Source organism: Leiobunum rupestre, chromosome 11, assembly GCF_980474605.1.
Source record: "Leiobunum rupestre chromosome 11, qqLeiRupe1.1.hap1, whole genome shotgun sequence".
NCBI lineage: Eukaryota > Metazoa > Arthropoda > Arachnida > Opiliones > Sclerosomatidae > Leiobunum > Leiobunum rupestre.
This window is the reverse complement of record NC_143394.1, coordinates 46,620,065-46,754,884: the sequence shown is the minus strand read 5'-3', so window position 1 is coordinate 46,754,884 and position 134,820 is coordinate 46,620,065. Positions and strand designations below refer to the sequence as shown.

The window sequence follows — 134,820 nt, the reverse complement described above, 5'->3', positions numbered from 1 at the left end:
TTTTAAAACAATGGTTTGTTTTTGTTTGGGTTTGGATCCATTTGCCTACGCGGAACTTAAAATTGAAAAAGTACTTAGTGGTAGATCCGTTATGACATCATTTTAGTAGGTTGATAAGGGCGTGAAATGTTAAACCTTTTTTTTTCAGAGCGCGATCTCACTTAATTCATTGGGTCACTTCCTACGCTAACCGGTTTTTTTGAAAATTAATCTACGAATACAATCAACTTTCTCCTCCGTTCTTGCCACGGAATAAAATATGATTATTGGTAACATTTTCCCACCAAATTAAGCTCGATTAAACAAAGAATGTTATATTTTAAGATAATTTTTAAAAGTCATTCAATCGTTTCCAGTGAACGGGGTTGTAATTGGGAAACATGGGTCATGGTAAACAGCCAGATTGTCCATTGTTTTAAAACAGAACTGTTTTGGTCCAACTACTATGTGATTTACATTTACGATTTTAAGTTTCCTAATAATCAGGAGACACTATCTCGTAACTATAAAAACAACGTTCGTCGTAACTAAATTCAACTCGTTCATTAATTATTCAATTTCTTTAACTAAAACGGTTCAACCTAGTTTCCTTACAAACTAATAAATTATAATAAAATCGGTATTGCTCAAGACTAATATAGTACACGCGTACATTTGCGCAATTATTTTTGTGAAATAAATCCTGGTTTGTTTACGTCGAAATGACGAAATTTTAGTTTTTATCTATCTTAAATCGGCTGTTAGTTTATAGGTTCTAAAGACGAAATTTTCTGAAAAGTCTTTTTTAAGTGACACTTAAACGCGAGAGGGCCTAGGATCTCTAAAACTTGTTGCTCCGCAATTTCTAGAAATCATTTTAGAAACCAGTTTGTTTGAAATGAATTACAAATTTTTCTATCTTTTAATTCAACTCCGCGTTCGTACGGCGCAGTTCCCGCAATGGTGGGAATTTTCGAACGCGATTAATAAAATAATAAATTATTAATAAATAAAAAGGGACTGTAACTTATACGCCATATCCAGCGTATTACAACTCCAATTTAACATTGGATTCCCACTTAATAATAGTCGTTAAGAATGTTTTAACGTATCTCAAAATCGCGATAAATTTTACAAAAGGACGCGATAAAGTTTACAAAAGGACGCAAAAACTCACTTTTTGTTGATATTATCCTTGGTAGTTGTTAGCACTTCGTGGTAGCCAATGTATGTTCTTTTGTTCCACGGAAATCAACAAGGTAAATTGAAGACGAACTTAAACACGACGTTTTTGAATAGAGACCCTATAGTCCACCACTGGCCACCTGCGTTTTCACACCAGCGAACGCGGATCTCAAGACGGCGTTGCTTTTTTTGCCCCTGAAGATTGAACGCTTGGTTGCTACAGAACCCTAGTCTAGAAGCGACTTTACCATCTAAGAAACCAGGGTGGGGGGGCTGCCGGGTGGAGGGTAGGAAGGGAAATAATTCCCCTTCCCAGAGCTAGCTTCTTTGCTGGTTTTGTCACGTGGTCTGCGAGTAGAGAAAGTACTTAGAAAGTTAAGCTGGTATCCCCCGGCCTACTGCTAGGGAGGGGGCTGGTCGCTACAGCGCTATGGTGACTGCAAACTAGTTTTTACCCCTATGGAGACCCGGTGTATAATTTTCGAAGAGGCAGACCTATTCCGAGACGCGTTTCCATTTCTCAACCTGACATCAATCGACGCGTTATTCGCGCCATACTCCTCTGTTGTGGACGAACTGTCCGGTTAATTAACCGTAAAAGAGTCCAGGGTTCACCTTCGTATTCGGGGTTTATTCAGAAGGGGGAGGGTCGAAGAAATACCCACCCCCCCCATTATACTTTTAGTTTTGATAGATCTTGCGTGAAGTTGTTAAGAGTTATATTTACTTATAAAAATTATTATTCCTGTTTACATAATTTCTTATCTCTTAATTAAATTTATAGTCGTATTTCGTGATCGGTGGAGTGTTTAGTTTGGTCATATCGTAAATATTTACGTTTACATCGTGTTGAAAACCTGTCAAAGACTATCTCTAGCAAGTGGAAATGGTTGTTTACCTTCAGGATTGATTTGAAAATAAAATTAGATCATTTCCTATCGGGCGTGTTTTCCGAGTATTACTCAACCCAATTTGGAAATTATGGTTATTTGGATCGACAATTTTAGGGGTACGAATGAAAGGAATAACACCATTGTCTAAATTCACCTTGACTTCCTAAAATCGGAACCGAATTCTTTCATAAGCATTTGATTTTCTCCGTGTTTTCCAAACAATAGAGGGTGTATATAAAAAGTTGTTTTTGGGCATTGAAATACTTAGGGCTTTTATTTTTTCAATCTACTCTTTTTTACTTTTGGACAGAGTTCTATCTTTTTACCACCAAACTTTGTACAACGGAAGCAACTTCCCGGCATATTTGCAAAGACCATGATTAAATTGATTTTAATATAAATGTTAAAACTTTGAGCCATGGTTATGAATTATTATTTTAAAAAAAAGCTGCTACTTCATGGCTTTAAAACAACTTTTATTTAAATCGGAGCTTTCGCGCCGTGGTCCTTCTTCAGCGAACTACTATTTTAAAAAAAAATTATAATAAATTGATTTTCTTTAAATGGTCGCTAAGGTACAAACGGAATGGTTAGTATTTTATAAGTTCTTGTATCTTAGCGAATTGATTTCGTTGGAAGGTAATAGTTGAGACTCTGCTGAGAGCTGTCCCAACTGCTACCTTTTCCTAATTAACAGTTTTATATAAATAACTTTCACGTAAAAATCATAGACATTATGACATTAATGACATATCATTTTGAGCCGTAAAATCATTTGAAGGTCTTTCTTGTACGTATCCCTAATATTTGTGATTAAAGAACGCAACTGTTAGCTTATTAAGATCTCAATTTCGTCACGGTTTGCGTAAAACTTGAGGTTAACAGTCACCGCTTAAGTAACATAATAAACATAAGTATGACACTTCCTATTCATCCGATGCAAATTTTTAATGATAGTCTGTTTCGCCAATGACAACGCAAACCATTACGTACCGACGGACTGACAACTCTCCACGAACTGCTCCTAGTATTTGGATGATGCCCGTAAAATCGTCGACGGTCCGCCGGAAGCCTTTTCGACGGACCAGCCAAGGCCTATAGAGATATTTTAGTGACCACGTGACTAACGTCACTAATGCTTTTTAGCATTGAGAAACCCCCACAACATGGCGACCGTTTCCACTGGTAAAGCTAGGGAGAGCAGACGACGTGATACATCTCTATTGAAAATTGAAATGCTTTCAAAAGTGTAAATAACGCTTACTTTTGGAAAATAATGATGAATTATTGAATCGGAAGATAAAAACAACTATTATAAACACTGGCTCCATTTCAGAAGTTAGTTATTTTCGAATTTCAAACCTAAACGCGTGGACGCTCGTATTTCTCGTCATCAAACTAACCAACTATTTTGCCAACGGAAAGAGTAGGAAGGGACGAGTTTCCTGTTCGGAAACTTCCTATTTCGCAATCATTCCTCGACAGACTATCATTAACCTAATTCGTTATGTGCTATACTTATGTTTATTATGTTACTTATAATCTGGCGGGGCACCAACCTTTCGTCTTCTTCCTTTGTCCGAATAAAGTGCACCCATGCAGCTGTCACCAGCCGGGCTAGGGAGTTGTTCGCCATCAAAGTAACCAACTATTTTGCCAACGGAAAGAGTAGGAAGGGATGAGCAGTGGCGTAGCTGATGGTTAGCAGGGCCCGCGGCACGGGGGCCCCCGCTAACCATAAAAAAAATAAAAAGGGGGGCCCCTTAGAGATTTTTGCGGGGGGGGGGGGGGGGGCTCTGAGTTCTCAGCTACGCCACTGGGGACGAGTTGCCTGTTCGGAAACTTCCTATTTCGCAATCACTCCATGACAGACTATCATTAACCTAATTCGTTATGTGCCATACTTGTTTATTATGTTACTTATGGTAACAATAGTATCAAAAGCGATATAAGACCCAAAAGTGTGTCAACTCTGCCTTTGCGCCCTTTAAAATATTTACAATAGACTACATAGCCTACTAGATGGCTATAGTATTAGCAAAGTTATATTTAGTCTATGGTCTGGCGCGATTTTATCCCTTCGATTTACTCGCCCGTAGTTCTAAGTTCTCGGTAGCGCTGAAGTGGAGCAAATTTAAAATTTTGATGACGTATTCTAACCTCGTCTTCACGACAAGCTCTTATTAAACGTTATACCATACTGACACACTTTTGGGTCTTAGGTCACTTTTGATAATAGAAAGTGTAGGAAGCTGTTGCATGAAGAGCTTACCACTCAGACTTGCAACTAGGGGCATTCCGGGGGTCATTGACTCTCAAAGTAAATGCTGGGACCCTCGACATAAATCATTCAAAGATGGGTCGAGGGTCACTAGGACCCTCAATTTAAATGAAAACGTTTTAGAAAATTTCACAATATATCATAAACTATTTGCTTTTTCTGTCGTTACTGTATATATTTATTTAATTTTCATTCCCCATTTCACTTCCCTACGAGTCAGTGACCCTCATGAAAAATATACATGAGGGAGTTCGGGGGTCCCAAGGACCCCTTAAAAGATACCAACATTTGCAAATCTGTTCCCACCCTCCTACGCATTGTAACCCGGCCACGGTCCACCTGGAATAATGACATTTAAGTTGCTGGCTGATTTGGACCTAGGGTGGTATCTAAGGTATTAGTTTCGCGAATAAAGAGAGTGTAAATGCGTGTATCATATTCCAGACATTCAACATTACGTAACCTTTTGTAATAATAATAATCAGCTAGGCTAATACCTAAGTCATCAAGCGATTTTTAAAGCCATTAATTCAAGTGGCCGGGTTACAACTCCCTACACTCACTACTACCGCTAACCTCAACAAGTTTTTATAGAAGGGGAAACCGAAGATCTCGGTGGAAAACCCCTTAAACCAGTGGTAGGAGAACTTGCAAACTGAACGCGGAAGGAGTTGTTCCGAGTTGTCACCCAGTACCACAAGCTGGGATAGAACCCGGCTCCTCTTGCTGCGAGGCGAAAGTGGCAGTGAAAACTATCTGTCCTCATCTTAATAGTATTTCGATATCAGACCCTTTCTTGGTATTCGTTACCAACTTTCACATTAATTCTTTGAAGAAACCTATCTGTTTCGCTGGACATATTTTCCGATATTTATGGCGTTTGCATCAGTAAAATAGTACCGCCAAAATGAAATTAAACGGCGGGAATTTCTTCCACCTCAGTGGCGTAGCGTGGGAGGGGCAAAGGGGGCCATGGCCCCGGGCGGCTTAGATGTAGGGGGCGGCCAGTGGCCTGGAAAATTGAAACGAACGCGGCCGGCCGAGATCGTGTATTAGAAAAATTATAAAAAATTATTAAAGGTCTACAATGTGCATGTTGAGATTAACAAATCTGTGTTTCTTGGCAATCGAACAAGAGGTACCAATTAATCTTGATCATTTCATTAAAGAGTTCGCATTGCTAAAAACACGCAATATAAAATTTTAATTTTTAAATGACTTGAATCCTTTTGCAATCAACAGACCAACAGATTTTTTGCTTAGTTGCGAAAATAAAGGGGGGGCGGCAAATTTAGGGTTTGCCCCGGGTGAAAGAAATACACGCTACGCCACTGTTCCACCTAGACCAATCGAGACCAATAATAATGTAATTACCGTATCTGTCGGTGTTGTACAACCTACGTCATTATTTTACTAAACTATTGTAAGTCGAGTATTTAAATAAATAGCTAATTTTAGCGACCGATGCATAGGACAAACGTTTGAGCTTTGAGGTAGAACCGTAAACCTTGTCCTCGGATGTACTTTCTATTTCTCAACCACAATAAAACAACAGTAGTATTTCATTTACGAAGTCAGTACATTGCAACCTATAGGTTTGTAAATTTTCAAACTATTCGTTAGGATAGCGTTATCGATGAATTTGACCTTGAACATTTTTGTCGTGAGTATTTCGTGTGAATAATGAATGAATGAATATTTATTTAACCACATTAATAAATTTTCCCTTTTGGTTCACGGAGGAGGCAGGGCCTCTCAGTTACCATATTGAGATAATAAATTTAAAGATAAGTCTACTGAAAAAAATATTGAAATAAAACTTGAGACTATATTTACCGTACATATACAGTTTGAATAAATAAGCCCGTAAGGGGAGATTAGAACATCCTTGGCTTTGTCGACTAGTGTCCAATCGATGTCACAGTCGTCAGTTTGGAACAGTGGCGTAGCGTCAGATTTTGGGCCCGCCTGTAACCAAAAACCACAGGCCCCCTAAAGTGGGACTTTTATTATTTTTTGGAGGGGGGATATTTTAGTTAACTGATAGACGATGATCAATTGCCTTTATCGAAGTTTTTAAAAGTTTTTATTAAGATTAATACTTAGTAGCTAGAGGATGAGGGACGTTTTCTTCAGTTCTTCTTGTATTAGGAATTTTAGAAGGCAGCACTTTTCACTTTATAGTATAATGATGGGCGGAAAAAAATCGAAGTTTGCTCCGGGTGGCAAAGGTTCTAGCTACGCCACTACTCTGTCCTCTTCGAATATTCAAAAGAAAAACACTTATGAAGTTAAAACGTTTTTATTGATTTTATATTTGGTTTTTATACATTGCTAGAATCTAGGAGCAACAAACACAACACCCCACACAAGGAGAACGCAACCCGTCAAAAGTCGTGCATTTTCTTGTGTACAGTTTTCATTGGTTAGACGCTATAGCGCCTGCTGCCGTCGGAAGGGGAAAATTCGGAAATTGTCTTCCCCAGCCCGTATACCGTTCAGCGAAAACGTTCGTCCAATGAAATTTGTACACAACACTGCTTTAGCGTGTTTAAAGGCTAGCTGCGTTGTCCTTGTGTTTGTTGCTCCTAGCTAGAATAAAATACGAGTTACGAGAACTATATTATTTGTTTTGATATTCTTAAAACATCTTACGTCTTCTGTTAACTCGTCAAAATGTCTTTTGATTTTTTTTGGGACTTTTTCCTTGAACTTTAGTGCAACACTTCACTTTTAGTGATGGCAGTGGCTTCCAATTTCACTTGATCATAGCTGATTCTCAAGAATTCTATTTTATTTTGTTGATCTGATAAAATCTTTAAGTCAATTTCTTTTGCTTGCAAAGTTCTTGACGCTAAATTGACGTTGGAAAGTATTTTGGTAAGTAAAACTAAAATAAAAATTAATTCAAATGTCTCCATCACTTTCCTAATTCTTAGAGCTTCATCTCTCTCGTCCTTCTTGCATTCCAAATTATTCTTGGTAAACGATTTAAGAATGTCCGTAAATCGTTCTTGAGTGAAAGTAAACGACTGGACCAGCGCGTTTAATTTAACGTTTTTATTGTAGTCGAGGGTTCTCCTGTAAATGATGCCAAAAGCTCCCAACGGTTAAGGCTTAAGGCTGGTTCACACGGGCAGTGTTTTCCTGATTTTCTCAATTTTCTCGTTTTACCACCTTTTCCCGTTGTTCTGGCGCTCGGGAATACGACTGTACACACGGACAAAATTTGCCGGATTTTATCACAGCGAGCGCTGCCGGGGAATGAGAAAACGGATAACCTTTTTTTGAGGGGCGTTGGGCTCGACCAGTCAGCGAGCGTTATGCCGTCACGTGGTAGACGCAAAAATTGTTAAGCCTATTTTTAAAGAATTTCAAAATCCCGTGACAGCGAAACGCTCGCTGATTAGTCGAGCTCAAAGTGCTTCAGAAAACCGGGAAAAAAAGTAGAGATATTTCAACATTTTTTTCTCCGTTTTCTCGTTTACCGGCAGCGCTGACGGCGGAAAAATCCGTTTAATTTTGTCCGTGTGTACAGTCGTTTTCCCGTGCGCCAGAACAACGGGAAAAGGTGGTAAAACGAGAAAATAGAGAAAATCAGGAAAACACTGCCCGTGTGAACCAGCCTTTAGTCCGAAAAAGGTGTAAATCTCTGGTAAAATGGCAAAGAAATTGGGTATTTGTCTCTCTTCATTTCAATCGGTTACAGTATCGGACGCCACTCATAGTGCTGGTTCCGTCATAGCCTTGACCACGGAATTTCTATATGTTTATACCCATTTCTTGAATTTCAATCAAAATCTTTTCGGCAGCACCGGCGGCTGTTCTGTTTTTTAAATCGTAAAATCCGAGGAACGTTTCTTAAAATAGAATGTGTTAATAGTCTTATTTGATTCATTTTGGATAATATTTACGTAACGAAAGCCAATGCTGTCAACAATTAGAGAGAAAAAAGGAGCGTTTTTTATATCTGGCACTAAAACTAATCGTAATTTTTGTCCTAAACATTGAATTATTTAATTTTGAATTTGAGGGCTTGGGTAGTTAATTTTTACTTGAGGAATATTTAAAACTGGTTTCATCAAGAAGCTGCAAGTCAGACAGAAAATTACCATTGTAGATCTCTTCAGCACTTTCTCTATGAGCTCTAAAAGCTACAAAATGTTTCGCCGGTTCAAGGTAATTTTAAACAAACGCTGCAAAACCTGACGCCAAAAGTCTTATCACGCAACGTATTTTCAAGCTTCACATCGACTGTTTTGTTTCTGGAAAATTGATCTTTTATATAGCAGGCCTGAATGTGAAATGAAGAATTTTCATGTCTTTTAATTATTTTTGAAAGGCCTCGCCAATCACGTACACCAACACACAGACCAAGATCCCTATTGGTCTCAGCGAAACGCCAGCAAGGCTCGCAATAAGCAGCGTCGAGTTTTGGGGAATAACGTAAGTTTAAAATTGTAGACCGGATTTGGTGAGCTTGCGATAAAATGTAGAAAAAAAAGATTTACCTTTACTATTCCTTGGGAAAGGCCCCTGTTTTCTACAGGATCCATGATCTATAATTAGTGTTTAGCTGTCAATGACTGTTACGCTTTGATTGGTTTCCCGTTTCGTCAGTCTCAACCATAGATATAGGAAACGTATATAATATAAAATATTTCAAAGGGAGTTAATACGGAGGTGACAGCTAGCAGAAACGCGTAATTTCTGCAGGCTATCCTTATAAGACGCTATCTATCGGTAAGAAAGCTCGTGCTATCGTCGCGAGAGCCATTGTCTCCTGCTTAAAAATTATACTAAAAGTCACCAACAGATGGTGTCTAAAGACTACGGCCTGCGGAAAGGTCAAGCACTTTGTACTAAAATGCTAAGAGAGCTCGCGCTCTTGGTCACGTGCCTTCCTCGGTGTCAATTCCGTATTTTATGTTAGGCTTAGACGCCCCGAAATTTATCTAGACCTTTATATACATTTCTTATATCTATGGTCTCAACGATAACTGGATCGGTTTCCTCAGATTGTACAGATACACCCGAATGGGCCGAATCAACTTCTATAAGTAATTAACTAAGCATAGTGTCCTTAAAGCCAATCAGGAACGTATAATGGGGGGATCCAGGGGATGCTCAGTGCCCCCAAATAAATACTTGAGCATCTCCAACCGGACCAACCCTACAAGAAATAGATTGCTCAACTACCAACTGTAATTTTAATAAAATATTCTGTTTTCAACGAAGTCAAAATTAATAATTTAAAAAAATAAAATAAAACCAATTTCGGCATATTTACTAATTTAAGTAGTGGGGGTTCAAAATTACGATTGTTAGGATCAAGGAATTGGCGCCCTCGAGTTTGGCGGCTGATTACGGGCCTGAAACCAATGTCAGACGTAGCTGGTTTAGAGAAAAAAGTCGTTATGGCATTTTTGGCAGTTCTTGTTGGACGTTTTCATCTTTCCAAGTTTCCATTAAACTCTTTTAGGCTTCAACTTTGAGGTAATAGAATATTCTATCAGTTCTGACTCAATAGGCGCTTAAATAACACTTCCTTCAAGGAAATCGTAAATTAATATTTCTGAGAGCCAGGAATTGCAAGGTCTGTTATAGGCTTTGTTGGTTTCAAATGAAAATGACACGCAGCGCCTCTCGTGGCGAGCTCGCGCGTAACTTGGTTAAAAGTGTTTTCCCCACCCCATTGAAATTAATGTAAAGTTGGCGATAATTAAACGTTAATTAACCTACCAAATGATATAAGAAATATTCCACTGACAATTTTTCTCGTTTATATGAACTTAAATGTAATATAAAATCGTCTTGAAAAATCGTTTATCGCTTTATAACATACAAAAATAATATTTTTAACTCGTCATGTAGATAATCGAACAGCTGCTCGTCTAGGTAAAGTTTGCGTTGTCAACCCGCGTATTAAAAAGCAAAATGAGATTTTAGAAAGTAGGTTGTAATTCGGAACAATATTAATACTTTTCGCGAATTTTGTCATCAGTGAATTATAAATATGACTTGAAATAAGTTTCAAGGTTTATTTAAAAGCTAGTTTCACAACTTTTCATCCATTGGTTCGTTCACAATGTATCTTTAAAGTAGACGAAAATTTTAAGGCGGTGAATCTTGCCGAATAGTGTATTTTTCTCTACGAACCTTGAATCTTGGCCAGTCTTAAGCCTCGGTTTAATCTACCGCGTATTTTGAAACGGAAAAACCCGATTACTATCGTTAAATGATGGCAAACGCTAATTGTAATATGAAACCAATAACGAAATACGTGGGATTTTTGTCGTTAATTGGACAATCTACGTATAGAAAAGGTCAAGCTCTTTTGGTAGGCCACGGCCAACTTTGATCACGTGCTGTTAGCGCTACAGCGGCCATCTCATTCATTCGTTGACGTTTCTGTGTTAACCTATGAGCAAAAGATGTGTATGACGTCAGCGCCCCTAGCGGATTATTATATTTAGAATAGCTTTTACATTGAAGCCATTATAACAGCCGAGCGTGGCGCTGACCTCCTACACATTATAGTACAGTTTATAGGGGGAAAATCCTTGCTCGCGGAATTTCGACGAATGTGTTGGCCGCTGTAGCGCGAGAGATGCGCGAGACATCAAAGTTGGCCGTGGGTAGGCAATCGTATATTTAACGTTAGGGAAACAGTTAACGAAGACAGCTCAGTAGTTCAAGGGCAATGCATACGAGACGTCGGTGACTAAAAAGGTCTACGATATAACAATTAATGTAAAAAAAATAATAATAAAAATATCTTAAAAGCTTTTTTTGGGTTTCTTTTAAATTCATTTATTATGGAAAAATGTTAATCAATTTTTTTTCTAAAAACGATTTGTTAATTTACTTTAAATCATCGCTACATTTACATTAGCGTCAACGGGAATTGTAGTTTATTTTTAACCAAGTTACGCGCGAGCTCGCCCCTAGAGGCGCTGCACGTCCATCGCTCGTACTCTATAGTGCTTGTTGAAATAATGGAAACTTTTCACCTGTAAACAGATCGTCCTGTTGTTTTCGTTAAGCCTTATTGTATCAAAAAAAAAAGCTACCTGGTTAAAAGGGAACACTTGTTGCATACCGTACAGGTGAAAAGTTTCCATTATTTCAATAAACATTATCTTGCAGGTCCTGGAAATTTCCTTGAAGATGTTTTATTGAAGCGTCTATTGGAATTTTGTCTCTTCTACCCTCCATGATTATTTGTAGAACGTGCGCACTATGTGATCTAATTAGTAATTACCTAATTTTGCTCATGAGCCCTTCCATAAAATCTCCGTCGAAATCCATAGACGGACCGGGTGAACTACAAGCAAGCATATGTACCATAATTACTCATAAGTATGCCACTATACATTTATTCCATTCAAAAATCTTCACTAACGGTTTGTTTCACCACGAACCAGTAAAAATGTGGACTACGATAGATTTTAATATTTTTATTCATCCTAGTAATTTTGGGAGTCACACTATTGGCTAATAACATATGTATTTAAGCCAATGGAAAACCTCTAAATTGAGAAGGAATTTTTGGTGACGGAATTTAGTCAGCCCAATGTAGCTTTATTGAAATTTATAAACTCGCTCGGTTTGTGCGGATGAAGTTAAATAATGAGTAGTTTAGAAAAATAAAAGGTTGGGGAAAATCAACGGGGTCTCGATCGAGAAACGGTTTGAAAGAATTTTTGGATTGCCTCCAAAATTCGTCTGTTGCTGACGTCACCCAGATGAGATCCCATTGATTTTCAATAGGATCTCATCTCAGTGACATCACGATGTTCGTTAGCAACGAAGTTACCAACAGTAGCCCCGCCAGGATTTTTTCGCGAGTAGGCACTGCGTGATTAAGAGGCCCCCATAAAAAACTCCTTTGTAATTTTTGTTGTTCTTTAACTAGCCAAATTGTATATAATTATTTAAAAATTTTATTATTATTAAATCAATAAAATTTTTATTATTATTAAATTAATAAAAATTTTATTATTATTAAATTAATAAAAATGTTATCATTATCAAATTAATAAAAATGTTATTATTATTAAATTAATAAAAATTTTATCATTATTAAATTAATAAAAATGTTATTATTATTAAATTAATAAAAGTTTTATTATTATTAAATTAATAAATTTTTTATTATTAAGTATATTATTTACAAATAAATATTACCAACTTTACTTTTAATCGAAGAATTCCACCCTACGATTACCTCTTTACCCAAATTCATCAACTACTTATTAAGGCTTGTCTCCCCCATTGTTAAGGGGGAAGACTACAGTGGCCATTGTCTAGTTTCGCGCTATTTCAAGCTGAACTGTTTTATTGTTGTGTTTTAACTTATTAAATTAATATTGATGTGTAAAACAGCCTCTTGTTTAGTGCTTAAAATAATTTTGACAATTTTAAATTTCAAAGTAATCTAATTATTACGTTTTAATTCGGACCCCCGGAGCTAAACACGTTGGGCAAGCGCCCAAACTACCCTATAGTAGTTGACCTCTTGAACAATAATTTTTCTCACTAAACTTGCTTTTAAATCATGACATTTTTTTAAAATATCTAATATTGCAATAAAGTTTCCCCTATTCCCAATATTGTCGGCGGATGTGTAAGTGTTCCCCTGAAGTGCTAAATCTTGTTGGGCACATAAAATAATAACTTCCACGTGTGTAGATAGGACCTCTCTGTTTCTAATAACGTCTAGTCTATGGTGGTCGTTAACCTGGCAAACTATTGATCCACGGGATTTGGATTCCATGTAGTCTAAGTACATTTTGTAGGCTAGTTGGTGAGAAGATTTGTTGGAAGTGAAGTGTTCTTCGAATTGTGTCCCCATGTTTTTCCAATCCGAAAATCCCTTTAGAAATGCAGTGTTTCTACTGCCTAAAAAATGACGGCAACAAAAACAATACACTGCATCCTTTGCAACTGAATATTTAATCATTTGATATTTGTCATACCAAGAAGAATTGAAACCTCGATTTTTACCGCCAATTAATCTTTTAGGAAAAGGATTTAGTTTAGGCTGAACTGGAAGGCAATCTTTATCTAGACTAATATCCAAGTTATTCAACGCGTGTAAGCCCATTTATTTTGAATTGGACACGTTGTTTGATGTATTTTGTGCATGGTTAGAGTTGGGGTTTGCAATTACTTCTGCAATTTCTCCTTCATGAGTCAGTTCCATTTCCATATCAGTACTGACGTTTGGAAGAACTTCAGCAGTATTACTAAAACAGTGACTGTTATCAGTCTCCAAGGATTCTAAACCCTTTCCCAATTCTTTGACTAGGTTTTTCTCAGAACTATAGTTATGGCTTTGCGCCGACGATTTCAAAAAACTTGCCATTGCACCTTTCTGATTACTAACGAAACTATCTTCCCTTTTCCATTTTTCTCATTTTTGGGACCCAGATAAAAATTTTCTGGTACTCATATTTGAAAATACTACTATTATATACTAATAGCGAAATAACCTTAAAAAGGTTTAAGAAAATAAAGCTTAGTTAAAGCTATGTAGTCTTCAAACAGACTTTTTAATAATACCAGCTATATCAAAGCCCTGAAAAAAGCGATTTGAATATTTTTTCTAGAATAGCTAATTAGCCTTGAAAAAGGCTTTTTGAATAATTTAGCTAGAATAGCTAATTAGCCTTGAAAAAGGCTTTTTTGAATAATTTAGCTAGAATAGCTAATTAGCCTTGAAAAGGGCTTTTTGAATAATTTAGCTAGAATAGCTAATTAGCCTTGAAAAAGGCTGTTTAAAAATTAGCTTAAAACAGCTAAATAGCCTTTAAAAAGACTGTATTGGCAAAGTTAGTCTCGGAAGAGACTTAGAAAAAATTTGACTGGGAGAGAATCGAAATTGAGAACTACCTGTTTGCTCAGGAGCAGAAAATGAAATGAAGAAACGCGCGTTATCTGGGACAAGTCCGACCACCGAAGGTCTAGGTCCTTTCTCTACGATCAGAGGTCACTGATATCACGTGATTTCGCAAAAGGGACAAGGAGTAAAAAAGAAAAAACCCTAATCCCCAGGACGCTCTCTATTCAAAGTAGTGACTAGTACAATGCTTTACGCTTCGAGCTCCGCTGGGATTTCCCTTCGTTTAAGCCTTGCAACGGTTTAAGTCGTATTAAAGAAATCCAGTTTCTCACTGTATGCCCCCTTTTGTAGAATTCCTAGAAACTAAGCTTATGTTTATTGGTTGGAGGCGAACAGGTGGTTTTTTTTGCTGCTTTCCTTGCACGACGGACTTCCCTGTCCCGGGCCAGTCTTTTGTTATATACTCTATATCAATGTTAACAGAGTACACTACCAAAAGCAGAAACCACAGAGTTCGCTGCCTTTGTTTGTGTACTGATTGAGTATAGGTGGTTCAAAAGGGAACGTTTTGTTAGGGCCATTTAGGACTCTTGGAAATTGGAATTGAATGGGAGTTCTTTTTTTAGGGGGCTAGATTACCAATTTTTAAAAATAAATAAAATTTAAAAATCACATTTGGAGGCCCCAGAGGCAATTTTAGAGGCCCCTAAAATAGACCTAAAATTTTTGAACCTAGGCACTTGCCTACTTGTGCCTACTGCTGGCGGGGGCACTGGTTACCAACCTTAGCCCTTAGCAACCACAGCGTATCGAGGCAACCTTTTATAGCCTAAAATTTACTAACCTTGGGGGAAAATGACCATTAAGTGATCGCTTTCCGAAAATGGAACAAGTAGTCGAAGTGGGATATTCCACCAGCGTTATTAAAAGTTTTTTAAAACCCATATCAACCTGAATTTCAACTATTTTTTCCAATAAACTTGCTTCTTTTATTTGACAATGAAAATTTATCGTGAGTCTCCGAGAACTTCATTAATTTGCAAATTAATTACATTAACAGAACTGTAGTTCATTTTAGCTACTAAGCCTTGGTGGTTCAAACCGGTTTAATAATGGCCGGCGGTTTACCAGACGTAGAGCTAATTGTGCGACCGCATAATCGGCATTTGAGATTCGATGACGTCAAATATTACGTAGGGTACAGATGACGCAATATCTGTGAAACAAACCGTTAGTGAAGAAATAGAGCTAGTAGCATACTTATGAGTAAATATGTTACATATGAAGCAAGGACTAAAAGCTAACGACTTCCAGGCCCTGCAAATTAGGCTGCGTCCGAAAGAAAAAGCTGGGAGATATAAATCAAAACCAAAGCGATAATTCAGCTCCGACTAAACACACGACAGCGTCTGTCCTTCGAAATTCTGCTATAGAAAACCTGACTTAGGTATAGGAGCGGAAATCGTTTCGCCTTCCTTCGCTAGAAAAAGTGGGGCTTCAACTTCCTTCTAAGTAGATACAAATTTCCAAGGGCCCCCTTTCAGGCACGGGCCAGCCCGCAATTGCGGGCCCACGCTACGCTACTGGTTTAGAATCCTAAGAAGGATCGAATCGATTGGGCTCATCCGTGGTGACAGGAAGTACTCGAAGGTGGTCGAACGCGGGACATGATACCAAAATACGTTCAACGTTCTCAAAAGCTTAGCCATCACAGTTGAGACATCCTGGATTATCGGCCAAGATGGCGAAAGGCGATCAGCCATTGGTAGAGCTCCAGTGCGCGCCTGAAAGAGCAAGTGACTCATTCGGTAGAAGGGCTTTAGGGATGGTTTGTGTTTCATATGGTAGAAGTCCATACTTTGATGTAGTTAAATTTCTTGGTATCACCTATTTTCCGAATCTAGGTAAACTGACCGTACTGGAATCTCTTTCGCCCGACCTAGCCTTTTCTGCAACTCAACTCCGACGCCCCCCTTTGGGACAATTCGCCCCTCCTAAAATATGGTTCGCCCGCTCTATATCGATGTCCTGGCTACGGCCCTGTAACAAAACTTAAGTCGATATCTCTATGTACATGGCTAGACAATTAAGCCTTTTTTGGCCACATACATTACGAAGGTATTTTAGACTCTCTAGCATAACTTCAATTGTATGCTTATTTCATCTTAATGCTACTTGCATCTTCAATACCAAAATTTTTCCCTAATTGTTATTTACCCCCAATTTTATTTCTGTGAGGGCTCTGTCCCCGTATGTTTTCCCCTGTGGGGGCTCGAACCCAGAACCCCCACGGGATTGACGCCACTGCAGTGCATAAGACTCTAGCTTAACACTAACAAAGTTGGATCGTGTTAACCTAAAACTTTTACCTAAAAGAGGAGAAAACTGGATATGGAACTGCATAAATACCATACCAATCGTTACATGTCGTTTGAAAAAGTGTTGGACGTCTATCAGTATCATTGCCAGTGATGGGCACCGCTCGTTTCATTGTGAGCGGTTTTGATGTCATGAGCGAAACTGAGTGGCAAAAAGTTTTTTTAAAAGAGCGTGAAATGAAAATGAGAGAAGCACCAATTTCAGCGCTCAAAAAAGAGCGAAAAGAGAGGAGCGCCGATTTTACTGCTGAAAAATACGTGAGCGTGAGCGGATATTTGGCTAGCGAGTGCGAGCGGTGAGTGAGCTAAGCGGCTCTTTGACGAAAATGCCCAACACTGATATTCATTCTTAGCTTCACTTTTTGGTGCCAGACTTCGTATATAGCTTTACTTTTAGCAGTCTATATTTTGTTAAATATTGTATATTCTGTACGCACTTTGATTTGGAAAAGACCTCGAGAATCTTATTTTTACTTCTACAAAATCTTGTTTAAGTCTATAAATTAAACGATCTCGTTTTTCCTCATCGCGATCGTGGCAGCTAGGAGCCTAGGAGCCTAGGAGCAACAAACACAAGGAGAACGCAGCTAGCCTTTAAACACGCTAACACAGTGTTGTGTACAAAATTCATTGGACGAGCCTTTACGCTGAACGTTATACGGACGGGGGGGTAGGCAATTTCCGAATTTTTCCCTTCGGACCAGCCTTGGAAATAAGGTTTTTTTTTAAAACTGGTCCTTCTGACCAGTGACCCCTAGCATATGAATTATTAAACTGGTCCTTATGACCAGTGACCCCCTAGCTTATGAATTATTTAACTGGTCTCATATAAAATGTTCTAATGTCATTTATAAGCCTAAAAAAACCTATATTACCAAAAGTGACATAAGACCCTATGTCGCTTTTGATATTACATGTTTAGAAGTTAGATTATGTTGGTAACATTTACTTTACACGTATTCAAAATCGTTAACTTTATTTTATGAGTACCACAAGAATAGTACAATATAGTACTATCTCGCCTAAGACTTCTACCATAGCCTAGAAGACCCTCGTAATTTACCGTATTATATCTTTCTCTAGGCCCCGTAACTCCAGAGTCCCCAGTCCGTTACCGCGTAGCCAGGGTAGCCTACCGTACTTAGGGGAAAGCGAGACTAGAGGATTGAGGGTTTGAGGCCGGAGGGGGGTTAGACAGTTCCACTCGTTTGAGGGATGCGAGCGAAGGGGCTCTACATAAAACCTCGGCGTGCGGTCGTGGCGGTAGTAAGCGGAGTCGCTGTACATAGAAATCCAGTGAATAGGGAAATCAAAATTGATATAAACCTTCAATTAAAATTTCATCTCCTATTATTTGGAATTATTAAACTGGTCACCTTCTGTTTTTTTTTGTTATTATTTCGAATTAATAAACTGGACACGGTGACCAGTGACCCCCCAAATTTTTAATAAATAAACTGGTCTGAGCAATTAATTAACTGGTCTTTGATCACCTGACCGCCGTTATTTCCAAGGCTGCTTCGGACGGCATCAGGCGATAAATCGTCTAACCAATGAAAACTGCATGACTTTTGACGGGTTGCGTTCTCCTTGTGTGGGGTGCTGTGTTTGTTGCTCCTAGATTCCAGCAATGTATAAAAACAAAATATGAAATCAATAAAAAAAGTTTTAACTTCACGAATAATCCCCGTAGAGGGCCGTAGTATGTACTTCCAATACAGATATATTTATACGTCCTGCCACCTAGGACTCTAGGAGCAACAAACTCAGCACGCCACACTAGGAGAACGTAACTCGTCAAAAGTATGGGGTTCTGTGTTTGTTGCTCCCATTGAGTTGGGAATAATAATCTAGAGATCCAATCAAATCTGCTCCCCGCGAAACAAGTTTTTGAAAATTACAAATGTGCCGTCTCCTCTAAAATGACGAGAAAACGTTATCATATGACCCGTGGCGCCATCCATTATTTTTGCTGGAAAACGAGTCCCCCCCCCCCCCCCGAGTCTTTTTTTTTCAAAAATAAGAAAAACTTTATTGGTGTATATGGCAGCGGAGGCCTTCACATCATGTGCATCATACAGAATTAGACAACAAATTTAAAGTATATACAAACAGCGATAAGAAGATAGATAAACAAACCAAAACCAAGACTATTGGACCCGGTAAAGTTAACGAATGCCAAAGGCGCGGAGCAGATTACACACGTCCGAAATAATCGGTGGTACACCTCGAGAAAAGGCCATACGGAGACCCGATACAGAGTGGAGAAAGTCACCTGCCGTAAGCGATGCCAAAAACGAATGGCGGGGACCTCTAGCAGCCCGACATTCAAAAAGAATGTGGTGAAGCGTCTCTATCGCCGCGCACTGACCGGAGCGACACACCGACGACGTTCTTAAGCGAAAACGGAAAAGCACCGCAGCAGTTGGAAGCCGTCACAGTTAACACGTGCTACTAACGAGTCTGGCCAACGTGGCAACCGAAGACCCGCAATACAGTCCCGTGACGGATCAGTCTTGTACCACCCAACCGAGTCTTATTTTAACGAACCATTGAGAGATAGATGGCGCCACGGGTAGAATGATAAAGTTTTCTCGTCATTTGGGAGCAGACGGCAGTATTCTTATTTTTTAAATACTTGTTTCGCGAAATACTGAAATCCGACGATTTTATTGGACCTCTAGATTAATATTCCCAACTCAATGGTTGCTCCTAGGTGGCAGGACGTATCTGTATTGGAAAGTACATACTACGAGGCGAGCGCACTCGCCTCACTGGTCTAGATTATGCCATGGTATGTCCAAATAGTCTAGGGCAGCGTTCAGAAACGCTCATCGGTGAGTCCGCTGAGTCACCGCTGACACCGGTGTTTTACTGAACGGCATTTTAATATCGGGTATTGACGTCACGATAGTCATCGGTGAGACACCGAAGTCACCGAAAGAGATAGTCGGTTTTTTCGATGACCGACGTCATTACTGACGTAAAACTATTATTAATGCTACGCTATTTTAAACAAGTTGGCAAGCCAAAATATACCTCTCCTCGGTAGAATTGTCCCTAGTGGTGTTAATTTCTCGAGATAACCCTTAAAGATATATCTCCGCAATTTAGAGTTATTTGTTAAAAATATTAACCCATTTCTATCCCGCCCGGTATAAAATTTTAATTATAATTAAAATAATTGAGACGAAACAACCAATTTTAATTTATTCAGAATATCATAAGTTAAGTAGTTACAACAGTAAGTTAGACGTACTATAACAATGCACAATTGAATTAAACCCTTTTACAGAACAAGTTTATCAGTTAAATATAATACGAAGCAAATTTTAATGAAAGAAATATCTACAGAGGCTTTTTGGAATTACTCGCTTACGAAATACTTGCCGCATCTTTAACGCTCATTTTATTTCAACACTCGCCCTTGATGAAGATACCGTAGATATCTGGTAGTGGACGACTAACAGAACTATATATAGGTCGTTAAGAAAGTGGACCACCCACAGGGTCTACCCTTTAGCCCTCTAATCTCGGCTGACTGCGCTAAAACAAGATTTAACCTTTAAAAAATAACAGATTAGGCCTTCATAAATTCATTAATAAAAAAAGACTTTATTACCTATTATGCTTACGATGCCTGTCTTAATTTCAGTGAATCTAAGCAGCTATCGGTGGTTCTGTGGTAGAGCGCTCGACTGCCAAGCCGAATGGTCTGGGTTCGAAACTTGGGTGGCGCATTTGTTTTTAATCAATAGAGAAACGCTAAATTAGAATTTCTTCGATGCAATAATTTCAATTTCAATTCTATTTCAATTAAACCAAAATTTCGTACTCTATTAAATACGCTTCCGATAAAGCTGAAGGTCTAATTTTCAATAAGGCGTAACAAGTGTCGGTGGTTCTGTGGTAGAACGTCCGCCTGTCAATCAGGAGGTCTCGGGTTCAAATCCCGCCCGATGCGATCGCAAATTGATACTAAGACGAATACCGTGTACAACTGGTGGAAACCCTACCATTGGACGTTGAGAGGTAGCATTACACTCAGCACTCGGTCCGTCCCAAAGTCATTAAGAAGAAGTTGGAGAGAAAACGCCCATATAAACACAACAGACTCAACATGCACATCCATCAGAACACAAACACAACAAATTCAACACTCACAACCTACGTATAAACACTACAAAAACGTAATACACCAAACCGTCACGACGGTGAGCGAAAAAACACCATCCAAACCAAACCGCAAATGCATCCGTTAACGCTCACCGTCACACGGTGGTTTTGCCAACCCTTTGAGAAACTGCGTACGCAGTGATTACACTTTGCACCGACAGACAGACACACCCACAGACCCACCCACAGACAGACACGGTCGTTGTATGTTCCCTCGGAGAGGTAACAAGTTGGCAAGCCAAAATATACCTCTCCTCGGAAGCATTGTCCCTAGTGGTAATAATTTCTCGAGATGACCCTCAAAGTTATATCTCCCCAATTCAGAGTTATTTACTAATAACGTAATCCCGGTTCAATCCCGCCCGGTATAAAATTTTAATTTGAATTAAAATAATTGAGACGAAACAACCGAGATTAATTTATTCAGAATATTATAAATTAAGTAGTTACAACAGTGAGTTAGACGTACTAAAACAATGCACAATTGACTTTAACCCTATTTACGGTACAAGTTTAGCAGTTAAAAATAATACGAAGCCAATTTTAATGAAAGAAATATCTACAGAGGGTATTTGTATTTTTGTCGCTTACGAAATACTTGCCGCATAGTTAACGCTCATTTTATTTCAACTATCGCCCGATCAAGATACCGTAGATATCTGGTAGTGGACGACTCGTAGACTGTCGGAACCTGTTGACGTTGTGACACATACCGCATGAAAAAGACCAAAACTGTCCAATTTCCCATATCATATAATGACTCGCACACCCAGGATATCAATGACTGCATTAGGAATCGTAGATATCCAAATATCCACACCAACAAAAAACTTATTAACAAGAAGCGAAAAACTTACCATTCACAAAGCACAGAAAGCCACTTGACTAAACGTATATCAATAAATGACCGTAGAGGGAATAGTTAGGGTTCTTTATAAATAAACACAAACGAACCCAATTGATGAACTGCATTAAACATCTTAATCAGCCGAGAAAACGTTTAAAATAAATTACGACCGAGTTGAAAACCAGACCAACTCGATATGTTGTTAATAAATGAATTATTAAGCTTGAAAACCAATACGCTAAACCTAATAGATAAGAATATACGACTGAAAAAAACTAAATAAATTACAAAAAACTAACGGGTTCTACCCTTTATCTTATCTGCTGACTGCGCTAAAACAAGATTTGACCATTAAATTTTTTGAAAATGCGACGTATACACTTTGAAGGTTCCGTCAAAAATTATCCTTTCCCAAACGTAAAGGTTCTCAAAACATTAATACACAAAAAATAAGTAAAAAGGTTCCTCCAAAAAATGAACCATTTTGCGGAAGAAGTAAATAATTTTAAAAGAATAAAAGATAAAACAAATATACAACCGCAAAAATAAAACGTCAAATAATAGAAGAAACAATCTTAAACTCCATTCATTAAAAAAACACTAAACAAAAGTACCAAATTGAAATAAAGCAACTTATTATATTAAACAAGATTAAGTCTTTATAATTTTTTCGTAAAAAAACCACATTAGGCCTTCACAATTTCATTCGTAAAAAAATTCAGGACTTTGTTAACTATAATGCTTACAATGAGTGTCTTATTTGCAGTGTAGCTTGAAGTTATCGTTGGTTCTATGGTAGAGCGCTCGACTGCCTAACTGAACGGCCCGGGTTCGAAACCTGGGTGACGCATTTGTTTTTAATCAAATGAGAAATCGCTAAATTAGAATTTCTTCGATGCAATAATTTCAATTTCAATTCTATTTCAATTAAACCAAAATTTCGTACTCTATTAAATACGCTTCCGATAAAGCTGAAGGTCTAATTTTCAATAAGGCGTAACAAGTGTCGGTGGTTCTGTGGTAGAACGTCCGCCTGTCAATCAGGAGGTCTCGGGTTCAAATCCCGCCCGATGCGATCGCAAATTGATACTAAGACGAATACCGTGTACAACTGGTGGAAACCCTGCCATTGGACGTTGAGAGGTAGCATTACACTCAGCACTCGGTCCGTCCCAAAGTCATTAAGAAGAAGTTGGAGAGATAACGCCCATATAACACAACAGACTCAACATGCACAACCATCAGAACACAAACACAACAAATTCAACACTCACAACCTACGCATAAACATTACAAAAACGTAATACACCAAACCGTCACGACGGTGAGCGAAAAAACACCATCCAAACCAAACCGCAAATGCATTCGTTAACGCTCACCGTCACACGGTGGTTTTGCCAACCCTTTGAGAAACTGCGTACGCAGTGATTACACTTTGCACCGAAAATGCGAACGCGTTCGCAGTCCTGACAGACAGACCCACCCACAGACCCACCCACAGACGAACCCACAGACCCACCCACAGACCCACAGACAGACACGGTCGTTGTATAACCCCTCCTAGGGGACTTTGTCCCCTCGGAGAGGTAAAAACACCGATGACTGAATAAAAGCGTTCAGCAACTTACGACGTAATTATGACGAAAAAGCTCATCGGTGGAAAATATAAATCCATCGGTTTTTTTTCCGTTGACTGTTTCTGAACGTACCCAAGATATTATGGAATCACCCTCCCAAAATGGTTTCTTCCACTCTATACATCTACTTCATAGTTATCCTGTGCCCAAACAATTCCTTCCTATAAACGTCAAGATAACTTGCAAGTTTAAATTTTCGTCACTTGTGACCTTCGTTTTCGTCACGCAGAAAAGAACGCTAGGTTTTTTTACTAACTTAGTGCCCTCTGGCGGTAGAAATTTGATGAAAATACCAAATAATTAGATAAATTTGGAATAAATTCGACAAAATCAAATTAAATTTTTTAAATAGAATAGTCGGTTTTTCAAAGTTCACTATTTGGTATTCTAGAATTTTAAAAACTAGAATTCGATTTGCCGGTGCGAATAGTTTAAACTAAAAATTACCAAATAATTTGGTCAAATCGAATAATGACGAATACTTTGCACAGTCTTAGATTCAACACGAGAAATGACCATTTTCCAGCGTTAGTTAGTTCAAAGATAATTTAAACTCGTACCCTAGATTCGAAATCACTCTCTCGCTTGTTGCCGATAGCGCTTACCCACTTCCCGCTGGAACTCAGAAAAAATTCGCTCCATGGTTTGCGCCTTACCGCAACCGATGGAGCCCTTTTTCTGAGGTCACGTGCCGGAAAAGGGTAAACGCATCGTAAAAAACCGTCAATAGGCCAAAACTATTCGCTCGCTTTGGGACGAAAAGAGTACACCTTTTACCCCAAACTACCAACTTCTTCCATAGAATAACAGCCAAACTGTATTTTGAAGTTGCTCGCTGTTTCCTAAAAAATACTCCAGAACTAGCGAATAGTTTTCGCCTACTAGTGGGAAAGCTCTCAGTATTCGAATCTAGGGTACGAGTTAATAAATTATCTTTGCTTAGTTCCATGCAGACTTGGAAATAGCGAGAGTCTCGGGGCCAATGGCTCTTAAAAAAAAATCAGGTGGCCCTTAAAATAAATCATTCGAAAGGGGTTGTGAGCCACCGGGGCTCCCAAATTAAATAAAAAATATATGTTACAAATATCATGGACATTTCTGGAAATTATTTTTTTACGGTGGTTCTGAACCCCCCCTTGCCCTCAATAAAAATAAAGTTATGGGGGGTCGGGAGCCCGTAGGACCCCTGTTAAAAATATCACTATTTCCAAGTCTGGTTCCATGATTTTCGTTCTTGAGCTTCTCATGCACTATCGCCATCTGGGGAAATTGTCCCCTTTATTATACTCCATAAAAAAAAACAAAGTTTAGTATAAAATGTGGATGTAATTTTGAACGGCGAAATTTTTACTTTACTAATATCGAAAATAAGTACGTTTATGAAATATAGTACGTTCCACTGAGAATTAAAAAATACTTTACCGTTAACCGAATATTCACTATCTATTTAAGTAACGATATTTGTTAAGATTAAACCGTACTTTATTTATAAGCCTCGGTTCAATGTTTTGGAGAAAACAAACTAGTCAGGTGTCGTATCCCTTGGGAAATTTGGGTACCAGAAGGTTTCTAAACATTTACATAAGTTTCAAAAGTATTGAGATGGGTAATTACATTTTTGTAGCTCTTCACATAGTACTTTCTGTTTTCCAATATTGATTTCATTGCTGCAGTTATCACATAAATTGAGGAAGAATGAGATTTAATAATAAGGAGCTTATAGCCGTTGCTGCTCAACCTTCCTACAAATTTGATAAAGAGGGTGTTCTACTCTTGAGAGAGAAACAGGAAGGTTTATTTAGAAGATCAGATGTGTTCCAAGAAAAATGGTTCAGATTACGGGGAAATTTACTTTTTTACTATAAAAATAAAGACCAGGTAATAGAGACTTTTTTTTATATCTTTAAAACATAATTTTAAAACTTTTTTAAAGCAGTACTCTGAGCCTGCTGGGGTTATAGTATTGGAGGACTGTTCCGTTACGTTAGATAGTAGTACTGAAGTTCCTTTTTCATTTACGTTAGGTTTGTTGTTTTTATTAATAAATAAACTTTACGGATTGTAAACTATTATGATTTTTAAAGTTTTTGATGGGGATGAAAATGGTCAACAACTTGCTGCTTTCTCCGAAACTGAGAGAGAGTTGTGGATTCAAGCCTTGCACATGGCTAGCTACGAGTTTATGCGCTCCCAGCTTTTATCGTTAAAAGAAAAATTAGAAACTAAAATAAATCAGGCGAGGTTATGCTCCAAGGAACGAGCCAAAACCTTACAGTGTGGTGGAATTCAAGATATGGATGGTATGATGTTCAATTTATAATATATTAAAAGGGAATTAAGCAAATAATTTAATATTATAGATCATACTGATCCCTTAGTTGACGAGCCTAATTTAGAATTGTGCCTAGGTATGTTTTTATCCGACAAATGGTCTGATTTTATATGAAATTAAAATATCTGGTCATATGTTATGTAGCTTGTGATAACCTACAATGCGATGCGGATGGTCAACCTCCCAGCCCCATCGTTTATATTTATACTCTTACACCTCCTTCCATAGAATGGACAAAATTTGCTCACACTGAAGTAGTTCAGGTTGATATTGTTATCTTGGAAATTTCTCATTGCCAATTGACTCTAATAAATATATTTTTTTGTAGAAATGTAGTAATCCTACCTTTTCTACCACTGTTGGTTTTTTAAAAAGTCAAATACACATGTCAACACGAGTGAAATTGTCTGTTTACCATGTTCGTGAAAGGGTTACAGCCACTGTAAGTTTTCTTTGAGATGGGAAAAATTTCAAATCGTTAATTCTTTATTAAAATTTAATGTTTTTTACTATTTTATAGAAAATTTTGTTGGGAGAGTCGGTATTTACAGTCGGAACTTTATTGCAAATCAAAAATAGTTTTATGAGACTTACTCTAATGTATGCATGTTAGATTTTCTTTTTAATACAAAACATTAATTAATAAAATGAAGTGTTTTTAAGATCTCCCGATTGTCGTAGCATGGGGTTTATATCTGTCATGGCTTGCGAGCTAAAATCAGAAGCACCTGCTGCATTTATGACTAGTAGACAAACCAAATCCGCTTCTCCACAAGATGGGAGCATTTGGTTAAAGGTAATACGTTGAAACAGTTAAAACATGCGTTTATTAATTTATTTCTTTATCAGATTGATAGACCCAGAAGTTACTCCCTGCCTTCGTGTCTATCATCTCGGGCTAATTGTCCGCTCTACGCCTACCTGAAAATACTCTACCACAATTTGTGTTCCCAAACATATAGATTCCATACTGGCTTAGGGGCTGAGGTCAGGGTTCATGAAATAATGGCCGAACCCCGACTAACGTTTCTTGTTCCTCAACTTTTATTGTAAGTTATTTTGCCTGAAATTTAGTCATCAGAGGCGCTTTTAATAAGAATAAAATAACCTACAGGAATTTGTGGATTAAGGAAGAGCAAAAGTTGGTGGATGTTTTACTTAATTTAGGACAAGTAATTATATTTGAAAAAGTTCAGGAAATATCTGTTTTATTTGGTGTTTTCTTTCGATGGTAAATAGCTCGTAACTTTCTGAGCAACATTTGCTTTTATCATTTCGTTTAGCTCCGACCGGAATGGCATAATAACCACGCAATGGCTGTAGATCGGCATTTGCAGCTTATTAATCGTTATCGAGAGTCATTGGAGGCAATATTGAAAAAGAAAAATTGTTACCTGAAAAAATCTAGTCAAAAAGCTGATTTGTTGCTTGATTTTGTACCTGTCAATCTTCATTTACAACGGTTATGGGCCCAAAATGTCACAACTAGAAAAAGTTAGTGTTTTTATTAATCATATATTACCATAAATGGTTCACAGCATTAATTCACCTCAATTTGATTAGCTGGGGTCCATGATATGATAACAGTTGGTGCCTTTACCGCCTATTCCCACGACTACAAACACGGCGGGCTTTTAAGGCTCTTGACGCAGTTGAAAACCACATTTCCCATATGCAAGTCAGTATTTATACACAATTCATTTGTTTTTAATTTTGTTAACATCTTTTGAATTTTCCAAGTAATGGTCTGCCAACTGGAGTTTTGGGTCCAGATCCTTTATCGAGAGCTGTTGAAGCCATAATAAGGGTTGAGCAGCTGCAGTCAGATATGGAGGTTGATTTGCAACAAATGCTTCATTTCTGTTCTCAAAGATCAGCTTCAGATATGCAAACTGTTGTGAATTCGCTTAGTAGCAAGGTTAGTGCCTTAAATATGGCATATAAATATTTTTTCTTTAAATTAAAAAACCATTTTCATTTGTAATTCTTATAGGCAAAACAACTGACTTTGGTTTGTAGCGCTGGTTTAGTTGAGGAAGCATTATTAGCTTGGGAGGAAGTTAGGCCACCCGAAATGGTGGCACCTCCGCGTCAAAATCTAGCGCCTTTATCAAATATGTTTGGTGCCTTGGGTCAATCTTTAGACAATATGGAAAAATCTTTGTATGTTGGTGAAAAATTCCTGAATGGTTCGACCAAAATTGAACAATTTGATGAACAGAAAATGATTCGTAAATTTGAGGAGGGTAGCATTCCAATAAAAAAGTGTGTCACAAATTCGCCAGATCACATTTGTAAAACTTCCTTAGCCGATTGTCTTCCGTCTCCCGTTGGTTCTCCTGAAGAATTTGAACCTCTTGTACATACCGTAATTTCAATGATCCTTTCCAAATTGGATTTAAAAGAATAATTATGGCTATCCCTTTTAGGATTTAACTCATTTGAATATCAAAGCGAGCATAATGTGCATGTCGAGTAAAATTCAAAACCTTACGCTCCAACAACAACAGCATCCTAATGTTCAAAGCTGTTGGGTTGCTGAACTGGTACCCAGTGTTCGCAAACTACGGCAAGCCATGCAGGGTCTCTGTCGTTCTGCTAAACTAACCTATGGCCTTCTCGCTCTTAAAGAATTACCCCAACATTCCACAATTAGTCAGGAAATAAGACATCGTAGAGACGCTGTTTTCTCGCAAGCTGTAATTTAATATCCTCTATCAAATGTTTTAACTTATCCAGAATGTATTTTAACATATTTTTATTAAAGTTAACATCAGTCGTAACTGGAATAATGACGTTGCTCTGGTGTCGCCCACCAGATCCATTTTTATTGGAACAAATTATAGCTGCGGGTCTACTTATTGAATTCGAAGGTCTTTTAAGTTGCTATGGTGATAATACAGGCATGTTGGAAGACTTTGTTGTGGCTATTGATGACCTTAATCGAACAAATTTTTGGTTGGAATCGAGTACCAGTAAATTACCACAGCCAAGAGTTGAAGGAAATAGGTACCTCTTATTCCCCTCGCATATTATAAAAATGTTCTTTTCTGAGTACTTTTGTCCTTACAGGTTATTTTTATCCGTTGTAATACCTGCTCCTGAACCCCTGATGTCTATGCTCTCTGATGCCTATTCCAAAAGCTGCCGATTCACAGCTAGTTGTATGTTATTTAATATTGGTATTAACGAGAAAGCAACTTTAGCCGAAAAGTATGTGTGAACGTAGGTTATCATTGATAACAAAATTAAACTTAAATTCTGCATGAAATAGATTTGGGGATGTTTCTTTGCAAGAGAAAATTAATTCCAACAGTTTAAACCATTTGAGAGAATATTTCCGAAGAGTCTCCAGGTGTTCGATGAATTCCAAAATGGGCAAAATAAATGGTCAGTATTAGTTGTTCATTCTGAAACTCTTATTTAAAATGTCAGAGCGTAAAATTCCATAAATTTTCAGCTTCATCAGTTTCAAATTTACTGGATAAGTTACAAATGGAAATTAACTCTAAAAAGTGTAAAAATGTGGAAATTTTACACCTAGCAGCCGAGGTATTGGAAAGTCACATTATAGACATATTATTTAGTTTTTGAAATTTTTATTCCAATCTTTTAAAGATATGTCGGAGATTGGGTGGTATTCGTTTCACAAGCTGTAAGAGTGCCAAAGATAGAACGGCAATGTCGGTTACTCTAGAACAAGCCATTTTCTTACAAAAGTGCTTTCACTTGAACAATAAAGAAATGCTTCGAGCCTTGGAATGCATGAGAAGGTATTTTCTTCAGTTATATAAAGGGTGTCCACTGAAAAACGTTCTTTTTTTAAATTTCAAATTTCTATAGAACATTCCTCCTGCAGGGGGACATTTAATAGTGTAAAATTGAATGGCCTTGAACCATGTCTTAAAGGTCATTCCAAAAGTTTTTGCTTGCCAATATTAGTTCAAATAACTTTGATTTGACTAAGTTTGACCATCAAAAGCCGATAAATTGAAGGTTAATGAATTCAGTGTTTGATAATAAAATAATCTGATTAGTTTTAATGTGACTAAATCAAATAAACACTCAATAGTTTACAATGGTTCTATTATGCCACCGCCGGCTATGATACACGCTTGTGTTGTTCAATATGTTAATTGAAATGTCATCATGACAACCAATCTTACAGAAATCCAGTTCAATTCATTAACCTTCAATTTATCTGCTTCTGATTGGTCAAATTTGGTCTAATCAAGGTTATTTGAACTAATAATATGGCGAGTAACAACTTTCTAATTGGAACCAAATCCGTAAACCCAATGGTTCTCGAGTTAGTTTTTGAATGACCTTGAAGACATGGTTCAATTTTATACTTGTAAATGCCCCCCCCCCCCCCCTGCAGGAGGAATTTTCCATAGATATTTGAAATTAAAAAAACACTTTTTCAGTTATTTATAATTTTTCGTTTTTGGTGGACACCCTGTATAACTATTATATAAACACATTCTGAATATAAAAATAAAATTTTCTCGTTTATAGCGAAGGTACAAGGCGTGAGAACACTTATAAAAATGTCGGCGTAAGGAAATACGCTTTTAACGGTTTGCAGTTGATGGCTTTGCCAAAAATGTATCGACCTCCGATTGGTACTTATGGAAATGTTCAAACTTAAAAGAAAAAAATATTGAAAAAAGAAAGTTTTGGTTTTAGCAAAAATTTTATATATATATCCTCTTATATAACGAAAAATTTATCAATACTTTTATTAACGAAACTATAAAACACCATAACGATAATACTCTCTACAAAAACTACAATTTTTAGTCATATTTTAGTTTGGGCTGCAGTAGCGAAACAAATTTTAATATTCTGGTATACCGAAATACCCCTGCCATAATAATAAATAACTTATATTTAAGCTATATAATCAGAAGTAAATGAACCGAAGTTATTGGAATTTACCTAAAAACTGGGAGGCATTTTCCTTATGAAAATCTAGTTAAAACGAAGCTGATGTGCAGCCCCATCTTCTCCCACAATAAATTGCACTAGAGAATTGTGGGTACTATATTCCCTATGTAAACGTTGAATATAATTCTGTGATTTAAGTGCACCCTTTAAAAATTACGTGAAAAATTGTGAGTGCGTGTTTCTAAATTATGTAAAGACAGGCAAGCATCATTTCAATATCACGTGTTATCTTATCCATTGAAATGTAACTTAAGCCTAACAATGGGTAACATCAGTACAGTGCTTAACTGTTTACTCAGAGAGACGGTAGGTGGCGATAGTAAAACTTAGGCTCGATAGCCACTTAGCGCATGAAATTTTAAAGGATGCTTTAAACTATGGTTCCATAAGGAAAATGTCTCTAACGTGGCCAATATAGCGATCTGATAACTTCGGTTAATTTACTTCTGATATAATTACAACATAATTCTATGTAGAAAGTACCTAGTATTATGTTTTCTTATTAAATTTATCTAGTCATTTTTTTGTTAATTAATAGCATCGCCTGTCTTAAATTATTTTTCAACTTAAATCAAAAATAAATTTAATAAGCTGTTATTAACATGTTTTTATTTGTTTAAGGCGTCGTTGTATTAATATTGTTAAACCATTCACATTTATTATTAAGTGAAATAAAAGCACGAATTTTAGTTTATTTCTGTATGAAAATTCATTTAGGGGTAATAAGTTTATTGGTAAATCAAAATCCATCAAATTATGATGCTTTATTTAGTTTGGGTTGTTTTCGAGCTTATTAAAAACAACTGGTTGAGTAGGTATTGATCTTTGTTTCAAACTAGATATCAAAATCAAGGGTGGTGATTATATAGGCAATTGATTTAAAGGGTTGAATTTGTTGAGTGCTGATAATTGCAAAATTTTCAAAGGAAATGTTTCTTACAATACCAATAAAATATTCTACGAAATCCTAATTTATCTGAACAAGATAGTAAGATAAGGGGTTTAAAATCAATTTAAAACCCTAGTGTGTCAATTACTTGTGACAGAAAAGATTATATTTCCATTTATTTGGAAATACCATCTTTTTAAATTGTAACTGATGAAAATGAACTTGATGCCTGTCGAATTGACCTTATAAACATAATTTTTCTTTTAAAACCACAACCTAAACTTGCGCAAGTTCGACTATTCCTCAAGGTTTTGATTGTGTAATACTAAGCTATATAGAGTAGTATAGGTCTGTAGCTTTGGCAGTTTTTTATCTATATGAAAATTCATGGTGACGTCGACATTACTCTATAGCCTGTTTTATGAGAAGACTTTTTCTAAAAATGAATATCCGATTTGTTTGTTTTATTTGAAATAACTTTTCCTGTTTATAAACATATTACGTCATAAAAAAGAGAAATTGCTTAGCCTAGATATAAAGCCATTGACGTTTTATTTTTAAGGGATAGAAATTGTGAGGTGATGAAAATAATTCTAGGATGAGACAAATAAGTGTTATATGAGAGTCGGGCATCGCCAAACAAAAGTCAACGAAGTTTGGGGAAATGGCGAAAGTTGGAAAGGGGTAAGCCACTCGATCCCGCTCTTGACTTCTTCAGACTGATCTATCTGACCTCTACAGACGTCTCTTGGCGTTTATAAATACGAATTTCTTTCACAAACATATATTTGAGCTATTCCTAAAATAAACTACGCTCTTTGTGAGAAGACATTTTGAAACCTTTTTGGAGCATATCTAATGCGTCTACCACGCCAGAACCCGAGCCCCAGAATAAATATAAAAAATCATTTTTCATGTTTTGGTTCCGACGAATCTCTGCGTTGACTGGTTGGGTTTTTTTCCACATTGGCTTTTCGTACAAGCATTTCATTCATCGGATCCCAGTGGGCTTCGATCCAATATTAAAGGGACCTGTCTTCCCGTCTCCTCGCGAAAAAATTACTTCTTCTCCAGAAACTAGGAAAACTAGCGGCTCGTCTGAACTACGCGATACTATTTGGGAAGTTCCTTTCCGAAATCCCCGATATCACGTTTCTGTTGCTTTTAATTTACGCGTATATGATTATTTATTCGCCATCATTGCCCCAGTTTATAATTAATCTCAGGGGCGCGTCCGATTTCATATATAAGGGGTTAATTGTATTTTAGTAAACTGTATTGTTATCCCCTAATTTTACTATCAAAGGATTAGGTAAAGTTTTATAATTTTAGGGTTTTTCATTTATCCTTCTCGAGCGCTCGAAACTGATCTGCCGATTTCTTCTGATCGACGGACTAAGATCACGCAAGGAGCCTCGGATCAACTTTGTTTCGCGTCTGCTTTTCGTATCGGGAAAAATATCAGATACATACTTTTTACTTGAAGCTATATTTCTAATTCATATAATCACAGTCATTATAAAACGCTTGTAAAGAAAAACTTTAAGTATATTTTTTAATATAATGCGCTTAAAAACTTGGCAAACTGAATTCCGGAGAAATTCTGAAACTCGAAATGACCATTTTATAAGAACGCCTACGAGTGTTGGTTATACCTTGAAATTATCCTCAAAATAAAAAAATTATCTACCATCTAGTCTTCCATATTTGGTTTAGCTCGAGGATTAGCGTGTTTCAGTACTATGTTATTTCGCGTTCTTCTTACATAATTCCATATTGGGAATATAGACTATTCAAAAAGGGCACTTTAAAATCGTGAGAGGATGGGGGTATCCATTAAAAATAGATTTTGCGGTAACCTCCCCTTTTTCCCCATCGTTGTTTTGTTGAATATTATAAAAAGTAATGACCTTTAATTACTGTAATCTATGAGCATTTTCTTTGCAAGGGTTGAGTCGGTAGCAACGGCAGTTACTAAGAGCGAGCCAAATAAGAAGGGAAAATAGAAAGAAAATAAGTTTGTAAGGAGCGACTACAATTTCTAACAAGAGGCACTGTATCGCTATCTCTCAAGGTCTAACCAGTTTTTCTCGTCTACTTGTTGTAATTGAATCTCGGTAATAGGGCCGAATCGCAATTAGCGGTTAATTTTCATTAAGCCAATAAAACTCCGGTCGGGGTCGCTCGCCAAGGATACGCAAAAACGACCTGAAGGTTGAACGGCGGAAATAACGAACCATCCCAGGAAACTGAAGAAATTGACGCGACCAGCCTACCCTCGGAATCGCCGTGATAATAATGAAAGAGTTGGAACTTCCTACGGAGTGTACCGTTATTCGGAATAACCTCGGGGTCAATCAGTTCACTGGATGGTATATATTCCCCTTTTTAAGTTACTCTATAGGAATAACATTTATTCAGGCGATAAGTATGGCTTTTTGCGGTATTTTTATGGTTTCCTTTGGCAGAAGCCAATACCGCCGATACTCCTACAGAAGAAAAAACATTTTCCCACGAGGCTGGTAAAAATGGAAAGCCCCCTACCTATAGGGTGTATTACTCCCGCATTCCTGATTCCGTAGAGAATACTATTATTTTCGTCGTCTATTTTCCCCGCGGGATGGATATAAAAGACGTTACTCTATATTATTTGAGTACCATATTATATCCATACATACTCCCCCTCAGTCCCGATTTTTACAAGTACGGTGCTGCCACCTTGGGCAAATGGGGTTTCTACTTTATATAAAAATAAACCTCGGAATGAATAGGCCTATAAGCGTAGAGACTAGTAGGAGAGAGAGACGGGAGAGAGGGGGACAACCGGAGAGGCAGAGATTTCGGCTCTTCAGTCAGATGCTGGTGGAGCCAGCTTGAAGGGAAGACGCGAAAGTGTTTTCAGCCGTGTGTCCTAGGATAGGATCCCGCGCGAGAGACCGCTACCGGTACAGCTGATGCCTTCTAAACCACGTGCCCCCGGTCGCCTTATCCAGCCTATTATGATCTAATCTAAACAGATAGAGGGCTTTTCATCTAACCCCGCCGGAAAGAAAAATAAGAAAAAGTCTTCGTGTTTTTTTTTTTGAAAATCCCTTCTTCCGCTTATCGGAATCGGTAGACTGCCTTTCGCCGCCTGTTTATCGCCGATTTTTTTCATTAATAATAATTACGAATTCGGTGGCGGACGGGACCCCCAACGGCTTCGCGGGCCGTCTTTCGACCGAGAATAGAGACTTCTTTATGACGCGGTAATTAAAGATGTTTTTTCTCACTTTCCGTTTCTAAGAAGCGCGCTCAATTTTCGCGTCCTTTCAGTGGAGCACCCGGAGCGCGTGCGGTGCAGTCGCGTGCCCTCACCCCCGCGACGTTTCCCGCTTTATATTACGTCAGTTGTAATTATTTACGCGCGTTGTAGGGATGTTCCAGAAGCTCGGCTATTCTTTAAAACGGCGGTCAACGCGTCGGAAATATCTCGTTTCCGGGTGCTAGGGAGCCGTACGTTTCGGGGGAAACCGTTTCCGTTCGCTTTCGGTCTGGGTTTTTTTTCGGTCGCGATATTTAAATAGCGGTCTCCTTTATTCGAACTCGGACTTTGGAAAGCGATGAGTCGTAGATGACATCTCGGTGGTGCGAGGAACGTCGCCGTGATCGGACAATGATGCCGCGTGTGGACGACGACGACGACGGAGGAGAACGGGTCACGGACGAAGAGTCTAGAACTAGCCAGTGGACGAAACTGAAACCCGTTAGTTGTTGTAATTCGGATATGAACGAATCTTTAAGAACCGGCGCGCCGAGAAAAGCGCGTAAAAGAGCAGGGTTCGTAACGTGGATTGTACTGCCCGGGTTCTTACTCTTTCTATCGGGACTCTGCTTGCAATCGAGTCAGGCCGCTAACTTCCCCATCGAGGAATTTCTCCACACGAGCTACCCTCGCAAAGAATCGGACGATCTGTACATGGATCCTTGCAAATCAGGTAAAACGATTTCGCCGCTATTACTTTATTAAATCCCAGAGGAAGAACGCCAACTTAGGCTTACACGTTATATCCCTAAGGGCAAATAAAATGGGGATATTCGGCCTCAAAAGAGGAAAAAAAATCGATAAATCCCTCCGCAAATGTTGGCCACTGTTACTGCAGACTTCATTAATCTTTGGGGTTTTCCCCTCCTCCGACCCCTCGATTACGCCCGCCCCGCCGTTATCGAGGGTTCTGGAGCGGAACGTCGCTACAGACTAGTTACCTAGACCCCCTATATTTCGCGTAATTTATAAAAATTTAATAAAACACGACGTTATTAACGACAAACCCTTTTAGCGCGCTGCTCCTAGCTGCTACAACGTTAACGACGCCACGAAAAAAAACTCTCCCCCCCCCCTCATTTTTAACGTCCCTAAATGTTTTAGCTCCGGCCATCTGGCCCTAAAAAATTCGAAAAACAGGATTGGCCAGTCCCCCTTATGAAGCCTCAACTATATATATATTTTCCTTTTTTTTTTAAGGAAAAACTAAAAAAAATCGGGCCGTATCACGTGTCCCTCTCATTGTTTTTTTTTAAAATATTGGATAAAAAATTGATACGTTACTGGGTTTTATTTAGATGTCTACTCTAATATGCTCTTTATCGTAAGTATAGACTCTTCTACAAATAATAATCGCCTTGTACAGTCCATTCTCGCGTCAATTTAATAATCTGACTTTGGTCTATATCGTAGTTGCCATAAATTCCATATTATGTTGACATTTGGAAAAATTATTTACTCTGAGTGGTTTTTAGGGGATAGACTAAAATTAACTTTAAATAGGGATTAAAGCTAATTTGGTCATTGACGAAATTCTAATTTTATTTTCTTTGATATTTAATAGTAATATTTGAGACTTCTTTACGAAATAACTTATTTCAAATGCAATAATAATGTATTAAATTAATATAATTTAATTTTATATATTCATATAATTTTAAAGAAAAAAATTTATTTTCTTATATATTTTAATTAAATCATATCTTCAGACCGTATTTTATCATTATTTTAATTATAAATTATATTAATCTTTACATGAAGGACCAAAGAAATAAAAAAAATTTAAATATTGTACAAAATCCTTTCAAATATTGTAATCGAAGGCGCACTAAATAAATCCTTTTGAATAATAAATTAATAGCTATAGCAGCTTTTTATTAGTCTCGAGTCAGAGGTCAAATCTTAAAAATCGGTCTTAGTCACGACCTATATACTATTGCATTCTACCTTCATACATAATTTAAAGCGAATGGATCAAGTAGTTCTTAAAATTTAAGTCTTGCATTTTTTTCGAAGTGGCCCTAAGAATACATTTTAACGGGAAATCCATTACCCTAAATACGTCGCGATTAAGCCTATCGACAATTCTATTCGCGACCAAAAGTATATATAGGAGAGCTTCCTATCACATAGCGTGTTTAACATAGGCTCACGAGTCTCAGATAATAAAAGCTTAGCCAGTGCGTAAAAGTCAGCCTTATCTAAAGTCGTACTACGTTTACTATAAACGAAATATTTAACTAAGGGGAATACCGTACGACTGTGATTTTTATGGTATGACGAGAACCATATCTTTATATGGTAAAACACTTTGGTCGAAGCTTAGCCAATACTTCGTTCCTTTTCTGTCTTTGTTTAAGACACGCTTTTTCGTGAAACGGTGAAATTTTAGGGTGTTGTTGTTGATTACCACGCGTTTTTAGCACGGTGTGGGTCGATGCTATCCCTGTTGACTTGTTGATAGTTCAAGAACGCCCTCTCGCGAATCGACACTTTAGTTTCGATTATACCCATATAGCTCGTACCTTACTGCTAGTAATCGTAGTATTGTCAGCTAAATAAGGACGAAGCTTAAATCGGAATATAAAAAAAATATATACATAGGTATTATCTACCACGGCGCCTCAAGCGACGAGGGAAAGAATTAACTTGGTCGTAAAATATACGGCACGAAAATGTAATCTTTTAATATATTCCCGACTTGGCGAAAAAGCGTTTTAACTTTAAAATCTACAAAACTTGTATCTTCGCTATAGAGGTCGAACAATTTTAACGTTTTTTCCAAAAGAAATTTATGACCACGACTGATCTTCGTCAAGAAATTTGAAGTAACCGTAGAATTTGGTGGCATAATTATATCTATTTAAATGAGAAGATAATATGCGTGTGGCTTAGTTTGAATTTGCGAAGTCTGCCAAAATTAATATACTTAAAATTTAAAAAAACCTAAACATCTTATGTAAAAACTAACGTAAAACTTTTCAAAGAATTTGTAAAAAACCTTATTAATCCCTTGGAATTTAGCTCAAGTCAACCTTTCTTAGCTCATAATGACACATAGGACGCATTTTTTGATTATCCACAAAGAGCACCACATCTTTACACTATCTAAATCCCTAAGGCTTATAAGTAACAAAACAAAATTATTTAAATTGCCCGTGTTGCGAAATATTTCTTGACACTTAATGGATTGTTAGTGGCCTCTTACCCGCGCGCAAATAACCGAAGTTAAAACCACGTGCTTTACTTAGTAAGAGATAATTTAATTAGTAGAAATTAATTGATTTTGTCACGAGGATACTTGTCATAATCTTATCCCTAAGTTAGTCGTTCTTAGAGACATGACGAATACGGAGAAATAAGAAATCTATTCGCCAAGCCTAGGACGCGGTGACGGGTGTTCCAGTTGGGCCATCATTAGGTCCAATCTAAATGAGCCAGTCCTGTTGCGACGCTTCTGGGTTATCAAAGGGGTTAATTAGGCTGGCTCGCGAGGAATTAAGCCTCTAAAAATAATCCAAAGCGTGTAATTACCAGATTAAATAGGGCTCTTCTTTGTTTAACCATGATCTTAATCCGCAGTAACTTAAAATATTTCCGACTTTTAGCAGAACCGACCGAAACCTTTTAGGCCTTGTCGGATATTAAAATTAAGTAACTTTTCCACAGGGTGTCAACCCCTTCTGGCTCCTGTATAAACTCCACTTTGAAAGTGAAACCGTGGAATTGAGCCAAATTCTATATTACTTCTCTCTCTTTCTTTCCAAAATTACTTTTTTGCATAAATTTGCTATAATGGGATATTTTTTTTAGATTAGGTTTTTTTTCTTTTTAACAGTGGCTATTTTTGTTTTTTTTTTGTGGCACGAAATGCAATACTTGTACTGTACATTATTATTTGAATCTTGGGGTATAAAGTTACCAAGATAGGTGGTATTTCATTAAATCAAAGATTCGTACTAGAGCCTAAAAATTGACGTATCCATTTTGGCTATTAGAATGAAAAGTGCGTGGAGCCTGCAAATCTAAATTAAATTTAGAAATCTTAAAATCCTGAAATCTTACAACATGTTAATCAGTAGGGCTGTGCGAGTAGTGGTTTTAAGCAATCACTCGGTTATGGATTATCATTTTTTTCCATCGAGTATTCGAGTCAAGCAATATTGAAGTCGAGTCGAGTAATCGAGTACTTGATTAAGGGAAAACTTTCTCTTATTTGAATCGAGTATAACTAAAAAAAAACCTAGTAATATTTTTAACGAGTCGGGTTATCAAGTACTTGATTAGGAACTGGTTTTATTCAAGTAATTATGAAATTAAGTTTAAAGGGAGTATAAAGTAACTTTCAATGCTGAAAAATATTCCTTTAATTTAAATGAACCATAGTTTCCACAACTTTGTAGGTGCCTTTTATTGCCTCTTTGAACTTTGAAGCAATGAGGATAGAAAAAACAAATACTCTACGAGTTTAGAGAGCAGCTTATTCGAGTAATCGGGTAGTCGAATATGCAATTTTTTTGGTGCTCGGTAATCGACGAGTATTCTCCAATTACTTATTCAAGGTCGAGGTCGAGTTAGAGTGCTAGACCTCAAAAAAGGCAGAGTACTCGATAATTTTCTAGTACTCGCACAGCCCTATCAATAAGTTTCTGATTTCTGAAACCTTTTTTTGAAATTCAAATTCCCGTACGCAAAATTTGCAAAACAAAGGGAATTAAATGACCGGAATAGGGAGATTGAAAGTAAGAACGACGGTTAGGCTTGGAACCCTTTAAAGTTAGCGGAGTCGAGTGCGAACGCGACCTCCTAATAGCGCTCTGGCTCTGGTCTCTTTTCGTTGGTAATGGGTCGCGTATCATCTGATTCGTGATCGATGTACTGGAGAGAGGATAGGGCACATCGCAGTCAGCCGGGAGTTAGGTAACCTCTCCGCTCCCATCCGCGCGCGCTGACTCATCGCGGTTGTCACTTCCTACAAATATTCTCGTCGCAATTTTCTTCTTCTCAACTAACCACAACAAATTAAGGAACAAGGCCGCGCTCGCTCGCCTTTTTATTCGCGCCTGTATCATCGAGCTGATGTTTACACGGCTCTTCGTTGCCAATTAAACTATAGATAGGCAGGGCCCTATTAAGACATGTGCCAAGTGTGCCATGGCACAGGGGCCGCCGAAGTTAGGGGCCCCTCCTTCGAAATAAATGTGTTTCCTTTTGTTTTAAATATAATAAAAATAATAATAATAATAATAATCAGCTAGGCTAATACCCAAGGCACCACCTTAGGCCTAAGTCATCAAGCGACTTTTAAAGCCATTAGTTCAGGTGGCCGGGTTACAATGCGTAGGAGGGTGGTGGCAAGCCCTTCATGCCACGCGAGCCAACAGCTCCCTACACTCACTATTACCGTTAACCTCGACAAGTTTTTATGGAAGGGGAATCCGAAGAGCTCGGGGGAAAACCCCTTAAGTTAGTGGGGGAGAGAACTAGCAAACTCAACGCGGAAGGAGTGGTTCCGAGTTGTCACCCAGTGCCACAAACTGGGAACGAACCCGGCTCCTGTTGCTGCGAGGAGAAAGTGCTAACTACTCCGCCACCCCACATTATTATTTAAAGTCGAAAAGTAAGTCTGAACTTTTTAGGGACCCCAAAATCAACTTTGCACAGGGCCCCCAATAGTGGTTATCCGGCCCTGTAGATAGGGGCTTCGTATGAATTTATGCTCGTAATTAAACAATTTTATATTATTGGAACTTCTATTTACTACAATGGGGATGTAAGAAGAAACTTTCGCCGCTAGGGGCGTGACTGAGCTTGACGTGCTCTAAGCAGACGGTGCCTGATTATTCCATTGGTAGTCTTACCATAGACTAAGAAAGGTTTCACAAGGACATTTCGCTTGTGACCCCCCTTAGCTTTTTCCTCTATAACCGACGACGCGAGACCCCCCCGACTTCGTTAATGGTGCGAACAGCCGCGCGCCTAGCGGATTTTAAAGAAAGTGGTGATCACGTGCATATTATTTTAATTTGAATTTCAACAGAATTTCGTCTGCATTGCTCTTCTTCATAGTTTCATTTTGAAAATGGTTATATTTTCTAGAATTATTTAATAATTTTAGGAAATTTATTCCTGAATAATAAACTGAAAAGGTAAATTAAATTTTTCTCACATTTTGGAATTTTATTGTATGACCTTTATTATTTTTAGTTCTTTTTTAAACGTTGAAAATGCCGAAAAACAAGGGGTGCGTTCTGGTTCGTTATTTAATTCAAATGATGACATAGAATCTGAAACAATAGATATATAAAGTAATTAGTACTGGAAAGCTAATTTAATAACTTAATACATACCATGATTGAAGAGACTTTCCAAATCATGCATATTAGTATCCAAGTCATCCATATTTGTATTCAAATTCATTTTTAATTAAATATATACGTTTTCAAACCCATATAGTACCTCACGTGTATCACATCTGATTTCTAAAACACGTGCTAATAAGAATAATATTTTAGTCCTTCGATGCTGTCACGTGTTTTGGTAAACTTTCACTAGTCTTTGGTTCGCACCTGCATTTTGATATACGTGGCGCCCTCCCGTGCTGAGACTTTACATGGTTTTAAATTCGTGCGCGAAATGTCCTTGTGAAACCTTTCTTAGTCTATGGTCTTACCGATGTGCGTTTTTAAAAACATTTTAAATATGGTCCATTTTTGACCTATTTCCGCCTGTAAAAGTGTTTCAGCCGCGGTACACCGAAGTTTGAGTTGGATTTCTTGAATCCGACTTTCAGGGGCATTTCGAGTTGTTCGGCAAATTCGATGATTCCATTTTTTTTTTCATTTCAGATGGGTTTCTGGGGGATATCGCCCTGAGCAGGGTCGAAGCGAGGCGTTTCGAGAGGGAGTTAAAGCGAGCCAATCGACGACACCGGAACAAGTTGAAAGCGAGCCTCAAGCTCCGGGGCCCCCGGCTCCGTCAGCTCTCCTTTCTCGACGCTCAAGACGAATTTCTTATCGTTTCCCCTCCATCACCTAGTAATAAAAACAATAGCAATTTCCCCGCGTCGGGGAAGAAGAAAAGCAATCGGGATTCCTTTTCCAGGTACGAACGAGCCTCAAATTCAACAACTTTGTTTCATAGTTCATCCTCCGTTAATGGGTCTTTTCAGAGGCGGACTGTGGGATGAATCCCACGGGGTAGCGACCAAATTTTACTTACAAGGAGATTACCCCGAGGTGTAACACACCGATTTTGTTCAAACTCGTGGGTTAAGCAGGCCTTAATGAATTAAGAAAATTCCCAAAAGGAAAAGTTTCAACGGGCATTATTTTTCCCATGGCAACCGGAAATGTTTTTGGCAACATAAAATGGAAAATTCCTTACCGAAAATAACATGGGATTTTGAAAATTTCTAAGGGAAATTTTTCCAAAAATTAAAATTTTTTAAAATGCAAAAAAGTTTTATCAATTCGTCAATTTTGATAAAAAAATTTATAGTTTTGCATTTTAGAAACTTTAAAAAATCCCAACATTTTCGGTTTCCATGGCAAAACTAATGCCCGTTGAAACTTTTCCTTTTGGGAATTTTCGTGATTCATTAAGGCCTGCTTAACCCCCGAGTTTGAACAAAATCTGTGTGTTACACTTCGGGTAGTCTCCTTGTTAGTTGGAGGCCCAGTTGACCTTATGGTTTTTGTGAAACTCTTAAAGGGGAATTGTCACCACCCTAAAATTGGTTAAAAACCATTTAAATGATAGAGGACGTCCGAAAATAGTTATACTAAAAATTTCATGTGAATATTTCCCGTATTTGATTTATTATAAGCAGCGAAATTTCGTGTTTTATACCCCCCCCCCCGACTCGAGAATCTCAGAACCGCTTGTTTGAACCTACCCGCAGCGCCATCTCGTGAACGAAATATTATTTTCCCCGGTTTTATCGTTTTTCGGTCGGAACTGTCGTCTGCTACGTTGCTTTTTAACCGACTTATATTCGTAGATTGTAGTTTATCGTGTTTTTAAAATGCCTTACACGCCACCCTTTCTCAAAATTTTGCCGCTTCATTCTTTTGGCGCTGCACGTATTTTCAACCGCGATTTCTGAAATTTTTGGTGCCGTTTGATGTAGGTTGCGGAAAAAGTAGCGTAACTTTTTAAATACTTTTCCAATAACTCTAAAATTTCAGGGACATAATCACTAATATATTTTCTATCATTCTGGAAAAAAAAACCTCGTAAATTTTGGTTTTGGTGACAATTCCCCTTTAAGTCTATCTTTAACATTTATAGTTTTAATATTTTTAATGTCCTACGTCAATGTCTTACTTTTGAGTCTACTAGTGCGTGCTAGAGGCACCAGAGGGTTTTATGTACCTTAAAATTCATTTGGCCCACGAAAATTCGCCGCCATGTTAAGGTATAAAAGCGGGTAATGAAACCCGCTCTACCTCATAATTTATAAGTATTTGAAACCGTTCAATTTCGGGGTTTCTAGCGCGCTTGCGAAGATTATACTTTTAATAACGCTCTGTCTTGTGCCGTAAGAGCAACAACTTACTACCGAATTTTATTTTATAGAAACGATCTATTTAAACCTTAGACAAATAAACCACTGGACCCGAATCGTAAGCTAATAATTGCGTCGCTCGTTAGCGCGTCTACCGAGAGAACATTTTACACCTAAATTCAAAGATTAACGAGCTACATGTATAGGCTTAGTTTCTTTTTTCAGTGTAACAGTTGCGAGACAGATTTCCCGCGTGCACGGTACTGAAGAGTCCCAAATAGGACTAAACCGAAAATTCTGGCTATTTTATTTTAATTAATTTAGTTTTTCACTCGAAGATCTATTTGGTCCGAGTTTCGCGTCTTTGTTTGCTCGAAGAGCTATTGGTAGTTTTGGTACGAGCAGTTTTTAAATTTCTTCAAATTTGTTCAGGGTTTAGCTTTTTTATCCCTTTTCATTACTAATCTACTTATACTCTAATAGTCGTAGTCGATAATTCAAAAACGCCGCCGATCAGTTTAGTAAAATATTTTCGGCGGTGTAATCGTCGGCCATTTTCGGTATGGAGATACAGGCCGGAAGGCAGGCAAGGCTGCCAGATTTTAATAGACCGAAAACGGCCAACTCTCTCAAATGTTTTCGTTTTCGAAACAAAAATTTTGCGGCGTAGCTATCGACTAAGACTATTTTATCATCCATTGCAATAGGTGGTTCCTTTTAACTCTACAGATATTAGGCCCAACGTCGTTCGCTTGGGTGGAAATCTTTCCAATATCGGACACCATAGCGCTGCTCTAAAACAAACAAACAATCTTAACCCTAGTGCGGTAGTTTTTGTCCCAATGCTGTATCATTAATTCTAACGGAATTTTCAACTCGCTAAAAGAACGCGTCGACCAAAAATATAGAACAGAAGCGAACTTTGTTCGCGCTATTTCGACGAGCCAGAAAGAAGTGGCTATTCCACGTCTGGTTGTTCCCAGTTAGTTTCAAGCTTAGCCGTATTGGGCAGATAGCGGCTGTTGCGATGATTTATGGACGAGTAACGGCTAACTAAATCGACGCGAAAAGTAATAATCTGTCTTTTGTTTCGCAGAAGGCATTCCCGTCATTACAAACATCATCGTCGGCGGAAAGATGGCGTAACTGATCAAGCGCGCTCCTCATCCACGGCCAACTCCAAAACATTTCGCCGCCAGGTCCGGGCGGCCACTGCCCGCGCCGATCGCCTTTGGGAGCACGCCGTCATCCCCTACGAGATCGAATCCAACTTCAGCGGTAAACGACTTTTCATTTCCGCCCTTAATTAGTCCACGGCTTCCGGTTTCCCTCGGCAAATACCTTTTTGGAGTACTTTTCGCGGAGAGCCGGGCCTGGCCGGAAATACGCCGGCCTTCTTAATGCCCGTTATTAAAGTTTTCGATTGAAATTAACTTTTACATTAAGCAGCTACTATACAAAACTCTGGCTTTTCTCTCAATTCGCGAATGGAGGATGCGATGTCGGAGAGGGGGGGGGGTTCACTCTCGGAACCATTATGTAAATCGCATTTTTACGCCTTTTAATTGAAGGGTTCGCCGCTCTATATATAGTTCGTTCAGTATATACGAGGGATGGGTGCCGCGACGCGATAATGTAAAAGGTTCGAGCGGGGCCCATATCGCGCTTAATGCGTTTGGTTTTATCTAATAAATAGGGTATAGCGGAGGGGGGTACTATCCTAGCCCCACCCGCCTGTATTAGGGGTTGAAAGCCGGTTTGGTTCGCACTTACAAGGAGACGACCCGAGGTGTAACACGCCGATTTTGTTGAAACTCGGGGGTTTTTGTAGACCTTCGTGTAACTTGAAAAACCCTAAAGGGAAATGTCTCCATAGGCAACCGTTTGGCTATGGCAACCAAAAATGTTTTTGACAACACAAAATGGGAATTTTTTCCATTGAAAATAACATGGGAATCTGACCAATTTTAAGGGTTACCCGCTGTAAAAATTTTAATCAATTTTGAACTTTTTAATAATTTTTTATATTTTCTATTTCTAGCATTTTCAATTTTTTTTTTTTTTTAATTGGTCAGGTTCCCATGTTATTTTCAATGGGAAATTTTCCATTTTGTGTAGTCGAAAACATTTTGGGTGCCATGGCAAAACGGTTGCCTATGGACAGTTTGAAGAGTTTCTTACCAACTCTATCACTTTTAACAAATGTTTGGAGTAATTGTACTTGAAAAATAAACAAATTACGGTATTTAATCATTCATTCATAATCATAATCAGCTAGGCTAATACCCAAGGCACCACCTTCGGCAGGGCGGATTAACCTTTCATATATTTAATTTAAAACTCGGTTGGTAGGCGGCGATATTTATGACCAAAATTTAAACTACGCACGAAGTCTATTGGCATTGTCTAATGGTTTGGTCAGTTAAGTAGGGGCAAGCCAAGTACTTGGGACCGTGGGGCTTCATCAGAGTTTTGGCGCCCCTAGAAAAATAGCGCCCTAGGCACGTGCCTACTCTGCCTAATGGTGAATACGCCCCTGACCTTAGGCCCAAGTCATCCAGCGAGTTTTAACGCTTTTAAACAGGTGGCCGGGTTACAATGCGTGTATTTAAAAAATAGGGTAATAATGGAGATCTTCAAGATCACATTTTAATTAAGTTAATATATATTAAGTTAATGTAGCGCCACGTAGCGGCGAACGCGAGAAACATTTAACGATAAAATCAAGTGTCTGCTCAGCGAACGAAAATCCAGCATTTTGAGCTTCTCGCGTTGGCAGCTACTTAAAAGGCTTTATAAAGATCCAACTCGGCATTTCAATCCTTCAAAGCATTCTCTAATCCGAACGCGTTACGAATAGTCAGACCGTGAACGGGGTGGCTCTGTCTATCGGCAGCAATCAGTCAGTCAGTGTCTGGACTGCGTATCGCCACCGACTGCGGAAGAGAACTCTTTCCAACGGGTGCCGCTGTCCCCCGAACCAATCTATCCTAAAAGAAACATTTACAGGAACCGGAGTTGGGCTAAAACTTTATCCGCTCTCCGGAATAACATTCTCTCCCCCCATTATAAAACTTTGAAAACTCCTCGCTTAACTGATAGTTCAATAAAACCAGAGTCAAAGGGGTAAAGTCTTTCCTTTCAACAACGAGGAAGGGAGTATCTGTTTACGCGATACCTTTGGCGGGGTAGGCTTTTTCCGATTGCGAGGCTTAGAGGGGGACTATTTATCGAAAGCCTAATGTGATTTTCTCCTTTTCGGGTAGAGTTTGGGTTCACTGGGGCGACTGAGGAGGGGAAGCCCAACTTGCAGTGGGAGGGGCGGAAGGGCCGTTTGATGTAGATAACGGCAGATGGGCCGAGACAATGCAACACTTAATCATCCGGCCAAGCGTGGCCGGCCTGAGTGAGGAGGCATTCGCCGAAAAAGAGTTTTTAGGGGGATCCTTATCCTCTCTTCCCGTAATACCCTCCAAAGATAAACGGCGGAATATCTAAACGCCAGATGCTTTTGTTTAGGCCAGTCTCTCTCGCACTTTCTCCGACTACGATCGTATACAGGGTGTTTGGGATACGAATATATTTTATTGGTCGAAAATATTTATCTCAAATCTGCGTACCGCGATAAATTTCGTAGATTTCCACAAAAAAATCTGAAATTTTCAACATAGTTTTCTAAACAAATATAGATGAAACACCGGAAATTTGGTATCATTCGGTGTATTTCCGGTGGAGTTCTGGTGTAAAAGCTAATTCATAGTAATAGCCCTGTCGTAGGTTTTCACAAAAGGATCTGAAATTTTTTACATAGTTAACTAGTGTTGTTAATTTTCCGGAAAAATAAAATGCGGAAAAAATTAAAATTGGAACATATTACTTATTAAGGGTTTTTAATGTTTTTAACTTTTTATCGATATAAAATGTCTAATATCAGTAAACATACTACAAAACATTAACAGTGTTACATTGTTAATCAGTTTGAACTAGTCTAGAGGTTTAGTTTTACTTTCAGATTCGAAAAAATGAGGCGAAAATGCCGCTTTATTTAAATTTGCAAACAATATATTAGACTAATCATGGAATGAAAACTTATTTTTATTTTTTTCGGAAAAATACGGAAAATTTTCCGGAAAAGAGGCCTTGGTCATTTTCCAGAAAATTTTCCGAGCGGGAAATTTTCCAACTTACAACACTATAGTTTCCTAACCAAACATTTCCGCAATGTGGGAATTTTACATCGTTAGGCGCACCGAAGCGACAAAGTTTGCAGTTTCGTCGTAACTTCGCGCCGATTTGACTATTCTTCTATCCACGTTATTTGGGTTAGTCAGTTCAATGTGTCTAAAGTGCTCTGTTTCTTAAATATGGAGCCTCACAATCTGGTAAAAGGTACTTTTTAGGTACCCTTATCTACGAACTAGTACTTAATGAACGCTCCCAAATTTCTGCCAGACACTGCGGAAAGACCCTTTGTATAATATACGCCTTGGCTCGAACAGGGAAGTTCTAGTCCGCGTATTAAATATAAAACTATTAGCGTTATTGAGAAGGAACCATTTTAAGAAGCAGAATTTGGGGCGCTCGGAAAAGCACCCTGTACGTTGTAGTTGAACCTAACGGGCGCACATGTGTCTTTGGACGAACTTCTCTCTTATCAGAGACAGCCCAGAATTCGCGCTGTTACGTCAAGAACGGGGGGAGGGGAGGGGAGGGTTGGAAAAAGTATCATTAGAAAACGCGAAGAAAATTACTCATTTTTATCACTTTAAATGACTTCGCGGGCCGCTGTATGATATAGCGAACTTTTTCGGAATTCCAGCTAAACGTCATTATTTGGTGGGTGGTCCATTACGGATAAAATATTCGCTTTGAACTTTCGGCAATTTTGGAAAAGGGGTGTGAAATTCGCTAGATGCGCTTTCAAACTACGCGTATAATAGGGCAAATTAAGTTTCGATCCCTAAACTCTAAAATGTTACTAATTAATAACCTAATTCGCCATATAACGCTCCAAAAATGAGAGGCCGTATCGGAAAATTCGCTTTTATAATAATTTACGCTAATATAATTCTAAATTGAGGCTAGCCACAATGGCTTATCTATTGGGGGTTATTACTAAAGTTGGTTGAGAGTGGAACTTTCCGTGGATTCGAAGGTTCGGGGTACTTAAGCGAAGTGAAATTTACGGCGGTTTTCGCCTTAAGCGTTGTCTCCGACGAAGATTATAATAATTGGGGAGGCTTCGGCCTTATTAGCCCCGTTGCTTCTCATTGGTTTCGTATACGACGTTGCAGGCGATCACAGGGCGCTGTTCAAGCGAGCGATGCGCCACTGGGAAAACAACACGTGCATCAAGTTCGTCGAACGCACCGTCGAACATCCCAACTACATCATCTTCACGGAGAGACCCTGCGGGTAAGCCCACTTCCCTTCCTTTCTAGATCTTTGCATCTCACTCTCATCTCGAAAATACGCAAAATATACATGGATCCACTGGTTGCGTCATAAATTGCATTATCAATGTCTATAAACCAACGCGCATTTGATAAAGGAGAAAATCCATTAACAGGGATAACGCCATTAGAGGTTGATTTTTAAATACCCGTTACCAGATGGTGCCAACTAGGAGAAACAAACACAGCACCACACACAAGGTGAACGCAACCCGTCAAAAATCGTGCATTTTCTTGCGTACAGTTTTCATTGGTTAGACGCTTTAGCGCCTGCTGCCGTCGCAAGGGGAAAATTCGGAAATTGCCCCCCCCCCACCCGTAAAACGTTCAGCGTAAAAGCTCGTCCAATGAAATTTGTACACAGCACCGTGTGAGCTTGTTTAAAGGCTAGCTGCGTTCTCCTTCTGATCGTTGCTCCTATAGGCGCCAGTCTAAAATGTAAAAATTTTAAATTATCAAAAAGCCGCGAAAAATATTAATTTCGTGATTCTTTTCATGCTGAATTTTCCAGTTGAACTTCGTTTAGATTTAATTAACGTTATTAGTTAATTTTGTAATAAATCGGTGATTACTTCCATTCCATAAAAATTTTAAATTGGCGCCATCTAGAATTAATAAAAGCATTAAAATCAAACCTTTAATGGGGTTCGCTTTTAATGCGGGTTTTTTGTATGCGTTTTGTGACTATATATTAGATTTTTTTCATATCCGAAGCAGCGAAATTCTAATAAATTATATTGTTTTCCTCGTATCTTCTTCAATAGCTGTTGTTCATTCGTGGGTAAACGTGGCAATGGCGCCCAGGCCATCTCCATCGGCAAAAACTGCGACAAGTTCGGGATAGTGGTCCACGAGTTGGGTCACGTGGTCGGCTTTTGGCACGAGCATACCAGGCCCGACCGAGATCGACACGTCCAGATTATTAACAAGAATATCATGTCTGGTATGGGCTTGAATTTTATCTCTTAGTATACCTCTTAACCCCGGGGGTTCGTGAAAGGTCGAAAGTCGCAGCGGCTAATTGAGATCACATTTGACGGAGGCGGTCGCGCCTACCTGTTAATGGTCGCGTTAGTGCTCGGGAATTTAAGAATTCCGTCGTGGAGAGTCGTCTGTCCCTCCTACGTCCGCGACTACCCCGCGCGAAACTGACAAGAAACGTATCCTCGCAATTAGCGAAAATGGGCCGGATAATCTTTATTAAGCACCCTAATATTCCGGCTCTTTTTGCCACTAATTACTTCCTAAAAAGCTAGTGGCCGTCTCAATGTTTTAAGCACCACGAAAAAGAAAGACTATTTGAGTCTCATTTAGCTTAATTAATATCGTGTCAAATGAAAGAGGGGAATTCGAAATTAACGTAAAAAAATAAATAAATCGCCTACTCAATTTTCTTGATGAGAGCTCGACGGAAAATATCCTAATAGCTGTCTAACAACGCCTAAAAACTTTAATTTATAAATATAAACGCTGTTTTATGTTTCGGAGAAACTATTTGTTTTTGGTAGCCGTTCCGTAGTCGTGGTATCAGTTTTCTGTTTTATAAACCTAATGTTAATTTTGTTTGAATATTGAGAATTTGGTTTATTGAAATTCCGAACGTGTTTCGTAGAGTGTGGGATTGATTGGGTCTGAAGATTCGTACCCAAGGCGAATGTCTATTTCCATCCCGGTACGACTACGAAAGATCAAGTGGTCGTAAGTTTAGCCTCGAGGTCCCCTATAGCACTGAAAAATTCCATTCCGTTTAAGCGTAGGAATGAACTGCATATTTGAGTAACTTTCGAGTAGAAAGAAACGGCATTCCTCTTGTAACTGAAGGTTTCATCGAAACGTGACTTTGATCTTGAATGGAAACTAATTACGAGAGAGGGGGTTTCCTCGTCAATCCGCTTGTTTGACCTTTGACGCGACCGCTCGACTTTAAGGGTCAACGGGGTTAACGGGCGGCTAGAGGCGGCCGAGTACCTCAATGGGGAATAACAGCTATCTTTGAATGTTTGGAAGGTCAGGAGTACAACTTCAACAAACTGACGGAGGAGGAAGTGAATTCCCTGGGGCTGCCTTACGATTACGACAGTATCATGCATTACGCCAAAAACACCTTCTCCAAAAACACTTACTTGGACACGATTCTGCCCCCCGAGGACCCCGTCAGCAAGAGTATGCCCGAAATTGGCCAGCGACTACGGCTCAGCAAAGGCGACATTGCCCAGACCAACATGCTCTACAAATGCCCAAGTAAGTGCGTAAGTATTTTCTTCTTGAGAAGATACTCCCATTCGCCTTTCGATCCTCGCTGGTAATTCTGCCCCCTTCGCGCGATCCCAATTCGCTGGTATAATACCGCGCTCACGATTTTTAGGATGCGGCCGCACCATGCAAGAACCCACCGGCGTCCTGATGTCCCCTTCCTACATGAACTCCCTGTCCTTGGATGGTGACCATTGCGAATGGAGGATCACCGCCACTCACGGCGAACGCGTCCAACTCAACGTGTCCGATTTGGATTTGGGTGACGGCGTCAACTGCGAAACTGACTATTTGGAAATCCGGGATGGATACTGGCATAAATCACCGCTTCTGGGTAGGAGTTGTTAATTTTTCTGGCTGTTTCCCGCTGAGGTTTAAAGAGGTTAATTTCAGGGAAACTATGCGCGGACAAGAAAAAGAAAGATTTGTTTATGACGACCGGATATCGAATGCTGGTCGTTTTCAGGACGTCGCGCGAACACGCGGGTCGTACCGGTTTTAAAGCTAATTACGAAGGTTAGTTGTCATTTTCTTCCCACTAGCCGGGCCTAAATCGTAGCGAGATTTTCTTAATATTATCGAACCATAGCCGTTTGCGGTGGAGACATCAATAAAGAACAAGGAGAACTGCAAAGTCCCAACTCTCCCGACGACTACCATCCCAACAAAGAATGCGTCTGGAAGATTATGGTTCCCGATTCGTTCCATATAGCCTTGAAGTTTATCTTTTTCGAGGTACTTTTAAATTTGACTTAATGTCGTAATCCTCGCGATAAAAATTTTGGAAACTTCTCCCACCCTTCCTCAAAAGATCGAGAACCACGACAACTGCGTGTACGACTATTTGGAAATCCGGGATGGTCACGACAGCGGCAGTCCGTTGTTGGGAAAGTTTTGCGGCTACAAGATCCCGGACGACGTCCAGTCTTCGAGCAACAAGATGTACATCAAATTCGTTTCGGACGGATCCGTTCAGAAACTGGGCTTCTCGGCGACTTTCACCAAGGAATTTGACGAGTGCAAGCTAACGGATCATCAGTGCGAACACGAATGCGTCAACACGTTGGGCAGCTTTCGTTGCGAATGCCGCATTGGATACGAACTTCGCTCCGATGGAAAGAAATGCGAAGGTCAACGTCATTTTATACCCATTTTTGCTCGGTACCGTTCCGGAATGTTGTAACGCGTTCGCGATATTTTCTTTTATATACGATACTTAGGCCGAGCTTATTTTTGATAGTACAGTCTTTATTGCTCTTAATAAAACCTACTTTTGAATTCTTTTATAAACATTTTTCATTTACGGTTTTATTCTTCGCGTGTGGTCTCTCGGAAATATTTGCGATAATTTTAGCGTGTCTTCAGTTAGTTTACGGTGAATTATAGATCGTTCACGAGTCCTTCCCGTTTTTGTAGACGCCTGTGGCGGCGTGATTGAGATGTCCAACGGCACAATCAGCAGTCCGTCCTTCCCCGATCTGTACCCTGCCAATAAGAACTGTATCTGGGAAATAATCGCCCCTCCTCAATACCGAATCACGCTCAATTTTACGCATTTCGACCTGGAAGGAAACAACGTGAGTTTTCCTCGATCTATTCTAATGTCTCGAGAAACGCGTCTCAACGCTCCCGTTTTTGTCATTGATAGCAAGATTGCGAGTACGATAAAGTGGACATCCTCAGCAAACTGGGGGACAACGAGGTGTCCAAGCACGGGGTCTTTTGCGGGACGCGTCTTCCACTCGTCATCACTTCCGAGGGAAATAACCTTCGCATCGAATTCACCTCCGACAGTTCGGTGCAGAGGAGCGGTTTCGGAGCCGTTTTCTTCACCGGTAAGAATTGGGAGTCCGCTATTCTTAGAGCGGTTACGAGCGCTAATTGTCCAACAGCTGTAACGTTTCGCGAAATGTTTCCTAGATAAAGACGAATGCGCCACTAGCAACGGCGGTTGTCAGCATCAGTGCAAAAATACCGTCGGTAGTTACATGTGCTCGTGCCAAAATGGGTTCGTTCTACACGAAAATAAACACGACTGCAAAGAAGGTGAGAGATTTCTACTTTCTTAGAACAACGCCATACGGTCCGTTTCAGCGTTTGCTCGCAAGGTAAACTAATCTTATCCCCCCCCCCCGTTTTGACCCGTAGGTAGTTGTACCCATCAAATTAGTACTCCGTTCGGAGACATTAGCAGCCCCAATTATCCGGATTATTACCCTGGCCGCAAAGATTGCGCGTGGCTCTTTACCACGACGCCCGGGCATAGAATTAAACTTGTAAGTTTTGAAACGTTTTGGTTTTTAGTTTTCATTGGTATTTTTCTTTCCATAAAATCTACCGTGAATGTCTCGTCATTTCAGCTAACACTTTGGTGGTAGGTTTTGTGCTGTTGATAAAAACTGGTTGTACGTCCAGTATCACAAATCCTATTTTGGTCTTTTATGGTGATTTTATGGAAAGTGCAATTGGTTATTGTTTCCTCCAAAAACCTTCTTGTACGCAGGTATTTAACGAGTTCGAACTAGAGCCTCACCAGGAATGCGCTTACGACCATATTGCTATTTACGATGGTGATAGTACCGACGCTCCGACCTTGGGCCGGTTTTGCGGTAGTAAAGTACCGCATCCTATTCTGGCTTCCAGCAACCGCATGTACATGGTCTTCAAATCGGACGCGTCCGTACAGAGGAGAGGCTTCAAAGCGTCTCACAGCACCGGTTCGTTCCGTTTCGCTTTCTCTCCAAGTTTCTTAATATAAAGGAAGTATAACCCTGCCAGTGAAGGTAATGCTTCCGCCAATACTCACCCGTGGCGTGCCTGTCTAGAAAATACTACTTGGAACGTATACACCTCGCAGCAGGATGGAAAATTGTTCTAGAATGTCGCGTCACGAGTGAGTATCGATCGCAGTTTGACCTTCCCTGCTAGGGTTATACCCCCAACCAGCGTTTGAAAAAAATTGGGTGAAAATAAATCATAAATCATGATTCTCGGATTTTTTCCAACCCCATTTGCCGATAAAAAATGGTTAAAGGGGAACGGCCAAGCCTTTCCAAATATGGCCTTATTTCCGTATCAAAAGATTAACAAGACCTTCAATATACTAACACGTACTTTTTTTGTCTTGAAAAAATAGCTTTTGGTCCAAAAGTTTGAAACGAAAAATAACGCCAGGTGTTTGGGTTTGAATTTTCGCCGCCATCTTAGGGGCTGCCGCCAGCGCCCCTAATCCCGTATGAGCGATTTGCGAACTATCCTAACCTTTAAAATCGCGCAATTTAGGCTTAGGTCTCTTATAACTGGAACGCGCCGCGCGCGCAGAACAAATTTTTCACGGCTTCAACAGCGCGCGCTTTTACGTTGTTTTTCTGTCTCATCGACTTCTCACGGTCTCACCGGGTGTTGCGGCGGACGCGCGCTTTTCGATTTCCCGAAATTCTTTATTTTATTAAAAATTAACCATTTAATATTTTTTGATGCGGTTTTCGCCATAAATTTTAGTTTTTAATGGGCTATAGGGCTATCTAACTGGTTAAAGCTTGACCGTTCCCTTTTAAATTCAAACGCCGGTGTGACACTCGAAGGTACCGAAGTTGTAACCATCCTGGTTGCCCTCTTTAGTATGTGGCGGTCGTGTGTTGGCCACTGGTTCGGTGGACCACTTGTACTCGCACTCCAAGTTCGGCGACCAGCCGTACGATAACAAGGAAGACTGCGATTGGGTGATCGAGTGCGACCGGGAAGGCGGTCGCTACGTCCAGCTGAGGTTCTTGACGTTCGAGGTGGAGCACGAGCAAGATTGCGGGTACGACTACGTCGAAGTTTATGACGGGTATGACGATTCTGGAACTCTCCTGGGACGATACTGCGGCAATAGCGTACGCATCTCTTATATTCTCTTTCCCGGTCCCTAACGACATTCTTAGTACAAAGATTATAAAGCCCCGGGAATGGAAGGATTGATATTATTGGCCGCGTGTTTTGGTTGCGCTAGAAACTTCCGGCAAAGCAAATCAGAGTAACCGGAAACGGTTAACGCAACCCGGTCTATCTTTAAAAACGAGAGGCGCAAAAGTTCCACTAGACGGAGCTACACCTTCCATTCCTGGGGCTTTATATTCTTTGCTTAGTACTTACTGACGTCCTCTTAATGCGTATTAAGTTAAATTATCGTTAAACAAAACCAAAGTTTTATCATTAACCAGGTGACCCTTAAATCATTAATTCTAAATTTCATACATTTGATTTATTATCCACAAGTGTGCTAGTTAGTTGAAACAAACAAGGATTCTATATTTTTAGAAGGATAAGAAGTGAAGGCGCTTTCGCGCCGGGAAGAAAACGCGCGACTACGCAGTAGCTCCTTCCAAAAATTACCCAGCCAAGGTCAAATATCGCTACCGTGAATGCGCCAAAGCCCATTTCGCCGTTGAGCGATTTGACCTTGGGGGTGAGTAAAAGCGGTAAAAGTGGCGTCACTCTTTTGTAAAACTCCACGCTCTTCCCGCCAGGCCGTTTATACAGGGGAACCTAGTCACTTCCTATCCTTCTAAAAATATAGAATCCTTGGTTGAAATAAAACAGTTTAAGCTATACTGAAAGCTATATGTGTGGTGACGTAGAATTTGACGTCATTCAAATATGGTGAGCCAATCTAGCGAGAAAATTATGCAACTTATACATACATTATCACGCGACGGTCCTTCGCCTCGGCTCACTATGTCGATGAAGCAAAGTCTGCTTATTAGGCCTAATGACGTGGTATGAAATCCACCAAAAATGGATGGTCCTTTGCGCTAGGAGCAACAAACACAAGGAGAACGCAACTAGCCTTTAAACACGCTAACGACGGGTTGTGTACGAATTTCATTGGACGAGCGTCACGAGCCTTTACGCTGAACGTTTTACGGGCGGGGGGAAGACAATTTCGGAATTTTCCCCTTCCGACGGCAGCAGGCGCTAAAGCGTCTAGCCAATGAAAAACGTACACAAGAAAATCCATGACTTTTGACGGGTTGCGTTCTCCTTGTGTGGGCAGTGCTGTGTTTGTTGCTCCTAGCTTTGTGGAATGACTCTGGCAGCTAGGAGCAATAAACACAGCACCCCACACAAGGAGAACGCAACCCTTCAAAAATCGTGCATTTTCTTGTGTACAGTTTTCATTGGCTAGACGCTTCAGCGCCTGTTGCCGTCGGAAGGGGAAAATTCGGAAATTGTCTTCCCCTTTCCGTAAAACGTTCAGCGTAAAGGCTCGTCCAATGAAATTTGTACACAACACTGCGTTAGCGTGTTTAAAGGCTAGCTGCGTTCTCCTTGTGTTTGTTACTCCTAGCTGGCAGTGGCGGATTACAGGCGCTCTTGGCATTGATAATTAAATAGCAAGAAATTAATTTGGAGGGCCTCGTAACAAAATTGCGCCAAGAAGTGTAATCCACCATTGAACTCTGAGTCAAAATTGAACCGTCACACTTATGGGAAAGTGAATTATAAACTTACGATGATACTGATCCGATCCTTCATAGGTTCCGCCTGATTTTACCTCAACGGGGGATTCTTTGCTCCTCCGTTTCCGTACGGACGATACCATCAACGTCAAGGGGTTTTCGGCGGCATACCAAGAACTGCAGGAAAGCAGCGGAGCGGGAGAAGACCTAGACAAAGTCGAAAAGTACCTTCCCACCATTACCCAAGACCTGCATTGAGTTCGTTATAGCGATACTAGCCGTTTTATTATGTTTTAAACGAAAACAGAAGGCCCCGATTTTTGTGATTTTTATTTAACGAAAAGAGAAGAAAAAAAGGATATTAGCCACGGAGCCTTGTTCAAACTAGTCCGATCGTATTTAGCACTTAGCTGAAACGCAGCCAAAAAGTTTAAACTTCACTTTGCTCCCGTAACCTGTATTTTCATCCATTTCTTTTATTTCAATTTCTTCCGTAGATTTCAACGTAGTCGCTTATTTAATCTATGCAAAATTGGAATTTATTTTTAGCTTGATAAAATATCGATAAGAAATCCGTAAATTTACATTAATCTATATCGCGTATAGATGTGGAATAGCGGTAAATTTATTTAAGAAAAATATTTTCCCCCGTTTTATATATATTTACAATTTTTTGTAATAGTCTTAAGTATAGTTTTTTTTCCACGAAACTAAATTGGAATTAAATGGGAATTGGCGTTTTATGGTTATTCTTAGAATGAAGAAACGTTTCTTTTATATAGACACAGAGAGAGAGAGAGAGATATAGAGTCGAGATAGATAAATTAAATTGACAGTTTCAGGAAAATAGTAGAGTTAAAAACAATTTAGGGAACGTCTGGGGAATTCATACACTTGGAAAAAGAATAAATCTTTGGGGTTTTTCGGATTTTAATAACGTATAAAAAACTACCATGTCTTCCCTTTTAAAAAACACCCCCCGTGAAAACAGTCGTTTTATTTTTATTGGGGATAAAAAACAATAGAAGAATAAAATTGAAAGAATAGTTTTAACGTTCGTTTTCCGAGATTTTAGACTAAAGAAAAAAACTTTCCCCCCTATCCCTGAAATGTTTTTTGTATGTCCATATGATGTGAATTTGTCAAGAAATAAAAATAAAGAATTTGTACTTTGCCCATGTACATAACTGGGCCTTCCACAATTTTAAATTTGTCCATTTTTTGTCTACCACGGTAACCACACCTATATTTTATCATTTTAGCGATATTTCACCGTTTTAGCGATATTTTATCGATTTAGGCTTTAAGCTCTATTTTATCGATTTAGGCTTTAAGCTCTATTTTATCGATTTAGGCTTTAAGCTCTATTTTATCGATTTAGGCTTTAAGCTCTATTTTATCGATTTGGGCTTTAAGCTCTATTTTATCGTTTTAGGCTTTAAGCTCTATTTTATCGATTTAGGCTTTAAGCTCTATTTTATCGTTTTAGGCTTTAAGCTCTATTTTATCGATTTGGGCTTTAAGCTCTATTTTATCGTTTTAGGCTTTAAGCTCTATTTTATCGATTTAGGCTTTAAGCTCTATTTTATCTATTTGGGCTTTAAGCTCTATTTTACCGTTTTATATATAAGCTCTATTTTACCGTTTTAGGCTTTAAGCTCTATTTTATCGTTTTAGGCTTTAAGCTCTATTTTATCGTTTTAGGCTTTAAGTTCTATTTTATAGTTTTAGGCTTTAAGCTATATTTTATCGTTTTAGGCTTTAAGCTCTATTTTATAGTTTTAGGCTTTAAGCTATATTTTATCGTTTTAGGCTTTGAGCGATATTTTAAAATTTTAGGCTTTTAGCGATATTCCATCGTTTTAGCGATATTTCATCATTTTAGGCTTTAAGCGATATTCCATCGTTTTAGCGATATTTCATCATTTTAGGCTTTAAGCTCTATTTTATCATTTTAGGCTGTTAGCAATATTTCATCATTTTAGGCTTTAATTAGCTCTATTTTATCATTTTAGGCTTTAATTAGCTCTATTTTATCATTTTAGGCTTTTAGCTATATTTTAACCTTTTAGGTTTTTAGCTATATTTTATCATTTTAGGCTTTTAGCGATATTTCATCATTTTAGGCTTAAATTAGCTCTATTTTATCATTTTAGGCTTTTAGCTCTATTTTATCATTTTAGGCTTTTAGCTCTATTTTATCATTTTAGGCTTTTAGCTATATTTATCATTTTAGGCTTTTAGCTATATTTTATCATTTTAGGCTTTTAGCTATATTTTATCATTTTAGGCTTTTAGCTATATTTTATCATTTTAGGCTTTTAGCTATATTTTATCATTTTTGGCTTTTAGATATATTTTATCATTTAGTTATATTTTATAATTTTAGCTATATTTTCAATGTCTTCATATTACTTCCTATAATTTATATATATTTTAGACTTTTTTGGGGAAATTTTTATTTATTTGTTAAAAAGCATTGTGACCGAGATTACGTCAGTTATGTCACGGAAATTCAAGTCAAAATTGTTCTCACCCTATTAGATATCTCAGCTAGCCTAACCAATTATTAAACCAAACTCACTACTTCTCAAGTAATTGAAAACTATATTTTCCTTTAATTTCAATTTCAATTATCCTATATTTTTTATATTTTCATTAGAAGTTATAATATATTTTTATATTTTCATTAGAAATTATCCTATATTTTTTCTATAATTTCAATAGAAATTATCCTATATGTTTGATAATTTAAATAGAAATTATCCTATATTTATGATAATTTAAAGAAAAATCCTATATTTTCTATAATTTAAATATAAATTATACTATATTTTTCTATAATTTAAAGATAAATTATCCTATATTTTTCTACAATTTCAATAGAAATTATCTTAATTTTTTTATAGTTTCAATATAAATTATCCTATATATTTCGATAATTTCAATAGAAATTATCCTATATATTTCGTTAATTTCAAGACATTAACCTACATTTTTCGATAATGTCAATAGAAGTTATCCTATAACTTAATATAAATTATCCTATAACTTAATATAAATTATCCTATAACTTAATATAAATTATCCTATAACTTAATAGAAATTATCCTATAACTTAATAGAAATTATCCTATAATTTAATAGAAATTATCCTATAATTTAATAGAAATTATCCTATAATTTAATAGAAATTATCCTATAACTTAATAGAAATTATCCTATAATTTAATAGAAATTATCCTATAATGTAATAGAAATTACCCTATTATTCAATAGAAATTACCCTATTATTCAATAGAAATTACCCTATAATGATATAGAAATTACCCTATAATGTAATAGAAATTATCCTATAATTCAATAGAAATGATCCTATAATTCAATAGAAATTATCCTATAATTCAATAGAAATTATCCTATAATTTAATAGCAATTATCCTATAATTCAATAGAAATTATCCTATAATTTAATAGCAATTATCCTATAATTTAATAGCAATTATCCTATAATTTAATAGCAATTATCCTATATTTTCGATAATTTAAATAAAAATAATCCTATATTTTCGATAATTTTCTATCAAATATTTCCTATAAATTCTACAAATTTTCTTCTTTTCCTATAATTTTTGTAGGCTTTCCGTGCTCACCTTGAAGACTTAAACAATAAATTTTGGGCAACCCTTATAATATAATTAATGCATATCAATTAACCGACCGCCTTAACAATACGCCTTACCATCATTACTCTTTTCCGTGTAATTTCGCGAAAATTAAATTAATTTTACTCCAGAGAAGGAATGGTTGGGGCCGTTACTTAATATATTATTATTTTACAATTTATTCCAGTCGGCTTACTTCTATCGCGGGCAGACGAGGCCGCCGGAAATTAATACCCAATAGACTCGCTAGAGGTCCCGCTCTTCGTATCGAGCTCGGCGTGTTTGCATTGAAAAGGGCCCCGTTATTAATGAGTGCCAACTCGGGAAGGGGGGGGGGGGTGAACTTTCGGGCCAGACCCGGTAATTATCGGTAGCCCTTTCTAATCAAGCCGTGTAGCTAACACTCTCCGACACCCTCTCCCTTCGTTCAATTGTTTTAATTGGTTTTCATATAGCTGCCATACATTATCAGAACGCTCTGTATAAGTTGCGACTCTACATAATTCTCTCATTCCTGTTATTTGTAAATGAAAGCCTTTGAGGACAGAAAAAAAAATAAATTTCGGCAAGTTTTGAATAATGTTCAGTTTTCGAGATACGCTTCGCTTATATGCCTATTTATTTTCCCAGCTTCGGTATTTTGGAGTTAAATTATAACTCGCAATTAACCTTAATACGGAGTTTCAAACAGTGACCTCGTTTCCAGGGCCGCCTCCGATAAAACAATTAGATACCGTACCGAAGCTACATCTAGTGGCGGAGTGGTTAGCACTTTCGCCCAGCAGCGAGAGAATAATTCGATTCCAGCTTGAGTGGCACAGGGTTAAAACTGGGAACAATTCCTTCCGCGTTCCGTTTGTTAGTTCTCTAACCACTGATTACGAGAGTCTTCCTTTTAGTTCTCCAGTTTCCTCGTTGAGGCTAACGATAATAGTGTAGCGATGGGAGTTGTTGGCTCACGGGGCATGAAAGGCTTGCCATCAGCCTCCTCCGTGCAAGCCCGACAAGCGGGGAGGGAAGTCGGTATATATTAACGGGGCCCATACAGCCTCGAGGGCCCGATTGGGAACCAACGAGGTACACTTCTCCCTTAAAATGTATAGTTATAATTGGGGCCCGTACAGCCTCGAAGGCCCGATTGGGAACCAACGAGGTACACTTCTCCCTTAAAATGTATAGTTATAATTGGGGCCCGTACAGCCTCGAGGGCCCGATTGGGAACCAACGAGGTACACTTCTCCCTTAAAATGTATAGTTATAATTGGGGCCCGTACAGCCTCGAGGGCCCGATTGGGAACCAACGAGGTACACTTCTCCCTAAAAATGTATAGTTATAATTGGGGCCCATATTTAATATATTTTACTTATCCCCTAAAATGTATAGCTATCTACTAGTTACGGCTCTATTGGGGCCCAAATTAAATATTTTTCAGTGGCTTGGGCCCGCTATCGGGGGCCCTGCCTACGCGATGTAAGCCATGTAACTCGGCCACCTAGCTGGAATAAATAAAGCTAACTTTGCATAAAACCACAAAAAAATAATTGAGTCGCCGGGAGTAGTGCCTCACTCCTGTAATCCCAGGCATCCGGGAGGCAGAGTTTGTGGATGGCCGTGTGAGGACGACCACTAATCCCCCAACGGGTGGTTGTCATACTTCCGCCACGGGTGTCCCAACCCTATCCCTAAGTATCCCCCCGTTGGCGTGGCCGTAACACATATCTCGCACCTGATTAATCAAATGGACGAGCGGACTGAATTGTCCCACCCGTTACAATCGCTCATAACGAGCTTCTAAAAAAAAAATAATTGAGTCAAATGGAGAAAACGGAAATTTATTGGTTACTGAATTCCTTGAAGGCCTATCATTGGTGTTATATAAGCCCATTTTAGTTTTCCGGTAAGCATTTGTTTTCCTCGAACTTGGTTGCTCTTTTCCCGCCTAAAACAATCGATTTCCCGTCTCCTCTTCACTCTCGATAATTTCGTTGTACTCTAACTGAAGTCTGACGATCATAACCATTCTAGGTATATTTCCAAACCAGTCCAATATTAACGAGGGATCAGGCATTTTACTCTTTTTTTGCGTGCGTAGTTTTGGATAATATGAAACAATATAAATATAATTTTAAGGATTTTCCATTTGAAGTCTATTGGAGGAACAAATATAGGTTATTTAGGGCAGTGCCGCTTATTCCGATATTCGAAAAATTTCCACCCAAATATTAAAGACGTACTTAATTGAGCGGAGCGAACGAGCGAAGCGAGTGAGTGGAGCTCTCACTGTGGTGACTTCAATGGGAAAGTTGGCTGCGTGTGTGTATGTGTGTGGGTATGTGTGTGTGTCGCACTTGGGGGAGAAGAGAAAGGGACTCTGAACGAGACGGAGAAGAGAGAGGGAAAATCGCGGTAATGTCCGGAAGAGAGGGAGACCTTCGCCGCGAGAGAGGGGGGGACAAGAAAAGAGAGGGGGGGGGGCACAAGGCACTGCCGTTCAGGATATAATTTAAGCGAACAATAAAGAGTGGACCGGCTTTTAAAAGTAAACAATAAGAGCGGCTTATCCGCAAAAAAAAGAACTAGAAAGACTTAAATTACTTATGTTGTAATTGTACTATTTGTACTAATAAACTGTTTGTAGCTTAATAAAATTCGTTTAGTTTTCTTTTGGTATTAATGTTCAATTAACATAAATACTACATTACTAAAGTTATACAACTCTTCGACAACTCCGTAATTCACGATTATCATAGCGCCCACGCTCCGCTCAAATTTTTGTCGAGAATGCCGCCTCCGGGTTTTGAGACGTCCTAGTATAATAAGCTATCAGCATATCTTAGCTCGTCATCTAACGTTTTTAAGCACGTGTTATTTATTTGAATGGAAGGGTTTCTCGATTTTCTCGGTAGGAATGCAGCGGTGTTGAGCATTTTCGTCAAAGAGTCGCTCACGCTCACGTCTTTTTGAGCGGTAAAATTTTCGCTCCTCTCTTTCCGCTCTTTTTTTCAGCGGTAAAATTGGCACTCCTCTAATTTTTGTTTTGCGCTCTTTTAAAAAGATATTTTCACCGCTCATTTTCGCTCATAATAACAAATCCGCTCACAATGAGATGAGCGGTGCCCAATACTGTGCAGCGGGCGATACCATTTGAAAATTGGGGTTATTGCTTATGATTTAGGTCCAGTAGATTATTTATCCAATGTTTACCCAAAGAAAATTAGAGAAAAGAATAGTTTCATCTTAGGTCTACTCAGTTCTTGTAGCATCATCACGTTTTCAAACATTATTAAAACTTAAAAACAATGGCTTAAAAACGTAGAGGTTAATTAGAAGCTACGGTTTCTAATTCTCTTTTGTTTTATCCATATTTTGTACGGGAGTTTTATACCAAGTATCCGACCCCTTAAAAATTGAGGTCAGTACGAACAGTCCCTTCGTTTGACCTTGGCGATAAACCAAAGCGTTAATATACAAGTCGAGGGAACTTTCCGCGGTTGGCAGTAGGCGGCCGACCAATACGTTCCTTCGCTTCCGGAGTGGTCAAGGAAATCCATAAACGACTATTATACTTAGTTCCCTGCCCACTCGTTCGAGCGAATCGGCGGACCCTCGCATTAGTCGGAAAGTATTGACCGTCCCCGTTAAAATAGTCACACGAAGACGTACGTTAAGATGAGAGAGAGAGAGAGCTAGGGTCCTTCGCGGACGGCGGTCAGCGGAATGAAAATCGGACATCCTCAATATTATGTCTCGGTGGCAGTGCCCGCCCCTCTAGTTCGTACGAGATCACCTCCCGGAACCTTGGGAACCCCCGCGTCGAGGCGCGTGACTCAATCCCCCCCATAGCGACTAAAACGTCCTGAATAGAGTATCCATGGCAACTGGCCACCAACAACAAAGTTTCCCCCTTTTTGTTATCATGCATTTTTGAGAGGGGAAAATAAGAATTAGGTGTAAATATACATCTACGAACCATTTAGCGTATTAAACGAGCTCTCGGCTAGCTAGCAGGGCGGTCGCTATTATTGAGTGAACGAAAATTCCCCTTGCGAAACGTCAATTCGCGCTCGCTTCGGAACAATTTAGATTCCAAGTACTTTCAGCGTGAGGGCCGTCCGAAATGAGTCCAAGTGTTAGCTGAGACTTCGTCCCCGTTAAAGTCGCTCAAACCGTACCCATTCCTAACGTTAGACGGTACCGTCCGTTAACCCCCGCCGTATCTAGCTTCGTAATTCAGGCTGACCTACTGGACACCGACTGTCCGAGCTTACGCATGCGTACTAAATCGATTTCTAGAAATTATCCTCGTAACATTTTTCTAGGGCTTAACTATGTCCGGTCCGGCGGCCTGAGGGGCTACATTGTCCGCTTAACTTAGGGTCAGTTCTCGCTAGGACGCTTTTGGAGCGTAAGGCGCTCAACCGGAACCTAAAAACGTCTTGTCCGGTGAGCGTATAAAAAATTGTCGACGAAAATTATGACCTGTGGATTAAAAGCGATGATTGTCCGGGGAAGCGCTTGAGAGGACTTTTGTACGAGAAAGATTTATTATGATCTTCAACGACATTTGACAGGTGAGATATCAAACGCGTTTAACTACCGCTACAGCGCTACGCTTCATCGCTTAGAGGAGTTGTTCTCGATGTCAACGCGTTTTCTTAGTTTCTATTTCCGCCACTTTGGGCTCGATAAGGCATTTGAAATACTTAACGCCACTGTCAACGCGTTAGCTTTATAAGATTCCTTGCAAGGTCTTTGACCAGCAGGAAGCCTACGCTTTTTCTAGCGTTCTTAGAATCTTACTTTATTTAAATTTCATTGATTTTTGCGGGCTTTCTTAGAAATAGAAAAACTGGCGTTGTTTACGCAATTTGTACGAAGCTTTTAAGCGAATTAGTCACCCTATTCCTAATGTAATTGCAATCGCGGAAAGCTTTTAAAATTGTTACTCGACCAATTTTGCGTTTGTTGGCGTTGAGCAGGTGAAGTTGAAATGATTGATGGTCGCGATTCGGCAAAAAATTGAGTTGTTGAACCCATAAGTCTTTGAGATCTGTCGTTCGGTTGATATTTTTATTTACTTTCTCCATTCGACTGGAATGTTTTGGATAGTTTAAATAGTTTCCGAAACGTCGTTGGGGTAAGTGATCTACTCCTCGTTACTAATGGTCTATTTCTGAGAAATATATCGTATCCGGAGTATATTCCCCATAAATTGCTCGTGATCAAAAGACGCGAAAATATCGGCTCAGGAGAATCTTTCCCTTGTGACATTTTGTTGTTGACGTTGGAGAGTATTTTACGACATCGATAGATATAAGAGACACCTTTACTATTTTTCTCCGGAAATAAATTTTCGATGGACATTAAGATTATATTTTTTCTCGGAAAAGGTTCTGATATATTTGCCATTTCATTGTATCCAATTCCCCGGGGGTTTGAAAGCGCTCTTAAAAGCCGAGTGTACCCAGCGATATTTACTTGACCAAGCGACTAATGTTTTCCCAGAAAATGTTTGTACGCTCTTGATATTGGTTTGGTAAAAAAAAAAAGCTTTTTCTTTACGTGACATCAACTTCTTCAGTGGTGGGAACTCGCGTCAAACACGGGTAATCTGAGGATGGTACGTTTTCTCAATCCCGAACGCTGTTGAAATATGGCATTAACGATACTCCGCGGGGTAAAATGGCTTTTTCTATTAATTTGTTTCGCTTCAGTCTATCGAAATATCTCGTAGACGGTGATATGCTAATACACTATACTTGAAATCACTGTCACCCGCTACCATTACCAAAGGCGGGGATTTTTCTTCCACAATATAATCCAATAGATAAAGTGTTCGCTCTAATGTAATATTAGATTAGGCTAGGTGAAATATATTGTATGGCACTAATATGGAGAAGCATTAAAGGGCCTGTAAAAATTATTTTGATACAAATACTTTCGAGTTTAAATTGAAAATTCAAAGTAACACGCTGACGTAACTATCTAGACCTCGAGCCACGATTATTATGGTTGTTTACAAGCAAGCAGTATATTTCCTTTACATCTAGTAGTACATAGAAAGAAAAGTATTTCTAATGACCAACTAGAAAGTCGATTTTTCGTATGCAGCTACGTGAATAGGGTATTTTTTTTTCAAAATATGACATTATTCTAAAAGGAATATTAACACAACATAGAAACATCATTATTTCTTTGTGTAGAAAAGTTTTATTTTTAATATTTCGCCACTAAATGAAAAAGGCTTAGAATCATATTTAAAATAAAGCGAAGCCTTCGCACCTTCAGACTCAAAAGGGAGAAAGTACTCTGGTACATGATTGAGCGAGAATGGTTGCCATAAGCGGTAATGGCGGAAATGACGGCCATAGTGAACCCTAATGGTAGCAAAGAAGAACATGACAACCCTGTCTTCAAATTATTTGCGACCAAAGATGAAGGTTCGATTTTTGAGCGTGAACTAACACGTAGAGCTAGTGCGAGATCTTTGTTGCAGTGCGGTTCCTTTTATTTAAAAATGCGGCGATTAAAAACGGAAGACAGCTAACACCATCTACTACCAAATTTATTAAGTTTCGCGATTTTTATTAATGATAAATTTCGACCACTTCAGTAGCTCAGGTCACATTAATTTCGAGTAGAGACGCAAGGTTTAGAGCCAGACAAAAAATTCTATTTTCAGGAGTGGCGTAACGAGATAAGAAAGTAGTAAATATAGGCGCAACCTTGGTGGCGTTATCTTCACGGGTTAACGAGTTTACTACGTTTTTAATGGACTGTAGTAGTAACCTCATTACGGGCGTTTAGATGATACTACGTAAATTTCATTAAGCGAAGTAAAACAATGTACGGAGAAGGAAGAGGCAGAAATGTGGGTCAGGTGTAGCGGTTCGACCCTCTTTTTTCGTGCCAGTTAAGTTCGGCGAGTCTCACCGGCCGCCGACAGTTAGTTGCCTGCCGCGAACGGTACAACTGCTAGGTCCTTTTTCATTCGTTGACATCGCACGCCTCTGAAATGTTTGATAAAGCATTCCATAAATGGGAGGGTCGGAACCTAAATTCTTCTCTCTCTCTCTCTCTCTCAGTCCCTCGCGGGGGTCAAGATGCTATCTCGTAAATGGAGAGGCCCCCTTCGACTACTTCGAAAAAATTCCAGATTTATACGCAATGTATTGCAGCCACGTTTTCAGAACACTTAGCATGTTCTGATGAATTGCGACTGTTGGATATCATTAGACGTCGCTATTACGCCTACAATAATCTCCCTGATCTAGTTTCCTAAATTGGGATGATGTCAATTAGTTAAATGCGATTGAGATATGTTGATGATTTAATGAATATGGGGAACTAAATGTACCTTTAAATTAAATACCGGGCTCAAAACTATATGGAAAACTATTTAAATGTTAATGTACCCAAAGCGGTTCACAAGAAACCTAAAAAACTGTATGGCCGGCTTTGTTTTTTAAAAGTCGGGTGCACGATAACGAAATGGAAAGCCCTTTACCAGTAGTATCGTCCAATCACCTTTCCTTAGGGCTGTGCGATTAGTGGTTTTATTCAATAGAGTCGGTTATCGAGTATCATTTGTTTTTCATCGAGTATTCGAGTCGAGCAATATTGAAGTCGAGTCTGGTAACTAAAAAAAACCTAGTAATATTTTTAACGAGTCGGGTTATCGAGTACTTGATTAGGAGCTGGTTTTACTCAAGTAATTATGAAATTAGGTTTAAAAGGAGTATAAAGTAACTTTCAATGCTGAAAAATACTCCTTTAATTTAAATGAACCACAGTTTCCACAACTTTGTAGGTACCGTTTATTGCCCCCAAAAAGTTGTAACTTTGAAGCAACGAGGATTAGAGAGCAGCTTATTGGAGTAATCGGGTACCCGAATATGCAATTTTTTGGTACTCCAATTACTTCAAAAAATGCCAAGTACTCGATGATGTTCGTGTATCCTGGTTTATCACAAAAGCCAGAGAGCGGGTATTTTAATGGAGAAATTGGTGGGGCTTAAACTACGTCGAAAGACAGATGAAGCGCTTTTTCACAAAATCATTGGCTGGCAAATCTCATATCTATGAGAATCATCAAGGGCATCATAGTCTTCCTTAGTCATTTCAAAAGTTAGTTTCCTGATATTACGTATCAGGAACTCGTAACAGTTGTTGAACTAATTTTGCTTCTTCAGTGACGGATTAACCAAAAGGCTCAGTAGGCTTAAGTCTAGGGGTTCATGGCCCCGTCCTAGATATCGGGTGATTGATCTCGGATTTTATTCGACCCTTTTTGAAATTTAAAGTTCAATGGATCACATTTATTTTCTCTCCGAACCAGTTTATCGAATTATTCTTTGACCGGTTTATTTTTCAACCCTCTTGAAGTCAAAACCGATAAACCTTTCTTACCATCCTAACCTTTCATAGTTCATATTTGAACCCCCTCTTAACCTTTTCTGTAATCTCTTCCTTAGATGGTTTGTATTTGAACCCCTTCTAAGCCTTTTCGAAAACCTAAACCGTAAAAGTGTAGAAACTGAACCACTTTTATAAATGCACCTTCAATGGCTTAAATGTAAACCACCTTTGAACCTTTTTCATTTACAGAGTCTTGAGCAAGATCGGGGGCCTAATAAAGCTCAAGGCTACATACCCTGGTTGTAACGTCACTATATAGGTATCAAATTAACGTGTTCAACGACCGGGTTTTTCTGATATGTTTAATGAGCGTTAAGTTGTTTTAAACGCACGTACAAGATTATCGTTATCTGCCATTTGATTGATTAATTTCAAACGGCTTTTGTACGTTTTGGAATACAACAACCTCTTACGTCACGATAAGCAATCGAAAGTATCGGGTTATTTTACTATTTTAGGTGTCAGGGGCGTAGGAACCAGGGGGGGGGGGCAGGGGGGCAATGCCCCTCCCTAGAATTTTGCTGGGAGGGGCAACTTATGTTATTCCGCCCTCCAACTTTTTGGTCAGTTGAAATCTTCAAAATGCTCAAATTATCATTTTAAAAGCATATAAATCTTATAGAACTGTGTTTAAATTTCAGTCTTTTCCCGCTAGTTTACCTATAGTAGTAAAAAGTACACATGCATTCAAAACCATTCTCCAGATCCCTTTTCGTTTCTCTTTGCCCCCTCCAACTTCTAGAACGTTCCTACGCCCCTGTTAGGTGTCCAAACTATAGTGGCATCGTGACTTTCGAAACTGTTTTGATCCCACGGTTCGGTAATCTGTTAATTTAGTTAGTGGATTTATAACCGTCTTGTGACCGTGGCTAGTGAATAGCGTGATTAAACAGGCTATTAAACGTTAAATTATTCATTCTACATTTACATTCTTCTTAAACAGTTACCTTCTTTCCCGCCAACAGGTAGTTAACGGAAATGAGGTGCTTAAGCCTCGGCCAAGGTAAAAAGGTGAATGCAATTCTGTTAAATGTTAGTTATTTGCTTATCAAAATACGATAGAACTATGCTTAAGCCTCGGCCAAGGTAAAAAGGTGAATGCAATTCTGTTAAATGTTAGTTATTTGCTTCACTTACTCTTAATTGTTAACCTAAATTTAGAACTACCTAAAATGACCGTGCACCCATATACCTATCAAAATACGATAGAACTATCTCGAAAACTACCAACTGAAATATACCTTAAGCAATAAAGTTTTTCCTATGAAAATTACCATGGCGAATATGTTAATTACAACAAAATTACGTGCAAAAATAAAATAATACTATTAAACATTTTTTAACCATCTAAACAAAAGTAGCTTAATTTGCTTACCTGCTATGCAAATATAAACTCGAACGTTTATTAGAAATGCAATGCATTGGCACTGGCGTAGCTAATAATATATTTTAGCAGTCGAGAATCTCATTTTAGACAACGCGTTTCCCATAATTACTAAATTGCAAATATGTTTTCGCCAATATTCAATTCCTAAAAAAGGTCGTCAAAGTTGTTCGCCAACTCGGTCCCATTTTCCAACTCAGCTAAAACGTTTGTTGAGATATCTATTTCCACGTGCCATGACTTCATTCCTGTCCTTTGGTCAAGTTTGTAGCATTTAAAAAAAATATGGTTTATTTTTTTACACATTATGATTTACTTATTTTCAATTTAAGATAATAAAAACGTGTAACATAGTAGGTTTAAATAAAAATATATATAATATGGTTTAAATTTAAAAAATTTCTATAATATGTTTTAAATTTAAAAAATTTCTATAATATGTTTTAAATTTCTATAATATGTGGCCGGGGAGCGTTATAAAATGAATGTACATCGTATAATTAAGCACATTACTTCGAAGTTGTTTGTGAGAGAGCGTTATTGGAAGTCCTGCAATTACCCGCGAAACAATGCTGTTGGGGAAGTTTTTGTTGCTTGTTGCGTGCTTGGCACTTGTAAGTATGCTATTTAATTTCCTGGAAATAGAAAATTCCTGTCAAAGATAATGGATAATGGTTGTCAGTGTCGTCCTGCTTTTTACACCTCCATCAAACTAATAGCTTACGGTATCACGTACCGATGATCAGTCATTTTCTTTTACGTCAATTCTCTCGTCCAGTTGAATTTCGTATCATTCATTGTTTTAAATCCATGAATCTAAAACTCTAGCTTTACAGGTCCATTGCCAACACGAACGTCCAGCGAAGGACCAAGCTAAAATGATCAAAGAAAGAAACAATGCTAGAACTCCCCTCGAAAGAGCCAATGCTAGAGCTAACCACGAAAGAAACGTCGCTAGATTGCATAGGGTCAGCCTGTTGGCTACGCTCGACAATGATGACTTTCGAGTGGGGCAACACGTACGGAACGACCTGGAACAGTTCTTAACCAGCCCCGCTCCATTCTCTACTACATCTGGCAGCCTTGTGGTATCAACTTCGTTCGGAGAGCGGATTGCCAAAGCTTCTTTCTTAGACGAAGGTCTCGTTGACAACGACCACTCGGAGCTGCGCTTCTTAACTACCCCGGATCCGTTGAGTACCACTCTCAGCAACCTCGTTAGTGGAGCGGCTTTCCCCCCTGATGGTGCCTCCGTGGTCTATTCCCCAGTTCGCAGTACCATATGCGTCATCGTCACTTTCCTGTTTGTACGTCTCTTCGACCGCCGTCGTAATTAATTGACCAAGGATCTTTTTTTAATGTTTTTAAAGTTGGTTGTTTTTAAATCAAATGAAAATCAAAACGTGGCTTGTACGGCGTTAAACATTCGTTAATAAATGATACTGAATTCAAGTTTCTGGTTGTGTTTGTTCTATTGACTTATACATTTGGTTGAAGCTAAAGTACCCGAATCACGCAGTCGGGGTTCGTGACTTGCCGCGAATCGATTGGGTCTACACTATTACGGCACCGAACGAGTTTCGAGCCAAATTTTTTCGTGTCATTCAACTTCCCCTAAATATGATTTTTATCGATTATGGCGCTCACAAGTTGAACATAAAGCGGCGTCTGGCATAGCTACGTTTCAATGTCCTCCGGGAAGCGTTAGAATGTAGAATCGTTATCTCTGTTGTCTCAAATCTTTCCCTTTTTAGAAAACCATGAAGTGCCTGCTATTGGAGCTACTTCTCATCTGCCTTAAGATTATTAGCGTAACCGAGGGTAAGTTGTACCGGCTTACCAGCTTATGAATGTCAACTTAAAAAGTGGTTTTCCAGGAGTCGCTCCCAACATTGACTACTCTAACAACATGAGGGTGCTTAAATTGCCGAAAAGTACCAAAAATGGTGAAAGTGTATATAACGTTACTTTTCAATGTATTTCTTCTAAATAACGTAATTATACAGGTACTATCATTTACCGGCTCAAAGGTTCCGATCCTGACCCCGAAATATTGACCTTCGGAGTGGAGGGAGACGAGGCCAATAATCTCTTGCTAATTAAATCTGCCGGCTACACCGAAGCGGACGTCGTACTTAAATCAGCGCTCGAGGTCGTTATACATTTTTAGAGCGTCTGGAAAATTGATTCCGGCGCAGCCGAGCTTGACTTTATCATTTTGTAGCACAGCTTACTTTTTTAATTTCTGTTGTAGAAGGAAAAGTACTTTTTTACCATATACGTGACCGATGGAAAAGAGGTTAATATCAGCGTGTTAAGGAACGTGGATTTTACGTAAATTGTATTATAACTAAAGACTTCGTTGGGTCCTATTTTCTACTCGTAGACCACGAAATCCGATTCCAGTATTATTGTTACCGAAACCGATTCAGTGCCTTCACCTTTTCTAGACGTACCTCCTGTGATAGTAGTACCTGAGGTAAGTTTATCGCTGCCTATTTATTTTGATAAAAGGTGAAGTTGAAACATTTTTTCGTCTCAGAATACACCGACCAACGCGTCTATTGGTTTCATACTCGCCAAGGAAATGGATGACAGTAATCTGGCCGTCCAATTTGAAATAAGAGTAAGCGAAATTTATCAGCACTTATGACGACAGCACCGCGCTTCTTTTCTGGCACTGATTTTAGCACCGGTGTTGCATGAAGTCTGGAGTACTTTTATCTAACTAGAAATAGGGTTCTGATTCTTTCGCTGTTCGATACGTCTTTGGCCCTCGTGGGACCAGCAAAGCAGAAATACTCCTGGTCAGACCCGTTGATTACGAAAGAAGGAACGTCTACCCCTTGACCATTCTGGCAATGGTATGATTCGTAACGTATTCTTCAATTGGTCGTTATTCAGCCGTTGACTTCTTTAGAATGCGTGGAAGGATACGTCTATCGACACCCGGAACGTGGCCACGACGTCCTTAGTCGTTGTCGTGTCTGACGTACAAGACACGCCTCCTCAGTTCACCTCCATTCCTTCCGTAGTACAACTGTCTGAGAGTTTGAAACCAGTACGTATCGCATTCATCGATTTGTGGTTCTTCGATACAACATAATGTTTTCTTTATGTCCCCAAAGGGTGACTCAATCTTTAAGGTCAGCGCCGAAGATTATGACTTTGGTAATCCTAGAGACCTTTCTTACCAAATTTTGCAAAGTATGCACAAATATTATGCCGTATCACGCAAAAGTAGTTGTCTTAAAAAAAAATCTGCTTAATTTAGACGCGCCATGGAGCAGTTTCTTTAGAATAGACTTTGTTTCTGGCGAGATATTTTTGGAAAAATCCGTCAGTTTACTAAGAAGTCTGTATTCGGATTCAATGCCAATTTTAATAACTATAAAGGTAAAATATTTCAGTACTCTTAATTGGTTTAAGAATTACGTTTTAACCAACTGTAATATTTGAAGGCTAAAGAGGTCGGGCCTTCTTCGGGATTTCCCGCCATGGAAGTCGAGTCCAAGGTGGCGATCGTCGTGGTCAATACCGAAAACCACCCTCCCAAGTTCGAAGCTACCATTTTTAGTGGCACCATTCCCGAGAATAGCCCTCTGATGACCTCGGTTACGTGGGACGAAGGGACAGTGCCGGTAGTTAAGGATGCCGATCAGGGCTCGAACGGTACTTTTCTGTTGTACGTCGAAGACCAAAGCGGAATTTTTAGCGTCACACCATCGAAAGCCAACGGGGAAGCCATGTTCTACGTCGTAGTAAAATACCCCAGCCTTTTAGACTACGACGTCCACGAGAAAGAACCCATCACGTTGAAGGTATCGGGATAAAATCCTTTAGAGCAGGGTTGCCCAAATGGGTGATTTTTAGTTAAAGGAGAACTGTCACCACCGTAAAATTGGTTAAAATCCATTTAAATGGATAGAGAACGACCGAAAATGGTAATACAAAAATTTCATGTTAATATTTCCAGTATTTGATTTATTATAAGCAACCAAATTTCGTGTTTTATCCCCCCCCCCCCGACTCAAGAATCTCAGAACCGCTTGGTTGAACCTACCTGCAGCGCCATCTCGTGAACGAAATATTATTTCCCTCGGTTTTATCGTTTTTCGGTCGGAACTGTCGTCTGCTACGACTTTCTCCTTGGCTTTTTAACCTAGTTATATTGATAGATTGTAGTTAATCGTGTTTTTAATATGCCTTACACCGTTACACGCCACCCTTTCTAAAATTTTTGCCGCTTCATTCTTTTGGCGCTGCACGTAGGTTCAACCGCGATTTCTGAAATTTTTGAAGCCGTTTGATGTAGGTCGCGGAAAAAGTAGCGTAACTTTTTAAATAATTTTCCAATAACTATAAAATTTCAGGGACATAATTATTAATATATTTTCTATCTTTCTGTAAAAAAACCTCGTAAATTTTGGTTTTGGTGACAGTTCTCCTTTAATGCTAATTTCCATCTGCAATATGCTTATCCAGGAATCCATACCTCTACTTGGAATGCTTATCGCTTCAGATTTTCGTCTCGATGTGGCTGACGGTTTTTTTGACGTCACTATGGCAATTTTTTCTCTCGTAGGCGGGGCCAAAGCCATCAGAGTGATCTTACCATACGCGATACGGCAGGATAAGCATTCCAAGTATGGATTACTGGCTTATCCTATTAAATTTTAAATTTGGGCACCCCGGTTTTACAGTCCCTATCAAAAATTCTAATTAAATCGATAGATTATAGCCAAGGAAGTCAACACGCCACAGAGATTTACAAGCAGCGCTCTAATTAAGATTAAAGTGACGGATGTTAATGATAACTTTCCACAATTTTCCCAAGCTAAGTACGTCGCTTCGATACCGGAGAAAGTTAAACCCGGAACACCGGTCATCACTATAAAAGTACAATTGCCAAGTGAATTTTAGCAAAACTTTACTCTAACTTTCATTTATTTCTTGAAGGCGACCGATAAGGACAGTGGTTCTTTCGGGGATGTCGTCTACAAATTGAGGGGAGCAATGGCCAAAAAGTAAGCGTACCTCCACCTGTTTGAAGCTCTTACTTATTCCGCTAATCGCGGGGTTAGTTTCAATATCGATTCCGGGTCGGGAGAGGTGACTGTTCTAAGTGACGAGGGATTCGATCGTGAAAGAGCGTCCGAGTACGTGCTGACCGTCGAAGCCATTGACGAAAAAGGAATGGGCAATATCAACAGCACTCAATTGGTCATTGAACTTTCGGACACGAACGACAATGCCCCCGTCTTCAGCCAGCCTCGCTACGACGCCGTTCTTCAATCAGACTGCCAAACATTCTACGACAATCTCATTATAAGAGTAAGTCTCGAATAATAATCCTAATCCGATAATGTAAATTTGAAGGATGATCAGCGAGGGAGGCTGGGCCATTCGTAGTAGGCTTTAGTGTTTCGGTTCTGCCAAGGCTAAATTCCCATGCTTCCGTACTGGAATAATCAGCTAGGCACCACCTTAGGCCTAAGTCATCGAGCGACTTTTAAAACCATTAGTTCGGGTTAGATCAGCGGTTCCCAAAAGGTATTCCGTGGAACCCTGGAGTTCCGTAAAAGGGTTACAGGGGTTCCGAGCAGGGGCGTAGGAACGTTCTAGAAGTTGGAGGGGGCAAAGAGAAACGAAAAGTGGCCTGGAGAATGGTTTTAAATTTTTAATGGAGTGTAGCTTCTCCGAATGCATGTGTACTGTTTACTACTATGTAAATTGGCGGGAAAAGACTGAAATTTAAACACAGTTGTGGTTTTATAAACTGTATATGCTTTTAAAATGATAATTTGAGCCTTTTGAAAATTTCAACTGACCAAAATGTTGGAGGGGGCAATAACATTAGTTGCCCCTCCCAACATAATTCTGGGGAGGGGCATTGCCCCCCCCTGCCCCTCCCGGTTCCTACGCCCCTGGTTCCGAGAATAAGCAGCGCGGCCATCTTTGTTTGTGTCAAGAGTCTTTTAAGATAAGTAACAAAAATAGGCGAAACTATAAAGTAAATTTGGTCTTAATCAACTTGTTAAAATGGGAAAACAAAATCACATGACTATCTTTTCACAGCCAACTTCGATTCGATAACTTGTGTTCATAGTCGGTGGCCGTGCGACGTTAAAGAAAAAAATTATTCCTTCCAAATACTGCAGACAGCTAATTAAATTCCACTTTTCTTTTACAAAGTGTTTTAAATAATAATAATAATAATTAGATAATCGATCAAAATTTAAACCACCATTAACAAAATAAAATGAATATTAGTTCGTATTTCTAATGATAGATGGCGCTCCACAAAGTCACGTGACTACCATCTTTTCAACCCCCCTGGACTTTATAGTTTCGCCTATTAGTTGGGGTTCCGCCAAAATTAGGTGGATAATTTAGGTTTCCATAGCTAAACACATTGGGAACCGCTGCTTTAGATAATCGAAACAACACGTCACGGGCTTGGAGGCCATATTAGAGTGCGTCCAAATTCTTATCCAACCTTTTTAGTAGACTTGGAAGGCGACTATTTTTCCAAGCTGTCTAAATATTCGGACAGTTAGGTCGACTATTTTGTTTAGACACCATCCTGTGAGTACTCGAAAAAAAGTCTGCTTAAGCTAAGACTTATCGCACACAGTAAATATTCAAATGTGTATATAATAATACTTGAAATAATCAATTAATTAAATGAATATCATTCATAATATTAATTATTAAAATGTTTGTGTCTTACCAAGAATGTATTTATTTATACCATTCTTGGTCTTACATTTAAAAGTTGAGAACTTATTCATAATTCCAGCAGAATTTGACGAAACCAAGTTTGGCTGCATCGATGCTGTCTAAAATTTATTCGGTTTTTTAATCGACCAAACGAATTTGGACGCGATCTAGAATTTAGCCACTTCCGGTTGAGTCACGTTTTAGCCAAAACACAGGGAATTGGGACTCACCCCTTATTTCCCAAATGTTACCGTTTCCCTCTATCAGGCTTTACGGCGCGCTTCGCATCCTCTTACATACAGAATCCTAGAATGAACGTATCCATAAGGACTAACATTGTTGTTGCGATTGTATAGGCATTTGACGCCGACGAAACGGGGCGGAATAGTAACGTAACTTACGAGATTTTGAACGGCAACTATCAAGAGAAATTCGCGATTAACAATCGAACGGGGGAGATTAGATTGACCGAACCACTGACGAAGACACGCAGTTTGAATGGCATCCCAGGCATTCCGCCAATAACGCTGACTGTTCGGGCCCACGATCACGGATTTCCCGCTCTGTCCTCCTCCGTTAAGGTTCACATTCACGGAGAGGTAATATGTACCGATTTAATATCATCCTTTACAATATATGCCTAGCTGATGCGACGCATTCTCGTAATAGGAATACCTGAATCGAACAATCAACTTCATAGTGCCTTTCCAAGAACAATATGTTAAGGAACAACTCGTCACTATCAACCAGGGATTGTCCGAGATCACCGGAACTCAGACGAATATCCTCTCCGTTAATAAATTCAACAGTAGTGAAAAAAAGTAAGATGCGCAATATGTTATTATGATTTTGTATAGAATTAGACTCGAATTCCTTTTCCTAGTTCTTTGGTGGAAGCTTGGATTGCCTACCCTCTAACCACGACTGTTAACGTAACGAACTTAGAACAGATTCTGAGTCGTATGCTGCGGCCCAAGGAGTCTAGCTCCGGACACGAGACGGAGGTATTTGTCGGAAGAATATTGCGTATTTGAAAAAAGAACCAAACTTCCTTTATTGTAGGGTCAACCAATTACGACTGCTAAATACGCTACCGTATTTTGGATTTTAATCGTTCTAATCATACTTATTATCATAATTATCATTTTCATTTGTTGCTATTTTTGTTGCGTTCGTCTAATTGGGTGAGTTTTTGGTTTTGAAGCGGTTGAAAAGCCGAGAATGAGTTCCCTCAACTTAATTTTTATTTAACCATCATCTACAGCAACAAGCTTAAAAAGGAAATGTCAAGGGTAACGCCTCAGGATAAAATTATCATTCTTAAAGACCACCAAGACGGACAGTACGTTGATGACCTTTATATTGGTGAAATGTCGTTTCTCGAATTCCGTCTAATAATAGCTCTTCCTTAGCGACTCTGTGAAAAACGCGTGGGAGGATGACAATGAAACTTGGGTGTACAGTAATGGTCGGTTACTGAAAAAACACCAGCAAGCATTTACTCCGGGAGTTGAGACCGAACCGAAAGAAATGCAGGCTCATCGCGACAGAAGGGGAAGCCCCAGATCGAACGTTACTCGCGAACCCTTAAGACTCGACGACCGGCCCATGTACGCCGGGGCGAATTTACGGCTCGATCCGAACTATGAAAGGGAAGGGGCCCAAACGGTTTCTACCGAATACGTCCTTCAAGATGGTCGCAGAGGTCAAGGGGAAGGCAGGCAGCAAAACGGTTATATCGTGGTGCGACGGAATTTGGACGATTTCCGAAGGAGGGAGCGTCGTGGAGCGGATGACCGGATTAGAGAAACCAGGTACAACGACTACCCTGACCTGAGACCTCACGAGCCGAGACAAACGGAGATAATGTACATTAGAAGTCCCCCGAAAGAGACCCGCTACGATCGACCTTACCCGGATGATCATTTCCTACCCAGAAGCGTCAGTGAGACGGATTTGTACAACACGCAGCAAAAAGCCATCCGCGAAAATGAGGCTGAGCTGAGAAGTCATTCTCTCAACTCCCATTCCCAAAAACCCAAAGCGAACGCCCAAAACCCCACCCAACCTAATAGTTTGAGGTTTTCTCGACATCACGCTGAACCTCCTTACGGTTCTTATAGAGACCCTGATCCAGTCAGAAACTCGTCTTATCATCAAGACGAAGGAAGTCACCAAAGACAAGGTGGTCGGAATTTGAATGTAGTTACCACTTTAGGACACCAAGATCAAAATAGAGTATCGCCCGTGGCTTTCGAAAGGGCCGCTACCAATTCCTACCATCAACAGGAACTGAATAGCGGTGGTGGTCTAAGAGTAGTACCTGCCGTTCCTATCGGCCAATTTGCTGCCGGATCGAACCGACAGCCCACGAGTCAAAGAATGGACCACCCGAATGACCCAACTAAAGATTATAAAAACCAACCGAACCATCCCACTGATTATCAGAATAATCGAAATAGAGACTATTCCAATAACCCAAACCCAAATCGAGATAGCCAATCGAATCATATCAACAACCAAAATAGGGATTTTACCAATAATCCAAATCTAGATAACCAACAGAATCATATCAACAACCAAAATAGGAACTATCCTAATAATCCAAATCGCGATAACCAATCGAATCATATCAACCACCAAAATAGGGACTTTCCGAAAAACCCAAATCGAGATAACCAAACGAACCCGAATTATCTCAATAACCAAAATAGGGAGAACCAACATAGCTATCCCAGTGATTATTCGAATCCCACCTACGCTAACGAGCATCCCGTTACTGTCAGGGACTTTCAAACAAATCTAGGCAACAATAGTTACCACAACCCCAGCCGACTTCACCCCGATGATCAAAATGTCGGCACTTATAATATCTACCAGGATTACCCGGTCGAAAATTCAAGGGTACGTCCAAATAATGAAGACTATTACCAGAACAATCCCCCAATTGTCATTCAGCAACCCTCCAGTATATCTTCCCGCGAAAGACACGGTCCCATCATCCACAGCAATAGCCAATCCCTACGCACAGTTCGGGAGTATTCCACCAGTTCAGTGAGGCGGGATGACCCCAGAGGCACTAGTGCGCCCCAGTATGACCTAAACGAAACCGAATCAAATCGGAACGCGAACGCCGTTGGCGCATTCAACGATCAAATAAATAATCATGAAAATGTACGTGATTTACGCTCCCGGGAAGGGATAGGCGTTCAATCTCCTCAGAATATCGTAGCGCCGCGAAAAACAGAATCAATAGGTCAGATAGGACAACATTCGAACCGTCCTAAGTCGCGTGGGGCTACAACTATTACAAAGGATGGAGATACGCAAAATAATGTAACAGGCCAAATAGACAGAAGTCCAAATCGACCTGATTCGCGAAGGGCTACGACTTCTACAGGGGAGGGAGGGGCGCAAAATAGTACAACAGGTCAGATAGACCCAAATCCGAACCGCCCTCATTCGCGGAGTGCTACAACTTTAAAATTAGAGGAAGAGACGCAAAATAGAACAATAAGTCAGAGAGACCAAAACCCGAACGGCCCTCATTCGCCGAGGGCTCCAACTTTTAGAGAAGAAGGTGAGTCACAAAATAGTACCCCGAAAGAGAGGTACAGCACACCTTTGGACCATATCGAACAGTTCTTAGTGCCAATCAACAACGGATCCAGAACTAGTCCGACGTTCGATAACGGGGCCGTGTTAGATTCGAACAATTTGTGCGACGAATCGAAACTAGAGAAACGCGCCATCGTGGAACATAGGGATGGTCACGTGTTCATAATCGAGACGGATCGACCACTACCCGACGTCGATACTACAACTAACGACGACGACGACAGTGATTCGGGAATTGGCGGACCGTACGGCAGCTTAAAATTAAAGAAAGGTAGCTACCTCGAGAAAAAATCAGTATTCACCATCGCTTACGACGGTATGCAGACGCAAAAACTGAAATCGTCCGAGGGTCGACATATTTCGCCCTAAATATCTCGTTTATATATGGTCTCGTTTTTTAAGAAATAACGTTTTGTGATATTTATAGTTACGCGTGTTTTACATCTGGAAAAAAAATGTTTCGATATTCTAAATAAACAAATTTTTGTCTCGTATACTTGAGTGTATGTATGGGGGTAAGGTTTATTAACAAGAAAATATTACACATGGTTAGGTTTATCTCTTTTGGCACGACATATATAAAATAAATATTTACAATTTGCATTTTTCGTATCGAAAAATATCTTTACAAAACGAATCCCTCCTCAGATGAATGAAAATTCTATGTTTTTGCGAAGTGTATATAAACCTCAGCAGGGCGCTAAAGCATCGTCGTATCTTCTTTGTACGCGTGATGACTTCCGCTGCTTGGAAAGACTGGTATTATTTCGTCATCGTCGCTACAGGCGGTAAGAATTACGCTATTAAAATTAGCCTTATATAACCAGGACTTTACAGTGGACCAATTCTTACTTATAATCTTCGAACAGAGGATTCTTAACCGATCTCTCTTCTTTGTCCACGGACACGGAACTGTTCGCCGTCGTGGTCGACGCTTTTATGATGGAACCGTCTCCTTCCGGAGAGGGAGACATGTCCCTATAGTAACTTCCTTGATCCAGACCATACTCTAAGAATTGGCCTTTCTTTTTCGAGAGGTAAGATACGTTATCTATGTCTTTGACTTCGTTCGACGTGTTCATTTCGGACACGCTACCTTCCTCGTCGATGGGAACGCTCATTTGTAAAACCTGTGTATACAGTATTTATCTTAGTTATCAAACCATAGCATTTCCCTGGTGGTTCAAAGTTCAATGTACCTGTGTTTCGTACTCCTTTAAACTTGACTCGACTACCATGGGGTCGTACCGAGATGCGATGTACAATCTCTTGACTCTTTCTTTGTAAGTGACGTATCGTGACCACATACAACAGTGGTAGACTATTCCAATGAGCGTTAGTACAACAATAATACAGGCCAGCGCTATGAGCGACGCGCCCAAGTCTCCAACGTCAGCTGCTAACTTAACGGGTCGGATGGACTCGGCCGTAACCACCGTTACTGGTTGGGTTATGACGTACGGTTCTCTAATAGTGTGTCCCTGAGCGCCCAATGCGTTGGACATCTCGTTTAGGATAGTCATTTGGCTAACGTCCTTGAACAAGGCCCTATCGAGGATATTATTATTTAGTTTTAATTAAATGTTTTAATTTAAATACCATTTAACGATTATGACTTACTCCACAAGTCTAGGATCTTCCCTGGATAATATTCTGAAAGTTTGTGGGTCAATTACGTAAAACCATATGTCCGTTCTGTGGGAGATGGACGTTAGCTATTTGAAAATGTAATTGACATAAAAATCTCCTAAACTTACCCAGTTTTGTCGGATTCGATACTGTTGTTTCTGACTAATTTAAGCGAAGATATTTTCTCAATGTCCACTATCATGTTAGTATGTTGTTGCAGAATTCTATAACGGTATAATGTTAGCCGGGAAACCTACCAATACAGTCTGATAACAGCAAGCACTTACTCTATAATCTCTTCTTTAATCTCCAAGGCTTTGTCCGGCAAAGTGTTCTTGAGAGCCATAACCAATCTGTTGTTTTCGTCCACCAAGTTAACCTTAACTTCCGTCGTCTGTTTAGTCTGTTGTCCACTAGCGGGGTTGTCCATTGCGGAGACTTGAATCTTTAACGGTAGGTCTTCGGGTAGGATGTCTTCGAAGGTTTTCGTGTTGCTCAAGTATCCGTTTTCGTGATCGATTTTGAAATACTGCGTAGTACGCGCGATAGGAACTATGTCATAGGTGATTTTTCCGTTGGGACCCGAGTCTTGGTCCTTAGCCTAGATCACCAATGACAATTTTAAGTATCGTACCGCGCTTTAGCATAAGTGTATAATATTGTTCCATAAGTTTGTCACTTTGGGGAATATTTTACTCAGAGCTAGTAACGGAGTGACGTCATCACAAGAAGAAAAACCCCCTAGCGAGGCGCTGTCAAAGGCTACGTGTGACGCGTTAGCAAGCGGACGCAAAACTGCGACGGTGCCCGAAATGCAGTCCGTCTTGTGAATAGCACTCAGTAAAACTTTTGCACGTGTAGAATAGGAAGTTTCTTACTTATATTACAATATTATACACTTATGGCTTTAGTTATATTCTATAAACTTACAGCCACTTGGACAAACTGCGTGCCTGCAGGTGCGTCGTAGGGTAACGCCGCTAGGTATTTGTCCTTTGTGAACTGAACGTATCTGGTCGGTAAAATGAACTGCGGTTTGTTGTCGTTCATGTCGATTAGGTTCACCATAATTTGAGTGGTGATACCAGAGGCACCTGATATTATGACGTAACGTTAGCTTTGGTATGTATAATTTAGGTTAAGACGCTTTTTACATTACCTACTAAACCGCCAGAGGTAATTAGCCTAATGGTCAACATATGTCGATTTTTCTTTTCGTAATCGAGTCCGTGACTTTTAACTCTAAGTTCGCAGTCTCTAGCGTCGTTGTCCAAGACGTAAAAATATCCTGTAATCGAAAGTTAGTTTAGAACGTTGCCTTATCGTTTTTATCGATAACCATTATTCGTAAGTACCATCTTCATTGCCCGATATAATTTCGCAACCAATGGGGAAGTTTCCTTTGGGTTTGTTGATTACTGTCAAAGTTTTCACTAACGTATTCGCCAAGGAGTTCTCTTCGACTTCGACTCTATGTTGAGATTTTACTCGTTATTTAACTTCAAACGCAAGAATAAATAAATAAATTGAGCTAACGTGTAGTGGTAGTCGGCAAAGCCGAGACCCGCGTCAGGCGCGACTGTCACCAAATGTTCCACGTACACCGTTACAGTCGCCGTTGATGAGTATGTTGGTTCCCCGGAATCGTGTGCGATTACTTCAATCTATAAGTAACGACAATTAGACTTTTTATATTAAACTTTAGTTGTTATTATCATTAGCCTATCATAAGGTCCCCATAAGTAAAGGTTTACCATAGGGGCTCATGGTAACGGCGTTGTCCATGTGAGAAGATAATCAAAGTACGATGATAGGGCCATAGCGACATCTTTTTTTTTAAATTTCAACATCTAAAATATTACCTGACTTGGTAGAGCAGCCACGCTCGGGTTGATAAATGCCACACAAAACGCGTCTAAATCTCAAATTTAAAAAAAATACCTTCAGAAACGCAACTCTTATTTCTAATAGCCAGTTTTAGGTTATGATGAATGATTTTGCAAAGATAAGTGTTAATTTTTAAGTTAAGTTTTAGAGTGATTAAATTGTGCTTAAGCCTTGGCTGCGGTGCTAAGGGCTCACGTGGTTCTAAGTTTAAAAAAGGTCGCGCACGGCTTGTGCGCATTCATAATGCATTTCGCGAATTTTTTTTCAGAAATGCATAGCTGAGAACATATGATATCCACTAGGAGGTGCAGATTTTGAATACCTACCTCTTAATAACGGGTATGTGATCGTCAAAAATTTGGCTTAGACCTTTGCTTATGGGGACCTTATGGTAGGCTTATGATATTATATTGTACCCTGTATTCGGAATCTCTCTCCTTCCTAAGGTCATCTTTGACCGATATGACCCCGCTGTTACGGTCCACGAGAAAGTAGTTGGGAATTTTAGGCTGAATTGTGGATAGCTCGTAACGCACTTGATTATTTGGAGACTGTATGGATGATGAAATACTTTAGGGTTTATTCATTACTTAAACTAAACTCGTATTTACCGTTCCATCTCCGTCGGTAGCCACAACGGTCGTGACTACAGTACCCAACGGTACATTGTCTTGTAATCTAATCGGTAAAGGTAGCGAAGTGAACATGGGCGAAATATCATTGTGATCCTGTAATTAATATAAACGTTATCTTCCGGAAAACAAGCCAATGATGGATTTGGTTACTACCTGAACGGTAATGTGGATGGTAGTTCGAGCTAAAACGTCCGAGCTGGGGTTTTCCAGTGTACCAATGATTAATTTATGGGACCTTTGTTTTTCGAAATCAAGACCTTCGTTTGTTTTAACCATTCCAGTCTCTGGGTCGACGTGGAACAGTTGTCTGTCGCCTTCCTTAATTGTGTACGTGATTCTGGGAACTTTGTCAGGGTCCGTAGCCTACCAATATCGTTAATGTTTAGTCTACTATCCATTTATACGTCTCTATTAATTTAGCTATAGAATGGAATCGAAGTTAACCGCAAATTGGAATAATTTGACCGAATTCCCGTAAAGACGATTTCATTCATTCAGCCCCGAGTGAAATATTTTATAGACATTTTTTTGCTGTAGTGTGTATGTCTTTACCACGATTTGAGCTTACTTTGACTTGAAGAACTTCGTAGTTGGGGGCGTTTTCAGGCACGATTCCTTCGTAGAGAGGAGCGCGAAAGACGGGAACCTCATCTTCGACGTCGTTAACCGAGATGGTCACGCTAGCCGTGGAGATGCGGGAATCGGGAGCTTTGTCTTGGGCGGTGACCACCAGATGATAGCTTGGTCGCGTCTCGTAGTCCAATTTTTTCTCCGAGTAGATTTCGCCGTTCTCGTGGTTGATAGAAAAATCGCTTGAGGGGGAGATGACGTGTAAGTAATGTTACGGAAAGAAAAAGATGCCAGTTTAACGGGCGCGCCAAAGTACTCGTTCACGTTCTCCAGCGAGTTAGAAGGGGAAGGAACGGTGGGGGGATCACTTTTAAGGAAGAAATTCCTCCGCAAACCCGTTCACCGCGTTTATGTAAGATATTTTGCGCGTTAATAATAAAGGTTCTCTTACCTTGACCCCGATATGGAAAAGGAAATTTCCCCGTTAATGCCAATATCTTCGTCGTGAGCCTGCGATATACAACTTCGTAAAAACCAGTTCTCTAAACCATAAACGAGCGACTAGACGCGCTAATGAAGGTAGGTTCACACCGACCTGAACTTTTCCGACTAGAGCCCCGTCTATTCCTTCGTCGATGTTGAATTCGTAGTGGTCTCGCGAGAAAACTGGGTTCTGGTCGTTGATGTCCGTTACGGCTATGGCCACTGTACCAGTACTGAACTGTAATGCGCAATTTTGCGTTTATAGACGACCCACGAGTAATGTTTGTAGGTGTATGATACTTACCAATCCGTTTGGATCAACCGCTTTGACCATTAGCAAATAGGCGCTTATTTCCTCGCGGTCCAAATGTTTAGCGACCGATATTACACCGCTAATTGATAAACAAAGAGTCATTAAGCCACTCTTTCACCGTTAAATAATTCTAAGACGGAGGACATACCTGGTAGGATCTATGCTAAAATCGTCGTTAATGTTCCCCTTTTCGATGGAGTACTTGATGACGTCCTTTTCGGGGTCAGAAGCCTGAACGCCGGGAATACGTTTTAATTAAAAATTGGATTTACCTCCCCCGATTGGCCCGAGGCTCCCAAACCATCAAATTAATGAATAAACGCCTCGCGTGTACATAGGCCTTCTTTTTGACTTACCATTATAGTAACAACCGTCGAGTTGATAGAGGCCCCCTCGCTAACCTGGACCTCGTAGCGTTCTTTGCTCAGAACCGGTCCTCCGGTATTGGGACCGGGAACTACAATTACGTCCAGTATCGTCTGAGAAAATCTTTATGGAAACGAAAAAAAAACAGACGTTCTAGATCTAATTTTATATACCATCTTCATTCTTTTTTAGCTCGTTATTTTTGTAGTTAATTTGAGAATGACGTGACGCGGGTTGGGTAAAAAGTAGGCTACGTTACCTTCCGCCCGTATCTGTAGCCTGTACGGTGATGCTGTACTGTTCACCGGCGGAAATCTTGCTAATTACTTCTACCAAACCTTCATCGGGGTCGATTCGAAACTTATTGCGTCCATTATTGGAGACGTGGTAGATGGAATAGCTGATTTTGGCAAAGTCACCTTCGTCGTTGTCCCGAGCCTGGACCTTGTTAAGTTATTTAGAGAGCGATTAGCCACACCTCGTTTAGATTATAATGAAACTTGTTATTATTTATGAAACATGTACTTTGGTGACGGATTGGACGCCTTTCCCGGCTTCTATTTTGATAGGCGTGAAGTTTGGCAATTTTGGGCTGTTGTCATTAACGTCCGATATATGGACGCTAATGAGGACCGGAGCGCTGGCGGCGTTGGTGCCGTTGTTTCCAACTTGTTTGGCTGTTACCTATTGACGAAATCGTTCGGTTTAATTGGTATTAACAGGGCGTGTTTGTATCCTAATTGTTCTTAATTACTAGCTTCGATGAAGGTGAACCTTACCTGGAAAGTGTGCAATTTGGGGTTTGGAGGGTCGCTATCCAGTCCAGCTTCGTTTACCACGATATAGCCGTCGGGGGTGACTCGAAATACAGTGGTGGTCAGCTCGAATGCGTATTGTTGTCTCGGGTCATCGGGTCCCTGATATACGAACCAATATTAACATTAACAAGCGACTCAAAAGACAAAAGTTGCTATCTACAAACGTACGATGTCAACGTCTTCGACTTTCAACTTTAAGGCTTCAGTTCCTCCTTTGGTGGTAACGACCGTGGTCCCAACTGGTACGTTTTCGTCAACGTAACCAACATTCGAGGTCGGATGAATGAACGGGGGGTTGCTATCCACCGCTAAGATGCTCACGTGAAGTTTGGCCGTAGCGAATCGTTTCTTTTCTGTTTGTTCTTCGGCCTGCGGGGGTCACCGAATAAAGTGTTTAGCAAATATCGTAGTAGCAACGTCTGCCTTTTCAAAGACGTACCTTTACAACTATATCGAACGTTTTAAAGATATTTCGGTCGACTTCTTTAATTTGCCTGACAGTTCCCGATCTATGGTCGATTTCGAAGAAGTTGTGGTAGGATGGCGGGGTACCGCTAATGAAAGAATAATGTATAGCCGAATTCAGAGAATCTTTGTCCTTGGCTCGAATTTTTTCCGGCTTAACGTCGAGAACTCCAACCTACGTACGTACGTTAATGTATTTATAAAATTTGCTCATGATCACGTTGGGTCAAACTTCCTTACCAAAGCCCCACTCGTGAGTACCGCGTCGTATTGAGGGTTCACGCAAATACTATCAATCTTGGAACATCCATCGTAGACGAAGGACGGACCTTGGTCATCCTCGTCGGTAACGGTCACTGTTAAGGTCGTAGTACTAGTCAAACGTTCGGATTTTTCAGTAGCTTGATCCTTTAGAAGGACATTACGTTTAAATAAACCTTTAAACATAATTACCAGTAACCCATCGAAATGCGAGGCTTTCCAAATCAACGCCCACCCAATTATAAATTCGCAAATATCTCGAAGGCAATCGTTATCGACTCAGAAAAATAGTGTCACCCACTAAAATTCGCTCCTACCGCGTTCCGATGGTCGAATTAAAGGTAAAATGAAAATATGTGTCCTCGCTTACCACCGCAATCACTTTGAGGTAGAGTTTAGGGTTGGTTTCGTAATCCAGAGGGTTTTTGATGGTCACGAGACCTTGATGAGGGAAAGGAATTGAAAAGTAGTCGTAGCCGTCGAACTATAATTTGAGGGGAAATGTTTATTATCAATTTTCCGTAATTTAGCCGAGACTTAATTGAATGGTATGCGCCTCAAAATCGAGTCCTCGTACGCCGAACTTACCTCAGGGCGGTCTCCCGGTACGGCGAAGTATTCCACCAGGGCGTTATTACCGGCGTCTTTGTCCCTCGCGGATAAGTTCCAGAAGATTGTTTTGGAAACGGGTGAGGACTGAAACCAATTAAACTTTTCATGTAGTCAAACAAACTTAATTAAAGGGTTTGGACGCGTGTAATTTCGAATGTATTTTCTCCTCGCGTTCCTTTCGAGCAAATGGGCGTTTTTTTAATAATTTACTTTTCGAGTTTGTTTCTTAGAGTCGTTCTGATAACGTTTCGATCATTAAATAACAATTAACTAGTTATCTTTGGTTTCATTCGGAAACGAGTCCTTGGTACGTTTATTAACGTTTGAAACATTTCGGTCAAGTGAGAGAGGCTCCGAATAACGAGACCCTGGATTAAGGTACTGGTTCAACAATGACCCGGAAGTCAATTGGGCGTGTTCACGCAACGGAAACGAAATGAGTACTTCGTCTAATTGTTGTTACTAATCTATGTTAATAATATACGCTTTTTGTCTCATTTTAATAGATTGAGGGATTTTGTTTTCATAAAGATCTTTTTTTGATCAGAAGTAACTTACTTCGGGCACTGCAGTGAAATATTGCGTCGCGATGAACTGAGGGGCGTGGTCATTTACGTCGATCACTCGAACCACAACAGCTATGCTTCTCTGAATAATTAAGATTTAATGACGGTTTAATGGTTGTTTAATTATTTTTTCGTACATTGTTATTTGGGTGATAAATTACCTGCGTAGAGCCTGTGATTTCGCTGCACAGAATTTGCAATCGCAAAGAGGCGAATCGGTTGTCCTATATTTGGAATTGGTTTCATTAGAAATTATGATTTAATCGCGCGTTAATGATACGTGGAGCCCAAATCGATTGAGTTAACTTATTTAACTATAAATATTTTAATTGAGTAATTTACAAGGAGACATCCCGAAGTGTAACCCACCGATTTTGTTCAAACTCGGGGGATTGGTAGACGTTCATGTATGATGAAAAATCCTAAAGGGAATTTATTCAATGGGCAACCGTTTTGCCATGGCAACGAAAAATGTTTTTGATAATACAAAATATAAAATTTTCCCATTGAAAATAACATGGGATTTTGAACTCAAATTGATCAAAAGTTGATCAATTTTGATGTTTCTATTGTCAAATTTTAATTATTTTTCTTTTTTTGACATTTTCTAAATTTTGAATCGGTCAGAATCCCATGTTATTTTCAATGGGAAAATTTCCATTTGTTGTTGTCAAAAACCTTTTTTGGTTGCCCTGGCAAAACGGTTGCCCATAGAATAAATTCCCTTTAGGATTTTTCATGATACAAGAAGGTCTACCAATCCCCCGAGTTTGAACAAAATCGGTGGGTTACACTTCGGGATGTCTCCTTTGTTAGTCACAATGTTATTCATAAAATAAAATTTGTTTGAGATATTTTGGGGGAACCATGTAAATTAATTTTTACCTATGGTTAAATACCATATAAAATTGAAATTTAACGACTGATACCGTGAAATTTTAACTTTAATTTTGGGGGAATAATTCCTAACACAGTTTAGTTTCTTATTTCGTTAATTGTTCCCGATTTCGTTGGATCTAGATGAACCGTAATTTTATAAGATAAGTTTAGGCTTTAATTAAATTAAATAGTAGTAATCATCGCTCAGTGAACCTACATTCTCGTAGAAGGAAACTTTTTCAACTGAAAGTTAATTATTAACAAGGGAACTTCAATGTAAGCAAATTTAGAAGAATTAGGACAAACGCTTGACTGAAGGTCATGGTATTGAAAACTGTTTCTTCACGTGCGTGTCTGGGAAGACATGATTGTATTTGACTAAATCGATTATGAGCTCTTGTTTAAACTTGAAAGTGCGATGTCTTACATCTCGATCGATGGGGTGTTTGAGTACGAGTCTTTTGCCTTCGATGGCGAAGAAATCATGCGTGGCTGATTGGATGGACAATTTGATTTTGCCCGGCTCTCCCTGAATGGGCAGTTCCAGGGGTGTCGTCGTTTGATTTGTCTCTGTTATTCAAAATTAATATAATTAATTCCATCGCTTTATCGAGCATTTGGAACTGAACGAGGTCTTTGAATTCAAATGATTTATTTATAATAGAGGTTGAGTAGCGTTAGCGTTTAAACGTCTTTGCTCAAACCATACCATGGCGGAAATTAAACGTGTATTTGATTGACAAAATGTTCCCTATACCGTTCATTATCACTGTGTGCCAAAATCCGAATAACAACTAAAAACACTTTCATTCATAACTATCTGTAACGGTACAAGTACCAAGAGGTATCTTGAACGGCACAAGTACCAAGGGATATCTTGAACGGCACAAGTACCCAGAGGTATCTTGAACGGCACAAGTACCCAGAGGTATCTTGAACGGCACAAGTACCAAGAAGTATCTTCAACGGTACAAGTACCAAGAGGTATCTTCAACGGTACAAGTACCAAGAGGTATCATGAACGGTACAAGTACCAAGGGATATCTTGAACGGCACAAGTACCAAGAGGTATCTTGAACGGCACAAGTACCAAGAGGTATCTTGAACGGTACAAGTACCAAGAGGTATCTTGAACGGCACAAGTACCAAGAGGTATCTTGAACGGCACAAGTACCAAGAGGTATCATGAACGGTACAAGTACCCAGAGGTATCTTGAACGGTACAAGTACCCAGAGGTATCATGAACGGTACAAGTACCCAGAGGTATCTTGAACGGCACAAGTACCCAGAGGTATCTTGAACGGCACAAGTACCCAGTGGTATCTTGAACGGCACAAGTACCAAGAGGTATCTTGAACGGTACAAGTACAAAGAGGTATCTTGAACGGTACAAGTACAAAGAGGTATCTTGAACGGTACAAGTACCAAGAGGTATCTTGAACGGCACAAGTACCAAGAGGTATCTTGAACGGCACAAGTACCAAGAGGTATCTTGAACGGTACAAGTACCAAGAGGTATCTTGAACGGTACAAGTACCAAGAGGTATCTTGAACGGTATAAGTACCAAGGGATAACTTGAACGGTACAAGTACCAAGGGATAACTTGAACGGTACAAGTACCAAGGGGTATCTTTAACAGTAGAAGTACCAAGGGGTATCTTGAACGGTACAAGTACAATTACGTATGTTCTCTACAAACATTTTTATCATTTTAAGAAAGCATACTCGAGCGGAAAATGGAAATAAACTAGAAACAGGGAAATTCTAGGGGGTCATAGGTTAAGAGAAAGAAGATGGGCGGGCCAAATTAGGTAGCGTCGCTATATCCTTATCGCAGCCACTTTGCCAATACGATATTGGTAAACAAGTTTCAATATTTAATTTTTAAAAGTCACGTGTTTTTAAGCAAGATATGTAAACTCACGATCGCCTCGACTTTCCGGAATATCCACGATGATGACACTTTCTCCCCGTTCTGTCTCACAAACTGCAAAAGCATAAAAAAACATATAATTAGAAAAATCTAGATCCATATTAATTTATCGTGTATTTTAATTATAGGATCTTAACTCCCTTCATCTCCCCCGTCGATAATTTTGAAAGAGGGGTAAATAATGTTTCGCACCTTTTCGCTGGATTTCGTTAACGAAAGACATCCGTACTTATTGATTTGGAAAATTTTAATTGGTTTTTAATTGAGTCAGCCATCGAAGTAGGTTAGTTTTGAACGCGAATCTGTTTTTAACCGATATTTATTTTGGAACTTTTTAAGAGGTGTTTCCAATATAGTCCGTACCCTTTCCCTAGCCCGTGACTGTACTCTCAGCTAACCTTTCTTATATAGGTCTCTTATTAGCTTAAAAGTTCAGGCTTGAACGATTTCGACCACGATTTTGCAAACACGTGGTTTAATGTTTTAGAGCTTTTTCAAAGAAACGTTGTTTTTTTTCGCCTTTGGCGTTTTAGCGATTAAAGTTCCGTTGAAATTCATCGCATTTAATTTTAATTGGGGTATCATTTCGGGTATAATTTTGAGATAAATTCAGTCGCAGTTTATTTGACTTATGTCTGCATTCGGTTTTTTTTAAAATATTATTTTTGAAGATTTATTTTTTAAGTTCAGTAAAATTTCGTTAATATTTAGTTCAACAAAGTACGCAAAAATTTACATTTAAATGTAATAATATACAGGGTTAAGTCACCCCTCAAAACGTGTAGGGAGAAAGTATAGATTGAACGTAATAAACCTACGTCTATGGTCCTACAAGTTTCACCTACACGTTATCTAGCGCTGGCTTAACCTGTTTACTCAGTAGAAATTAGATTTTGCAACACTTTTCTGGCCAAATTGTAACAGTAAAATTACACCGGTAAGGCCGTAACTGTAAATGTTTACATGATTATTAACATGCTAAATTTTTTTCTCACGAGATCTTGAGTAAATTGTAAGGTATATGTTAAACGAAATAATATTTTAGCTGATATGAAATCTAACAAAAATTACACAATAAATAGAAAATATTTCGATATTGGCTACGTCAATTTGGGTGAGTTTTACATAGTCTTTCTTTTGAAATAAAATAAAATTTTCATTTGAACCTTCTTCTAAAAAGAACATTGAAATAACATCCGTGATAACGGAAGGTAACTTCCGTTCTAAAACAATATTTTATCAAATGAGTCATGATATCATACCTTATCACGATTAAAATTCCTCTTTTTTTAAATTACCACGTCGTATGATAAAGAAATTTAAGTGGAAATACGTTATCTTGCATCAAAATTTAGGTGAGAACCGACCCTCAGTTTCAACAGAAGTCTAATTTGCAAACTAGTCATTTCCGGTACAACGATTCCCCCCCCCCCTTTCACAACGTGTTATCAAAACTCGCAGTTGAAAACTATACAACAACAATGGGGTGTCATGTTATACATTCTAGTTCAAAAACAACTTAAACAAGCACTGGCGTCACCATTTCCCTTAAGAAAGATCTGGTTTTCGAACGCACCCGACTTTAATTTCTGACACAACAGGTTCTTGGCCATAAGGCAAGACGACGTCAGTTACTTCTTGGGGTAATTTCTCAATCGCACACAAGCTGCGACTGAGAATATTTTTACCGACTGACTTATCGTCAGACAAGCGTTATTTTTGTTTCATCGCTTATTTAGAAGTAGTGTTGTAAGTCGAAATTTTTTTTCGGAAAATGACCGAAGCCTTTTTTACGGAAATTTTCGGTATTTTCCCACAAAAAATAAAAAAAAGTTTTAATTCTATGATTAGTCTAATATTGTTTGCAAATTTAAATAAAGCGGAATTTTAGCCTCATTTTTCGAATCTGAAAGTAAAACTAAACCTCTAGACTAGTTTAAACTGATTAACAATGTAACACTATTAATGTTTTGTAGTATGTTTACTGTTATTAGACATTTTATATCGATAAAAAGTTAAAAACATTAAAAACCCTTAAAAAGTAATTTATGTTTAAATTTTTCATTTTTCCGATTTGCGGAAAATTTTTAATTGAGGAAAGTTAACAACACTATTTAAAAGTGTCGTTTTCGTCAACTCGAATACCTCGAAAATTGAATAATAATGATCGTTGTACGCCATACGACGGTGACTAGATGATTTATTTTAAGTTTGGGTGGAGATCGCGTAATATACGGTTAGATGCTTCTTTTCAGTACGTTATAACACAAAGAGACGCGGCCAATTTCAACTTAATTTTCTTTACTCTGCCGGTTCATTTTTTCCACTCGTTGGACATTCTTTGAGATAGTATCTAACTTATAGATAACCCTGGAGAGAGAGAGAGAGAGAGAGAGAGAGAGAGAGAGAGAGAGAGAGAGAGAGAGAGAGAGAGAGAGAGAGAGAGAGAGAGAGAGAGAGAGAGAGAGAGAGAGAGAGAGAGATAGAGAGAGAGATAATTATTTGATCTTTGAAATATTTCGCGGATTCGGTCTCGTGAACTCATTCATACCGTTTTTACCCATTTTAGATGGAACTTTATTCTTAAGTATAGTCCCTCAACTTTACCCCATTTCTAGTCTTAGATTGAAATGTTAGGTGAGAATGTTCGATTTTCTCGAGGTTTGCGGTGCCATTTGGATAACAATAATCCCGACAAATTTCTCTTCCGGAACGTAGAATCTCTTGTTATTTTCGAAGCGGCGAATGTTGTTTATTTTAAGTTTCTCTCGCGCTGTATACCTGATATTAATTTTTTTTTCAATATTTAAGAGAAAAAAATTGTTTTTTTTTCGCCAAATGATATCCGGCACTGGATTTACTCTAAGATTGTGAGCCTACGCTATTACCAGAAGGTTATAATATCTTTAACGAGTGAATTATGAAGGTATTAGTAAGTGTAGGGAGCTGTTGACTCGCGTGGAATGAAGGGCTTGCCACCACCTTCCTACGCGGTACAACACTATCACCTGATCTGTTTGCGGATTTTAATTATTTTCAAATGATTAAGAATTTCGTTTTACGTTAAAAATGGTTACCTGCCTTGTTAAAAATTGTTCGAGTAGTTCAATTAGAAAATTATCATTTTATTCGATACCGAAGAGATCACCACAAAGGCCTAATTTGATAAACTTTGCCGACTTCTTTTCGTAGATATTCCTGTTGTCATTTACTATTTTATTTAAATTAACCCGGTTTAAAATCTTACCTGGTTTGTTTAGGGCCCATAGCGATATTCATTTAAAAATTTGAAAGCATAAATCTAATTTCGGTACGTTTTGTCGTTTTGATTAGATTATTAACAAAATGGCTACCAATTTAGTAGCTGGGCGCGAAATGGTTTGAATTTTTGACATCCCATCCCGGTTTCCATGGAGACTATAGGCCCTTCCCTTAGGTGCAAACGATGTAGAGGGAGCAGAATACTTAATTATAATATATTATACAATATATTCTAATTAACTTAATGAATTCTATGTAGCAGAAGAAATATATTTATAATTAATGTGTATTAATTGATTGAGGGACAATTATATTTAGCGGCAAGTGAATCTGGAGCAATTTTTCGAGCCAGAAAAGCAAAAATTCACATTTTTATCATGAAAAATTTTAATTACAAACTGATTATACGGTGATAATTGTCTAAGACAATTATAAAATAACGAATCAACAGAATTACAACGCGTTTCAAATAAAATTGACTATACTATGTTATTACGCGTTGTTATGTAAAAGAGGGTGTTACATAAATGAACATGATGTTATCAGAATTGGGTGAGGAATTTTGTTTTCAATCGGATGAAAAAAGTCTATTTATACCCCTTAGGCAGTACCAATATGGGAAAAATGTTAATTGTAATAAGTTCTTTCCCCGTATTTAGTTTTAATCTTCGTAATAGCGTTCGCCCTTTCCCCTTTTGTCAAGGCTGATTGTTGTCGATCCAAGGACGATAAGTTTCTAAATTTCTCATTTTCAATTCTCGCAGTTTTATTTCGCATATACATTCTCGCTCCGGAGATAGACACGCCTAATTTCGTGGCTTTAGGAGAATGACTCGAAGCGAAGGGTTTTCAATGGCGAAAACACCCAACGCTGTTACATAAATAGCGATCGTTATGTCACTCGGATATATAATAGAAAGACACTCTTGCCTTTTTTGTATGTCGCCAAAGATTTATAACGTTATTTAATTGCCATATCTTAAACGTTCCTTCGTTAATTTGTACGATCAATTTTTGACATTTTTCCCGTTATGTAAAACTTTTAATTGACGTAACATGGAAATTAACGAAATATATAAACTGAGAATAGTTTTTTTTTTAAATCCAGGAGATTGCAATCGGCCAGAAATATAATATATAACTTCTACAAATGATTCGGTATCTGGCATTTTTTTAAATTTAAAATTGTAGGTCGAATGTAGATGCTATTAAAAAAAAAGATTTTCAAATTATCACTGATAACAGTTTATCTGATTCGTTATCCCAATTAACCGATAACCGGTCTACGCTGATTTGTTATAATTTATCTCACCAGATTCAGTTAGCTTAAACATCATCTGACTTTTACTTTAAGTATATAATCTCATGGAAGCAAATCAAAATAAACACAACTTAAAAATTTTAAAGGAATTTAATAACAGAGGTCTCTGAAATCTGCTCAGTTTCTGCCTGTTGGTTTACAATGAATTCAGATCAGTTTCTGGCTTAAATTATGTTGTTTATATATTGACCCATATCAGGAATCCATACCTCTATTTGGAATGCTTATCGCGGCAGATATTCGTCTCGATGTGGCTGACGGTTTTTTTTTTGACGTCACTATGTTAACTTAACAAACAACAACGTGAGAGGGGAGCGCGCGCAAAGGGGATTTGTTATCTCGTAGGCGGGGCCAAAGCCGTCAGAGTGATCTTACCATACGCGATACGCCAGGATAAGCATTCCAAGTAGAGGTATGGATTCCTGTGGAAAACTATTGCGATAGCCGTAAAGTGATTATTAGTGATTACTGATTGATGGCTCTGATTATAGAAACATTATCTTGTAATTTGACATAATCCTAATTATCCTACCGCCGTAGAACATTGGTTTGGTACATTCCAGTTGTTGACTTATAGTAAATATCTAAGGTAATTTGCATGACGGCAGTATATTCCGAAATTAATAAGTAGAATATTTATTCTGTCCCTCAGATTTAGATATTTATATTTTGGCCTAGCTAAAAAAAAATAAAGATCAAAATTAAGAACTACAGTTAATTGTGATAATCGAGATGATACCAATTATATTATACTGCATATTTTGTTTACTAACAAACTGCCTTTATACAGTGTAGCCCGTCGTGTTTTGTTTAAAATGGTGTCGTCCCATGTTTTGGCGCGAAACCAAGTTTTTAATAATAATAATAATAATAATAATAATAATAATAATAATAATCAGCTAGGCTAATACCTTAGGCCTAAGTCATCAAGCGACTTTTGAAGCCATTAATTTAGGTGGCCGGGTTACAATGCGTAGGAGGGTGGTGGCAAGCCCTGCATGTCACGAGATCGAGCCAACAGCTCCCTACACTAACTATTACCGTTAACTGTCTTTTGTAATATAATAATATTGTTATCTTATATGTAACATAATTCCTTATGTGGTATGAATTAATATAAAGACCCTATATTCTAGAATCCAGGCTGTAGTCGGGCAAATCATGGGAAACGTATGACATAATAATAATGTAACACATTCATGCCATAATAATAATGTAACACAGTCATGAAATAATAATAATGTAACACATTCATGACCTAATAATTATGAAGTAACACATTCATGACATAATAATAATAATGTAACACATTCATGACATAATAATAATAATGTAACACATTCATGACATAATAATAATAACGTAACACATTCATGACCTAATAATAACAATTTAACACATTCATGACAATAATAATGTAACACATTCATGACATAATAATAATGTAACACATTCATGACATAATAATAATGTAACACATTCATGACATAACATTATTACATTATTATGTTACATACATTATAATTATGTCATAAATGCGCCACAGTTAAGAATAAGTTTCCAATGAATTGCCCGACTTAAGTATAAGCTCTTAAATATTAATATTTACCACATAAGTAACTATGTTAAAAATCATTATTCATATAAGATAACATTATTATGTTACATTATTATCTTATATGTATAATGATTTTTAACATATTTAATTATGTGGTATATATTAATATTTAAGAGCTTATACTTAAGTCGAACAATTCATTGGAAACGTATTCTTAACTGTAGCGCATTCATGACATAATAATAATGTAATAAAAGATTATATGTATTACCATACGAAAGACATTTCCTTATGGTATGAATTAATATTTAAGATCCTCTACTCAAGAATGCCGTTCATCGAAATGTAGCGCATTGAATTAATTAAACCCATTTATTGATACAATTCTACGTGTTTGGGTTTGGTGTTCACGCTGTTTCCGCGTTCACAGGCGTCACGCGAGACTCACCTCCCACCATCACCGCGTCTGAGATCGTATTAACCCGCATGACGTCTTCTGTGTCTTATGCAAATATTTCCATCCCACGTAAAAAAGTGAATGAATCTGAGCAAAAACAAGTACACTAACCTGCTAGGCTGGTTCTGATTAATCCAGACAGGAAGACTACGGATAGGAACATCGCACCTGTTAGCCAAGGCTTCATCCCTGGATCTTTTCTGTTGGAAATAAGAATATTTTATTCACCACTTTTTCAACCTTAACAATAGTCAAATCTCAGCCCGGAACTTTAATTTTTTTTACATTTTGTTAGAAGCAGTTCGACCGTGTAGCATTTTTCACGTGTGACACTTTTAAAGTAATTGAGAATCTGACAACTGTCTCGTACAGGTATCCATTAGATATCCCGCTTTTTTCGGCAGCTCGGTTTAAAATTTCTGGTCAAATTCGATGTATGTCAAATATTTCAAACTTTTTCTTATTTGAAATGTTTATGTTATATTTTTCCAAATTCATATTCAAGGCTTTCAAGCTCTCATCATTTTCGTAACACGAAATTTCTGGGTTTTTCTTCCCATCGTTCCAGTTATATCTAGGAAAAATATACGTCTCTATTTCCAAATTTGACAAATTCCTCATGTTTTTTTACTCGAATATATATTAAAATTCTACCTGCATGTTGACAGAAGTATTCTGGTCCAATTTTATAAATAATACTATAGTGGAAAATCTATGTCAAGATGCTGAATTTTTAAGCCCGTTTAAATCGTTGATTTTTGTTTAATAACTAGTTAGAAGCAGTCTAATAACGGAGACGAAATCGTAGATTGCGGAGATAGCGGTATACCCCTCATATACGATAATAAACACCGAAAAATTATCAATGTATACTTGAAACGTACCGCTACGCTTTCTCTATATAATTTTTATAAAAATATATATATATTCTTAATTTTCCCGAAATGACGGTCTGAAATTAGAACTGATGCGATGGGAGGTACGAAAAGATATAAAAGTAAATCTATATAATTATAATTTCAATAACACACGGTTCTCGAAATTCATTCGAGGGACGCGTAATCCCTGGAGGTTGCTCTTTTCCAGAGGCTGTTTTTTCCGCTCCTTTAAGGCTTCTAACATTCCCTTTTAAAATCTATCACCTTTCAAGGAACGAAATTCCGAAGCACGCAATTAATTTAATTGATTAGATTTTTATCTTTTCAGATTTTTATCCTGGAGCTACCGTGTCCGATATGTTTCTAGGAATTTAGATAATAATATTATTATTTTTTTTTTCAAATCTTTGAAAAGGAAAAAAGCCTGTTCTGAACAGACGTTGGGGGCTATGCCGAGTGGAACGTGAACTTTGAGACTGGTGTGTGGATATATATATATATATATCTATTAACGTTGTATTATGAGGCTTTCAGGATTCACCCTCTAACTTGTTCGACTCGTTTAAAAACGGTCTTTAATACTTAAAACTTGTTTCCTTTTGCCCGATTGTAAAAAGAGGGTCATTCGTGGAGTCGAGGCCAGGTTAGAACTGTCATATTTTTTAAAACCGTCGTCTACGTTTAATTTTTTTTTAGTTTGAAAAAGTACGTCATGAAAGCTTTTATTGCCGAATGACACTAAGCGATTTATTGATTTAGAACGGCAGGAAATCAATTAGATAATCGGGTCTACGAATCGTAGGTAATTTGCTTAAAGTTTCACAGAATCGTTTAAAAGATACGCGATAAATTTCAGTTAACTCCACCCCTTTCGTCACGGTTCTTTAAGATAATCCCTTGAAATCATCTAATAGAAATTTGTGGGAATCACAGAATGTGAGGAATACTTGGAAATCATAGAACACTTTCTAGAAAATTAAGTAAACAAGTGTAGAAAAGTGTTACACGTGAATAATCATTTTATTTAGAATGATGTCTCGACCTATTTTTATTATTATCATTTCCATATAAATGGTTGGTTTTCATCCAAATAGACCATTGTTGAAAGTTTGATCGGATGATATTCAGATTTAGTGAATTTATTTTGTGTTTTCGTCCTCTTTTACTATAAAATAACGTAAACTTTTCACTTGGTTTGATGGCTCATATGTCTTAAATATTGGGTAGCATTGTGTTAAGTATTAGACCAATACCAATACCAATATAAATTAACATATCCGTCCAATACTGGACCCTTATAGTTTGCAGTATCCGTCTAATATTAAGCTCGTGTAGTGTACAATATCCGTTCAATATCTGGCTCGTGTAGTTTACAATATTCGTCCATTATGAAGCTGTCATAGTTAACAATATTCGTCCATTATGAAGCTCTCATAGTTAACAATATTCGTCCATTATGAAGCTCTCATAGTTAACAATATTCGTCCATTATGAAGCTCTCATAGTTAACAATATTCGTCCATTATGAAGCTCTCATAGTTAACAATATTCGTCCATTATGAAGCTCTCATAGTTAACAATATTCGTCCATTATGAAGCTCTCATAGTTAACAATATTCGTCCATTGTGAAGCTGTCATAGTTAACAATATTCGTCCATTATGAAGCTCTCATAGTTAACAATATTCTTTCATTATGAAGCTCTCATAGTTAACAATATTCGTCTATTATGAAGCTCTCATAGTTAACAATATTCGTTCATTATCCCCCTCTTATAGTTTAAAATATCCGTCCAATAACGGGCTCTCATAGTTTTCAAGATTCGTCCAATATCGGGCTCGTATAGCTTTTAATATTTGTCCAATATCGGACTCGTATGGCTTCAAATATTCGTCCAATATCGGGCTCGTATTGCTTTCAATATTTTTCCATTATCGGGCTCGTATTGCTTCAAATATTCGTTCAGTATCAGGCTCGTATAGCTTTTAATATTCTACCAATATCGGGCTCTATAGCTTCCAATATTCGTTCAATATCAGGCTCATATAGCTTCCAATATTCGTTCAATATCAGGCTCGTAAAGCTTCCAATATTCGTTCAATATCAGGCTCGTATAGCTTCCAATATTCGTTCAATATCGGGCTCGTATAGCTTCAAATATTCTACCAATATCGGGCTCGTATAGCTTCCAATATTCGTTCAATATCAGGCTCGTATAGCGTCAAATATTCTACCAATATCAGGTTTGTATAGCTTGCAATATTCGTCGAATATCGCGTTCGTATAGCTTCCAATATTCGTCAAAATATTGGGCTCGTATAGCTTCCAATATTCATCAAAATATCGGGATCGTATAGCTTCCAATATTCGTTCAATATCAGGCTCGTATAGCTTCAAATATTCTACCAATATCGGGCTCGTATCCGTACAATATCCGGTTAGTAAAATTTACTTCTAATATTTTCCTCATTGGTTTCCAATAATTTATTTAAACTAATAACCAACCCAAATATTCCTAGAAGTTAGAATATGGCTGAAGCTAAACGCCAAAATAAAAATCCGTGAATATATACTAAGCATTTGTTTGAGAAAGAATTCCAAACCGTTGCGTCGCCGGATATTATTTACATGTGGCGTTGCTCCTCTAAAATTTCGAATACTTGAACGTAAGCCAAGAATTCCGGATCTTCTCGGGATTTCGTTCCACTATTTTCCAAATAAAAGTCGTATACTAAAAGCCGATCAGCTGTTATACGGTCCACCTCTTTTAATATTTATATTAAATTTAATAACAGCGCTCTGGAATGTTCAGTAACAAAAAACATTAATCGTTTCAATTGGATATCTCCCGTAAACATATAAGATAATTTTGTCACGTTGCGATCCACGAGTTTTGTAGATATAAAATTGGCTATATTTTGCCATACCCTTTATGAATAATTAGTTTTTTTATTGCATTTACTTGTGAATTAGATTCCGTTATTTTCTTTAACGATATTATCAAAGATCTATTACGACTATAAAATATGGTTGAAGGTTGTATTACATACGCGAAACGAAAGAAATGTAAAGAATCACGTTGGTTTGACTGTGGTCCAACTAATATTTTTTTACTCCTATATAATTTTATTGTAATTTTATTCGAAATATTTTACACGGCTTGTTATTGAAACGGTGACTCGTTAAGGCTGTTGCGTAAGAATGAATTTCGAGGTGTTTGTTTATGCGTGAATTAAAGAGACTTTTGGGGATGGAAATAAGCACTAGAAATTTAGACGATGATAATTCAGAATTTCTAATATTTTTGTATCGCCAAAAAAACTTTTGCAAAAACTATCGTTTAAAGGGAATATAACATGCAAAGCAATCTCAAGGCCCCCACTCAAATCTTCAATTTCTTTATAGGAAAAATAGGATTATATTTATAAAAATATAGGACTTTATAGGACTATTTTTACAAAATTATAGGATTTTATAGGACTATATATGCTATTTAATTTACTAACTTTATGCATTTAAAAACTAAATCTATATTTAGTGAAATAAATCTCTGATTTTCACTTAAAAAATAGAAACAATTTAACCATTTTATCAAAAATATATACAAGTAGCTAACCATGCTAACAATAACAAAAGTATAGACTAGAATGACTTGGTATAGGAATTTATCCTATAGCTAAAATAGCAATTTAACTACTGAGTGGTTGGATTTGAAATGGGCAAAATATGAAAATTATAGGATTTTATAGGACTTTTGAGGGATTTTACTAAAAATATAGGATGTTATAGGACATTTTTGAAAATATAGGATTTTATAGGAATTATAGGACCTCTGGGGGCCCTGCAATCTTTATGGAAGACTCCTTCAATTTTTCAAATTACCCCGTACATTGGCGCGGAACATTTTTAAAGCCAAAGGCAAGAGCGGTCAAAGCTGCAAACGTTAGTGTTCCATACCAAATACCTGAGGTTATATTCCCTTTAACAATGACATTTTAAATATTAGGGATGCCTATTTTGCTAATATCGGCTAAAGCAAAGCCGATATTGTCCGATACCGGTATTAGAAAAATATTTTCAGAAAAACATTTAATAATAAGAAAATTCTCGATGAACTAACTAATGATAATATTTTATTTTATTGGCCGCGCCACGTGCGCCAGACTTCAGAAGATAAATCATACCTTTTTTAGACAATAAAATGAAAAGAAACATATTCGGATATGCTTTTGCAAACTTTTTTCATGAAAAATTATAATAAAATAAATAAATAAACTGAACCGTCTTTTACAATGAGTTTATCATATACACTATTATTATGATAGATAACTTTGTAAATATCGGCCTATATATCGGCTGTACCCATATCGGTGCATCCATATTAAATATACAAAGTTATCATACATTATAGACAATTCACCCGCAGAAAATTAAGTCAATTGAATTAAACAATTTTACGAATAGTACCTTACGCAACTCTAAGTTATATCCCACGTACCTTTGAGTCTTAACGTAACTTCAAACAATGGCTTAATAAGATATCGTGTCCAACTTCTTAAAATAAGCTTGTCACTTTGCGGCGTGTTTAAGTTTTTAATCTAATTTATTAATCTAATAAACGCCATTTCCTGGTATAATGGCGTCTCTAAACCGGTCTTAGAACTTTATCCAAAATCGTCCCGTCGCTAAAGCTACACGAAATGTACGCTAATTTTAGTCTTCGGCCGACAAACTTTATATGAAAATAGGAAATGGAACACTTTTTATCCGTAGTTAATTAATTAAAAGAGAATGTTTTAATTTTAGAAATAGGAACTAGCTAATTTCCTTATCCCGCGGCCTTCTCCGCCTGACATTAATCAAACCGTATCTTTGTGACAGTTTTAAACAGAATATTTCGATATTTTTTGGGTAAATTTTGTTTTATGGTCGCGTTACTAGTTAACGTTGTTTATTGGGTGTAAATTAAAATCATTTTGATTTTTGTTTAATTTCAAGAATTAGGAAGTTTAATTTTACTATGGCGATTACTGGATGGTAAATTATTAATTCTTTGTGCGGCTTATTTATATCACTGCGCGGGTAATTCTGACAATTGGAACTCTAATTTTGGAACGCTACCAATATTTTTTTTCCCACCGATGGAAAAAATATTTTTTCTTTTAAGTGTCGAAATTTCTTGAAATGACGTCCTGGCCAACCAAAATTAAGATAATAAAATGGAAATAGAATAAAATCGTTCCACATTTTGCAACCTTACGTAATTTATAAAAAAGGGGGGCTATTTCCACAGGACCTTAAGCGCCTTTTTACACAATACAGTCCATTTTTAAAGCGCACGGTTTGGAGAAAAGCAAAAATTTCGTACTTTATCCGATACCCCAATGGCTAAATTTAAGAAAGGAGCCCTGCCTTTGCCAACAATACTAGCTTAACCTGAATTTTGAGTCCCGTGTAGGGGTGGAATGGTTTGCTTTCTTCCCAATTCCTTGATTAGCTATTCAGAGACCCACATAGGCGAGCATTCATTTCGCAAATGCCAAAGCGGCAAATGAAGCAATTTAGCGCTCGCTCGTTTCGGCGGTTTTTTAGGAGCGAATTGTTACGAATGCGTATAATGTGGGCTAAAAGGTTTTAGTAGAAGAAATACCCCGCCAGGAAACTTTTCAATCATCCCGTTTGAAATCTCTTCAATACTGATTAGTTTTCCCGCCTTTCCCTCTTCCGAGAAAGTAGAGGTTTTGTTTAGGGCTTCTTTCAATTTATATAAATATAATTTTGGATTTTTTTTGGGGCAGAAAATATCGTTTGGGAAAGTGTATTAGCGATGGAAGTGTTTGATTGAGCGGGGGAATGGCGCTCAAGCTGTGACCTGGTTACATTTATATTTCTAGACTCGACTGATCTTTTCCAATTTGACTTTCAGATAATCGGAATTCCAGCCTTTAATGAGGTCTTATTTATTGCGAGAAAGTTACCAAAGTCGGCGGGTGCCTTTTAACAGTCAGCCAATTAAGATTTTCCCTTTCTTAAGTTATTCCAACGTTTTCTGATGAAATAATTTCTACGATTTTGGGTAATCTCGTTATCTTAAGTAGATATGACAAAATCGTCGTGTAATTGTTGAAACTATATGATCCAAATTATATTGTGTTAATTTGATATTTGCCCCGAGTGTTAGTTAATTTAATGGTTTGGTTTACTAATTGATTTCATTTAAACGCTTGCGAAAATGTTCCATAACCAAAAACCAATACAGAAAATGTCACCAAGATTCTTATATTAAAAAAACACTCATTTTTAGACGTTATAAACTTATTTAGCGTTCTTAAGCCACCCTCAAGAAAGTTTTCGAAGTGTAGCTTATAGAGCTCGGGATTTCGAGAAGAAATATCCGTTTTATTTGTTTTTATCCATAAGCAAAAATTATCCGAATAAAAAATTAATTTTTGCATATTAATTCGTTTTATAACCGCGAATGATATCCATAAATAAACAGTTAACCGTAATTTTTACGAATAATTGAAATTTTTGCTCTTAATTTACCTGTTCTAGCAATTCATTAAACTATACTTTGAGGACGAAATTTTATCATTTCACTTTTCTAAATGTATTTAAAACGGCTGGCTTTCACTGACCTCTCATCGCTCATTGTTTGAAGAATTTCAAAATAGGAAATTAAATTTAAAAATAACGGAAAAGGTGTTTGGCCTCAACACAATACAACCCGCGAATTGATTGTTTTTAATTTCAAAGTCCACCGTCACTTTTCAATCTCGCGGCTCGGCTGGTGACTGACTGTTAAAACAATGGTTCGAGAGTGGTATCCCTGCCCCGTTATTAAACCCAAATTTTTTTGTCACTCATGACCGTTTCATTTCGCGAATAACGTTGCGAGAAGAATAAAACGTTGCTTAATAATCTTGCCCCATCAGGAAGTCATTTTCTCCGCCATTTTTTTATTAGCGTTTATCTCGTTCTTTAAGAAGCGACTCTACCATTTTAACGGGTGAATCTTGTCACCCCTTTTCGAGTACCCCTGAGCGAAAAATTATCTTTAATACAACGGATATTGTTTCTCGTATTGTGTTCTCTATATGGAACCCAAGGCTTAGGAGCAATTTTATCTCTTTGAATCTTTAATTTTTAGTCAAACCGGTATTCTTAAAAAGGACTCCCATTATTGTAATCCAAAATTTATAATATTAGATTCTTATTTTGTTTCGGGCCTTTGTCGAAGTTACCTCGACCAATTTATTTTTATTTTTCGTATAATTGTCGGTAGTGGTATCCTAATATTAATTGGGAGTATCGTCGCGTATCTTGCCCTATTGTTCTGTTTTTTTTACGTCTTATAGTTCACTGGAAATGTACTTTTTCTCTTTGGAATTTAGGGTTTAATTTGACGGAAATATGTGAGAATATTGAGTTGTTTATCTCGAATCTGGAACAAAATATTTTGTTTCAAGTTCTGACATGGAAATTTTGTTTTCTACATGGTCATTTAAATTTTATGCCCTTAATTTCGAATTCCTTTCGACCAAGTTTTGCTGTTTTTATGTTTTAATAATAAGTTACGTTTGTTAGAGAAAATGAAATTTGCGACCCTGAGTTTTGGATAAAATTACGTAAATTATAAATGTAAAATCGTTTAAAATATTGAAACACTGTCTCAAATATTTTCTTATATTTCCTAGCCAAAATGTTCTCAATATCATATAATTGGAGTTTATTGTACAGGAAATACACAAAAAAGTGTATACACTTATTGAACCGTGTGTCTTGCGCGATAATAAAATAAAATTAGAAACCATCCATATCGGATTATAAAATAAACCCAAACGTTTACGTATTTATAACAAATATTTACCAATTTCAGACTAAAATAGTTAAACGTATACGAAACTCTGAAAAGCACTTAATCCATTTTAAAATAAACGTGGGACTGTAAATAGGGTCTTCGAACTTCCGAAAGCAAACCTACGTTAGAATGTCAACCTACGCGAAGTTAAAGCGTTGGAAACCGAATTGAATGACCGTTCAAACCCTCTTCAAATAGTCTCGACTATAACCTTATATAAATAAATAAAAACTCGACTATAACCTTATATAAACAAATAAAAACTCGACTATAACCTTATATAAATAAAAACTCGACTAAGTTATAGTCGAGTTTTTATTTATTTATATAAGGTTATAGTCGAGTTTTTATTTATTTATATAAGGTTATAGTCTATAAAAACTCGACTATAACCTTGTATAAATAAATAAATAAAAATCGACTATAACCTTATATAAATAAATAAAAACTCGACTATAACCTTATATAAATAAATAAAAACTCGACTATAACCTTATATAAATAAATAAAAACTCGACTATAACCTTGTATAAATAAATAAATAAATAAAAATCGACTATAACCTTATATAAATAAATAAAAATATATCAAATATCATACCTGTATAACGCGAGCTCGAAAATTGTTTTTTTTCACAACCCAATATAATCAAAATCGAAAAACGCAAGTTCCGGCGTATACCGTCTCTGACTTTTTGAAACCAGCCGCGTGTTTTAAAAAACAATATAGACAATCCGAATCAGCGAAAGCGAGGATATTCAACGCGACATCCGAGCTGTAATCTCAGTCACGGTACTAATCAAAATCACGGCGTACTTTCTACGTAATCCATTTTTCTCGGAGAATTCTTCGAGACTGGCTAGCCTTGTCGCGAAGGGAGGTCACGGAATAAACGTCCTATGGCTACGAAAGCGTTGGCTTCCACTATAGCGGCTACGGAGGTTCCCGAACAACTGGTCCGACCACCATCAACCCGCCATAGACCCTCCGGGTATCTGGTTTTTTTTTCAGCCCGCCGATTCTTACATCTCGCCAAAATACGGGTTAGCTGGTGCTGTTATCCCAGGTAGTCGCTGGCGAAATAACTCGACGTTGAAATCCCCCTTACCTGTATAGGAAAGTGAAGTGCCAGGTAGCGGTTCGCGTCTCCCTCCCCTCCCGTTTTTCGGCCGTATCCCTTTTCCAAAACACCCCTCCCCCTCGATTTTATGCCCTCCCCCCAGCAGTATTTTTACTATTTAAAATGCACCGTGTATTTACGGAGATATTTCTTTCGGGAGAAAAAACCTATCAGGGGGAAAATTTAGTGTAGAAAAATTTATAAAGAGTATGCGTGGCATTGAATAACCGTTCGATTATCTCGAAACGCCTCGGGTCGAAATGGTCGTCGATCGGAAGAAATGGGGGCTCCGGTGGCTGTCAATTCCGGACGTTGGTTGGGCCCAAATATTTCTGGTTTTTATATCGGAAACGATGATAAATTCTCTTTATTTTTTTTCACTTTTTTTTTGTTTCTCGTTGATTTTTAGTTCGATTTGAGGGGGAAATTTTATTTTGTAATTCGGAAATTAGGTTTTGCCGTTTTTAAAAAAGGGGACGCGATGGCGTATAACAAAAATCGTTGTCGTCGTTTTTTTTAAATGTGTTAATTGGGCTTAAATGACGTGTGACAAATTTGAGAAAAGCCTGTTTTAAGATTCCCGCGTGCCACTTTGTATTTGATACCGCAAACAGCGATAATAATTAGCATAGTCAACGTATTTGGACATTTTTTCGTCTCGTTCAAAGATACCAAACCGTTGAAAATGACGAAGTTAAATAAAATGTGCTAAATAGCAGAGAGGTTAAGCCAGCGCCCGAATCCGTGTAGGGGTAACTTGTAGGAGGGCGGACGAACCTTTGTGTGTACAGCCTGCACCTACAAGTTGCCACTACAAGTTTTAAAGACTTTTTCCGGTGCTGCCTTAACACGTCTTTTATTGTAAAAGGAATACGCTTAAAGGAAGTATGAACTAAATCCAAAAATTATCTGCTAACTTGTTTAGCCCCAGTCCTCCCTAGCTGTCTTTGAGACATGGCCACTTTAGTGACCAAATGTTTATTGTAACCTTTTAATTTCTTGCACGAAAAATTTTGGAATTCTATATATTACAAGTTCACTATAAATTATTTATATGATAAATATACCTCTCCTCGTAAGAGGTTGCCTCTGATATTTTTTGTTTTCAACATAGCGACATGAGAGTCAATGGCTCAGCGGTAAACAATCCGCCTGCTAAAAATATTTCCTGAGTTCGATTTTTGGCTACAATTAATTAATTTTAATTTTAATTTATAAATATTAAAAATATTATAGAATAAATTGACGTTAATACGTTTATAAAAGCGTAAAGGAAAACGGACTTTTAAAGCCCAAACCTTTTTTTCTAAATATCGCTGCATCTTAATATGTGTCGTTGGTTCTGTGGTAGTACACTATAGCCTGCAAAGCAGGAGGACACGGGTTCAAGTCCTAACCCTGTCATTTGGATGCTTAGACGCAACCCTTAGTGCTCGGTAACAAAAGTCAATGAAGGATGATAAAACTGGCGAATAAGTAGATTAGTCCATTATGAAAATGGATAATAAAGCTAAACCCTAAACAAATTTGAAGAAATTTAAAAACTTACTAATAGCTCGTACCGGTTCGTTTAGGGTTTAGCTTTATTATCCCTTTTCATAATGGACTAATCTACTTATTCGACAATTTTATCATCCTTTATTGACTTTTGTTTTATCATCATTTACAATGCAGTCCATAGGTGGTTCCTTTTAACTTAACAAAAGTCAATAACTAGTGGCAGATGGACAGTAGAAGTACAAAAACTGCTACATACGATATAACGTACTAGCGCACTAAAAACGCCATAATACACTCGAACTCACAAATCGCTCGTACACACATTCTAATTCGCTAATTTTTTCACACATTCTATACCCAATGGAAGAAAGAATGATTTTTGGAAAACACAATTTCAAGAGCTGCGAACTCGGTGATTACACTTTGCGCCGATACTGCGAACACAGTTTTTACACTTCACCCCGATACTGCGAACGTGTTACCGCAGCCAGACGCACACAAACAAACAAACAAAGAAACAAACAAGGTGATTGTAAAACCCCTCCTAGCGAACCACTCTCTTTAATTTGTGTAATCAGCCAATCTGTTAAACCTAGTCGTAGAATTAAATTGGTTGATAATCATAAAACATTAACTCCCCAAAATCTTAAGTGATAAAAAAAATATTGCAAAACGTATAAATATAAATAAGCCAAAATAACAATTGATAGTTAACAGGGAAATGATGCGTGGACCACCTCGTATATAGTTTTCACGATTACAAATCGATAAATCGAAATTATATCGATCTAAATATAAACATCACGTTTCTTTCGGGGCTATCCCTTAACTTTGTTTTGATTCTAGTAATTTCTAGCTTAAGATTCCGAAGTCACAATGCGCATGCTGTCTTGATACCCCGAATAATAACGGGTTAGGCTTTAAAAATATATTTTTTTGTTTCGTCTCATTTTAGAGCGAAGAAAACGGAACTGCGTGTGTGGTTGGGGAGAGAACGCGTCGATTCGAATTGAGAATCTGACTCAGTTTCAGTTCCGGGTATCGTCGCTGTCTTATCATGCGTTTCGCCTTTTTTCATTACGGCAAGAAATGAGAAACAGAGGGAAGAAAAATTATCCTCCCTCATTAAGAAATGAGCTTTAGTTTCGCCCAAGACACCCTTTTGCGAGAGTCGATTCTAAAATAAACCCACCAAAATCTTGCGTAACCTATTTTTCGTAAATATTTGAAATTGTTGTTGAGAGATGAAGATTCCAGTACAGACGAAGACGAAAATTGGTTACCGATACTGAAGAGAAAATAAGGTCAAGGTAGATAACGACATTCTGGCGCCTCCCATACTCTAAAAGAAGCCAGAGTTGATATTTATTATTTGGAATGTACCTAGGCTTCTTCTTTCATAAAGAAAAATACAGTTTTTACTCTCATTGTTTGCGTATTATTACGTATTATGTATAACTAATAAGTCCAGGAAAAATAATACATTCATTGTGAAAGGAGTTATATATTTGAAGATTATTTTCTTAGCGAAGTTAAGATTTTGGGGTCAGATTATTAATTCCGTAAGAGGAAATTTCGCTCAGAAATTTTCTGATGATTCTTTGTTGGTATTTTTATCGTTCGATCGGCGGCTCTACGAAAGGGCTTGGCCTAGTGCGATGTTAGATTCGGTACTAACTTGGCAATCCACGTCCAAGTAAGGCAGTTGGAGAGTTTCACTACGGTACAACATCCAGGTTACGGATAACTTTTGTTCATTTAATTTTCGGAGCCCAAAAACTTGGAACTTTTCGTGTACTTATTGACCGACTAGTGCCCGTAGAACTTGATTTATTCAACAGATTTGGAAACACAAAACCTTCTCTGTCCGAGAACGAAATTTTATTCACGAAATTAGGCCTAACTTTACGGATGTTAAGAGGTCAGTACAGGTTTTCAATTGCGGGGATGTTTTTGCGGCTAGGATAATTCCCTAATTAAGCATTTATATATTTTTTGACCTCGCGAGTCACGATTTTCTCGGAGGTCAAGGGTCAATTATATTTTTAGACTATATGGAGCCAGAAAATATTCCCATTTTTATTACGTCAATCAATAAGTACAATTTATTATACAATGACCCCGAAAAATGATTTTTTCCCCGTGATGAAAGTATATAGTACATTGCCATGTTTATATGAAAGGTTTGACTACCCATCAGCCCCCAAAAACCCCTTTCTTCGGACGCGAAGGTAAATGCAGGATATACGCTAAGTTGATGTTTAGTCAATGAGACCAGGTTGGGATGTTTGCCGTTTGACGTATCTCCATGAGGATCTTCGCTACTTTCCTCGTATCGGGGCACTATTGGAACTGGTACGTCTAGGAGTCGTAGTAACCGCGACGAGCAAACTTCCTCGCGCTTTTCGTTGTCGCGTGTTGATATCTAATTTGGGCGATTTGATGTTCAGCCGGGCTTGTCCGTACGGGCGTCGATAATGTCTTTCTCTCTTTCTGGCGCGCGCGCCTGAACATTTTGGGTCCCGTCAATTTGTGACACACAGAGACCTCAAAAGCTATCGAGCTGCGAACGCCAAATAGTCGTCAGCTCGCACTTTCTGTTTCGGACTCGTTGCGCCGTTGTACACGCTTTATTTTCCGCTCGAAATGCGTCCGGATTTCCCCATTTCGCCTTAAATTCGCGCCTCAATTTTTGGTTCCTCAAAACTATGTAATGCGTCGTCGTAATCGACTGTTAAAACGGGATATCACCCTTCGTCCATCAGTACTTAATCCTTCATTGATTTTTTCGACGATACCCCGGTATTGACCATTTTTCAATTTCTCTCTCTGGTAAAGAGGACAATGGTGTTTTCAAAATCACCAACAAAAATTACTTAACTTACTTACTTACTTACTTACTTACCAAATTCAACAAACTTACAAAAATTACCGGAAAATTGGCTGTCATACGAAAAAATAATCCATGGCAGGGCCCCGAAGGCTTCGAGTTTCTTTGGTCCCCTCGACATACCCCCTTGTGTGCATGGGCCCCTGATCTTGGTGGACGCCTAGGTGTCAGCCTAGTCAGTCTTATCAGCTAGGCTAATACCCAAGGCACCACCTTGGGCTTAAGTCACCAAGCGACCTTTAAAGCTTATCGATAAATAAAATTAGCCTGAAATTAAAGCTTGCATGTACAAATGTCGTCTAGCCTTCGATAATAGTAGCGATTAAAGTACATTTTCAACATAGCACACTTACAAAGAGAGGTATCCATGTCTACTTAATCCTCGTTGATTGTAGAAACAAATTGTGCTCCAAATAACGTCATGTCTATAACTATTACAACCAAAAAATATGGTTTGTAATCAGTAAATATCCCTACGAAGAGTAACTTTTGCTGTGTAGTGGGAAATTTTTGCGCATTGAAAACTTATTCCTATGGCGAAAAATCATCTTACCAGTGTCAGTACCAATGGAATTGGGTTCTATGTACTAGTGATTCTCAGATCTAAACTAACCAAATAATTGTCTTCAGATTATTAGATATTATCAAATCAATTGATATGGGCAGGAATCCATACCTCTACTTGGAATGCTTATCCTGGCGTATCGTGTATCGTAAGATCACTCTGACGGCTTTGGCCCCGCCTACGAGAGAAAAAATCCCCTCTGCGCGCGCTCCCCTCTCACGTTATTGTTTGTTAAGTTAACATAGTGACGTCAAAAAAACCGTCAGCTACATCGAGACGAAAATCTGCCAGAATAAGCATTCTAAGTATTTCTGATATGGGTCAATATACAAACATATATAAACAACATAATTTAAGCCAGAAACTGATCTGAATTCATTGTAAACCAACGGGCAGAAACTGAGCAGATTTCAGATACCTCTGTTATTAAATTCCTTTAAAATTTTTAAGTTGTGTTTATTTTGATTTGCTTCCATGAAATTATATACTTAAAGTAAAAGTCAGATGATGTTTAAGCTAACTGAATCTGGTGAGATAAATTATAACAAATCAGTTCAGACCCGAATAACCCGAACAGTTGACCATTGGAAGTACTACTCTGTGCAGAAATTTCGCTAATCATTTTACAATTCATTATTTACCCTCTATTAATTGTAATTTTTCCAGGAAAACCATTAAATGTTTGTAACGATACGACGCAACCAAATTCTTCTTCGACGCCAAACCCCTTCGCCCCGAGTTTGTAAACTTTAATAAACCACAAAACAATATTTTAATCGCGATATAATTATCAAATGTCAGTATTAAATGTAGGTAAATGACTTTATCGGATAATTAATTGTCATATTTTAATTACAAGCGACTTTTAATAATTACCTTACGGGCACAATCGAGTCTTAATTTGAATATTTAAGCGCAGTTTCATTACATCCATATTGATATCGGTTAACTTAGAAAAACGCATTAAAGGGTAGAATTTTTTAAGCTTGTACGCGAAGAAAAAAAAGACTAAGTTCATTGGACTGTCAAAGTTTTTTTCGAAATTGCGCGTACGCCTTTGATATGCCCAGAATATCAAAAAAACTTCTGAAAGACATCCAAGTCTGTCACTAAAAGACTCATCAATAGTTCCTTGGCAGTTCAGATAAAGGCGAGAATGGGGTAAAAGCTGCCCAGCTGGTCCTCGTCGTTTAAGACACCACTTTCTGGCAGATTTCACTATGAGTTAGCCCGTAACCACCATTTTGATACTACAAGAAATTTGGTTTTACTAGCTAAGTTACTTCCCTCCCCTTGACTGGTTTCGATGTCCCCCTCGTATGGACCGCCACTATGGCTGCGATCACTAAGAATACAAATGTAAGGGGGCTGAAATAATCATCCATATATTCCTATCTTCAATATTATTCACTTTCACTGATTTTTTTATTCCATTTTTTTCCAAGCGCATTTTGTGATAACGGAAAAATTTATTACCGCTACTGGCTTCAACTTTTGCCTGGCGAATTTTCACATTAAAGGTTTGAAATATTAATAAAAAAACACGTTAACGACGGCGTCAATTCGATTTTAATTTGTAGCAACGCCTCATTGATTTTAATTCGCGTTGGAAAAAAACCTTGATGTTTTTCCACGGTGGATTAGAATTAATTTTGAACGCGTACTCTATCTCATTTCTTATAGGTTTTAAATATAAGAAAATATCTACGTCAATTTGCAAGTTCGTGACGTTATTCGCGTAGCTTACTCGCTTTCCAATTTGACTTTGAGGAGAGCTTTTGTTTCGAATCGCTCTCGAAATATCAGTCTCAAGGATTTTTGCCATTTTCTTCGTACAACGAGGGGTAAAAAAGTATTCTACGAAATCTGGGTGTGTTTCCTTATATCCAAATTGCGTATAGACGTAGGACAAAACCCACGTAATGTTTCTACTTTAATCGATTTGAATCTTAAAGAGTACCTCCCACCATTTTAATAATAGTTCAATGACTACAGTGGATTTTTATTACTTCTGTGTTAATTATTTATATTTATGATTTGTTATTATCTCTATTTATATATTTACATAGTTATATTTATATAAATCAATTGAGAAGCACATAATAACAATATTCCTGAAAGAGGAACAGTTCTTTGAATATTAAAATAAAATTATATTTTGAATTTCAACTATGATCGTATTCATTCTAGCTAGGTATAAAGAAATATATTATTGTTTTTACAATCTTTTTTTTATGATCAATGGGTTGGTATTGTTTACCTTAGTTTAAAAAAGTAGTAAATTGGGCTGATAAAACAGGAATTACGGTTTTTTTAAACTAAGGTAACGGTTAATTCGATTTTCGCCGAAACGGTTAAATGGGCACCATCTAGAATAAATAATGTTCAGCATTAATATCGAACCCAAAATAGATTCACTCTAATTGTGTGTTTCCTTAAAAGCAATTAGAAAATCGTTCTCAATTCTAGGATGAGAATTCATATGGTATACAATGACCGAAAAACATCAGCAACGATGGTACAAATTAAGTCGCTGTCTGCATTCTGAAAACCAGAATTCATTTAGTCACAACCAAGTCCTGACATTTAAAAATCCGAACCTAAACTCATTATAGATTTAGATGTTTACACTTTACAGTGTAAAACCTACTAAAATTAGGATGCACCGTTATGGGGATATATCGGCTATTCGTGGCCGATATATCGGCTGATATTAACTAAGATATCTATCATAACAGTAGTGTATATGATAAAATCATTGTCATACCATTTTATTATAATTTTTCATTAAAAAAAGTTCGCGAGAGCATATCCGAATATGTTTCTTTTCAGTTTACGTGATACATATTTTCTATCACAAATCGAATATCTAATAAAGTTATGATCTGAAAATATTTTTCTAATATCGGTATCGGCCAATATCTACTTCGCTTATGCCGATATTGGCCGATACCGATATTAGAAAAATTTACCGATATATCAACCAATATATGATATATCGGTTACTGATATATCGGTGCATCACCAAACTAATACCTACTATCTTAGAGGAATCCATATAATACGCAATTGTTTAATATTTAGGTAATTGCTAAATAATTTGGGAATTAAACTTTTATTCCTAACGAATGCTAAATACCTAATTTTTAATTAAAACTAAAGTTAATGGTAATAATCTTAGCATATGACTGGCAGAAAGCTACTCGATATGCATCCAAATTTTTAAAATGCCGGTCCTCGGCGGTGTGGCCCTTTAAATATTCTCCTGGAGAATGAAATACTTGGAACTAGGGCCATCTATCTGCAATTATTTTATATGATATATATCGTGATAAATACTGATTAAATATATCCACTAAAAATATTTTACATATTTAGGAACTAAAATTATTTATGTACACTTCTTTATTTATAGTAATCAATTTAAAACTATATAAAAGTCATATAAGACTTTACTGCCATCTATATAATCATTGTTTTTACAAATATCTTAAAATAAATCTATTGAAATTATTAATAAAAATAGGCAAAAGATAAACCACACAATATTAGGTATTTATGATAATTAAAAATAATTTATTTACAAAACGATATAGTTTCATAAAATTCAACTAGAGTGCAGCTTATACGTTCCGAATTTTAACGAAACAGGATTTTCAAATCGTTGAAGCGCGGCAAGCTGACATACTTTTCTTTATTTTCCTCCTGAAGCCAAATCAATCGAAATGCCATTACTTTTATTTCCATTAAATTTCACTTCGAACATTAGCGCCATCATTTTTCAAATAGCGAGTAGTTCAACGACCCAATTCATTGTCCCTGCCCTCTTTCTCTGGCGGCAAACTCACTTCTCTGACCTTCACCTTCTCGCTTTTTTTTGGTATACATCAATAAATTTCTATTTTTATATAAATTAAATTACGAAAATAAAAAACCCATCTTGCTAAATTTGTTTTCCTAAATGTAAAAATGGTCATGGAAACGGTAAAATATAACTAAAAACTTGTGATTTGTTAGGGAACTTGATTGCGCGTGCGTTGGTCTCCCCTTTCTGATTACGTTTGACAGCGAATCAACTAATTGAATTTTAAAAGAATTAACGCAATGAATTATTTTTCTCTGCCAAGCTGATGTGGATAGTTCATAGAGACCCGTTAGTTTAGGATGTTAGTAAGTGCAACAGGGCTGGTCCTTCCTTGACGGTGATGACCTTGACTTTCTTGCCGCCACTGAGAATACTTTTGGCCAGACCCTGAATCTTCTTCAGTAACGCGTGAAGAGAGGACATCTCTTTTTCCTCTTCTTTCTTTTTCTTCATCATCATGGACATCATTGCCTGTTGCATCATCATCTTGTTGGGTGGCATCATCATCTTCATGTTACTCTTGCCACCACCCATCATGGACATCATCATTTCGGGGCTCATCCCTCCGCTTTTACCATTACCCATCATGGACATCATCATTTCCGGGCTCATACTGCCAATTTTACTATTACCCATCATGGACATCATCATCTCTGGAGTCATGGTGGTTGTTTTACTTCCGCTCATCAAGGAAAGCAGCAGTTCCGGAGTCAAAACCGTCTTGGGCGGCATCACCACAACTAATTCCGGGATGTTCGTGCTTTTGCCACCATTGGCCATCATCATCATCATCATTTCCGGCGTCATCATGGATTTGCCGCCATTTTGCATCATCATCATTTGAGGGGTCATCATACCCTTGGACATCATGGTGGTTTTCACGTTGCTCGGCATCGTTAACATTTCCGGCGACATCGCCATCATCTTGACGTCACTGGGCATCATGTAGGATTCAACGGACATGGGTTTCTTGCTTCTATAGGACATCATTTGGGAATTTGACGTATCCAGGAGCGGTTCCGTGTAATAGGCGGTTGAGCTGGCGTCGGCGTGGATGACAGAAGGGGACCTAATGCTGGGCATGGTTTGGGCGTCCATGTAGGTGGGGTCCATCGAGTATGACGACGATGAAGTTGATCCGGAAGATGGGCTATGGATATTTAAGAGATAATATTATTTCAAGGTAGATGAATGAAAGTTATTCAACTTACAGTCTGTAATTTTGGTAGTAAGTTGGCCTGGAAACGCTAGACGACGATTGCAACGGCTCGTAACTGCTTTGGTAATAACCATCGATGGTGGACGTTTGATAGTAAGGCGAACTTTGATGGGCGCTAAGACTGTAATGAGGCCTAGACCCACTACTCGCTACCCTGCCCGATGTCTGCGACGCCTGTGGTAACAGAGTTATAGTTGGCGTTGAGCCAGTTAGCTGAGCGTTCACGGGAATTGCTATTAAGGTAGTCGAACCAACCACGGAGGAGGTACCCTGAGACTGTGACCCTTGGGCGTACGAGGCGGACGGGGAACTAGCAGCCGGCATCACCGACGCTCGAACGCTGGTGCTGTAGCTAAAGGGACGTCTACGGTTATTTAGTATTACGGGTGTACGAATATATTTGAGATATAACCTTGGCCTGAGTGACGCCTCTTGTTTGGAGTAAGTCCCGGATGTGGTGTACGAACCGGGAACTTTCTGGTACGTTGGTCTCGGTTGAGACGATGACCCGTGGTAAGATGAACGATCAACGCTTTTCCATCCTTGCGACGGGGTGGTCTCCGGGGTTGATGAAGTAGTTGTAGGCGAGGCCGTCGTAGTACTCTCTGAACTTTGACAGTGAATTGTACTTGATAGTAGTACTAGGGTCCAGACTATCTTCTATTCAATATAATGTAAAAAAATATTTCTATTAACAAGCGAATATTAAACAAAATATTACGGGTTTTTATTTAGCTTTTTTCAACATGAACGTTTTTGGCCCAAATTCATACCGCGGCGAGGTTCAAGAAACTTGCCAAAAGCACTTTGAAAGAGAGAGATTTAGGAGATATTCACGAGATTCTAATCTGATGGGGTCGAGTCAATAAAATATCAATAAACACCAGCTGCTCTTTCACGAAATTTAAAATTTATTACGTGAGGAAAAAATAGCGACAAATATCACGTAGATATAGAATTCGATTGAATGTCAAACAGGGTTGAAGCTATTTAGATCAGGACGTGTCGTGCTGTTCCCCCGACCTTGGCATTGGAGAAATCCCTTAAGGTACTCTCCATCATTTCTTATCTAGGATCGTTCACGTCTTCGATTTCGCGGAGTTAAAAAGAAACCTTTCTGTACCGCGGGCACAATTTGACAAAAATCGATCCATTTTGGAGACCACACCTGGTGGTGCTGTTAATGTAGTTAGACGGGTATAGTCGGCGAAGCGTTATTTTTATAGTAAATTCAATGAAAGCGGTAAAAATTTTTGAAAAGAGTTTTGTTGGTATACAAATCAAATAAACGCGGTAAATTCGAGTCTAAATATCCATTCGCCACCAGCATCGCGCACTAGTATCCATTGAAGAAGATCAATTCTTTTCATCCCTACCTGAAAAAGGTTATCCCCGCTTCTGAAACCCATCTTGGTTTTAGAATGTATCCGTTAGATTGTCACGAGCAAACTAAAGGTTGGGTTGTATCAGCATATCTCTTATATACGATGACCTGGTTGGGTGTTCAATAAATATTGGTTTCCGACTAAGTTGACTGGGGACGCAAAAAGGATGCCAGTTTCGAGTCCCAGAAATTAACTCTAGGTTTTCCATTTTGGATGGGACCTCCCGTTGACACCGCGTCGTGTTTCGACGACGACTCTGCCCATGAATTTTCAATCGAACCTTTAAGTAATCCAGGTCGGTCTCTTGAACGATTTAATGAGCGCATTTACTTACGAGCTTGACGAACCTTTATCAGGTTAAGAAAGAAGTTCTTTATAGTTTATTATTTGTCACAAAATGTTAGTTAAATATCGTCTTTGAGAGCTCATCTGGAAAATTGTCCATTTTTCCCTGTTTATTGGTCAGATATCCAATTTAATTTTAAGCTGTCCTCTTGTCGGAAGCCCAATATCATTTGTAACTGTCCCCTAGTCAGATGATCAATATCATTTGTAATTGTACCTTTGTCAGATGCCCAATATTATTGGTAACTGTCCCCTTGTCAAAGGATCAATATCATTTGTAACTGTCCCTTGGTCAGAAGACCAATATCATTTGTAACTGTCCACTTGTCAGAAGACCAATATCATTTGTAACTGTCCCCTTGTCAGAAGACCAGTATCATTTGTAACTGTCCCCTTGACGAAGGATCAATATCATTAGTAACTGTGCCCTTGTCAAAGGATCAATATCATTTGTAATTGTCCCTTTGTCAGAAAACCAATATCATTTGTAACTGTCCCCTTGTCAGAAAACCAATATCATTTGTAACTGTCCCCTTGTCAGAAAACCAATATCATTTGTAACTGTCCCCTTGTCAGAAAACCAATATCATATGTAACTGTGCCCTTGTCAAAGGATCAATATCATTTGTAATTGTCCCCTTGTCAGAAGACCAATATCATTGGTAACTGTCCAGTTTTCAGAGGACCAATACCTCAATAACTTCCAAATACCAACTCTGCCTATGTTGAGACCGATAAATCTTTCAAAGGCACTCTGATCTTCAGAAAACCACGTTGATTTTACGTGGACAGATAAACAAAGAAAACTACCCATAAACACTTAAAATACTGGAAAAAAAACACTTTTAATTTCCAATATAAATTTTTTGACGAATTCCAATTTCATTTTCGTACTAATTTAAAAATAAAAAGTTTCAAACGAGAAAAGAAATAAAATTAAATTGAAATCATATTCGTAAAAAAACAGTAAAAAGCTTAAAAACAGAATAAATAAGAAACGTGTTTAAAGGTTCTTGAACTCTGGCAAACGGCGTGGAGAAAGCGAGTTCATAGTGACGTACCTCAGCCTCGCCACCTAGAAAGAGGAACACGGTGGGAGACTCGCTATTAGGAAGTTATACGAAGATGAGCTGGAGAAAAAGCAGAACCTTTTATTAATTACCGTAGTCGAACTTGAGACTGATAACTCCAGAAGAGGGAGGTATGTAGGCCAGCCCTGACCACCCGCTGCTTCGTACCCGTACAATAGGTCTCTGTGCCAGTGTTTTCCTTTCCATATTCACTTTAACCCCGTAAACCTTTCGTCTGCGAACGGATAAGTGAACCCTTCTTTTCCCAATTTCGTGGTACGATTCATTTCCAAATTCCGTGAGACTCCTGTTAAAAATACCAATTCGTGATTTGAGTAAAATTTTAGTTTCGGAAATTCGGGTTGATCACGGTCATCTTTACTGATAGTCAATTTTCCAGATTATTTAATTCGATTTGATTTAATTACGGTTAGCTGACGATATTTTTAATTTTTTTCTTAAAAAAACATCGTACAGTATAAACAAACATTTTGTAATTAAAATATTCCACGTTTATAAAAGTGAATTATTGCTTCAAACCCTGAATTTGGCTTACCATTAAAATAATTGTCACATTAATTATACTATGTATTTCTTCTGATTGATAGAATCCGTTGTATTAATTAGAGTACATTGTATCAGAAGTATACATCCCAATGTATACAAACTTTCTAAAACAATCATATCGAGAAAATACGGTTAATAAATAAGTACTAATCACTGTGTAATTTTATCATTTATTATCATCAAGACACCGTGTATACATCGGCTTTCTGGGAATACGGCACCGAGCCTACGAAGGTAAATGTACACTTTAAGCAACTGTGTAAGCGCATAACCTCGCCTGTTTAAACTCTCTAATTAATATAGCTGTATCCGTCCCACGTGACACTACGGCGCCTTTTCTTTTGCGTTAGAAAAAAATACGCCAATAAATTAGTGGAAATTGGGAAAAATACGGAATGCAACGACGGTAATTATTCTATAGGTTAATTCTTACACACAATCCTAAGGGATTTGGGTGTACTAGACTCACGTACAGTGTAGCCAATGCCGCCGTATTACATATAACTATCCAATAATTACGCTTAGAAGGGCCTGAGATATCACAATCGATCGGAAATATCAGGCCCTCGGTAGTTCTTTATGAATTTTGGAGATCGGGTGTTACAAGTTGGCCATTTTCCCATTTTATTGCGTTTTGCCGATATTCGACTTTATATCTACATACATTTTAAATTAAAACCGACTAGGTTGAAAGTTATATATTTAGTTAGTACTGACAAAAGTGACATAATTACCAAAAATGTGTCAATCGGACCTATTTCTGAATTAATGTTACGAGCGAAATACAAGTTGGGAGGGGAGAAGGTAAAACTAACAAATAACGCCTCGTAGTGAGGAACGGATTAACTAAGTAGCACTGGTCAAAGTTAGTGTATTTCGCCATCTACCTACGATATAATACCATAGACTAAAAAAGGATCCAGAAAGGCGACAATAAATAGTCTATTATGTGGTCGATCTCAAGTCGAGCATTCATTAAACCTTTAGCATACGAAAGTACAGGGATTGTCACACTTTTGGTAATTATATCACTTTTGGTACTGATCATTTCTGAACTACATTTTCGGTTGCATTCAGAAATTTTAATTTTAAGTGAGATTTCTGGCCAATTCGTGGGACCCCACAAGCTGCGTACGCGCCATTGTGATATTTAAATTTCGTACCAATTGACACAGGCGCTATCTTACCTTATTTCAAAATCCAGATAACTGGAAAAATTTGGTTTGTCTTAAAATTAATTAAAGTGTTCATTTCATTTTCGGTAACGTTCCTCTTGCGTTTGTTAAGTTAATGTAAAAGATGATTGGAAATTTGTACAAATTTAAATTTAATATTTAAAATATAGTGGATTGTGTGTACTTAAATGGCCGTGACAACTTGTTGGTTTTTTTCGTAAAGTGAAAGTCGAGGATCAGGTGTGCCATGAACCTCTACTACCTGCATAGCGCAGATGTCCATAGATGTATTATGTACTTGTTTACAACCCGGAACGCTTTGAAAAGTAGACTAACTTGTGTTTTTTTGGCGTTTACAAATTTTCTCGGTCGTTCAAATAAATGGTCTATTTTGAAAATATTGGCTACGCTTCGTTGGACAAGACGAATCGATACATCTTGAAAAACGCGGAAACAAAGTTATTATTTTTAATTTGCCAAAACAAGTTTTCTTGTTTATCTTAAGGTCAAACTTTTGTTTTAATTCACGACTATAATCGTGAAAACAAGATTGCTCGATTTTTTAAGGCGTTTAAATTGAATACGCGGGTATCGCGTGACTATACTTTCACTTACATTAATCTCCAATTATTTAAATTAATTGGAAATTATTTTTGCTACCAAGAATAAGTCATATTTCAATTATGTTAGAAAGTAGGTCAAACTGTTCATCCCATTTTAAAGGTGTTAACTAAATCTATAGCAAAGTCTTTGTTTCAGGCTTGGAGAAATTGTTTGGCCAAAAACCACAATAGATTCTTTTTTGGTAATAATTATCCCGTTAAAAGGTAAGATTACGCCGCGAAATGGGTCAAAAAAGTCATACCCGAGCCCCTTTTTCGCTTTTTCGGCTAAAGTGTTAATTATCTGAAAGGGCGAAATTCTAAAAATAGCGTAGTCCATCCTCGCCTTGTCCGCGGAGTACCGGACTCCCGCCCTAATCTTGACCCATTCGGTTGATGAGTAATTTCGCTTAAGTATGGAAATAATTAACTTGTTTTAGTTGAATGGCGTTTCTTTATTGTCGAAATGTTCTCAGGGTTTACAAGGCCCTATTTTTCCCCACAGCGAGCTGGTTTTCTATTTAATTTTCACGGGTTGGTTCCGTGATTGATGATGTTGCTTCGAGGTACAATCCCCCGCAATGTAATCAAATTAATAGAGTTAACTAGGTACGTAAAAAAGACGCCAAGATTGCCCTACTCAAACAGTATTAAATAAGTTGAGAATTTTTTAAGTACATTTCTTTTAAATTAATCTAATTTATACGATAAATTTAGTCTAGATGACTATACCATTGCGCAAAGTTCGAGGAAAGTAAGAAAATATGTGGCCAGTCAGGGTTGTATTAACCCATGGCAGGGCCTCTAGGCTTCTAGCTTCATTGGGCCCCTCGCCATACCTCCTATGATGCGTGGACCCATGCTCTTGGTGCTTTATGCTTCTCGAGAAATCAAATTAACCTTAAATTAAAAACTTACATGCTATTTGTAATCAGGTGTACAAATTGTCGGTAATCACGGGAAATCGCTTAAGAAAATCACTGGAAATCACAGATAAATTGTGAAAAATCAGTGGAAATCACTGAAATCAGAAGCGTATTATGCTTTTCTTACGAGAGGTGTATTAATCTCCCTACACTTCTAATGTTACTTACATTGTTACAAAGTGGTATTGACCGGTTTGGTCAGTACTCTTGGTGGCGAGGGTCAGACATTTTCAGGGATTTTCCATATTAAGTCTATGGGAAGAAAACGCTAGGATTTGTGAATTTTAACTCCGCGGTAGGCGGAGAATAACTCCCGGGACGTCATTTCAGGATTTTTCAAGAGGGGGCAGAACTTGAGTGTCCGGAGAGCTGGGAAAACATGTTTATTTAAAGGGCAAAAACGCCTCAAATTTCATATTCTTTGAATTTTTAATCTAAATAGTTATTGCATAATTGCTAGTTATTTTCAGTATAATAGACCACGATTAGTTTAAATTAAACAGGACGTTACTCATGTAGTTAAATCAGAATGTTAAATGCAACTTTTTTAGCTCATAACAATTCTGGGGGGTGGGGGCTAATACCCCCTTTGCCCAACCCAAATGACGTCCCTGAATATCTCCCAACAATCATGAAAACCTAGGCTTTAGTATGCAGCAACATATAGTCCTTTTAACCCGAATTTATTCTTGATGATATTATAGCCTGTAGAGTTATCACATTTCTAATTGTTAGAAATTAGTTCGTTAATATCCGCGGGGCTAATAAATGATCGAGATTAACTCTTTCTTTCCATGAATTTATTCGTTCTATATAGACTCTCTTCTACCCCCGAGCAAAATGAGATGTTTTTCCCAAATGAGCTAGCGGCTAATCTTTAGAAATCTTTTGAATTCAATGGAAGATTAAAACTAATTTAGCTATATAAACTTGATAAATTATTACTTTTTTATCTCTACTTGACTTCTTATTATTTTTTAAAGATTCCCTAAATTAGTTTTCGTAGGCCAAATCAGGCCACATTCTTCGTCGCGTATAAATAAGGAATTATAGGTCAAATATATTTTGCGGTTGTTATTTGGGAAATTCCATTAACCTCGGTTGTAAATTTTCTCGTTTTCGTGGCTCTTGGCCATTTCTCCGGACCGGTGTTGATTCTCCAAGTTTGACCCCCACTTTCATTGCCCTGCCTCGCCAGAATTTAAGAGATGAGTTGGAAGACATACTAAAGTAAAATGCCCAAAGCGGATGAGACGCGAATTAAATAACGCGCGTAGGAAGCTACGTTAAATTTGTAGTTGGACCAGGAAAGTCTGTCATTTCGAAATGTATTATACCGTAAAGTGGTTTCTTTAGTACCGTCTGAACTCAATTCTGTACAGCCCTTGTCCCCAATATGTTGGATATTTCACTGTTCAACATATAACTTATCGATAACACTGTCGGCTGTAACATACCCCTCCTACAGTTGATATTCTGAAATGGAACTCAAATTCCAATTCTTATCATATGAATTAACGTAACTTACATTTTAACATAAAATTATACAACTTAAAATTATTACATTTAGAGAACTTATCACATAAATTAACATACAATCACGCAACAAATCATAACGTAAAATCACTATCAAGGTTATTTTCAAACGTATACAATGTAATCGTTAACTTCATTTTAAAAACATCACTATGAAACACGGCATCATCCGACCCATCACAACGAAATGCGTCAACACCTAACATCATCAATTTATTAAACAAATTCGCTTTTGAACGCAGTCCAAAATCCATTTAGATAAGGAGATACGTGAAAGATCAAAAGATGAGGTTAAAACCACCCTAGTTGAGCTGATGTTTTTTTAATACACGGGTGTCTATATAGATAAACGTTCTAATCGAAGTCGTTTTGCAATAACAACCGCCCAACTCACTTTCAAACTTTCAATCACAAGACGTTCCCAAATTATCCCCCTTCTACCCCTTTTCCCAATTTAAGCTTCGTTGTCGATGTCTGTCTGTCTATCTCTCCGTCTGTCTGTCCGTCTGTTCGTATGTCTGTCCGCCTTCACCACACCCTGAACGTTTAGAGAAAGGGCAAACCATCTTTCCTTCTCGTCTTGCGAGATCCTTAAAGGGTGGAGTTAATTCCTACGTAAAATGACGATGGCTAGCTATAAATATTTTAAGTATTTAAAAGGGCTGGCCACGGCGTATTTTTTCCCTATAAATAGAGTGTGAAGAACGCCGTTACTATAATTTTAGCGGAAAAAAATAATCCACGAAACATTTAATGATTATCGCCTTGAAGGCTATAAAGAATCTTCAATCGCTTCGGGTTTGATCGTACGCTATTTTTCCCTCTCGTTTAATCGAAGTCGAGACTCTTCATCTGATAGTGTAGAGATTTCCCGTTGAAGGGGTTGAGTTTACGCCCGTTTATTCAATTTGATGATGGTGATAAGATGGAGTTAATTCAATACGGATTTAACTTTCGCAAAAACGTATAGGGATTTTTCCCAAATATCGTTTCTTTTACGTGGTACTGCTGGCGGCTGTTACCGTTAATAAATGCAAAATTTTACCCGATTTCTTAATGGACAGAGTCGCTTTGTATACCGACTTTCGTGTCCGTAGCGATAATAAATAATATTTCCTTATATAATGAGAGAGTGCTTACGAAATAACCCTTTTTTGGTACGTTATGTGTGGTTTCATTGTCACGTGTTCAACAACCGCTTTAAGGAAACAAATGTTTAAAGTTTTTATTAAATATTGAAGGTGGGGCTGTGATGAGTAAAAAAAGGGTTAGATTTGAGTACGCGTGGGAAAGTTTGGTCGATAAGAGTGTTTTGTCGATGTATCCGTCAAGTGCTCATTATTTTCGGGACAACCTAGAAAGGTGTTTAGCCTAATCAGTGAATATTTGATAAGGAAGACGTTTTTTTATCTCTTGATTGTTCTATTTTGCTTTTCCCTTTTTAAAATATTCCGGACTTTAATGTATTCGACTTTATTGTTACGCGCAATTGATAACAGTGACTGAGCGTTTTAATTTCAATCGCAAGAATTTTCATACAAAGGCGTTTGTAGAGATTGTTCAACAAGGTCGCCAACTACTACTCAGTATTTTGATCTGTAAAATATTTTATTTAAAAAAAAATCCTGGCTCAAATAATGCGTAGGCAGCCACATTAAAAAAAATGGTGGTTGCAAAAAAAAGTTCAATAATTTAAACAATAGATATGTAACTAGATAATCCAACATTAGACCGGTTTAAAGTATAATTACTTATAATTACTTACCATTACTTACAATATTTACCATATTTACCATTTTTACCATATTTACCATATTTACCATATTTACCATATTTACCATTACTTAACATTACTTAACATTACTTACCATATTTACCATTTTTACCATATTTACCATATTTACCATTACTTAACATTACTTACCATATTTACCATTTTTACCATATTTACCATATTTACCATATTTACCATATTTACCATCATTATCATATTTACCATATTTACCATTACTTACCATATTTACCATATTTACCATTACTTACCATATTTAATATATTTACCATTATTTACCAGCGATATGCACAATATTCGGAAAAAATTCCTTTTTTGGAACACTGGCTCTTAAGGTATAAAAGTTCTAAATTAGTTTAAACAAATTTTGGGTCTAGGTTAATAAATCCTTTAAAAACTATAGCTAGATTTAATTACCGTTAATTAACTTATTTTTGCGTTCTTGCTTAGAAGATACGACATAAAATTGTATTTACTGATACACATTATAAAATAAATAATTCATAAATAGAATCAAAAGCCGTGATATACCAACAACGTATATTTATGTTTTCATCATTAAAATAAATTAATTGCGCGTATCTTTCGTGCCTCTAATAATAAATATTTTAATTTATCCTTTTATAATTTGATATAGCACCGTTTAACGTCACCGTGAAACTTAATGAAGATATTTTCAATGTCACTTTAATAAATTTTTTCGAGAATATTTCGCTTTTTAAAAAACAATACTCTACGCCCTAATTGTATACGAAACGATGTAATATATAATTCAGTTTCAAAGTATTTAGTCCATAAAAGTGTTTCTTAACGGGTCGCGGAAGGGGAAAAAATGCTAAAAGGAAAGTCGATTTGCTAGTCGACGAAAGCCCATCGCCGAAACCAATATCCTCCAACAGAGAAAAATGTAATTCCGAATGAATAAATTTATCCAAAAGTCATCGTCGTGTCGGGGAGGAGAAACCAGCCAATATGTAGGCAATGGGTACATAATCAGTCGTACGGTTGGTCGATTAACCAGTGTTTTAGTTTTCGTACGGGAGAAACGCTGATGGTCATGGGTTGATGGTCGAACGCCATCAGCGGGTTTCTCCTTTTCGCCTGGAAATTGTCTCTATCCCGGTTTAAATTTTTTATCTCGTAAGCCATGACTCTAATAATGAGTTATTTATAGAAAAATCTACATACATTGTACATTAAACTCTTATTTATGGGACTAATAGGTCACTGGTTCCAAATTATTTAAAAAAAAATAAAATATAACGTGTTAATAATCTATTAAAATTTTCTTGTACATTAATTTTCTTGTACATCAATTTACTTGTACATCAATTTTCTTGTACATCAATTTTCTTGTACATCAATTTACTTGTACATCAATTTTCTTGTACATCAATTTTCTTGTACATCAATTTTCTTGTACGTCAATTTTCTTGTACGTCAATTTTCTTGTAAATCAATTTTCTTGTACATCAATTTTCTTGTACGTCAATTTTCTTGTACGTCAATTTTCTTGTACATCAATTTTCTTGTAAATCAATTTTCTTGTACATCAATTTTCTTGTACATCAATTTACTTGTACATCAATTTTCTTGTACGTCAATTTTCTTGTACATCAATTTTCTTGTACATCAATTTACTTTTACATCAATTTACTTGTACATCAATTTTCTTGTACGTCAATTTACTTGTACATCAATTTACTTGTACATCAATTTTCTTGTACATAAATTTTCTTGTACATAAATTTTCTTGTACATCAATTTTCTTGTACATAAATTTTCTTGTACATCAATTTACTTGTACATCAATTTTCTTGTACATCAATTTTCTTGTACATCAATTTGCTTGTACATCAATTTTCTTGTACATCAATTTTCTTGTACATCAATTTTCTTGTACATCAATTTTCTTGTACATCAATTTTCTTGTACATCAATTTTCTTGTACATCAATTTTCTTGTACATCAATTTTCTTGTACATAAATTTACTTGTGCATCAATTTTCTTGTACGTCAATTTTCTTGCACATCAATTTTCTTATATTTTAATGATAGGTTTTATATTTTTACTGTAGTCTAAACTTTTATTCCGCATGTCACGAGCCCTTTAGTACCAATATTTTTATTAAACATTTAAAGCTTTGAATTTAGTGATTTTGTGGGAACTAGTCAAATGAATAACATGTTTTTAACTAGTTCAAGTCAATCATAATTAATTTTTTTTTGCAAATTGCTATAAATAAAACTGCCAATTTTCGTTATTTTTTTTAACAATGAAATATTTTTCGGAAAATTTCTTATAAATTAAATCTGGGTTTTCATTTTGACTTTCATGCTTCCACGGATTTTTTTCAGATAGCAAAAAAAAATTAGGAATCACTGAAATAAGTCATATCTTTAATGAGTAGGTGTAGTTGCTTTATTGACTAGGTAATAGTAACGTATATAGTTTAAAAATATTTCAGCATTTTTATTTTTTAATATCCATTTCCCAAATACTAACACAAATTAAAGGAAAATGTCGTACTTTAGCAATTTCTTTAACTGAGCAATTTTGGATCTATTATTTTCTATATAAAAACAAACCATTATAGCGTATTAACTTTCTAACTTTCTTTAAATATAAAAAATAGTCATTTTTATATTTACTTTCTACCATTCAAGATCCATTAAGAGAAGTCAAAGAACTCGTTGAATTTCTGTGGGAAAACTGTAATTTTTAAAAGAAATAGGTCTCAGACAGTATATCGTTACACAGGGTGGCCCAACCAAAATGTTTTTGGGGAGTATAAAGTCTGAAGCAAAATGAACCATTTAAATCCTTAGTTAATACAAGAGTGTATTTATTTATAGTTAGTATAATTATTAATATAAAATAAATTAATGTTATTTTTTTAATAATATAAAGTATAAATAAATACATTCTTAATAGTTAAAATCATTCAAAACTGAACGTCCATTCGAGTCTCTATACCGTACGGTTTCTTTGGTAAATTATCAAAGAACTTTTAATACATTGTGTTGTTTTAAAGTGTCTATTTTAATATCCGTTAATGATGTTATTAACATTTTTTCCGTAAGACGTTCAGTGTATGTCGGTATTGTACGAATTCTGAGATTATAAAATATTTTGAAATTTTATTTTTAGCATTCAGAGTGCGGAAGTGTTCGTGTTTATAAACATCAGCTTTTAGCATTCTTTTCAGCATTTACGTCATATTCTTATTGTTAGTCCGATCTCCTAAATTTGAGACTACAGTATAGCCCCTGGGTACTCCTCTAAAAATTGAAGCTTTTTATATTTCGCGAGAATAACGAAACACATTGGGGTCTTTGCGCTGCCAATTACTATTTTTAAGCTCATTTGTTCGGGGTAAAAACTGAAGTTTTTTTTTCTTATGAACAAAAGGCTAAAAATAATAAATAATTTCGTACGTAATTCGGGGTTTTGTCGAAGTATATGCCGAAAAGAAAATAATTATAATTTTGGAGGCGAAAACTGTTAAAACTATTCTGTTCAAATATTTAAATTTCGTTTATTCATAAATTTTAATATTCTGACAGATCAAAATGAGGTAACTTGAAAAACAAAATAATTTTAATTTGTTTCATTACTTGAAAACTTCTGTTTTTTAATATTTAAATACGAGTCAATTTCCGCATTAAGAAACAACGTTTTAAACTGTCTGATTGGAATATTCATAAAACCATTCGTACAAATTTCAATTGATTTTTAAGATCTCACGTTATTATATTTCTTTATTTCTATAGTTTAAATCATGATTTTTATTTTTTTTTGCATTATATTATTATATAGTAAAATATTATTATTACATTATTATTGATAAGGCTTAGTGGTTTTTACCTTTTTTTAATAATCATTATTATTGATATGCACATTAAACACGTCATTTAATTTCATTATATTATTAATATTATATTAAAATATGATTATTACATTATTATTATATTGTAGCGCATGAGTATGGGACTAAAGATATGTTAATTAGAAAGTTGCCATAAAATATTTAATTTTGAAGATAACTGTGAATTATTTAAAAGAACTATTAAAATAAATCCTACTCCATCTAACTTACAAAATAATAAACACTAACAATACGATAAATTTAACTTAAAACTATTAACATTTAGTAAACGAACCGATGGTATCACATACGTTTAAAAACTCCGAGACATTCTTTAGACTCAAGTACGAATACACTCAATTTAAACGTTGGACGGGATTCAACGCGATTGATATTTTGCCGCAGTGTTGACGATGATGTCTAGGTCTGGAGTTGTTGATAAATGGTCCTCAACAGTCAAGGTCAACGTCAGAAATATTTAGTAATTTTGTTGTACAGGCGAAATCCGGCGAGTCCTCGGTTGCGTATTTTATCTTTTCATGGTTTTAGCTTGCAGTTCTTAATTAAGCTTAAGATGGATTAGATATATTATCATTATATCATTAATATTAAAACATTATTACTACATTATCATTATATCATTAATATTAAAACATTATTACTACATTATCATTATATCATTAATATTAAAACATTATTACTACATTATCATTATATCATTAATATTAAAATATTATTATTACATTATCTATATATCATTAATATTAAAATATTATTACTACATTACTGTAATATTATTAATATTAAAACATTATTACTACATTATCATTATATCATTAATATTAAAATATTTTTACTACGTTATTGTAATATTATTAATCTTAAAATATAATTACTACATTATTGTAATATTATTAATATTAAAATATTATTACATTATTTTTATATTATTAATATTAAAATATTACTATATTATTTTTATATCATTAATATTAAAATATTACTATATTATTTTTATATTATTAATATTAAAATATTACTATATTATTTTTATATTATTAATATTAATAGATTATTTTTATATTATTAATATTAATAGATTATTTTTATATTATTAATATTATTAATATTATTAATATTATTAATATTATTAATATTAAAATATTATTACTTTATTACTTATTTCCATTTTCTGTGTGTTCGCAATATTAATCAAATTTTTTTCTGAAATAACAAACGTGAAGATGGAGAGTCAAACGCGTGTAAAAATTTCTATGCAGAGCCCCTGTTCAACAGTCCTCAACAGAGTTTAAAAGGAAATATTCCTGAGATGAAACAATTACTCGTCGCTTTTCAAAGAGTATAATAATTTGGGCAATATTTTTAATCTTCGGAACATTAGTCGATCGTAATATTCGAGGTCGTCCCTCTTTGGTCGCCTTTTCGACAGTATTATCGAGACAATTATCTCGTTAAAATCTTCCCCTTTCTGAAATTTCGATACAATTTTATTTCCCCACTTACATCGTTGGAATAGTAATTAGGCAAAGTCTCGCCTCTGCATCGGGTGTCTCGATAAGGATTAGCCTCGATTTTCGGAGATGATTTTATGAAAGTGGTCGCCATGATATAAAAAACTAGTTTAACCTCTCAATTTTCTTCGATACGTGAGGTTCTAGTTAGAGCTTCGAAATCACGATTTATTTTCCAGTCTTTCGCTTCATTGTTAACTTTCCATATCTAATTTGCTTGTTATACGGAGGCCATCCTAGAGTCTCGATTTTTATCGCGCTAATATGTTAGAGACACCACCAATAATTTTGAAATATACGAAAGGAATTACAAATTTTATTTTTAACTATAGATAGTTGCACGTTTTGAGAGTGTGTTTGAACTCTGGCTTACGAAACGTGTTGGAGCGCTTGCGCCAGAGCAACAAAATTAATTTTCCTCTAGTGCATTTTGAAAATATTAACATCAATAATGAATTAATTATAACGTATTGAATCGATCTCCCTTTGCTGCTGAAGAATGTAGATAAGCAGAAAACTGGCCTTGAGTCGTGACATAATACCTCATTTACTAATCAAAAAAGCAACTTATACAATTATTTATTTTTTGACCGGTAGGCGACGGAAGAAAAACGCAATTAAAATGTTGTAGAACATACGTGAAAACGTCAAATAAAGTTTGTTCGATCGAAAAAGAACAATTTAACACTTACAAGGAGAGTAAGAGATTTAGTTCAAAGTCGGCCGTAATGTAGACCTATATGAGATATGAAATTTCCCAAAAGGAGACGTTGCACCACCCATTCGATTTGCCATGGCAACCGAAAATTGTTTTGACCACTTACAACCAAAATAAGATATTTTCCTTTTTTTTACCCAAAATTTGTTACAAATTTACCCTAAAAATGCTTCAATTTACCCAAACTTGATGAAATTTACCTAAATGTGGTCCAAATTACACATTTCGTGATTTTCAAAAATGTTCAAAATTTTCGTAGCTAGGACCCTGTGAAACCGAGAAAATCCCATGCTTTTTTCAATGGAGATTTTATTGTTTTAAGTGATCAAAAACATTTTCGGTTGCCATAGCAAATCGAATGGGTAGTGCAACGTTTCCTTTTGGGAAATTTCATATTTCATATAGGTCTACATTACGCCCGACTTCGAACAAAATCGGCAATAAACACCTCGGGAACTCTCCTTGTTAGTTATCAGGTCATAAAAAACAAAAGGTTCGTCGTAGGAGGCAACTGGGTTTTCCTGAGGCTTAAATTGTTTTTTTAAGACTAACGCATTAATTAATAAATTAAGTTAATTTTCTTCATTCAATTAGTGAGATAAAGTTAAGCTGGTCTAACTTCGACCCGTTGCTAGTTTTACAAAACATGTTTCTTTTGTTTAATTTGTACAAAGGTTAGTTTTCGATTTAGTATTTAATTCAACGTTTTCCAAATTACAAATTACTCTCGGAAGTTATTTCAACAATTTTTTTTCCGTTTAATGGAAGAATTTTATTTTGGTGAAGCCATCAAAACGCCCGTAGAGTAGGTTAGTTATTTAGTATGTTCTACGTTAACACAAATCCTAGTAATAAAACCGTTCTTTAAGCTGTTTTAGATTTCCAGAACCATGTCAATGTCATTCCTTTTGTCCGAGGAGCTGGTCGCCAAAACATCAACGAAGAAGAAATGTCCTAATTAACCTACTTCGTTGTATATTCTCAAGCAAGTATTAGAAGTGCAAGTGCAGACCTAGGTTTGTCAAGGAGCCACGTGGGTCTGGAGGACCATTCACAGACATAACTTCCATCCATGCCGAGCAACACTACAACCAGCTCTTCGTGACGGAGATATGGATCGTAGATTTGACTTTTGTAACTAGATAAGCAAACCTTGACCTTTTTGGATCTTTTCTAGTGACCGATGAGTGATCGTTTTCGATTGATGAACCTTTTAACGACCAA

At 37.6% G+C, this 134,820-nt stretch overlaps 5 protein-coding genes across 9 annotated transcripts; 4 read left to right on the top strand and 1 right to left on the bottom strand.

The window, feature by feature from the left end:
* Positions 1–24,547: 24,547 nt before the first annotated feature.
* LOC149923052 (inositol polyphosphate-4-phosphatase type I A) lies at positions 24,548–31,199 on the top strand. 5 transcript variants are annotated; one of them, XM_090163083.1, is made up of 22 exons: positions 24,548–24,829; positions 24,897–25,101; positions 25,160–25,247; positions 25,308–25,523; positions 25,584–25,631; positions 25,700–25,818; positions 25,884–25,997; positions 26,076–26,155; positions 26,219–26,351; positions 26,405–26,604; positions 26,670–26,727; positions 26,839–27,049; positions 27,119–27,233; positions 27,296–27,473; positions 27,549–27,914; positions 27,985–28,254; positions 28,323–28,564; positions 28,628–28,768; positions 28,830–28,945; positions 29,016–29,107; positions 29,174–29,328; positions 30,074–31,199. In XM_090163083.1, the coding sequence occupies exons 2-22, from the start codon at positions 24,919–24,921 to the stop codon at positions 30,204–30,206; spliced, it is 3,258 nt and encodes a 1,085-aa protein (XP_090019209.1). In that variant the 5' UTR covers positions 24,548–24,829; positions 24,897–24,918; the 3' UTR covers positions 30,207–31,199. The 5 variants fall into 5 exon arrangements, with proteins under 5 accessions (XP_090019209.1, XP_090019206.1, XP_090019208.1 ...); XM_090163080.1 differs by having other exon boundaries at positions 26,670–26,745; positions 27,549–27,923; XM_090163082.1 differs by having other exon boundaries at positions 25,157–25,247; positions 27,549–27,923.
* Positions 31,200–34,224: 3,025 nt separating this feature from the next.
* Positions 34,225–56,655, top strand: LOC149923051 (bone morphogenetic protein 1-like). Its single transcript, XM_090164153.1, has 17 exons — positions 34,225–35,371; positions 41,547–41,802; positions 44,304–44,485; positions 48,502–48,622; positions 49,425–49,603; positions 50,668–50,901; positions 51,026–51,247; positions 51,307–51,429; positions 51,503–51,648; positions 51,725–52,043; positions 52,330–52,490; positions 52,562–52,748; positions 52,834–52,959; positions 53,062–53,189; positions 53,417–53,630; positions 54,535–54,791; positions 56,436–56,655. The coding sequence occupies exons 1-17, from the start codon at positions 35,008–35,010 to the stop codon at positions 56,613–56,615; spliced, it is 3,399 nt and encodes a 1,132-aa protein (XP_090020279.1). The 5' UTR covers positions 34,225–35,007; the 3' UTR covers positions 56,616–56,655.
* A 13,656-nt stretch (positions 56,656–70,311) lies between these two features.
* On the top strand, positions 70,312–71,277 carry LOC149923050 (uncharacterized). Its single transcript, XM_090163121.1, has 2 exons — positions 70,312–70,439; positions 70,662–71,277. The coding sequence occupies exons 1-2, from the start codon at positions 70,395–70,397 to the stop codon at positions 71,160–71,162; spliced, it is 546 nt and encodes a 181-aa protein (XP_090019247.1). The 5' UTR covers positions 70,312–70,394; the 3' UTR covers positions 71,163–71,277.
* Positions 71,278–71,671: 394 nt separating this feature from the next.
* On the top strand, positions 71,672–80,685 carry LOC149923049 (uncharacterized). The gene is made up of 19 exons (XM_090162343.1): positions 71,672–71,771; positions 71,832–71,977; positions 72,080–72,124; positions 72,212–72,304; positions 72,368–72,451; positions 72,564–72,689; positions 72,746–72,886; positions 72,954–73,032; positions 73,100–73,221; positions 73,287–73,646; positions 74,560–74,724; positions 74,785–74,852; positions 74,910–75,159; positions 76,905–77,147; positions 77,218–77,369; positions 77,432–77,552; positions 77,611–77,732; positions 77,813–77,890; positions 77,961–80,685. The coding sequence occupies exons 1-19, from the start codon at positions 71,672–71,674 to the stop codon at positions 80,533–80,535; spliced, it is 5,070 nt and encodes a 1,689-aa protein (XP_090018469.1). The 3' UTR covers positions 80,536–80,685.
* Positions 80,686–80,707: 22 nt separating this feature from the next.
* Cad99C (cadherin 99C) lies at positions 80,708–107,657 on the bottom strand. Its single transcript, XM_090162443.1, has 33 exons — positions 107,521–107,657; positions 98,294–98,382; positions 91,577–91,639; positions 90,078–90,220; positions 88,933–88,995; positions 88,764–88,853; positions 88,182–88,289; positions 87,964–88,077; positions 87,573–87,740; positions 87,307–87,507; positions 87,036–87,236; positions 86,829–86,966; positions 86,575–86,733; positions 86,309–86,493; positions 86,040–86,172; positions 85,832–85,914; positions 85,675–85,762; positions 85,483–85,608; positions 85,339–85,397; positions 84,886–85,129; positions 84,471–84,680; positions 84,294–84,410; positions 84,099–84,233; positions 83,332–83,459; positions 83,151–83,266; positions 82,955–83,083; positions 82,726–82,889; positions 82,083–82,396; positions 81,924–82,019; positions 81,787–81,861; positions 81,366–81,714; positions 81,019–81,296; positions 80,708–80,945 (listed from the first exon to the last, which is right to left on the bottom strand). The coding sequence occupies exons 2-33, from the start codon at positions 98,367–98,369 to the stop codon at positions 80,867–80,869; spliced, it is 4,632 nt and encodes a 1,543-aa protein (XP_090018569.1). The 5' UTR covers positions 98,370–98,382; positions 107,521–107,657; the 3' UTR covers positions 80,708–80,866.
* Between the last annotated feature and the right edge of the window lie 27,163 nt (positions 107,658–134,820).

Coding starts and splice junctions, on each gene's coding strand:
- LOC149923049 (XM_090162343.1), top strand. CDS start 71,672: ATGAATGTCAACTTAAAAAGTGGTTTTCCAGGAGTCGCTCCCAACATT. Junction 72,887..72,953: donor TGTCTGAGAGTTTGAAACCA/GTACGTATCGCA, acceptor ATGTCCCCAAAG/GGTGACTCAATCTTTAAGGT. Junction 74,725..74,784: donor CACCGGTCATCACTATAAAA/GTACAATTGCCA, acceptor TATTTCTTGAAG/GCGACCGATAAGGACAGTGG.
- LOC149923051 (XM_090164153.1), top strand. CDS start 35,008: ATGACATCTCGGTGGTGCGAGGAACGTCGCCGTGATCGGACAATGATG. Junction 53,631..54,534: donor CAAAGCGTCTCACAGCACCG/GTTCGTTCCGTT, acceptor TGCCCTCTTTAG/TATGTGGCGGTCGTGTGTTG. Junction 54,792..56,435: donor GACGATACTGCGGCAATAGC/GTACGCATCTCT, acceptor GATCCTTCATAG/GTTCCGCCTGATTTTACCTC.
- LOC149923050 (XM_090163121.1), top strand. CDS start 70,395: ATGCTGTTGGGGAAGTTTTTGTTGCTTGTTGCGTGCTTGGCACTT. Junction 70,440..70,661: donor TTGTTGCGTGCTTGGCACTT/GTAAGTATGCTA, acceptor CTAGCTTTACAG/GTCCATTGCCAACACGAACG.
- Cad99C (XM_090162443.1), bottom strand. CDS start 98,369: ATGAAGCCTTGGCTAACAGGTGCGATGTTCCTATCCGTAGTCTTCCTG. Junction 86,173..86,308: donor GCTACAGATACGGGCGGAAG/GTAACGTAGCCT, acceptor GTTTCCATAAAG/ATTTTCTCAGACGATACTGG. Junction 85,915..86,039: donor CGACGGTTGTTACTATAATG/GTAAGTCAAAAA, acceptor CCCGGCGTTCAG/GCTTCTGACCCCGAAAAGGA.
- LOC149923052 (XM_090163079.1), top strand. CDS start 24,919: ATGAGATTTAATAATAAGGAGCTTATAGCCGTTGCTGCTCAACCTTCC. Junction 25,998..26,075: donor GTGAAAGGGTTACAGCCACT/GTAAGTTTTCTT, acceptor ACTATTTTATAG/AAAATTTTGTTGGGAGAGTC. Junction 27,050..27,118: donor AAATGTCACAACTAGAAAAA/GTTAGTGTTTTT, acceptor CAATTTGATTAG/CTGGGGTCCATGATATGATA.